Raw genomic sequence first — 144,179 nt, 5'->3', positions numbered from 1 at the left:
GTAGCATTAGAGTTTATTATTCTCTCTGTAGGCAACACAGTTTTTGTGTTAAGAGTTGCATTTTGGACCAAGGATAAGCAACATTCAGAATATAAGAGAAGTGTCTACCTTTCATTCAAAATTCATTTCAAAATTATTAAAAATGTACATTTATTAACTATTAATTTGTAATTATTTTCTTTTTCAAAAAATGGGTCTTTTTTTCAAAAAAAACAAAACAACCACACCAACCACCACCACCACCACCACCACCAACACCAACAACAACAACAACAACAACAACAACAACAACAACAACAACAACCACACACACACATACACACACACACACACACACACACACACACACACACACACACACACACACACACACACACACACACACACACAAACAGTTATATTGTTTTCTAGTAACTTTATTATTAAGCAGTGCCATTAAACTATTTTACAATTTAAACTTCAAAAATAAAAAAAAAGCTTTCTGAGAAATGAAGTGTTCCTCAAACATGGGACATCCACAAAAAAATAAATACTACATAAATAATATATGCATATAAATGTGTGTGTGTATATTTTTATGGCTAATACATACTGAAAATGATTATGAATTAAAAGTTATGTCATTTTAAAATATATTGTATTATCATTATAATTTTACAATTATTACTAATAATGCAAAATTATTAAAAAGACTACCCTTACAGCAATTACATGAATTTCATTTTATTTAATTTCTCTTAAATTCAGTTCTGCATCGTGTTTGGCTACCTTAATTCAAATTCAGTTACAATTTAGGATCTGAAATAGAGCAAACAGCAAACTTCCTGGTTTTAAAATGACCCACATGTGATATGCAGTGCTTTATATGCAGATAGTGGGCACTGCAGAATGGTATCAGGGTGAGAAACAGGCCACAGACTGATGGAGAATCAAAATGGGTGGCTAGCTACAAAGCACTATTGTTTTTCCTCCTTCTCACCCCCTTATTCCCCATGTCCTCCTCTCATCTCTGTCTACACTGTGTGTATCTTAATCTGCTACATGCTCTGCTCCATAAGGTCAGGGAAAACATAGCTGCCAGTGAACAAAGAGGCTTTGAAGATGGCAAAGTGCATTCTACACAGACTCTAAAACACCTCATATGAACCAGCAATAAATAAATAAAATAACATTTAAATGGGTATTTCTTCATTAAAGCTTACTTTTAAAAATGTCTCTGAGCTCACTTTGGCATCATGTTGAAAATAGGCTTTATAACTTGGGTTGGTTCAGTGCACTGAAGAATGTCTCTATAGCCTAATGGAGGCAGGAATAGCGTTACTCCCACAATGATTGCTGTATTTAGCCAGACTGGACCTTGGGGCTACTCCCACAACATCCCTGTCTATAAATGCCTCTAAGTGGGGTTTGAGGAGCAGGGTGGGGTGAGGACCTCCTTGACTGCCTCTTTATGCAGAAGATGACCCAGCAGGTTTGATTTCACCATGAACGCATTCTAGGTCTACCTGTTGATTCCTCTGTACTCAACCGACCTGTAATGTGATCAGCCCACCAACATGACACTGCCATACTGACCCAGACAAAATACAGACACTGTCGACTGGAAAATGAGGGTCAGCATTTTATTTTGGAAGGCAAGACAAAAAAGATGCTTTTAACTGCTTTGCAATGTATTGAACTACCATTACCACAAAATAAAACACATGCACTACCATTCAAAAATTTGGATACATACTGTATGGGAGAATTTATATTACGTAGTTATGGTAGTTTTGTGCTTGTATATACATTTCTTTATAAAAGTATCAATAAACTGCCATTTGACAGATTTTATATTATGTGAGATTTTATGTTAATTTTGTCCTTACTGTTTAACTTATACATTTCTTTACAAGTTAATTTCAATTAAACTGAAAATGGATGAATCGGGCTGGATAAACAGACAATGAGTTTCCAGCATACATGGGAAACTTTGATAGTTAAAAAGCATCTCTGGAAGCACCCAACGACTTAGAAGATGCTAAAATATAAGATGGGTTTGATTTATTAATTATTATTATTATTTTTAATCAAATTAGACTCCAGAATGGTTCATTATCGAAATGTTCCTTTTAAAGTTCCCACAAGTTTCAAGTTGAATATGTTTGTGGAAATTGAAGCGGCAAGCCCCATGTGTGTGCCATGAAAGTAGGCCACATCGGGTGGGTAATTGAAGTGTGAGACAATCATTTCTCTTTTCCATTCATGTGTAGGCCAGAAGGAGGACACATGATTAACCGCACAAACAAAAGCTTTCTCTCTCCATTCTGTACACCAAAATATTGTGGGCGCTTTTCTTTGAGCTGAACATTACATTTAAATACTCATTATTCATCATTGTAACTGACAGAAGAAACATTTTACAGTGACTGATTTTCTTTTGTATACAGTGGACTGATGACGATAATATCTGATGATGGATCTATTTAAATACTCCTTTGCAAAAAACAGTCACAATCCTGCAAATACACAGATGAATGTCAACTGTACAGCTATGTGCCAAAAAGAACTGTACTCTCATATGATTACTAAAAACGCACACAGAGACTCGCACCACAGAGAGACTAACACAGAGTCACATTAGGACATATTGTCATCGTAACCATGGTTCCTCTCTTATGCAAACACATTCTCACATTTTGCTAGAAATAGCTAAATACAGACAATCCTCACGCACTAGACAACCCAAATCAGGGTTTCTAAAACATATTTGCTGAAAGGACCCCTTTCATAACTCCAAACTGTCTGAGGACCCAGTAAGTCAGTGTCATTTCAATTTCCCAATTTCCAAATTCTGAATGAAGTACTAAACTAGTCAAAATCCTAAAGAGAGATCCACCAATCAGAGCAGTCTCTGTTACTATAGAAACTGCAAATGATGTCATCAAATCTCCCACACTCTCAACATTCCAGTCCCTTTTCCATACCATATATAAATAAAGATTTTGCAGTATATAGTTTTTTTATACTTGCAGAGGACGTAGGTGGGATCTGTGGAAAATGCAGTTGTTGCAATCTCTAGAGTCTAATTGGGGGTGGAGTGGCAGATGCTCTTGCTAACGGTCTTTGCTCAGACATGCATGCTTAACAAAAACGCAAAAATGCAAGAACTTACATATGTGTGCCTACAATGATTAATTACCAAGATTAAAACTCAATCTATTCATGCATTATAATATTTCAAGGCTGATTGAACCGAAAACAGGCCAAAATGACATTTAACTGCACAAATACTGTGCAAATGTAGGTTTTCTATGACTAAACAGGGTGATTTAATTAATTAAATGTGTGAGCATTGCACAGCCCAGCTGCATTATAGATGTCATGTGGGTTCACAGGCTCTACTGTATTAGATTTGACAGGCCGTCTCTGCAAGCTGAGCCCTGGGGTTGGCAGAGGAGCAGCAGCCCCAGTGACCCCCAGTGCCCTGAGCGTAACACTCCTTCTGAGTAGCATTGGGTTTCTACATCCAATCATAGCTAAGCAACAGTCAGTCGAGTGAGTCCATTTGCCCCACAGGAACAACAAATAACAAATTAGACCACTTTAATATCTCAATTGTTTCTCCTAGACATCAGTGAGATTAAACTGAGAGCAAACAGAGTCTTCTGCTTCAGATTTTTTCTCCTGAAAAGAGTTCAGTAAACTTATATACAGTATGTCTCCTCTAGAGTTCCAGAAAAGATATCAACAATGTCTCCCACTGTGTGCCATCAAAACCAAGAGATTTCAATGTGAATTATATTTCTCATCAAATTGTTCCAGAGATCAACTCTCTGTACATAAACAATTCTCATTTGTGTCTATTTTGGTGAAAGATCTAATGAATTTTTTTTTTATTAATTTAAGTGTGCATTAAAAAACAACCTATGAGCAATGAAATTTCTGTGCAAATGGTCTTATCCATGTCAATGTAAAATTCAATGACCATTAAATTAAACTCATTATCTTTAGCTGTTGACTGATTAAATCTATTTTTAGTTCAATGGCAGGCAAAAAACAACAACACCAACAAAATAATAAAAAAAAAAACATCTAACATGCATATGTTTTATAAACACATTACTGTTCATAATTTATATAAGTAAGATTTAAAAAAATGTATTCAGCAAAAATGCATTAAATTGATCAGAATTGACAGTTAAGACATTTTATAATGTTATAAAAGATTCCTAATTTTTTTTTTATTTATCAAAAAAATCTTTAAAAAATGCATCACAGATTCCACAAAAATATTAAGTAGCACAACTGTTTTCAACAAAAGTGTAAGAAATGTTTATTAAGGCACAAAATCACCACATTAGAATGATTTTTGAAGGATCATATGACACTGAAGACTAGAATAATGGCTGTTGAAAATTCAGCTTTTTCATCACAGGAATAAATTATATTTTAACATGTATTAAAATAGAAACCAGTTATTTTAAACTGCAATAATATTTCACAATATTACGGTTTCTACTGTATTTTTGATGAAATAAATGCAGACTTGGTGACTCCTTTCAGAAACATGAAAAAAATCTTACCAATCCCTAACTTCTTAATAGTAGTGAATATATATAAAAAAGTATATAATAGTATACATAATAGTACAACAAGCATTTAAAGCATCTAACAAACAGGTAGACATGAAACCAATTGATATAAAACCTGCAATAAAATAATATAAAAAACAACAAGAATTGAACCAAAACATCTAAAGTCTGTAATATTATAAAAATATTTACAAGAATTGAACTAAAACTACTTGAGTAAAACACCTCAAGTTGTTATGTTGCCTGACCACCACACCATTGTGTTCATGACTCAGTTGACAGTGTCCCTAAGAAATGCTGTTTTTCTCTTAAGAGTGAGATGGCACTAATGAGTAATTTTCTTGGCATAATTAAGTCACTTCTTTAATTATTCATCATGCCTAAATTATGCCCAATGTTTTATGAGAAAAGAGCAAAGCCCTGAGAAAAGCGGCCTGAGGTTATCAAGAAATTCCAATAAAATGTAAAAGTTTGGAAAAGATAAATGACAAGACAGGTTAATGAACAAGTGCCCTGGTTTCACCCCACCACTAAGAAAAACACTATTCAAGCACCTCTCCAAACACATCAGAAGGTGTCCAACTCAAAACCTCCCCTGGAGATGCTTCAAACTCAAGCAATGTTCCATAACCTCTCTGTGAGATTCCTCTCAGGAAAATCACAAAACATTTGAATGATTTTCAGTTAAACTTCCCACTAAGAGACTGGGTGGCGCCTCCCTCACATTTGAACAAGATTGACCCGCTTTAATCTAGCACTGAACAGAGGAATGTGCAGAGTGGTCCCTGTTATGGCTTCATCAGAATCATAAATGCTGAAATCCTGGGAGGTTTTTACATGAGGAGACATGCCCATCTCCAGGCAGCCAGGCATGTGCTGTGGAATCTGTAATAAAGAGCCAGCCGGCTGAATGCATAAAGCAGAGGAACATCAAACACTCTATTCAGTTTGCTGTCGCTATCCTGGAGTTCCTGCTTTTGTGCAGTTCTGCTGTATTTCTTCCTGGAGTGTACACTTGTCTACAATATGTCTTTGGGAACATGGCACTTTAGGGACAGGAAGATTCCCTGCACGCTTGAAAGTGTCCATGTTGAGGTCTTTTATTGAAATGATCATCAGCTTTTGAGTTTGCCTTTGTTTATTTAGGCTCTGTTCCAAAAACCCACTAAGCTTCTTTTGCTGTCTACTACCTACACAGGCAGCTATCATTTAAGTGGCATCTTATAAGTGACCAATTTGAAAGGCTTGCACAAACAGAGACATAAATGATTTCAACTGAGCTTAATGATAGCATGTTGCTAAGTTAAGAATTTGATATTCTAATAATCATATGAATATACAGCAAATATTGGATAAAATATAATACTATTATTTTTTCATAAAATATTATATATATAGATAGACTGATAAATGATGATAGATAGGTAGATAGATAGATAGATTCATTTAACTATTTCTAATCCATATCGTTAGCATTTCCCATTTTAAATTTGCTTTGAATACATTATGGGATTGCTTTTTTCGCTTTTTTGAACAGATCCGTAGGCATCATGGTAGACAGACTTTTTGAAATAGCCTTTGCATCTGTGCTCATGATATTGCATACGTAGGCAGCACACTAGGTTTTGGAACAGAGCCTTTAGGCCTGTTCACACTATGAACAATAAATATAAGGATAACTATATTAGCATCCACACCAATGGATGACAGTGTTCTGTTTATTATAAGCACATTCTGTAGTTGTGTCATCTGCCTCAAGCTCTTTAAAGCAGGATAGATTCCAATCCAATCAGCTGTTAAATTTTTTTTAAGTGAAAATTGTGGTGTGGTGTGTGTGATTTTATAAAACTGTATCTTTATCGTTATTGTTATAGTCATCATCCTTGGTGTGACTGGGTCTTTACCTTGTTAAAGGTTACACATGCAATCACACATGCACATTCAGACAAACACAAAAACTTACGTGATAATGAAGGTGGTGGTGAGTAACAGTGTGGTCAGCAGTCCTCTAAGGCAGTCCGTGTTCTTCCGCTGTCTCTGGTGCATCTCTCCTCCGCAGTTATCACAGCAGCGGCAGAAACAAAAGAGAAGTCCCACCAGCGGCAGCAGCACGGTGAACAGCAGGCCCAGTGCCGTGCACACCACAAACCCAATCTCATAATAAATAACCTGCACAGTGCACACAACACAATGTTATACAGATTAGAAAATCTGATATGATCAATAAATGCAAACAAATTGAGTTATTATTTAAGATAGTTTCCTTGAAGCAGTTTAAGCCCGGTCCGCAATGAAGTTCAAGTAAATAAATCTCAGTTAAGGCTTAATTTGTATCCAGGAAACCAAGTTATACAGGTTTAATGTTTAGGTTAAGTTCTGTGGATAAAAGGAAGGAAGGAAAGTGATTATTTAAAACTACAATTACACTAAATGAGCACTGCATGTACAGACATTAAAGGAATAATTCTCCCAAAAATGAAAATTAGCTGAAAATTTACTCATCCTCAGGCCTTCCAGGATGTAGATGAGTTTGTTTCAAACAATATAATGGATAAAGAACTGATATTTAAGCCAGAAGCAATGGATGAAGTTAAAAAAGTTTTATTATAAAATTGCAGCTTTTCACTTCACAAGATGCTAATTGATGGACCGAAGTCTTGTGGATTATTGTAATGTTTTTATCAGCTGTTTGGACTCTCATTCTGACGGCACCCATTCACTGCAGAGGATGCACTGGTGAACAAGTAATGTTATGCTAAATTTTTCCAAATCTGTTCTGATGAAAAACAAGCGCATCTACAATACATCTGGGATGCCTGTGGGTGAGAACATTTTCAGCAAATTTTCATTTTTGGGATAAATATTCCTTTAAATTATTACTAACCGTTTTTTAAAAGGAACGGTAAGGTATATTTAAATGAGCTACAAAATATTTTCACAGTTCATATTTTTTTCTAAAAATGCAACTTTACATGGAAGCTTTTGCACTTTTTTTCAAGTAAAGCAAATATTCTTGTCTCCAAATCCTTCCATTAAAGGGCTTTTGAAGCGTGGGAAATTAAACCATGCTGTGCAAAATTTCCATGCCGTATGTAACATGATGGAATAATGTTAAACACTTTTTTCCATATGTTGCCACTGAATCCATTTGCACACGTCCTGTGGCATTATGGACATTTCTGAATGAGCTGGGCTGTCCCCCGGCTAGCCTGTGGATAAGCTTAATCCACTGAATAAACCAGAGGCTTTGTCTGTCAGCAAATACCCTCACTTCTCCTCAAGGGTAGAGCCTTTCCATCTTTAAAATTCTCTAAAAGTGGTTTTAAAAGCTAATTTCCCCTCATGCCTATGCGAGTAAGAACTGAAAGTCTTTTTGGAAATGTCAAAAGCTTAGCAGCTAAGACTATCATGGGGGACTTCACACATAGGCTACAGCAGAACACTTAGGTCATGAGATTATTGACCATTCTACTATGAACGGTCATTCCCTCTCACTGACCATCTGATGTGCTTCTCTCATATCAGCATATTTAAGCTTTAGATGGGTTCATCTAGGGACAACATCATTCCTGTTAGCATAGTCACACTCCTCTTACTAGGTCATGGCTGAGCTAAAAATTGCAGACAGCTTAAAATGAAAAAATCTGTGTATCTGTGATCATCTTACCAATTACAGAGATGAAAGGGAAATTAAATACCTGTGATTTTAATATAGGATGGACAAGAAAAAAAGTTAAATGAACATACTCCCAGTAATAAAAGTAATAAACTATAAAAGTGTAACGTTCATTTAGAGCTGTGAGATCACTTCTGAAACTCTAGAGGACAATGTAAGATTACTGGGGTCATTTTCTCAGGAGAAATATCTGAGAAGCAGCAAACCTAAACCTCTCCATTTAATCGCATTGCTGTCTAGGAGAAACTATCTATCTATCTATAACCAAACTCACACCCGGAAATTTTCAGGACTCACAACAGCATTCTCAGAAAACCCACGCAATAGTTGTCCGTCATTTCATATAGAGCAAGAGAGCTGCTCTGCGATGCACAGTCTACCGTCTGTGTGGTTTCGGTAACTTACAGAGACGCAGATATGAGCTGTGTGTCATCTGAAGGTTTAGATCCAGTCAACTTCATCACAGGTGGAGAAAAACAGTGACTGAATCTAAAACCTTTAGATGACACAGCTCATACTGTATCTGTGTCTCTGCAAGTTACCAAAACCCACATGAAACCTTCAACACACATTAGACACGCATTTGAGCAGCAGAGCGACTCTTTCACACTGAATGACGAGACAGACAACTAGTTGTCCAAACCGGTTGAGTTCACACAGCGCGTGTTTTCCGAGAATACTGTAACTCATGTAAATAACTGTACTATGTGTGAATGTAACCATATTAAGGACTTAAATACAGGACTGACAACCGTATTCTAATGCTGTATGAATGTGGCAAAAAAGTGTGATAATTTCGGTATGTTAAAAAAATCTATTAATTTTCAATATACTGCAATTTTTAAATCAGTCTAATGTTCCTAAAGGTTCCACATGGATGAAACAACTATGATCAAGATTAGACTGAAACAGACATGTGAACAGAATGAGAGCAGGGCTGGGCTTTGTAAGGGTTAGGTGTAACTAAAGAATGAGGCTTGGGTCTGGTTGGGCCCTTGACACTGCTAGCAGGACACACATGTTACCTGTAGTGTCAGAACAATGTTTTCTGGCTGGGAGGCGCCAGATGATGATAGGCATGCAGATCAGCAAAAACAAAAAAACAAAAAAACAAAACAAAAACAAAACAGAACAGATGGTAAGCAAAATCAAATAAACAGTCAAACAAATAGCAAATAAAATCATTTAAGAACTAGAAAGAACACTCCCATCTGTAATGGGAACCAGACCCATTTTGACAGTCCCAGAGATTGAGTGAATCATGGATTTGGCCGACAGTTACATCCATATCCATCTCTCCATATTCTAAAATGTTAGAAGAGCAGAGCATACTAAAACTGAAAAGAATGAGTGAATATGATTATAGACCGATATTTGACCATTTTGAAATTATCATTATTCAGCCTTGTGGATTTTAATTAAATTCTCATTTAAATTAAGCTTAAATTACTAAATTAAATGATGATCCTTTAATATAAAAAATATACAAAATTAAATGTATTGCATATATAGTTTGTTGTTGGGAAGATTTTTTCAATGTTTTTGTGAGAAGTCTCTTACTGTATATTCACCAATGCTGTCTTTTTTAAAATAAAAAATAGAGTAAAACATTAATATTGTGAAATATTAAAATAACTGTTTTCTATTTTAATATAGTTGAAGATGTAATTTACTGTGATGGCAAAGCTGAATTTTCATTCTGATATGCTGATTTGGTGCTCAAGAAACATTATCACATTTGAGGACAGTAGTGCTGCTGGATGAACACACATTTTTTTGGAACAATGTAAAAGTTTTAAATGCCTCTTTAGATCATATAATGTGCCCTTGCTCAATAAAAGTATTAATTTCTTTCAACAATAATATAATATAATATAGTGCTGTTTGCTGAGAAATATATACAGATAATGGTAAACTGAGGTGGCTTTGCATTTCTGAACTCACATTTCCTCTCACCATCACAAGAAAATTTTGCCCCATATGTTTGTTTGTTCCCAGGAGAAAGATGCTGAAACTTCAAAGCAAGAGCTGTTGTTTAATTAAACTCTGTTATTAAAAAGCAACAAATAGTTTCTTCCTCTGTTTGCTACAGACTACAATGCCAAAAGCAATTAACAGCTCTTCCAGAATAAGCGCATAATAGGGCAAGGAATCTCCTTGGCTTTCAAATGCAATTAAAATATTGTTTCATAATAGATGCACTGAGACAATGTCCCTTCAACTTAACTGCGGTGGCTGAGCACGTAATCGCATGGAGGTTCAGGTAGCCACAGTTACATGCACTTACCTTCTGGTACTCGGATTGTATGGCTCCGAATTTATCCTTTGCCACTCTAATGACAAGATCTGCAATGACAGGAGAAAACAAAGTCAGCATGTGCCGCCACATCAGAACAGGTTACGTAATGTTATTCAACATCCAGCTGAAAAAAACAACAACGAGCTGACTGTGGATGAGTGTAACCCTTCAGTACGGGTTCATCAGAGTGTTTAGCCCCCAGCTGCTTCCATTATCACAATTAATACAATCGTCAGGGAAAATATTAGCTATCTTCATACAAACAGTCAGACATCACAAAGTTTCCTTGGGGAGTGTCTGAGCAACAGTATGTGAGGTTTTGTATGGCTGTGCTGATAAAAGTTGTATTATAATGCATTAAACATAAGACTTGGATTACGAGCCATGACAAATCATACGCACATTATTAGAATGGCAATAGAAAAAGGAAGAAGTGCTCTGTTACATAAAAATTTCTGTATCCAACAATAAAATCTGTGCATTGTATTCAAAAACAGAGACAAAATTCATACAGAGATGTGCAAGGGTGAGCTGAAAGATCACTTATGAATATGAAATAATTTTGCTCACTATGGCAACTGAAAAAAAAAAAACTATTTATGATGGTTAGACTTTATTTTGAAGATTTCCGTCTTTCACCATCTGAGTAGAAAGGAAAAGCCTATTTCCTAGAAGACAGCTGTCTGTGGACATTTCCAAGATGGTCACCAAGTGAACTGACTTGCCTTAAAGGGATAGTTCACAAAAAAAAATGAAAATTCTGTCATCATCTATTCACTCTCAAGTTGTTCCAAACCTGTATGAGTTTCTTTCTTCTGGTGAACACAAAAGAATATATTTTAAAGAATTTTGGTAACAAAACAGTTGCCGGTAGCCATTTATTTTCCATATGGAAGTCAACATCATCAGTATCTTCAACTCAAAAACCCTTGCAGTTCCCTAGCCTGCCTTAAAGGGACTTGGGTTTAACTCGAATTTAAGCTGCTCCAGAGTATCTCTTCATAGAAATCTTCTCTCTGTAGATCCTGAAGCTTCAGGTTTTCCATTCCCACAGCACCACAGTCTAATAGCCACCAGCATACAATATATAAATCACCTAGATACAACATCACAAACAACAGGTGCAGTGATGGCAAACATCCCAACACACTAAAGGAACAGCCTCCTGTCCTACAGCTCATCACCAAAACAGAGGAAATATATCTTTCACATCCCATCATAAATAAAATAGCAGAATATCAAAGCAATGCGAATGTGATTTCATATTTTAATGATAGTGTAACTAAATCAACCCTATAAAAATTGACTAAATACATCTTTTTTAATCTGTCATGAAAATGCAATAATATACGGAGCCTCTTCTTATTTTACAGACATTCCTCTCAAACAACCTGTCATATAGAGATCGCTTCTCTTACCATCCATCCAATCAATTCCCTATGAATTACATTAAGTCCCATTCTATAATTTTTACTCATTAAATGCCGTTTCAATCAGAAATGTTACATTTGTAGTAGTAGGCCACATTTCTGTTAAAAGTCTCAAAATCCAGTATGAGATTGAGTTGAAAACATCATAAGGAAACGAGTGAGAGACAGAGGTACATCCTCTACCTGCGGCATTGTAGGGGTTTTCGGTCCTCTATGAAGAGTTGCAAAGAGTCAATAATGTGCTTAACAAAATGTCTCTGTTTCTTCAGAGGAAGTATTCAGTATGGCTATTACTCCAACGCTCAGGCCTCTAAACAAAACTAATATATATATATATATATTTTATAATTATCACTGTAAAAATAAGTCTCTTATTTTGCAATAACATGGGTCTAATTGACTTCATGCATTTTCTACAGAGATGTCCTGTGCGTCCTGAAGGCCTACTCATCTTCAAAGCCAGGAAGAAGCAGCAATGTTTAGCGGATCATAGCATGTGGCCATGAAAAAACATCACTGGTCACTGCATTATATTAGCTATATTTTGCTGGTCCCTATAAGTTCCTGGTTAATTAGCATGTCCTAAATTCAAGGAAATCCGCTTTCATTTAAATCCCTCGGTACTTGATTGCCTAACTTTTGCATCATATCCAACAATGAGGAATTAATTATACAGGAAGGAATGACTTTCTCAAAGAAAATTTCATCTGCCTAATAAGTTACTCCCAGTCATCATGTCCAACATTTTTTTTTACCTTAAAATACCCCATGAAATCACTTGATCTTTCCTGATTTGAGTCAAGTCAAGTCACCTTTATTTATATAGTGCTTTATACAATACAAATTGTGTCAAAGCAGCTTTACCGTGTTAAACAGGAAAAATGTGTGATGATAATGCAAGAGGACATTAAAACAGAAAACAGTTTATCAAAGTCAGTTCATTGTTGATTCAGTGATGTCATCGTCCAGCTTAGTTCATTTCTCTTCTAATAGTGTCGGTGGAGTCAAGTCAATAAATTTGACATATTTCATATTTCTGAAGTGAAGTAAAGTGACATGTGGCCAAGTATGATGTCCCATACTCGAAATTTGTGCTCTGCATTTAACCCATCTAAGTGCACACACACACCGTGAACACACACCCGGAGCAGTGGGCAGCCATTTCTTGCTGCAGCACCCAGTGAGCAGTTGGGGGTTCAGTTACTTGCTCAAGGCTCTCACCTCAGTCGCTGTATTGAAGGTGGAAGAGAGCGCTGGTCATGCCTCCACCTAAAATCCCTGCAGTACAGAGACTCACTTAAATTGGTCTACAACCAAAATGTACTTCATTATTGCCACATTCATGCAGCAGCAAAATATGGTTGTCAGTCCTGTATTTGAGTACTTAATAAAGTTACGTTCACACACATTGTACGGTTATTTATTGGAGTGACAACTGCATTCTATAACCAAACTCACACCTGTAAATTTGGACATTTTGAGACTCACACCTCTAAGTAAATGTGGTTGTCAGTCCAAAAAATGTAGCCAATTTTATGCTGGTCAAGCATATAATCAAAATTACCAAGCAAAAACCATTTTAACACAGACAGATAGTGAGAGAGTTTAGTGGTCTGTGGGCAGATTGGATTGTGGATAAGGAATCAGTGGGGCATACTCCACCAGCTGTCTCTTCCAGAAAACTCAAATTCTCAGCAAAAAAGAAAGGACAAAAAGGATGAGCAGTGCAGAGAGGAGAAAATGAAGATCAGCGTGGAGAGCTGAAAAAGGAGGAGTGGAGAGGAGAAAGATGGGTTGATAAAAAAGAGAGGCAAGGGATTGAAGCGTGTCTGTTCTGATCGATTGGGGCTGCGGTTTTCCTTTAATAGACTCACACGTAAATGCGCAAGCACATACACATTCAGAAATATACAGAAGCATATGCTTTATACAGCCACTGTCTGAAAACACCCTGCAATCTCTTGCATTTCCCAATGCTACCCAACAGGCCAGCTGACTTCTTAGGGTGTGTTCACACTGACAGCGATCTGGAGTGACAAAACAACTGGAAGTAATTCATTTTCAGTGAGAGATGGTGATTTGAGGTGACATGACCGGCAGACACCTTCTCATTTCTCTGTCTGGCCTGGTTTGATTAGCTGTGCTTCCATTCATCTAACAGGAAGTAAACAAACTCCAGGGATCAGTGGAAAACAAAAGAGGGGCCAAAGGTGCTGAGTGACTCAAAATACCAGTGCAGAGACACACCTCAGTGGACATGGCTACTCGCTTCATTTCTTGGGGGTTACTTGTGGTATTTAATACGTTTTTTTTTTTTTTTTGGGAGAGAGAAATTAATACTTTTATGTAATGTAGCAAAAAGATACTGTAGAGGGTTGCTATAAATGTGGCTTTGTTAGTGATCTACTTTTGATTGACATGTGGTAAATGATGAACATCTGATTATGTCTTTGCATGTCAGTGTTGGTTTGTTCATCCACTGGCATGCAATGATCGCCACAGGCCTTGTGTAAATTCCTACGCATCATCTTCATGTTTACTAAGCTATAAGCAGGATGTTTGCTTCACGTCAATAGCCCCATTCCTCTTCCTCTCTGTTACGCTGGTTTACCAAGCAGTGGTTTATAGCAGTGGGTCTCATTTTTTGTCACGCTCCCCATTGAAACCATTGCCAATACTTTTTGTCAGTAGGCCTGCATTCTGTAAAAAACACTTCAATTTACTTAAAAAAAAATTATAATTTGAATTAAATAATTATTTTAATGATTTAATTAATAAAAATGGCATTTCAAATATATGAAAAATATATCATAGAATATAATAATACATTCTAAAAAATATATATATTTTTTATTTTCATTAAATGGATTGGAAAAGCAGATGTATAAGGAATAAAAGAATTGTTATTGGTAAATATCTACTTAAAAAAAACAAAAGTATAATAAAAACACAACTGAGTTTTTTTTTTTTTTTTTTTTTTTTACATAAGGGCAGCATAGTAAGTGCACTAAACATCAGTATAAAGTGGAGAAGAAACGATGCACATGCTTCATTGGATTTTGTGTGCATCTTCAACACAGTGGATTTGCATATAAGGAAGTGCAGCCCACACTTTGATAACCACTTCATTATGGATCAATCTGTGTCCTGAATAAAATAGGGCACCTTGTGGCACATCACATAAATGTGTATTAATTCTAGTCTTGTAATTGCAAGAATCAAGTTCTTTCATCAGGACAAAGTTTTCTTTGATGCTGCCATTTTGTCTCCATCTTCCACAGCACTTGTTCCTTCCTCCTCTCATCCTCCCAGCAGGATACACTCTCACACCCACGACTATGCTTTTCAGATGGTTCTTGGCTGGTGCAGAAGAGAAAAAGAGATTTCTTTAGAAGTATGCCTTTTTTTTTTGTAAAAAAACCCCCCAACCGTATCTTCATAAATATTTCATCATTTGATCTCCCCAAGGTGGCTATGGAGATAAGCAGCCTTGAATATGAATTTGTAAGCCTCACCTCACATTATCATGGCATGCCATATGACTATCTAAACTCTTTTTTTTTATATCTCATCAGTTAGACCCAAGACTAATGTCTGTCAAGAGAAAGAAAGTGATTACAAATGCCCTTTCAGGGCATAAGTCTTCTGAAATGTGCTATGAAATAGCTGAAATGATGGAATGAATGATATGTTAGCAGGCTACGGCAATAAAGTTCAATCTGATGCCAGGAACACACTGAAAATGTTATATGCTAGCTCTGCTAATGTTCAAATTATTATCTAGCTGAAAGCAGTGGCTAAATAATAAACCCTCTTACTGGCAGACTGTCAGTTTGTCACTGTGCATTTGAAAAGCAATCATTAAACATTTTCAATTTAATTGTGAAGTCACTGTAAAGTTACCCATGCAAGTTAAGGAGTCCATAACATCCTGGGCAGCTTTTTTCCATCTAGGCAACAGGCATTCATGAACATCTTAAATGGATAGTTCACCCAAATATGGAAATTACCCCATGATTTACTCACTCTCAAGCCATCCTAGGTGTATACAAATTTCTTCTTTCAAACAGATACAGGGAGCAGTTGGGGGTTCGGTGCCTTGCTCAAGGGCACCTCAGTCGTGGTATTGAAGGTGGAAAGAGCGCTGTACATTCACTCCCCCCACCTACAATTCCTGCAGGTACCGAGATTTGAACACACAACCTTTTGGGTTATGAGACAAACTACATAACAAAAATAAAACGACTCCCCCAATGTAAGCTCAGGTGAGAAGTGATGTTTGCGGAAGCGCAGAAGAGAGAGCAAAACACTGCTCACTGGATTTCGTCAGAGGATTTCGATACAAGCCAAGAGGAGACTAGTTTTCCTTTGGTGTAAACAAAATTTGGTTCTCGCCAGACTAGCATATTCTCACCAGAGCTTACACTTACACCCAAGTCCTACGTCATCCACTGGAACGCCACTCTCTTGTGAATGGGAGTACGACAGTTAGCAGATCTCAAAATCTCCACCATCATTCACTGCCATTATAAAGCTTGGAAGAGCCAGGACATTTTTAATGCCAGGTGTAAATGGGCCTAAACAGTCATCTTCTAATCTCAATGGCTGTGTCTGTAAACTTCATTTGGTTTGATGTCATTGGTTCTCATACATTATATGACTGATCATGGCGTGGCAAGTTTGAAATAGATGACTTCAGAAGATGATTTAGATGAAGTATAACATACAAACCACATGGACTCCTTTTATGATACTATAAAGTAAATAACGTAGTAGTTAAGACATGATATAGCAAATGATACCAACATTTCATTATTTGTATGTAAAATTTTCACTGCAAATAAAATAAAAATAAAAGGCTGCGGCAATACAAACTTCTGCTTCTATTCATCACAGTTTACACTACCATTAAAAAATACAAACTACTGCTTCTATTCATCACAGTTTACACTACCATTAAAAAATACAAACTACTGCTTCTATTCATCACAGTTTACACTACCGTTAAAAAATTAAAAGTCAGAAAGTATACATTTATTTGATAAAACAAAATGTTGAACTATTATTACAAATTAAAGTAACTGTTTTCTATTTTTATATGTTAAAATGTTGTTTGTTCCTGTATACAATTTGTAAAAAAAAAATAAAAAATCAGGATTTTGGAACATTAATATTTTGTAACATTATAGGCTACAAGTCATTACTTTCACTTATGATAAATTTAATGTGTCCTTGCTCAAAAAAAAACAATTAATTTCTTTAAAAATATCATACTGACCAAACCTCTGACAACTGTTTTTTAATACTTCTGAATATTTTCTTTATATTCAGAGTAATTTCTGATTATTTTACACATTTTGTAATTACATACACAACATTATTCCCATGGAAGACAAAATGGAGAAGTAAAAGAATAATTTTAGAATGGATTGATTAGTCAACGCTAAGAATGTCCCAAATGTCTGCTAAGTCACTAAAGATTCCTGAGAGGCATTACTATTATTACAAGGTTTACAGCCCTAGCAGACATCCAAGAGAACTGCATGAATAAGAGGATTATACTGCAAAAAATGCATTTCAGAGAGATACATTTCCAAGGGCATTCTACATTTTGCTCTTGTATCGTGTTTACTGCTCCAAAAGCCTCAGGGAGATGCACAGAGACCTAGTGCTGCCAGACGTCTCTTCCGAACAAAGCTATCGGTGCTCAGCAACCAGACTGAGGCATAGAAGCTGGCTAAACATGCTGTAAGAACTATATTAAAACATGACGGAGGAGAGACTCAGCTCAAAATGTCAAAATGTATTAAAAAATTTCACTAAAAGTGTCTGCCCTTTCTGAATGAGACTTCATAAATGTATCAAACTGAAGAAAAATTCTACTTATTGGAGTAGAATTCTACTTATTTAAATAAATGTTACTGATATATACAATACATAAGTGACTGTATAACACACACTATCATTCAAAAGTTTGGGGTCTTTTTTTTTTTTAAAGAATTTATGATGTCTATTAAACTGATAAATTGATCAAAAGTGATAGTAAAGACATTTGTTAAAAAAAAACAACAACAAGCTGTTTGTTTGAACTTTCTATTCATCAAAGAAACCTGAAAAATATGTATCACAGTTTCCACAAAAAAATATTAGTTTTCAACAGTGCTAATAATAATAATAGTTTCTTGAGCAGCAAATCAGCATATCAGTGATTTCTGAAGGATCATGTAACACATGGAGTAATGGCAGCTGAAAATTCAGCTTTGCGTCATAGGAATAAATGATATTTTAAAAGATATTAAAATACAAAACATTTATTTAACATTTCACAATATTACTGTTTTTATTTCGAATAAAAGTCCTCTTTCAAAAACCTTAAAATCTTACGAACCCCAAACATTTGAATGGTAGCATATGCAAGCAATTTTTACAAATTCACTTATTCTATAAAGCCAAATTATAAGCAGTACCAAAAACCAAATTCACTCTTTTAAAATTCATCTGTTGAAATTTTATCCACACAATGTGTACAGAACCAAACTGAACAACTACTTTTTACGCAGTGATATAATTATCACAATTACGGTCACAACTCAACTGACATTCTCTTTTGGACGCTGACAGCTCATTTGAGATGCCTGTCTTTCTTCTCTTTGAGGTACTTGCAGTGAAAGCAAATTGCCGAGATGGAGGCACATGTCTGGTCTGATTTGAAAATTTTGATATGGTCTGTCTCACTCTGTCACAGTTGCTTCCACCTGAGCCCTTCGGTGAAGAGGTAACCTATATATTACAGTGGAGAGAGTGTACAGAAGCTTACACAAAACGGTAAAAAAACAACAACAACAGTGGTTTATTAAAAATGGTCTAATTTGGATAATTCACAAGTTGCTAATATTAGTATGGTCAAAAACAGCTAACACCAGTGGAAGTACACAATTTGAATTCTATCATTTTTGCACTCATTTTCAGATATAGTTTTTTAGGCAATCACTCTGGAGTCACAGAAATCTTATATCATGACTCCACTGATTGGCCGATGGCACCATAAGAACAAGCTCAATCCAAAACCTTTCACTAGTGACAATCCTGAGCTGTGACACGTAAACATCTGTCATTAGTGACTCCATTATGTGAAAATCTTCAGGTGCAACTCAGTGCCATTAGACTGAGGTTTTTCACACTTTCACACAGAGAAGAGGATCAGATTTGATCAGAATATTCACAAGGCTTCAGAATCACTCGAGACATCTGCTTTTTATTTAACATGAGTGAACGAGCGTGTCACTTGTCACCACCCTAACGCTACGAAGCCAGTGTTCATGACTTTTCTTATTTACTTCCCAGTGCCTGAATAAAGTCCCAGAGGGTTACAATCTGCACCTGAACATTAACAATAACTATCTGTTCAAGCACACCTAAAGCAAAAATTATCCTCTGTAACCAAGGAACCAGTTACCAAGGAGAGGGGAACCCAGAGAAAGACAGTAAGAATAAAAAGGATGAGGAAGAAGTGGAGGAGGAAAAAAACTTACACAGAAAGAATGTAGGGTAGTACAAAAAGTACAGTTCTCACTTTCAGGCCCAGTATTAATAAAAATGGCATTACATGCATGGGTGAGTTCAAGCTGCATTTGGAAACCACACCAGTCTCTTCACAGCATCTGTTGGCTTAGACGAAACTGAAGGGGGATCTTTAGATTAATATATGAACAGCAATTTGAGTTGCCCTGTATTCTGATACTCACTAAGAAAGGTAATTTTGTGTGTGTGTGTGTGTGTGTGTGTGTGTGTGTGTGTGTGTGTGTGAAATAAGCATTTACATGCATGATATAGAATATCCTCACATTATCTTTTACATTTACATTTAGTCATTTAGCAGATGCTTTTATCCAAAGCGACTTACAAATGAGGACAATGGAAGCAATCAAAAACAACAAAAAAGCAATGATATATAAGTGCTATAACAAGTCTCAGTTAGCTAAACGCAGTATACGTAGCAAGGGCTTTTAAATAATAAAATAAAAAGAAAACAGATAGAATAGAAAAAGAATAGAGTGTAAGAGGTCTTTTTTTAAAATTGAATAATAAATGAAAAGAAAACAGATAGAATACAAAAAGATTAGAAAGGTAGTTCGATTTTTTATTTTTTTTTTAAATAGAATTAGAATAGTGAGTGCAAAAGTTAGAGGGTCAAATAAAGATGGAAGAGATGTGTTTTAAGCCGATTCTTGAAGATGGCTAAGGACTCAGCTGCTCGGATTGAGTTGGGCAGGTCATTCCACCAGGAGGGAACATTTAATTTAAAAGTCCGTAAAAGTGACTTTGTGCTTCTTTGGGATGGCACAATCAAGCAACGTTCACTTGCAGAACGCAAGCTTCTAGAGGGCACATAAGTCTTAAGTAGTGAATTTAGGTAAAGGGGTGCAGAGCCAGTGGTGGTTTTGTATGCAAACATCAATGCCTTGAATTTTATGCGAGCAGCTATTGGTAGCCAGTGCAAATTGATAAACAGAGGTGTGACGTGTATTCTTTTTGGCTCATTAAAAATTAATCTTGCTGCCGCGTTCTGGATTAATTGTAAAGGTTTGATAGAACTTGCTGGAAGACCTGCCAAGAGAGCGTTGCAGTAGTCCAGCCTGGACAGAGCTTGAACAAGGAGTTGTGCAGCATGTTCGGAAAGAAAGGGCCTGATCTTCTTAATGTTGAATAAAGCAAATCTGCAGGACCGGGCAGTTTTAGCAATGTGGTCTGAGAAAGTCAGCAGATCATCAATCATAACTCCAAGGTTTCTGGCTGTTTTTGAAGGAGTTATGGTTGATGTGCCTAACTTGATGGTGAAACTGTGATGAAACGATGAGTTTGCTGGAACCACAAGCAGTTCTGTCTTGGCAAGTTTGAGTTGAAGCTGATGGTCCTTCATCCTGCAAGAAATGTCTGTTAGACAAGCTGAGATGCGAGCAGCTACCGATGGATCATCAGGATGGAATGAGAGGTAGAGTTGAGTGTCATCAGCATAGCAATGGTATGAAAAGCCATGTTTCTGAATGACAGAACCTAATGATGCCATGTAGACAGAGAAGAGAAGTGGTCCAAGAACTGAGCCCTGAGGCACCCCATATCTTTTATCTTTACTATCATAACTTTTGTCAGTTGCAGTGTACTGTAAAGGTAACATGTTCTCTGTGAACAAAATAAAGCCTTTACCAAACATTCAAAACACACAAACAAACAAACAAACGCCCCCATTAAATATCATATAATTAGGTCTTAATCCCTCAGTGAAATTGCTTGACAAGTGTAGTTTTCTTAACTTTGTTAACGTATTCCCGTAGCAATATAATTCTGGTCTATACAGACAGAAAATGGAGGAACTGGTGTATGCTGGGACCAAACTCTCCCACTCTTTTGCTGCAAGACCCCAGATATCAACTAAAAAACGTCAGGCCCCCCAACCACCAAAGCCTGTGGGCCCTGCCCCTGTGAGAGCTCTCCGACCGCTGCCACAATGCCAGGGCCCAAACCCTCCATCTGCTGTAGGTGAACCAAAAACAACTGATAGCAGCTCTCAGTGATGTGTGTTGGGTTCCCGCTATAATAGCAGCAACATCCATAAATGTTTACATAACAAACGGGAACCCAGTGTGCCTGTAGCTTTCTCTATTTCTGTTTTATCACGTGATAGAAAGTCTATGGCCTTCTCAAGCGGGAGGGCAAACTCATCTAATCTGCGGCCTGTTTAGCATCAAACTAATATTGCTGTAGAGGCAAAAATGCAATGCCATCAGGATAGCATTTTTAAACATTCGCTCACTAAAACATTAATTATTTCTAATCAATGACTTTATAACCACAAACAATCTGGACATTATGTTTCTAAACGAAACATGGCTAGAAGACAGCTGCAGTGCAATGGTCCTCAATGAAACAGCCCTCCTAACTTTACTTTCATGAGTGTCTGCAGGACTGTTAGGAGAGGTGGAGGTGTAGCTGCTCTATTTAAAGATGTCTATCAATGCAAGCAAGTGTCATTTGGTCAGTACTTGTCTTTTGAATATCTAGGGATTGTGCTGAAAGGTGCTCCACACATTCTGTTTATCATTATTTACAGGCCTTCAAAATACTCTCCAGCCTTTGTTGAATAGTTCACAGAAATCTTATCAATGATTTTCTCAGAGATTGACTGTTTTGCTATTGCAGGGGATTTTAATATTCACATAAATAATGCAGAAAACAAAACTACAAAAGAAATGATAATGGTTTTAAAAACTTTTGACCTGATTCTGTGTGTGCATGGACCCACACACAAAGGTGGACACACTCTAGATTTAATCATCAGTAGGGGTCTAAACATTTCATCCATTGTTATTAACCCTCTGGAGTCGATTCACGTGTATACGCGTGTTGAGGCATCTTCTCCTGATGACCCCGAAAAGAACTTAAATTACACTTTCAGTTTTGATCGTACAGATAACAGCAATACATCAATCGAATCTGTAAAGGGTCTGCTTTTATTTGTATACACATAATAACAACAAAACTTTGTGCATTTACAAAATAAAGAAAACAAAAAAAGGTGCGCTGTCTGCAGCCTTGGTCTGCGGTGATCTTCATTTAGAAACGCGTCAATAAAATGAACTGTAACTCAGCAAATACTCAACACAGAGACATGAGAGATATATCTATAGAAAGCTTGACATGTCTACTTTTAAACTAAGCAAGTGCTACCAAAAACAAATATTCTGTGATAAAGTAATCCATATGAAAACAACGTGATGTCCGCGCTATTGACATTATAATGTTCCACTTGGAGCTCGTGGCATGTAAATGCCCATACCACAGAAAACAAAGCAGCGAGACTGTTCTTCAAGTTTTTTTTTTTATTTTATATATATACACACACATACATACTTGTATATATATACATAATTGTATTAGTTTAAAATAACTGCTTTCTATTTGAATATATTTTAAAATTAAATTTATTCCTGTGATCAAAGCTTAATTTTCAGCATCATTACTCCAGTCTTATTCCAAGTCTAACAATATACACTATACCATTCAAAAGCTTGGAGTCAGTATATATAGAAATTAAAACTTTTATTTAGCAGACTTGTGATGATAAATAAAAACAATTAATACGATAAATGTTACAAACAATTGTGAGATTTTGCTATATTGGTGTATTCTGCAGTAATGCAAATATATCTGCGTAACATAGTACTACAAAAAAGCCAGTGCTGGCTGACACATAGCTGAAGCACGTGCACTGAAAGCCCCTCTCTCAGACAGCATGTGATTGCGAAAAAGACATATCTTTTGTGCTTGAATTCTCAAATAGGCACACAATTATTTCGAAATGCCTGTCGTGTGGAGCATTGACGCAAACACAGTTGGCTGTATATTAAATAAACGTAAAAAGTTGGGTGAAAACCGGATGTTTATCAGTATATTGGAACTGTGCAGTTGGTCTTAAAGGGACAGCAGCCTTATTTACCTGCTGCTGTAGGTCATTATTAATGTTAATCACTCACTGCACTTGACTTAAGCTGTTATATTTATTTGTTCTATTGTGTTTGTAATTTGCTTCTTTTTCTTATTTTTAATAACAAAAAAAATCAAAATAGCTATATTGAGATTAGATACATATCGTTATCGTGAAATAAAATTTCTCATTCCGTGAAATAAGATTTTGGTCATATCACCTACCCCTATGAGGAAGCATCTCTAAAATTACAATAAGAGAACAGTGAATATCAAATTTCTCTTATTATTCTCTATTATTTCCTTATCATTTCACAGTCTCTTTTGTATCTATCCTCTTTTTAGATCACCTTTGCTCATTTGATCTTTTCTTCATTGTTATTGTACACCAGTATCACACTCATGTAAATCTATATTATCCCATCAGCCATCTCGCTCTGCCCATAAAGGACTGCTCTGGTTTTTCCAGAAGTCCCAGTGACGTACCTCTGTGTACAGCCACCCTCTCCTCTTTTCCCAGTCGGGATGCCCTCTCACCCTTTCAACAGCATGGCAACTCCCCGACCTCATGCCCGTGACATTCTAGTGTTACCTGGAAATGTCCCAGTATGCTTACTTTCTGTTAACCAGTTATCCAAGGCAACTTGCAGACATCACCTCATAAGGAGTAGGTTATTTGTTGCTTCAGTTTTGGTTAAAGGGGTCGTATAATGAGGGATCAAATTGTCCTTGATCTTGTAAGAAAAAAAAACTAAACGTACTATGAAAACAAATTGTAACATCAGAATGCGAAAACTTCCCAAACAAAACCTTTATTAAAACAAAAGCAAAGTTCAAAAAGTTCTTCCTGGCATCAGAAACCCAAAACACGAGCCTGCATTTACACATCAACAACGCCTACTGGGTGATCAGATATTTATCCCAGTGATGTAATAAAGATGAAGCATATTAGGTAATCCTAAACTGAATTAGTAAAAAAAAACAAAAAACAAATAAAATATGTAACAAAAAGGTTAAAGAACAGAAAAGAAATATAAAATGTGAAATCCTGCTGTATGCGGCACCTGCTGTGCTTCTGAGAGTCCCAACATTGTCATTTGTAACAAGCTCCCTGATTGTTACAATCTGTCCTTAACAGTTTGAACTGCACATTTTAGCACAGAATTGTTGTGAATCTGACACTTTGCAAAGGGACTGTAGTTGAAGAATGGAGACAAACTATATCAAACCAAAACCCACAGCTTGTGGAAAAAGCGCAGAAAGGAATGAAAGAAAATGTTAATTCACTCACTGACAGTTAAGTGGCTTGTATGAAAAAGCAGAAATAGAGTGGTATTGCACTTTAACATTTTGAGATTTTAATCTGGACTAAAAAATGCCAACCCAGAAAAGATATAAATTAGTTAATAACGCATTCATTCTTTATTATTATTATTTATATTTGGCTTCATTATCACTTTACAGGGCCTTCGCTCTGCTCAATTTGTCAAATATTCTACAATCCTAATAGTAAATTTCAAACCACTTTCTATTTACTCCATCATGAGTACTTTAACGGTCAAGGACAATCAGAAAAGAGTGATTGAGCAATCGCCAATAAAGAAAAAAATTCAAAGATTCCACCATCACTAAAGAAGAGCTCGATGGCGCCATTGCTAACGGTATCAAGCTAGCACTCAAAGAGCAGCAAAGTACTTTGTATTCGGTTGTGGCCTTGACAGTAAAAGAAGCGATAGACTCTGTACTGACCCCGGTATTGCATGACCTACATATAGACATACTAGTGACCAACAATTCTGTAAAAGAGCTAAAAGCCGAAGTTGAAAAGCTAGCCATCACAGTGAAACAGACACGTGACCGGGTTGATTACGTTCAAGCAGCTGCACATGAGGATAGGGGTATAGTCATGAACCTGAGAAAACAGCTAGAACAACTTACTAATAAAGTGACGAACATGGAGGATAGGAGCAAGAGAAATAAGGTGCGACTGGTGGGGTTGCCAGAGGGGGTGGAAGGCTCCGATCCAGCCGGCTTTCTCAGAGATAATCTTTCCAAGTAGATTCCTGCACTAAAAGGACACGATATTGAGATTAAGCGGGCTCATCGCATGTATGAAGGAGGAAAAAGTATTAGGTTCCGTATCATTTACAAAATATTATTACTTACCTACAAGGCCCTTAATGGTTTAGCTCCTGCGTACCTAACTAGCCTTCTACCATGCTTCAGTCCATCACGCTCCCCAAGGTCGTAAAACTCTGGACTGGTAGTACCTAGGATAGCAAAGTCCACTAAAGGAGGTAGAGCTTTTTTGCATTTGACTCCCAAACTCTGGAATAACCTTCCCGATAACATTTGGGGTTTAGACACTCTCTGTTTAAATCTAGATTAAAGACACATCTCTTTGGCCAAGCATTCAAATAATGCATCTCATAATCTTGTACTACAGTTATATCTGAGCAAATGCACATTATTATTTCTTAGCTTGGGTTGAACAAATAATTTTTGCTTGGTTGGAACAGCAGCTACGCTAATTATGTCTCTATTTGTTTCTCGGTTTCTGCAACTAGGAATTACACAAGCTTCAGTCTGGATCCAGCCCTTACAAAGACTTGAGATGACCAAACACCGGAGAAGAGATGATGCAAATCCCTCAGAGGACCTCAGATGAATTTTACCGTACGTTTCTGCTATATGTACATCAATTTGACATAGTCACCACTGACAAACTACTACTAAATATATTGCAGAAACTTAATTTTCTGTAAAGCTGCTTTGCAATGACTTTTATTATGAAAAGCGCTATAAAAATAAACTTGAATTTAATTGAATTTGAAGCTAAACACAGACATTTCAACGGACAAACTATGGATGAAACATGCTATGATTACACTACTTTTAAAGTAGGGGTGCTCCGATTGATCGGCTACCAATCATTATAGGCCGATAATGGCTTGGGGAAGTTTGATTGGCCGTCTCTATAAAGGCCGATCTCAAGCTGATGATGCGCCTGCTGTGAGAGGTTTGGTATGACATGCAGCAGCACCGTCTCTCATCCGGGGCGGGTAAAATAAGTATAACGGTGAGGTACAATTCATATTTGTTCAGTAAATAACTTAAAGTAATTTAAAAACTTTCTGTGAGATGTAATTTCACAAATAGCTTGAGTGAAACGCAGCACACTCTCTCTTTCCCTCTCTAATTGCGCAAATGGTTTCAAATCACCACATGGCGTCTGCACAATAAGCGAGCTGCACAGATCATACAGGAATTGTCACTTGCACAATCGAGGCAGTGTTGCATCATCACTAAAGTTTATAATTTTCATTTCTTTTTAAATGGACCCTTTTCACATTTCTGGGTTTCTCAGCAGCGGAAGTCGTTGTAGTTGGGTTAACTTGAAGAGTAGTGAATGGGAGAGTACCACAAATATATTTTTTGCATTCCTATTGTTCAAATGGCAAAAGAAAAACTCCACGATAGTGTTTGTGACTGATAATGGCAGTCAGAAGAGAGTATAATTGGATGCAAAGATAATATAATAAAAATAATAGTGTTATAAATGTACATACATTTAAAAAAATATATAGAAATATGAAAAACTTTCGAGGATTTACGATGCTGATGACCATTAAACACGTCATCACAGTCTTGTGAAAAGGGTCCATTGTTGCCCGTCTTTCATCATTCAGCTCATGCACACTCAAAGAGTGCACACATAACGCCAGTTTCACACATACTCTTGACTATACTTCTTAAAAACAAACACACAATGCTCAAAAACATTTTTAGTAACACCTAAAAAGATAAAAAAAATTCTCAAAAATCATTAACAACAACAAATCTTGGATTTTAAATTAAAATGCATAAATGTTGATGATAAACGACGAAAAATATTCGTTAATAAACATTTTTTCTGTGACTTAAGATGAGACATCGACGAGACGAAATTTATGTCACGTTTTCATTAACAAGACAAGACGGGACTATAATGTTATTTGAGGACTACCGGACATTCAAAATACATCCTATAGGCTACTGTCTTGTCCTTTTAATAAATGTGCGTCCCTGTCATTAGATTGCAATCGGATAAGGGGCATTTCAATATCTAGAATTCCCCCATTTTCAAAAATGAAATTCAGGCTCTAAATGAATGTCTATAAAAATCCTGACTGGAGCATCACTAAAATAATTCTACATGATAAAAAGGAGGCTTCAAAACCCAAACTTAACGTCAGAATCAGCACAATCAGTGATTATTGTAAAATGCCTTCTTTACTATTGCCAAATTGTGGGACATGTTTGATAATAAAATATTGAAAGCGCAATAATCCATGCAAGAGACTCTGTTCCCCAGGCTGAAATGTGTGCGCACGCTCCAATAACCACCGCAACTAGACAAGCAAATTACACTTCGGGTGAACGTCCAAGCGATCAAATACACACAAAATGTCAAAATGGCAGAGTGTGTTCACTAAAACACAGTTTATGTCTTAAGTGGACGTGATCAGTTGGGAGAAAATCCGATGTGTGTCAATATACAACAAAATGCAAAGAGAAAATCACTCAGCTCTCAACATTAGCTTTAATAAGCATTAATCTATCAATTCATACAGTGAAAACTATGCAGTTTTCAGTTACATTTGATTACTTTAGTAGATTTCTGCTGTAGGCTATATTACTTACCTGAACAGTAATGTTAGGAGACCTTCATGAAAAAATTTAAGCACTATTCAGTTGTATCTTTGTTTTATTGTATTTGTCAGTTTGTTTTAATTTGTTTTTTTTTTCATGTTCCTTCTGTATCTTATGTATATAAAATGCTAAAAATGCCTGTATACTGGTGCATTTACAAATTGATGTTTTATATTCATTTAATTAAATATTTATTTTACATGTCAGAATATAAAGCAATGTTAATTTAGCTCTTAATTTGTTTCATATAGTTAAAGTACCGGATCGATAAGCAGTATCGATAAGAGTAGTAATACCGTTAAAACTTTATCGATACCCATCTCTAGTGATCGGTATTGGGAGCTACTGCTTCCTGTGATCAACAATCGGTGATTGGCTCAAAAAATCCTGATGGGAGCACCCTTATTTTAAAGCATAAATTTGATTTAAACAATAGGTCTATATAATATTCACACAGGGGACATATTACATTAGCCCTACAGTTAAAGCATAAAATACTATTTAAACCTACAACATTTTACATAACATTTACCTATTTCATCTCACAATTCTGACTTTTTGTCTTGCAAATTCTTACCAGAATTCTTTTATTCCATGGGTTGCCTGCTACGTTAAAACTGGCATTTTCTGCCCCCAGATAGGCTCTGCCCACAAAAAAACTTCACTGTTTGCAAACACCAAAATTGGTGTATTTAGTACCATTATAATACTGGCACACAAGTTTAAGAAATAATTGTGATATACCTAGTAATGACCAACCCTATCCCATCTCCAATTTTGACCCCTTTAAGAAAATCATTTGGATGTGCAAAAGCATTTTTGAATGGTCAGATTATTTGTAAAGACTTCTGCCTCTAGCCTCAATAGCCTCATTTCCTTGGTTCAAATTGGTTGTATAATCAAGGGCCGTATAGCTCAGGATCACTGCCAGTCTTTCACTGTGCTCTCTCTCTCAGTTTAGGCCTTTGTTTCCCTCTCTAGAGAGAAATCCAACCCACACGACATGCTGGAGAGAGAAAGTAACTCTTCTAAAAATAAGTATTTCATTCAGAGGCTACAGCAATCCCACTTTCCTCTCAACAACGCTGAAGAACAGAACACCTGAAGGGTTTGGCATCTGACATCACATAATGCCATGCTAAGATGAGGCAGCGGAGGAAAATGCTCACTGGGGTTTAAATGTAAACGTGACCATCACATTAGCAGCAGGAAAGGTTTAGTTATGACAGTGTAAATCTGCAGCTTTCCAGAGAGGCTTACCATCAACACATACACAAACACCACTAATAGGCTAAACAAATACGGCGGCCCAACAACATATTTGGACACACTTAATATATGAATTTAATTGCACTGATGATAACACAATATCAAACCAAGTGGCATCTGTAAACAAACACTAGAGCTTTTCTCATAATTATGAATTCATAATTACTTTTATAATTATTATTTTTAGTCTCAAGATAATTTTTAAAAACTGTATGAAGTCAGTTCTCTTAAAGTAATAATGCAAGGTTTACCCATTACAATAGTCTATATATAGCTTAGCATGGTTGTTAGATGTGTAAGACAGCTAAGGTTGATCTGTTGAGTAGACAACATTATGACCTGGTCATCATTATATAATCAGTCTTGAAGATTCCCACACTACAGGTGACATGTTTATAACAACTAATCCAGGACCAGAGAGTTTAAGCCTTTGGCATGTCCAGAAAGAATCTGCATACTTTAAAATATATTTTTGGGGGTGAAAACTGCAGGAGTAAACATGGTCAAATGTGTCAAACATCAGTTGGTAGTTGGAAGCATTTGTAAAATATTTTGCCTAATCTGCTATTAAAAATATTTAATATTAAAATCATTTAGTTGTGGTTTTTAAACTACTCTTTACAGTCATAACATAATCACTTCAAGTCTTGAATACCTCAAGGGTGTGACCGAAATGTTACACCCCTTAACATACTGTGATGCCGTCTCCCGGCATGACCAGACAAAACCAATAAAACAAATTACAAACGAGGCATTTGTTGCATTCAGTGGGGACATAATTACTGACTATAATGACTTATATTGTTTTTACGCTTGCGTTGCGTATCGTGCCGCGTAAACATAAAACCATGTCTGCATTTGTGATCACAGAAACGACAAACATCAAGCACTACTCTACACTGTTCAAAACTCACATTTGAATCATCAGTGGCAAATTCTTTAAATATAAAAAAACAGACTTACAGGCTGTGTGTCAGAAGCGCCAGACTGTCCTAGCAAAGTTGGAACTGCCCCACTTTATAGAAACAACCTTTGTGCACAGACCCATTGTATGCTACTCTGCAGGTTCAGGAAACAGTCCTCCATAAAATGTGCAGCACACATCTGAATATTTGGGTTGAACTGTTCTGGAACTGTGTTGTAAATACAACAACTGATTTCTAGTTGTGTCCTCTTTTGGAAGGCCAAACAAAGTAGTTTAGCTTTCACAACAAACAGCGTCACACACGGTGGGCTTGAGTGAGCGGCGGCCAGCGGGCTTCATAATGCAACCACATGCAAATACCACGAACTAGACTCCGATTGTCCATACTAAAACCTGATTAACCATGCTTTATCTACGGTGAAAGTCGATGTGCAATCCACAGCGCGAAGTTGATGTATTTCCTCAGCCACCAGCACAGATCAGTTCTAGGCATGATGAAGCGGAAATCGTACTCTTTTGGAAGGCCAAACGAAGTAGTTTGCTTTTACAATGAAACACACAGTGCCTTCACGACATGGCGGCGGCGGCAACAACAATACTACAGAGAGAATAAAAGTTATGCCTTCTTCACAAAAATTAACATCTTAGCTTCACAAAGCAAATCCACCCACACAACAACGAATACATTACTGGTCTCCTTGATACGAGTCGGTTTAGGAGGGCATGGACAAGTCTTAATTTTTATAAAGAATATCTCTATGGATTTGAGACTTTAGTCTTTGAAACTTTACAGATCTTCTTTATGCACCAAGAGCTTGTAACACTCCAAAGAGAAAGGAAAAAATTTAATCGCATCATATGACCCCTTTAACAAAATAAATGTCTTGAAAAACAGTTGTCTAAATACATTAAGCTATATTGTTTGTGCATTTATACTAAATCACAAAAATGCTGGAATTAAATTCCATTACTCATTAATACATTTAATAAATGTTTACATTAATAATATAATAAACATTATACATACATTTCTGCCACAATACCATTTTGCAGTTAGTGTTACTATAGTAAATCCATGGTAAATGATGGTGATTTGTAGATTAAAAAGCTTTCTGACTGTATCAGTGCGCACCATGTTTCTCCTGTTTGATAACGGTTTCATCTGACTTTAAAGAGCAGGTCATGGTACAGTATTTTAAAGTGTCCTAATATTGTGTTGGAGTCCCCTACAACAGGTTTAAATGCATCTAAGATCAGAAAACATTCATTTCATTTTATCAGAATATACATTTAATATTAGAATCATTTTTCAATGATTTTAAAACGATTCTGTAAACAGGTCTGTAAACCCCTCCCTTCCATAAGCCTACTCTGCTCTGATTGGTCAGCTGGCCAAGTCTGTTGTGATTGGTCTTTCAGTATACAATGTGTGTCGGAAACAAAACACTCATTAACAATTTTTTTTCTCCGGAGGGTTACTTGTAAACAAAGATTGCAGTCGCTCATCCGGAAACTCCAGCGCAAGCACCACTTGATCAGGACGTTTCTCAGTGGTAAGTTTAAATGTTGTATTTGGTACTTTATGTGATGTCTTTACATCATCATCTTTCAGCAAAAAAAAAAAAAAAAAAAAATCTTGAAAACAAAACAAAAAAAAAAACTTTAACCACGCAGGACACAGCGTCTTCTCGACATTATGTAAACACACTAACTAGCGGAAGTGTTTGTGGGCAGGTCAGCGTGTTTCTTATTTTGCGGGCATGATTATGCAAATGTGTTACGTTCTGATGTATATAGGTAACAAGCAGAAGATTAGAAAGTATGATGACTTGTTAAGGGGGTTCAGAGTCGACTCTTACGTTGATGTTAGCTCATTTTATACTGCTGACAGCTGGGCACTGGGCCTACTGGAGCTCATGGCCCTCATGTTGGGTTGAAGATGCCTCATGAAATCCAGTGATGTGTGGCCAGTTATGGTGTCCAATACTTGGAATTTGTGCTCTGCATTTAACCCATCCAAGTGCGCACACACACAGCAATGAACACACACACACACATTGTGAACACACACCCGGAGCAGTGGGCAGCCAATGATGCAGCACCCGGGGAGCAGTTGGGGGTTCGGTGCCTTGCTCAAGGGTCTCACCTCAGTGGTGGTATTGAAGGTGGAGAGAGTGCTGGTTATTCACTCCCCCCACCTACAATTCCTGCCGGACCTGAGACTCGAACCCACGACCTTCGGGTTACAAGTTCAACTCTGTCCATTAGGCAACGACTTCCCCGATAGGGGACATCTGCCAAAACCCGGGTTATATATGTGCCAGACCCAGGAGCACCACAGTCATGCTGGAGTCATGAGAAAATATGAGCGCTACAGAATGACAAATCATAAGCTCCCAACATCTCCAGCTTCCTCCTCAAACATCAGTAATACTGACTGCATTCAAATATGTGGAAGATATTTCACAGCTGCTTATAAAATAACAATCATAGTCTGGAATACCGCTACTAGTGTACACTGCATTACAAATTCTTATTTTGACAGTCCCTCTATTCTATTCTATTCTATTCTATTCTATTCTATTCTATTCTATTCTATTCTATTCTATTCTATTCTATTCTATTCTGTTCTGTTCTATTCTATTCTAGTTAAATTTTACATTTAGTTGGTTTATGTCCAAGTCATAAGTTGTTCATCAGAATAGAATAAATTATGCTCATTTTTGATTTTTTAATGCTACCTCTAAAAATAACAGCAACAGCATTTAAATAAGATTCCTTTGAGGAGTTTCAGACATGAATATGTAAGGCAGGGCTTGTTGAGTTGAGTCAAGGAGGAAAAAGAATGGAGGTCAAGCAGAGTGAAATAAATAGGGTAAGGAGAAAGGGAAAGGGAGCAACAGAGAGAGAAAAAAGTGCAATTTCTCATTTCCACTCAGCCTCAGTGTGGCGTAGCTACCTCTAGAGATGTAGAGGAGCAAAGGGGAGCACAACAAGCTGGCGGCCCACAGATATGCCACACAGGATGCCATCTGCAATCAACATTGGTGCTCCATCCTTCAGCAGCCCTGCTGGCACAGATCTGAAACCATTCTATGTGGCAGACATGGACATCAGACTTAAGATGTTATAATTTGCATGTATAAAATTGTACTTCCACTATATTAAATTATACAACACCAAAATCTCTGTACAAGAAACTTTCACCTACTTCCTGGCTAAATGTACTGCATAATTATCTTGGTTGTCCTGTGCTTAAACAAGGATCTGTTAAGATCTACTAAAGCACTGCATTTCCCTCAGAAAGCACTGGATATGCACACCTCATATAACACTACAGCATTCAGACATATGTAGGCCAATGGGAGAAACTCAAACACACTCACTAGGATACAGTTATGTTACCCTGGCAACTGCTTCCACTGCATATGTCGTCCTCAAATGGACTGAGTTCATCACTTGGATCGCTAGTTTTGGGTTCTGTCATATAACCTGCTATGAACTGTGGGGGTTTCCCAATTTAACAATAGCATAACTGATTATTGAAACACTACTGTACTTCAAAAGTTTGGGGTCTGCAAGATTTTTAATATTATTAAAATAAGTCTCTTCACTCACCAAGGCTATATTTATTTAATTTAAAATACTGAAAAACTGTTATATTGTTAAACATTATTACAATTTAAAATAACTGTTTTCTACTTAAATATATTTAAAAAATGTAATTTATTCCTGTGATACAAAGCTGAATTTTCAGCAGCCATTACTTCGGTCTTCAGTGTCACCTGATCCTTCAGAAATCATTGCTGATTTGGTGCTCATGAAACATTTCTTATTATCAATAAAAGTTGTACTGCTTAATATTTTTGTGGAAACTGTGATAAATTTTTTTTTTCAGGATTCCTTTATAAAATAAAAAGTTAAAAAAAAAAGTTCATAACTGATTTAAATTTAAATAGATTGTAACATTATAAATGACTTTACTGTTACTTTTGATCAAATTAATGCATCCTTTCTGAATGAAAGCATTAATTAATTTTTTTCCAAATAAAAAATAAATGTTACTGACTCAAAACTTTGAATGGTAGTGTATGTTATAAAAATAATTTCACGATGCCGGAGCAACATTGTGATGTCGATCAACCATCGGCAATGGACGATGGCATCGTCTATCAGCCCAACCCTACTGAGAACAAAGAGCTCCTAAGTGCTCTCTTATTTATTTCCTGGCAATATACAGTAACTCTGTGAAACTAGAGACCTTCAAACTGAGCAATTAATAGGCTATTACTGAACCATCGTCCCCCAGCATGCTTTGATCTTACAAGTAGTTTCATGGGTCTAAAGACACTGTTTCGTTTGAAGGAGACAGGGGGTTACCATCACACACCAGTGTCCCTACTTTCACTCGTCAAAGTCCATTCAGATTTAAGGATCAAAGGATTTGAGCATGTCTGACAGCTTCTTAAAGGGTTAGTTCACCCAAAAATGAAAATTAGCCCATATATTACTCACCCTCAAGTCATCCTAGGTGTATATGACTTTCTTCTTTCAGACGAATCCAGTCGGAGTTATATTAAAAATTGTCTTTGATCTTTCAAGCTGTTTAATGGAACTCAGTGGGTGTTGCAGTGCATCAGTCCAAAAAAAAGTGAAATCAAGTGCCCTTTTTGTAAGAAAAGTGTCTCACACAGCTCCGGGGGGTGAACAAAGGCCTCCTGTAGCGAATCGATGCGTTTTTGTAAGAAAAATATTTTCCATATTTAACCCTTTCACACGAGTTTAAAGTATTCTAGCTGAGCCCCAAGCATGAGTTTTTTTTAGGTGACCATTATTTTAGAATTAATCGGCTTATTGTTTCCATGGCGACTCGTCTTGCTTGTCTTGTGACAACGCAGCCACAATAGCTCTCTATGACACATGGATCGCTTTTTATTTTGTTTTTCCCGTTTATTTAAAATATTCACAAACTCGAATTCACATGCTCACTATATTATGAAATATCTGATATTCCGATTCTGAAATAATATTTGTGCAAGTAAATCTCTTTGGTAGTTTAAACACTTTTATATTGACCGTATTAGTTGATCTATACCAGGTGATGGGCGCCGCCATATTAGTTCATGCTAAATCTGAGCTGTGGGATTTACAATACGCAAATTCAGACTCTCCTCCTGAAACATGTTAAAGTAGGCCTTCGGTAAACTGGGAGAAGAGCAGAGTTAACTTTGTAGTTACTGACACAATCTGTATATGATATCAATAAAAACATGTCGTCAGATTATTTATGTAAGGATCATTATTGCCATTTCCATAGACATCAGCGTGTAACTATAAATGTATGGTTTTGCTCGTACTTAAGTGTATTTAAATGTCTGAAACCTAAAATAAACATTATATGGTTGAAAACACTGAATATTTGTGATAATATGACAAGTGCTCAGCGCGTCTGATCTGGCTCCGCGCTAGCCAAAGCGTGAAAGTGGATTTAAATTCAGCAGTTGATGATGTGATGCACTGAACGTTGGCATCACACAGGTGTGATCGTATGCTTCAGGGACCAGCCCTCAAGGAGTTTGTAAGTTGAAATGGTCGAAAAAAACACATAAAACGTAATAATCAATTTAATCAAGCTTGCACTCACTGTTGTGCACGGAAGCAGCTCTGGGCAGATGACATATGAGGTCGGCGTTGTGCATGCGCTGCTCAGAAGTGATGGATGTGAAAGCGCAGGGGAGAGATCAAAACAAAACAATGGTCACTAATCGATAGTTTTCATGTGACGTCACTAGACATGGGCCAGTATAAGATTCTGACGGTATGATAACCTTAGATAAAAAAAAATAATTAATAATAATCACGGTATTGATATTACAGCTCTAAAATATGTTATTTTTAAATGTCTGGGTAAAATATATATATATGTATTTATATATATATATATATATATATATATATATATATATATATATATATATACACACACACACACAATTTTTTTTTTCCTCACTGAACACAATACATTTTATCTTTAAGAAACGCAGAACATTTTGGAACTGTAAACATGTCCGGCTAAATAATTAAGATAAATAATTGAATTCTTCTTAAATTAATTAAGTGCAGTCACTCAAGTGATTCTAAACCTGCAGCTCAACAATAATCAGAACATAAAAAAAAAAATTCTGTAAAAAAAATCAAAAAAGAAAAAGAAACAATCCTTCTAAATGGAAAAAAATAAAAATGCACTCATTTAAGTGAGCCTAAACCTGCATCTCAATAATTAAAAACATACATCAAAACATAATTTCTAAAAATAAAAAAATAAAAAAAATAAAATAAATAAATGCAGTCATCAAACCTGCAGCTCAATAGGTTTTTGGAGACATGCTCACTTTTCTACACATTCCTTTCAGTCCAAGTTATGGTGCATGAATGTTCACCTTTCCTGGATTAAATTTGGAGTGGTGAGGTATAAGGATGTGCGCACATACACAAGGAAAGAGAGAGCGTGAGTGTGTCACAAACACACACACAGTCCTCTCCGTACAACACTCAAACAGTAGCAAAGACACCTGAGAGCCAGCAGTTTAGTTTTTTTTTTTTTTAAAACAATCAGTGTACATTAAGTAGTAATGTAGTAAAACGCAGATATTAAATGGTGAAATTCAGTAAACACCTTATTGAGGATTGTATATTTTGTACATTCAAGCATATGCACCCAAAATATAAACACAATGTGCAAAGTTTCACGTTAAATGCTTTCCCATATAAAACCAGTATAAGGAAAATACTGAACTATTAAGCGGATTGCGATCATATTCCGAGTTCCGACCTTGTCTGCTTGCCTTTGTAAACTAACTTAAAGTTTTTAATATAACTCCAGCTGGATTCGCCTGAAAGAAGAAACTACACCTAAGATGACTTGAGAATGAATAATTCTGGGCTAATTTTTTTGGGGTGAACTAACCCTTTAAATCAGTTCACGAAAACTCCTTGACAAATCCATGCTATGAAATGACTTTCATGCCGGCACAAACATATGTAGTCCCAGAGAACAAATCAAGCAGAATCGGAGTTATGGCGAGACTGTTGCAGCTGTATGGCTGTCTCTTTCTTGCAAATCAAATGCAGTGGGCTGAATTATCATACTAGAGGCCCTGTCAGAGAGCTTTTATCATTCTAATTAATTTGCCAAAAGGCTACAGCTGTGGCTATTTTTATTTGAGAATGAAGGGGGGAAAAATGACAGGGAAGAAAAGAAAAGAAAATGCCGCCAGTGCCACATGCGTTCAAAAGACAGATGCACGGTTGATTTAAACCCTACTTCTAGAGGGGGATCATCACTAGATGAGAAACGAGAGCGCTGCAGGAAAACGAAGGATTTATAACCACTGGAAACAGAAGAGCACACCCAAAACAGAATGTATGTGATGACAAATACAACAGCAAAATCTATATGTGCTTGGTTGCTACTACATTTGATAACAGAAAGCGGTTCCCAACCTTGATCCTAGAGGACCACCTAATACACATTTTTGGATGTCTACCTAATCAAACACCTTATGCAACTCATCAGGTCGTTAATGAAGTTATCCACGATCTGAAATTGCTGTGTACGGTTGGGATTCCTCCAGGAACCGGGTTATATTCACCTGTGGCAGGCTGCATATGGCATTCTAGATTAGGTTTTAACTCATTAGGACAATGACTCACATGGTACAGTACATCTCAATCTCAAGATTTAACAAATAATGACGAACACAGCGGAGGTGGAGAATACAGCAGACCAACCGTACTCTAGCCCAAACACCTTCTAACACACCATGGAGACATCACAGGTGGCACCTCTCACACCTGAAGCATCTACCTGCTCATGATATGGTAGATGCAGCTGAAGAAATGGCAAGCATTGGGGTATATAAACTCATCTGATTCAAATTAATAATCAAGAGTAGAGAAACATGAGATTTGAGGTTTCTTGTGGTGCTCAGAAGTTCAAGAACATCACAAGACTGAGCTCACCTTCAGGAAACGGGTTGGGCTGAACCACATAGAGGAAAGCGTGCATCATGTTAAATAAAATCCCAATGGCCCCAGGCTCGTAATAGGCGACAGTATCGTAAACTCCGGAGGGGACGAGGCCGAAATCCAAAGTTGTCCGCGCTGGAGCAGCAGGAGTACCGGACTGCCTGTCCTGGAGTTCCCCGGACGTCAAGCCCCAGCACAGAAAAATCAGTCCCGTTTTCCACAGCATGATTAATTCTAGTTGCTGAAGCAATTCCAGGTGATAGAAGTGGAAGAAATTCTGGGTATACTATCAGGGACAATCAAATCCTGCTGCCCGGAGAGAGTCTCATGATAACTATGGTCCCCCCGCGGCGAGCGGCTCCTGCAGGTTCATGGTGCGCCTCTCGGTCGGCCGGTCAGTCAGATGCCCAGCTACAAATCACAGCTGATGAGCGTGAGCCAGTGAAGTTAAGGTGACTACGGGCTCTCCGCGCGCGCATCCCCTCCCCGTTATAACGGTCTTCTCTCCGGAGCTCGGTGCTCCGCCTGTCGGGTGAAGACAGCAGATGGGACGCGATGATTTATAAGCGATTTCCAATCATCCACTTCACCTCTTTTAGACACTGATTTTAAAGATTGGTGAAAATGTGACTGATTTTACACAGCTTTTGTCCGTAATGATTAATTTTTAGTTCAAAGATGTAATATTTGTCAAGATAAAACTAAGTTACGGTAGTAGGCTAATTAAACACTCTACTCAACACCAAATGTTCCCAGGATATTATTACCGTCAACGTCAAACTAAAGTTTTATATCACTACGGTTACAGTAATTTTTTTTGGGAGGGAATATTTATACATTTTATTAGGCTACATATTAAAATACTTCTTTAGTTTGAAGGGACGCTGCCATTAAAAATCTTGGGAATATTGTTTTGTCATTGTCACCTATTTTACGGTTTTTCCCCCTTCTTTTTCAAAGTAGCCTATTAGTCTCGCTTTAAATACAGAATTTATACCAAAGTGTAATATGGTCCAAAATGGTCTTCAATGCCAAAAAACAGTTGCCTTATATTTTTATGCACTATTTCTTAGCAAAAGTTCCCTTGGGAACCACAATGGCAACTTGGTTTAACTCAAATTTAAGTAGACTTCGGAAGTTTACTACTTTGTTTGATCTCCTTCATATTTATTTTGGTTTACAGCATTAACACTAATTAAGATACAAGTATCTTAGTGGAAACTGGTCGTCACCTCTTAAATCATAGGGACATGAGAGGATTGAAGAAAATATTGTTCAAGCCCTACTCTGATTATTTATGGGAATATTGGTGAAATCAGTCAGAGAGCTACAAACTGCTGCAGGGGAGCTATAATAAGCAACACAGGATTTACATTTCAAACTTTAGGATTTTATCTGGATTTGTTCAGCATTTCATGTGTTAGCCACATAAGTTCACCCACTGAGTGGGCTCACATCTCTTAGAACATGACTCATTTTTCTCTGATTAAGCCATCAAATGCATTAAAACAAACAAGAACACAAAGTACTTTTATTTATTTCAATCATATGCACATCTTAAAAATAGCCTTATAACATGGAGAGACTTTACGTTACACTACTAAACCATTAATGTCAGTCTAATTTAATTTGACATTATTGCCATTATATTAGTTACCATCCATTGTATGTTACTTATTACTTTGCAAGTCCAAAAAGCTAATGTAATAAGTCTATTTGACTACAGCACAAGTTTAAAACCAAGCATGTTATTCCTTAAACAACTGCTTAATTCATAAAGAATGTGAGGGAGGTTCAGAATGTTGTGTGTACATGATATCAGAGCAGGAATTCACTCGAATACATTCTCATTCTAGCTGTGGATTAAAGGATTCTGTGAAGAATGCAATGGCTGCAGAATGTTCTGTGTGTCAGACATTGCTGAACAAAGACAAAATCCAACAGTGTCAAAACCCTGACAGTCTGTTTGGACAAGAAATGATTCTTTTCCGACAAGGCAAGCAGTACAATGACAGATAACCATGATCACTTTAGAGGGCAACCACAGTGGTTAGTCCTGCAAAATACTCTCAGCAACATAAATACATCAAGATAAAACAGCATTAAATATCTACTGTTGCAATTTTTATTTAAGAAAAATATTTCGAGAGGATTTCTTTATTCTAAATGGCCATATACAGTTGCCTTAGAAACAACCTACTGCTCTACCTCCTCCGTGTTTACTGCATGTCTTAGCGTCAAGTAGTACTTGGTATCTGGAGGTCTGGATGGAGAAGGACAGGGAGGTTTGTGGTGGGTGTAGGTGAGATAAACAGTACCTCATACACATGGAAATGGAGATGAGGCGGCTAAGGGCGGATTTACTAGCTGTCTGCCATTGTCTGTGAATTCTGTAGGAGAAAAGGGTCACAAAGTGGCAGATATTACTGTCTCAGGATGTGTCAGATACGTGGGTGCAGTTTACCAGTGGAAAATGCATTCTGACTGTTAAAACTAAAAGGTTAATAAAAACAGTACCCAAAACACAAAATGAATAACATAAAAACAAACAAAAACATACACCTTTCTGTATAAATTCATATAAAACATGGCACAAATTACAAAACAACTTTTATTTGCTATACCCAAAACAGGGATGGTATTACATAAAAACAAATGGTTTAGTCTTCACATTTTACTTTTTAACATTATGGTATATTTTAAAAACAAAAATGTGAACACACCTTGAGGACAACAACCTGTGCAACCCTGTTGAGAATCTCTCCAAAAATAGTCCTTAGATTTTTACAGTGATAAAACAAATTACAGTAAACTGAAATGCAAACTGCATATTTCAAAACATGGCAGGGACACTTCTATTAAGGTATTCTCAAAAAACATTTCAGTCAAAAGAGAATGACGGAATATCCATTTTTCAAGTCCCTTGGCATTCGGTTCCTTTGCACCTCATAACTGTGTACTGGAGGTAAATTCTAGATTTAGACTTAGATTGACATTCAACTTTCTTCACTGCAAAATCAACTTCCAAGCAACATTATAAAACAGTATCAACATGATATTGAACTATTAATTACTGGATAATAATTTAATTACATTTAAAACGACAAAATATTAATTATATCAAACAATAGTCTCTCAGTATAGGATTGGTCTCAGATGATTTGAATTTCAAAATACACTAACAAATGTGCATTCAAAAAACACTCATTTTGTTACATTTCATATGAAACAGTTATTTACTCTTTCATAGCTGGTGTAAACATGTCAATATCATACTTAAAACAAAAATATTCTGTACAGTTAAGACAATGTGGTAAATCAGTGCAAAGTTAAGTCTGCTGGATTGGCACCATGTATATTATACAGAGCTGAATTATCAAGCAGCCTGGCATTACGTCAGCCAAACCTTCCCTTTCTGGTCATGAGTCACGAGTTTTAAAGAAACTTTTAAGAAGAAAATTAAAAACACTGTATCTGTACAAACACAGACTTCAACTGAAACAAATAATACCTTTACTAGTTCTAAAATCAAATATTTGCCAGACTGATCAAATCTAATGGCAGCATTATTGGCAAACCCGTTTAGCATATTATCTAAACAGAAAGTGTGTGAATATATACAACTTTATCTGTTTATTATATGAATCAGTTATAAATTGCTCAATTGTTTTTTTTTGTAAGTGTTTGAAAAACTAATAATACAATATATGTTTTTTAGTTTTCACTCAAAGACAAATTTCTAATGGGAAAGCTCTAGTTTGTAAGAAGTTCCATGTCTCTTTAATTGTTCAAGATGTTCTGTCTCTGTTAAAATCGAGACAAACATATCCTATGCAACACTAGATTCTATGCCATGTTGATATGCCCGGCTGCCGAGGGCGAAGAGATTCTTTGTTTTGATTTAAAATGCTTTACGCACAAGATCTGCTTCCTTTGAAAGATATTCCACAGGAATAGAAGCAGTGAGGATGGCAAATCGAGTAATTTTCCATTTAGAGATAAATAGTAGCAACCTCTGAAGAACTCACTCGAAAGTCAATTATGTCAGACTCAGACTCTGAGTCTTCTCCACTTTCGTTCCTGAGCAGTTACTATGGTGATGGGGTTAAAGTTCACCCGATTCGGTTGCCGCATATTGTGAAGCGGTCAATCTCCAACAGATCTTTTTTGATGGTTCTGTGTTTAAGTTCAGTAGACTGTGGTGTCTCGCTACTGCTCTCCTCTGGTTTAGGAGGAGAATCTGGGGGTGGATCACTGGTCACCTCAGTTACAGGAGGTGGAGCCGGGGGAAAAGGCTTCGCTCTTGGGCTCGGCTGCTTGGTGATGGAGGTGGAGGGTTGCTGCACTTTAGGCTCAGCTAAAAAGAGGTAAAGAAACAAAAGAAAAAAAAAAGATTCAAAAATTCTCCTCAGCACACACACAGAGAAAAAAAACACCAGTTTGAGAAACTGACAGAATGTCTGAACTACTGAATAGCCAAAACTGGTGTTACCTGAGAGTGGGGGAGATTTGGTGGGGTTGGCTTTCTTGGGAGTTCCAAACATGAGGTTTGCGCAGTCGGTCTTTTAAACAGCTTACCCTCCATGTTAGCTTCCTTCACATAGCGACAGGACTTGCCCAAAATAACTATATTATTCAACACCTTCATTGTTATCAATCTGCAGAATCAGACCAAACAATCAAAACATTTTTATTTAAACCTACAGCTACTACGGCATAATCTTGTGTTGGGCAAGCTACTCACAAAATGTTTCCAAAATGTTACCAACTACTCTACTATCACACTATTACTCTCTGTACTATCATACTATTACACTACATTAAGCATTTCTTTCTTAAAATACACTACCATTAAAAAGTTTTGGTTTGGCAAGTTTTTGAAAAGTCATATGTTCACCAAGGCTGTACTTATCTGGTCAAAAAATACAGTACTATTGTGAATATATATTGTGAAATGTTATTGGAAGTTAAAATATCTGTTTTATATTTTTAAATGTAGTTTTTTTTGGTGATGGCAAAGCTGAATTTTCATCAGCCATTACTTCAGTCTTCATTGTCTCATGACCCTTCAGAAATCATTCTAATATGGCGATCATAATCATGAATTTTTAACAGTTTTTTGAACAGTTGCTTAAAATCTTTGTGGAAATGTGATACTTTTTTTTCTTTGGGATTTAACATTTATTTGAAATGGAAATTCTTCTGAAATATTATACAAGTCTTTACTGTCACTTTTGATCAATTCAATGCATCCTTGCTGTATAAAAGTAATAATTTTCTCAGAACAAAAAATTATAAAAAAAATTACTGACCCCAAACTTGTGAACGGTATTGTATTTTTTTTTAAAATCAGCCTTTCCCTACAACTTAATCATATCGCATCACTTCATGATTTCAAAACTGCAAAAGTGTATCCACCTCTATTGTGAAATGTAGTTTACACACTAAATCATGCAGTCAAATGTACACATTACTGTATGTGATACAATACACTTTGAGCTAACTCATTTACCCAAGATAAAAGAGGAGCAGACAGACAGATGAGAGAGCCCCCTGGATCTTCACTGAGCTCATCACCACTCGAATCAACTGAAGGAAACAATACCATATCCTCAGTATCACATATGCAATCCGTTACAGACTTGAATAATACCTGTAACATATCATTTGTTGTTTAATGTGTCATTTTGGAATTACTATGTTGAAAAAACACAAAAAAAACAAACAAATATTGTTTCAGAGAGTACCTTACAAATAAATTGTTATAGTTATGTGCAATAATAACCAGAGTAGTTAAACAAGTGAAAATATCTTCTCACCAGAACAGCTAGAGGTAAAGGAATGAAGCCCATCCTTCTTGCCACTGAATCACTGTAGTCTGTGTAGGCCTGTCCATGAATCAACCACATCTCCTCTTATTTTTTTTTTATTTTTTTTGTCATTTTATGCTGGTAACAGATACTAAGGATAGATTTTATAAAACAAGTGTTTAAAAATGATTACATAGTACATTAATAACTCAGACAATAAACTTTTACTTGCATTCTGTTGTCGACTGCTGACTAGTTCAAAGGCCAAGCTGGCTTTATATTCACTGTAGACCTGAAGAACATGATGGAAAGGGAAAGTTCATATGTGGCGACTATATTTAGGGCTATGTTTGTTGACACCCTCAATGTGTACTTTTGAGATTGATTATCTTTGAAAATCAAATACAAATCTGTGGCGCTCACATCGGCTGTGATGTCATTGAACTTAGTAATGAAGGCGTGCTTGATGATGTCGACTGCAACCTCCGACAGGATTACTATGAAGACATCAGGGAGCAGCACCCAGAGGTGATCTACAAGCAATATCAACACTGTTAACAGATTAACCAAGCATTGTGGAAAATTTGCTGACAATGTACTTATCCTCAGGCCATCTAAGATGTAGACGATTTTGTTTCTTTAGCATTGCATCACTCGCTCACCAATGGATCCTCTGTAGTGAATGGGTGCCATCAGAATGAGAGTCCAAACAGCTCATAATAACATAATAAGTCCAGGGAAGCGTGTGGATTATTGGTTTTATCAGCTGTTTGGACTCTAATTCTGTTCTAATAATGAAACAAACTCATCTACATATTAGATGGCCTGAAGATGAGTCAATTTTCAGCACAATTTTTTTTTTGGGTCAACTATTTCTTCAGGTAAGTACCACGGTCATTATGAATCTGATTGGATCTGCCTCATAAAGATGCTAGATTGCAATAAACCAACTACTAGACTAAAAAGGAAATAGATTTCACTTGAAAAATGTCTATTTTTAACTAAGAGTTTTAATCTGAGTCTTAATCCAGACCTGAGTTCCAAGAAAACTGCTCCATGTTCCTCAGGCACACGATGAGGAGCAAATACAGAATTGGTGAACCGCTCCTTGATATCTGTATGGTAGAAATATAAACTAAAAAGTCTGCACATCTTATATTCACAAAGCGCCTCTCTCTCCAATCCCTGCAAAATGTGAGGGGAAACGACGGTCAGCAAATAAAGCTCTCAGATTGTAAGATTTCAAAGCACGGTAATCTGTACGATGCACACACTGTTTCCAGCTGGTTGTGTATGAATAGTAACTTGAGGAATTATTTCCTCACAAAGGTTTGCATGGACGACCACAAGACTCAGTAGCCGTTTGAAAGTGGGGAGAGAGTAAACAGCAGAGGGGACAACAGGTGCTGATTACAGTATATCAGTGTGTCTTTCATAAAGAGGATGGGTGCTGTAGGAAACAGGCACTCAAATGGCACCACAGTCTGTCAGGGTGTATCTCACAGAGCGTTATCAGCAAGCTCTCGAGAGCTTTGATTAGCATTTCAAAAAGATACTATAACGTTTCTGAGTCAGCCCACACACAACGTTCAAGACTGCAACTTCGCCTGCCTTGAAATCAAAGAGTCGCACACCCTATTAGTTACTTTTGAATCACCAGAACTGAGGTAGAACAGGGTTTTAATCCACATTTTAAAGCTTGTTGTACTAACAAAAAGGGAATTAACCACCATTATTTTGAGGGGATTTTTTGCTTGGTTAGTAATATAGTATACTTTTGCAGCACCTTAAATAACACAAACATGGTAAGTCACTAGTAAGATGACATAAACTAACATTTAACAGTTTTGGATTTTGACTCACCACTGTTGGACATCTGAAAGAGGTTGTTCTTCTCAAACTTCTTGAACACACTTCCCTTGATTTCCACAAACTGAAACGTGAACAAACACATGCCTATAAAAACCCTCTTTACACAATTTTAAATATATTGACACAGTAATTGCTGATCTGGATGATTCTGATTTTGGCGATTCTGCTGTTTGCACAGAAATGTTTGTGTATGTGAAAATACTCACGTTGTTCGACACATCATAATGGTGAGCAGAGATTTGTTATGGGGAGTTGAAGGCCACATTTAGTGTAGAGGCCTGGACCATGATGAGGATGGCATGCAGAACTTAGACAAATATATATTGAGGAAAACTAAATCATTTATCATTGATATATTATTTTATTGTGCTACAAGTTGTATATTACTGAATCAGATCCAAAAGAATTGTTATTTATAACAAAATCTTTAGAAGAAAAAAAACAAACAAACAAACAAGAAATCGGACATGAAATTGTGATTGGATGAGACATTTGACCAGGACTGGTGAAAAAACCCAATTGAACTACTACACCACAGCTCCAACATCAATACTGAAATAAAGGAGTAATGATACAAACACTAAATTATGACATCATATATTCTGAGCACTACAGATGTCTTGTATACTAACAAGGATACAGACATAGAAGACGGCCATGAAGAAATGGGGAATGACTCCAAATATGGGCTCTCTTCCGTGACTTTGGCTCAGTGGCTGTCCAGTAGAGAGCGTCCAGAATGTCTTGTCCAAATGATGAAAAGAGACGGTCTGCCACCTGAGTGATGAAATGACAGATATTTAGTTCACAACAAAAAATTTAAATCTCAGTGTTGTTCTAAACCAGTATGCTGCTTTATGCTATATGGAAACACTGCATAAACATTCTTCTACAGATTTGAAACAAACAAAGAGTGGGTAAAAAAAAAAATTTTCATTTTAATTTTTAGGTGAATTCCTTTATCAGAACTGAAATGGATTTGAGGTCTGTTCGATACCTCTAACATGTTGTAGATGATGTAGAGTTTGATGACAGACTGGCCACGGATCAGGTGGTACATCATGGCGTAGTCGACATAGTGCATCATGGAGTAACAGAGCACCATTATTAAACCTTTCAGCAGGTCACACACCTGAGCCGGCTGCAGGAACCGAGAGCCACTGATAAACACCAAACACACAGCAGAAGTGTATTAAACAAGCCAGAGAGTCAAAACAAGTTGCAGAAAAAGCTTAATGAGCACATTAATTATAAATAGCACTTATGAATTTACAAAATGAGGCCAAATGCAATGATTAGACACATCAGCTTCAAAACACCATCGCACTGAAAAAAAAAGCTCTGGCTTTCTTTCAAACCACAGAAACTCACAGATGGGCATGTCTTCAACTACAGCCGAGGGACTAACTAACAGACTTGGCATTCTCTTTTTGTATGAATGTCAAAATTAAAATGGTTTATCATTATTTGCTACTTTTTCAAATTTTTGTATAGAGTTGTTTCATACTTTCTTTGTCCAAGACCCAGATTTTAAAATAAGAAAATCCATTATTCATTTATTTATTTATTTTTACATTTTAAAAAATATGATGACCCAAACATAAAGTGAAATATTCAAAGTTTAGGGTGCTATATATATATTATATATATATATATATAGATATATATATATATATATATATATATATATTATATATAATTTTGTCTGTTGTTGGAAAAACACACCAGAGAAAACACCAAGGAACAACTTAAAACCCATGCAGATGTTTTGATGTATGGTCTTCATGTATAGACACAACAAGGGAAAAAATAACACAGGTTCAGCACTGACATCTATCACACACGTGCCTAATTCCCAGTTAGGACACTTTCAGCAGAAAACAAATGAACAGAAGGTATCAGATTTATTTGTGGAGCTGAGCTGCGATTCAGAGGTGTGCACCAGATCCTGCGTCTTGGGTGTGGGTGGGAGAATAAAACAGGAAAAAATTAGCTGGATGTTTCATTTTCACTTAAGGCATCACACTCCCACTCACAAGGAGGAATCTACACAAACATCCTCAGGAAACAGCAAGACTGAGAACTGGCAACAAAATGCTGAAAGAAGCTGAGCTTTTTTTGTCATAGAAAGATTATGATTGTAAGACTCCCCATACACAAAAAAGCACTGTGGGGATATTCATGGTACAAAAATAAATTAACAGTAACTATAATTTTATGCAGGTAATGCCACAAGAAAACATTACACTACTGTGCAAAAGTCTGGGGGATTTTTTTTAAATCTTAAAGTATCTTATGCTCACCAAGGCTGCATTTATTAAATCAAAATACAGTTTAAATGGTAATACGGTGAAATATTATTACATTACTATATTATAAATATTTGTTGTGCAAATTGGGACTTTTTCAGAACTCTTCAAAGGTACAGCATTATTATTAGAAATAGAAATCTTTCACAATATTGTATAAATGTATTTACTGCCACTTTTGAGCAATTAAAGGATGCTTGTTAAAAGTATTAATTTCTTTTTTTATCTTACTGAAAACTTACAGTTTTTTTGACAAAGCAACTGACAACGCAGAGTTCGTTTACTTAGAATAATTGTGAAGCTTAATAACTACATAAGTACAAAACAACATAAATACAAAAACTGACATTGTTAAATATTTACATTACAAATATGAAATTCATACTCAAAGTTGACAGCTGGGATATGAAACCTGTGTCTCTGTAAACAAGAACTAAACACATACTGATATGTGCCTTTCATCTGCGAAAGCGTCTGCTTGAGCTAAAGTGCCAGGCTTATGCGTAAGAAAGCTTTTGTCCTTTATATCCTTGACTCATGTGAAAGGCCATGGGATGCAGAATTTTTAATGCTGAATGGTTGTAATTCTGCAAACTGTCCTTAAAGGCTACTGTGATTTTACTTGAAAGGTCTCATTCATTGTGAGGGGTCCTAAAGGCAAAAGTAAATTTGATCAAGATTTTAACAAAACATGAGTGTGACTTGTAAGCTCTTCAGTTACATTTAAATAGGAATATTTTGCACATAATCTCCTGAAGCTGGAAATGTGACCATGAGGTATTAATAAAATCTTTAAGTGTAGCTATGGATTCTGAGGATTCAGATAAACCTCTTTGCAGTTTGATTAAAGCGAAGGGGAAAAGCCGCAATGAGTTAGGAGAATCCTCACCAACTGCACCAGAGTAGAGCATTTGCTGGACTTGTCTAGTCTGAATGTTGTTAGGCAGCTGGTCAGGGTGGAATCTTGAAAGGCTGTTGGTGCCAACAAACTTAAGCAGCTTAAACTCTGTGCTAACTTTAACTACTCTGCATCTTAGGCGATAATTTAAACTGTTATTTGTTTTTTCCAGCAGGATGGCGTGTAATGTAGCACTGTGCAATGTCATATTGGTGCCAGACACAGACTCAAGACAGATTCTACACGTCATGAAACACAACTACCAAGTGCCAGACTTGGACACTTAACAGCTTCAAAATGCAACCCTCTTCACTTGCCAGCAGGATGAGAGTTAAAAAGACTGCACTGTCATATTTCCAAGCTAAACTGGCTGGATAGAGAGTTAATCACTGGTGTACAGGGTGTCTGTGACACTACACCCGAGATCCACCAGGTTGGCACCAAATCGCTTTCACCTTCATCACATGCCTCGTTAGAGTATGAAAACGCTAGTGGATCAACAAACAGAAGGAATTGGAGGGACGGTGATTGGGAAACACTGAAGTCAGTCACTCCGACCTGCTGGGCCGCTGTTCGTGTGGGCTAAGTGCACAAAAGCACAGAGGCATCTGAGATGGAGGTCGGGGTAGAGGAGGCACGAAATTAGGGTGGGGAACATTATACTGTTACTCGTACAGCACTGTAAAGGGGGGAGAGGTGGCATAATGAATTACACACTTGTTCATTAATGGGAGTCCTAGCGAGAGCCAAGTTAAAGCAGCAGGCTGAAGAATATTAAGGGGGGGTGTCACGTGTCTAAAAACCATTCAACCGAGGCATTTTTTGATCTGCTGATACAGTGCAAATATCCAGCACACGCCCCACTCCGTTCTTGGGTGGTTTTGAAAAAGGCTAGTTGCTGCTAACAGCCAAAGCGTATACTGCACTCTTTTACACTCTGTCCGTGTTATAGAATTGAGTATTTGTCGAGCCGGCATGACAACAGCGATGATTCTTGGGTAAGTCAACCAAACGCAGAACCTGCAACTGACAAACTATGCTGTGTTGTGTTCTGGTTAAAGTAGCTATGTTGGTAAAGACGAATGTGCCATTTTAGTTTAAAACGTGTATAGTGTTAGGATGACATTGTGAGTTAGTATGTAAAAGTGTGGAGGGACCTATGGTGCAAGTCACAAACCCCAGTAACACAGTGGGCAATGGTGGTTGGGCGTAAAAGAAGACAAAGCACGTCAACGAAATCAGAAGTGTCAGGATGCACAGACGGGAGTGGAGCAAAAAAGCCAGGTCTACTGATTTCACACTGCAGGAGGCTTAAGGTCTGGGTTATTTGATGTGTATGGAATCATGAAAGGTGAAGGGTAACACTACTGTTGGACTATCATGTCGTATCAACATTTTTAAACTAAATGGGCTCTCTACTTTGTAATAAAAAGACTAACAATGACAAAACATTTGTCTCAGTCAGCCACAAAAGATAAATGAAAAAAAATGAATAAATAAGGAAATAGCAATAAAATTGACACGCCGCAGAGCACCATATAAATAAGGCCTCCAGTGTGCATATCGGTTATTTGAATCGTGCAGAACTTTAGCTGGTAAGAGTGACTGGTAGCAAACCAGCCAGAAGAAGACAAAACTTAATTGAGAGGGTTAGGTTGGAGCTGGAAATTACACTATGGCTCAAAAGTTGGGGTCCGTAAGATTTTCTTGTTCGGAAATAAATTTGGGGAACGGCTGCGTATCTTCAACACAGCATGAATAAAGTGATCAAAAGTAACAGGAGAAACCACATGATTTGACAAAAGATTTCCTATTTCAAACAAGGCTTTTCTTTATTCAGTCAGCAATAGAATTCTGAGGACTAAAATGCATATCAAATATGGATCGCGCACAAACTGTTTGTCAACATTTATAATGTATGTGAAATGTGTTAAGAACACAAAAGCAGAATATTAGAATGATGGTCTAAAGAAATCATGTGGATTGCTGAATACTGGAAGTATTGAGGCTGAAAATTTAGCAATTGGCGTCACAGCCAGCAATTACCTGTACATTTTGGAATGTATGATAAAATAGAAACTACCTATTTTATAGGGTAATAATATTTTACTGTTTTTATCTGTATTTTTTATGGAAAGACATGCAACCTTTGTGAAGCATCACAGCTCTTTTGCAAATAAGATAGGAAAAAAAAAAATCCCAAAAACCTTTGAACAGTACAGTGTCTCATATTAAAAAAAAAAAAAAAAAAAAAATAAAAAAAAACATATTATGCATGTTACCCAAGGCCGGCAGGCAGGGTATCGTCAACAAACCTCAGAAAGGCCATAAAAGTTCTCAGGGGCAGGCAGGCAGTGAACACATACAGAAAGGCACTCCAGACACAGGAAGAACCGAAGCTTCATCAAGCTGGTTAGAAAGACCAGAAGAACAGCGGACATTAGCAACCTGCACACAGAATAACTGCAAGAGTGCATAAGCAGAAATTCATTTGTTTTGTTCGTGTTCAGTCAGGTATACAGAAAAACAGTGAAATCATGGATAAGAAAAAAAGCCCCTCAGCCCCTGAATCCTGATGGCTTTCACACTTGAGCACACAGAGGGCGTGTAATGTGGTTGAAGGAGGTTGTGAATATATCTTCAGCAGTCAGGAACGCTTAAATAGGTATTCTTAGCTTGTATGAGGCACGCCGCTGTTCAGAGAAGAGACTGTTAAGAACAAATTAAAATATTAAACAGGGTCCGCAAGCACCTGGCTCTTTAAAAGACGATGTGTGAATCCTGGGGGACAATTTTTACCAGCAGCTAGAAAGACAAAGATCGAGCTTGTTAGGAAGATGACACCGACCGACTAGAACCCTCTCAAACAAAGGACAAAGAAAATAGAAGGCACGTGGAACTATAAATGAAGACACAGGGCTTAAAATAAGGAGCTTTTGCTGCAGGGCTGTAGTTCAGATAGAAGAACGTGCAAAGACCTCTGTCATCAACCGGGGGGGGGTCAATAAAAAAATTTATTAGTAAATATTTGTAGTTAGGTCATTTTTTTCCCAATAAAATTCATGGTGTATTCATTCCTGTCCAAAAAAAAACCTAAAATAAATAATTACACTAATAGCATATGAACTATACAGCCATGTAACGCTGTGATCATTAAAATTTTATAAACATACTTGTTTATAGGGGTAAGTATACTGTTTTTTTTAGGGGTAATTTGCTTTAGGATCGGGAGCGCATCTACAGACCGTAGTATATGTCTCACATAAGGTAGCAGTATATACATACGAGGCTGGTTTTGTGACAACAAACCTCAGCTGAATTATAGAAGTTTGCGATAAGCATTAAAACATATGCACATGACGAAACAAGGTGTAAAACTACTAACGAAACCAAGTCACTGGGTCAGTTAGTCAGGGTAATTGACAGTTCGCAATAGTCTGGTAAGGAAGCACCATCAGCGATCTCTTATCACTGTGAGATCTGCAAGATGATGAAAACATGGCACACTGCGCGGGGATGGCTCAGAGTTAGTGCACACGCGACTGAGCTGTAAGTTATCATTCTGAATCAACGTGGTGAATCTCTCTCAGGTATCAGCTCAACTTTTTGACCGTGCGATCGGATGGTGCCTTTCCAGAAAAAGCATGCAAAGAATCATAGGAAGGAAAACAGCAAATCTGTGGTTATTGGCGTATAATGGGTCTTCAGTCTATCTGTACTGACCATGGAATCAGATAAGTACTAGATCTAGCCCTCTCACCTGTGCATTGCAAGCATAATGAACAAACTGTTTCCAAGGTCATGCACAGAAATTGAAAAAAGCTCCTTCCTCCATTCTATGGTTTAGGGGCGGAGCACCTTCCAGGGTCACAGAGCCGTCTGTTGTGTGCACATACCTCAGCTATCAACGTTGCACAGAAAGCATATCACACAAACCTGAGAGTGATCCTGAGGTGTCTCTGTAGCGAATCTAAAAATGTCTATGAGGCATATTTCAATTCGACATACTGCCCATTATATATGAACCATTACCATCATCTCATTAATACTATATGCTTAAGAAAATAAAAACTATAATCTACTTTGAACCCGTCTTATAGTATTATTTTATCAATAGACTGTCAATATCTCCATCTAGTGGCATTTCAACCAATTCATTTCTGTGGAGAAGATAGTGAGGCACAGGACATATTTTGCAATTCCGGCTCTGTTAATCTAACAATACTCTTGATAAGGCATACTTAAAAAGCATTGAAATTTTAACATCCCATAAAATATAATATTCTTACATATCTGTTATACTATATGGATAAGATAAGTGGTAAAATACACGATGATAGTGCATCCTATATAACTACATATCTTGACTTGTATAGCAAAGAGGTAACGCAATCATGTAGTCTTATGACTAGGGCTACACAAACAAGTAGTTTGTGGATGGTGGCAAACAGATACATTTATAAATAAGTTGGATATGACTAAATTAAGAACTATATCCCAGGAACTGTGACCGCGATAGAACCAAAAAGATAAAACAAGATAATTGAGTTTCAAAGATACTTGGTATGAATTCATTTAAATTTATAAATTAATCAAAACTCTACTATTGTACATATTACTATGTAAACTCAAGGTTAATATATTCAGATTTATTGTCTTTACAAAACAACTAGGGTGTCGCCGCTCCATACTCAGCATCGTTTCTGGTCTCTTGACATAGGATGAGACTGGGTCCTTGATTTGTTTCTCACCATTAGTGGGTATGGGCGGGATCAGGAAGACAAGACCGGCCAAATCTGATAGGTGTGTCCTTATACTATTTGCCGTGTTACCTGTGAATGCGCCCCAAGAAAGGCACAAACAACTTATTAAGTTGACCGATAAAGTTTTTCGTGCACATATGCTCACTCGAAGTTGTAAATAACGTATTACTATATAATATTCTTTCTTTTCAAAACCAACTAGGGAATGCGTCGTATCCAATACTCAGCATCGTTTTTGGCCTTATACTGCATTTTTTTTCTCCGGATTCGGGGTCATAGGTCAGACAAGACCGATCCAAATTCGATATGTGCGTATACTATTCCGTGTATGTTTAAGCCCCAAAAGAAAGGCACAAACACAGTATAAGTTACCATAAAAGTTTTCGGTGCACTATATTCCAAGTATTCTGAAGCAGTTCCTAGTTATTGTGAGGACAGATATTCAGGTGACTATTTAAATCGTCATATTCGGGTGAGTAATCTCTGCTCTCTGAAATGGCTGTAAGTATCCTCCATCAAAACTTGTGTCACGTTCAGTTAAACAGTCAAAACAATGGAAACTCTCTGCAAGCTGATGCACTATTGTTCCTATTATTACAACTTGATCTGTAGATAAAGATTGATGGTTTTTTTTGCATAAAAGGACTTTATCTTGCTGGAGTATAGTGCTGTTTCTAAACCTATTGTTACATTCTACTACTATGAATTGCTTCTCAACGCCTTTTACAACTATAGAAATTTATGACTGTAAAAAGAATAGGCTCAAACTATTGCACAGATATATGACATCTGATAGATCAATCGCTTCACTTTTTGTGCTTTGAACTTTTCTATGCAGCTTCAGCTGTGACTCCATGTTGCTTTAAACGATTAATTTTAAAAGAATAGTCCTACACTTACTCAACTTCTCTTTGTGTCCCCACTAAATAATGATTTTTTCACAAATGTTTAGATTTTATAAAACTGTTGTGCAATTCTTGATTTTCCTTAATATTCTGGTTAAGAAGCCACATCATCTCACAGAGCGAGGAATTTTTGTCAAACACTCGACTGACGTTTTTAAGAAGGAGTTGGGAGTGGACAAAACGTTATTAAAAATGTGGTTATTTGCACGTGCTCTCAGAGGAGCGCATTATAAACAGAGGCGTAGTTCACTGAGAAAACACGCCAAAAAGAAGCTGTTATAATCTGCGAATGATTGTTGGGTTGATTACATTAATCCTACAATTATATCGTCTGTGATTATAGAACCACGATTTGCCTAGCTTGTCGCAGAGAACTATGGCACTGTATGGTAAATGCTGCTCCACCTGAAAGCAGGTGATGGTGATTTACTGGTAATCCGCAGAACCGGCTACTGACAAAATGTGCATGACAATTGCGATTAATTGCATCTGATTAATGGGTGGCCTAAAGTGGACTTTTTTTTTCTTTGGCACAAAAACTATTCTCGTAGCTTTGTTTAGTACAGATGAACCACTGACGTCACGAGTTATTTTACAGATCTCCAGCTATGTTTTCTGGACTTGGGAACATTTCAGTTCTGCGTTGCTGTCTATGCAGGGGTGGGCAGCTCTCAGATTCCATCAAAAATATCTTAATTTGTGATTTCGAAGATGGCGCGGGTCTTACGGGTTTGAAACAACATGAAGTGCATCAAATCAGAATCAGAAAGCTTTATTGCCAAGTATGCTTCGCGCTAAAGAAATTTGTTTTAGTGACATAAGCTTCCAGTACACGAAGACAGCAACACACAGTCAAAAAAATAAAAAAATAAAACCCTTTGCAGATAAATAAGTAATAAACGGTATTACTTTATAAATGATAATAGGTGGATTGAGAGTAAAGATGCAGGGGATATGCGGGATGGAAGGGGCAGCAAAATAAATATAAGGTGTACTTTATTTTTTGTGTATAAGTAAGGAACCTTTAACTGTTCATGAGGTAGATTGCCAATAAGCTAGGAACAGAGGAGCTGGGTCAATTTGGCTGGAGGACTGTTGGGATGATGTGTTTGAAAAAGCCGAACTGAAGTCCCCAAACATGATCCTCACATACGTCCCTGGTTTGTCCAGATGTTGCGGATGACGTGCAATCCCCATGTTGATTGCAGCATCCACGGACCTGTGTTTGCTCGGTAAGCAACCTGCAGGGTGCAGTAAGGGTCCATGATGTCCTTCAGATAAGCCGAACCAGTTTTTTAACGACTTATGATGACAGATGTAGAGCCACAGGTCTGTAAGTCGTTAAGTCCTGTAATCTGGGTTTCTTTGGAATGGGTATGATGGTGGAGCGTTTGAGCAGAGGACTTCACACAACGCCCAGAATCTGTTGAAGACTGTGAAAAGATGGGGGCCAGCCTGGTCGCACGTTTTTCAAACGTCTGGTGAACGCCATCTGGGCCTGGTGCTTTCTTCTTTTGTTTTCTTCCCTGAAGACCTGGCCACATCTCTTCACAGCTTTGAAGAGCAGGAGGTGTGGAGAGGGGGAATTGCAGGAGGTGTTACGTTGTGTAAGAGATGGTCAGAATGGGTGTTGGGTTTTTCAAATCTAAAATAACACTCAATTCAGGTCCGTTAACAAGTCATTGATGATGCCTCATTTTTTTTGGCCACCAAGGGGAGATTGGTGTCTTTTGTAATTATGATGGCGCTCAGTCCCCTCCAACTGAAGTTGCGTCGTTGGAAGTAAACTGGTCTTCCAACTTTTTAGCGGGTAGGTCTTTTTAGCGCTCTAAATCTCTTTGTTCGTGTGTTCCTGGCCTGATTGTACAAGACTCTGTCCCCTTTTCGGTAGGCAGCCTCTTTTGGCCCGGACGAGATGTCTGAGTTTTGCTGTAAACCATGGCTTAATCATTGTTGAATGTTAAATAAGTCCTTGTATGAAATGCATATATCTCACAAAACTAATATATGTGTTCGTCCTCTGTGAGTTCGTCCAATCGTGTTAGTAAGCTTCAAAAACACTACCATCAGTTAGGTCCAAACAGGCTTGTAAATCCTGCTCTGTTTCTTGGTTCCATCTCTTTACCGTCGTTAACTACAGGTTTAGCAGATTTAAGTTTTGCCTGTAGGGTCGTATAAGATGAAACCAGACGTGATCAGCACGTCCCAAAGCTGCTCGTGGAACAGAGTGATATGCATCCTTGATGTGGTGTAACATGTCCAATATATACTGGCCTTGGTGGGACTATGTCATGCCTGTCTGTATTTTTGGCAGTTCACGGGCGAGATTGGCTTTATTAAAGTCCCCAAGAATGATTTAAAACAGAGTCCGGGTGTGGTTGTTCTGTCTCTGTGACTGTTCAGCGAGTTTCTGTAAAGCCAGACTTACGTGCGCTTGCAGCGGTATATAACACTCACCAGAATGAACGAGTGAAACCCCTCCCGCGGCGAATAGACGGCTTTGCATTTAATGAAGAGTGTTTCGGATCTGAGCCGCACATATCTTCTTAACAAAGTTACATCTGTACACCACCGTCATTGATGTAAAAGCAATGTCCCGCCGCCGCGGCGATTTCCCCCCCGTTGATTCTGCTCGCGCTCCGCCTGACAGCTGAAAGCCTCGCAGATGGAGCGCAGCTTCCGGTTATGGCGTCATTGAGACATGTTTCCGTGAAACACAGAGCCAGTCAGAGTGTGAGAAATCCTTATTTGTCCAAGAGAGCAGAAGGATTTCGTCCCGTTTTGTTGGGTAGAGAGCGGAGATTTTGGCCAGCTGGATGCTAGGCAACGGCAGTTCGGAAATCCGCGGTTTCCTGAGTCTAACGAGCGCACCAGCTCGCTTCCCCCGTTTGCGCGTCCTGAAGCGCTTGTAATCAGCGCCGCTGCTTAACCGCCGACACAACGTTTCAGTAAACGTTCTGAATAATTGAAATCCCGGTAAAAGATCTTGATGGTGGTTTCTGCCGAAAATGTTCAGCAGTTCTTCCCTGGTGAAACTGGATCATGTTTGTAAACAAAAAACAGGAAAACGAACAAAAACAGTACAAATACTGGAAGCCAAGCACTGAAGCAGGCCGTCCTGCGTCGCCATCGAGTAGCTATTAAACAACCTTTCTCATAACTCTAATATCAGAATTTCGCGTTTTTGGGTGTAACTATCCCTTTTAATCTGTTAGGCCAGTCTCGGCCTAATGGTTAGAGAGTCTGAGTTAAACCCCAAAGCGTCGTGGGTTCCAAGTCCATTGGTACCGTTAGGACTTGTCGTGGGGGAGTGAATTATGCCTCGCTCTCTTTTCCACCCTCAATACCACGAAATAAAAACAACAGTAATGCCTAATATTTATGGTTGTCTTAATTTCCTTGCTTTCAAACACTAACACTAAAGAGCTTTTACTATGGCAGAAAAATTGCTCTTAAACGCTTAAGCTTCTTTTTTTGTCGACAACATATTTTATTAAATGTTCTCATTACAAATTTGGGAAATATCCCATGCATTAAAATATGTTGTATTTTAAATGCATTTTGAAAAACGCAGCAATTTTTTCTCTTCCCCATTTTTTTACTGGTTCATTCACATGGTTGGTAAATACAGAAGCTCCTGGTTTAAAATAGGGAAAAATAACATCCATGATAAGTGTGAAATGCTTGACCATATTTGAAGGTAAAGTTTATAATTTCATGTGTTTCTTTAGGTTACAGTCAACCAGAAAAGAAGAGGCAATTGTGTAGGAATGCTCTGAATTGATCGGCCCAATAATCATGGACATTTTTATGACTCGATCGGTAGTCACTAAACTAGGCCAATCTCATAAACCGACTGCGTGGCGAATGAGGATGTCAACGTGAACCGGGGCTGTCATCTGTCTGACTAGGATTTACGTGAGTTGACCAAAAGGACATAATGATTTGTTGCCGCAGTCTAGTCATCGACATACACCTAACAAAATTAGGTCAAAATGCACATCCTGAATATTCACGTAAACAGTCGATTTATAACTAAACATTGTTGGTATATAGGTTTTAAGTGAATTTAAACAGTTTAACTGATTGTGTAACAGTTAGATCCATGAGGCATAAGGTCTTAAAAGAGACGCGCAACCGAAATAAACCTGCTGCTGTCCTGTCATTAATGTTTAGTTACACATTGAAGACTAACACGTGTTATTTTAAAGTTAAATAGATTATTCAGTTTTTTGTGGTATTTTCTGTACCTGAATATTACTGTTATACCTACCTGAGAAACAGTTAATTTTATTTGTATCTTGTTATTGTATTTGTTTTGTGCCATTGCTTGTCAGTTATCTATTCTTAAAAAAAAAAAAAAGAAAAAGAACTTATTTTAGAAAAAAAAAAAAAAAAAAAATTTTTATTACTGACTGTTCCTTGTCTTTTTTTAGTAAAATAAATTAAATTCAGAGTTTTTGAAATCAAGTTCTATTTAAGTATCTTCCTCCCATATAATTATGATCAACAACAGTATAAATCGTAAAAAGCACAACAGTACACTGGGTGAGCCGAAACACGGTGGGTTTGGATTGATTGTAATTTAAAAATGTGTCTCAAAAAAATACCCTAACTCTCCCCTTGGGCCTGTACTTAAAAATTATAAGAGCCACCTCAATGAAATTCAAGCCCTAATTTAGTACTCTCCGTTAAAAACAATAGTTACTGACACATATTACCGAAATTACTAAACAAACATCTAACAAAGGCAACCATCTATAGGATTACTTTATCGTGTCCTACTCCGTATCTCGCTGCAAAAAATCCTGATCAAGCATTCCTAGCATTGAAGGACTCACCCCTCTCCAGCTCTCTGGGGATCCTCATGCAGGTGTACCCCTCATCCCCTCCGCTCAGTGTACTTGGCCCTCGTTGTGCTCCAGGAAGTAGCCCCTGGTGAGCTCTGCACACATAATAACCTCAGCATAGAGACGCGCTCCCGCCTCAGAGTCAATCTGAGTCTGTGGGGTAAAACACTGTAGGATGGGTGCATCGTTAAGGTTTTAAATGGTATTACTACTATTACTGCTTATCGTCTCCGGTACTTTACAGTATTTTTACCGGTAACTGGTGTGTTTAGTGCGCTCCACTTATATATATATATAATACTATATAGGGCAATCCTATGGGTAATATATATTTATAGATAGATATATATAAGTGGATATCTATATATATTCTACAATCAATTAAGAGCTGAATTAACCATGGCCTTTATATTGTGAAATGTAAAATAAATATTTAAATTAAATGAATATAAAACGCATCAATTAGTAAATGTCCCAGTGTGCAGGCATTTTTAGTTTTTTTTTACATTCCATAGATAACATACAGTAAAGAGCATAGAGAAATAATTAATGACGTAATAGTGTGGTGTTAGAACACCACCATCTGCAGAAGAAGATCAACGCATGCTTCAACATCACTGTCTTCCTTCTGATGCACCCACTATATTTTTAAATTAACGTTTCTAGACCATATCAGTAAGAGGCTGAGCGTGTCCTTTGTTCTCCTGTTCATTTTTCACCACTGATATAGTTTGTAAACAAGTGCACAGTTCAATGAAGGTTTTCAGAAAGATTGAAACTAGAGACGATACTGTGTGACTATATTGGATCTGACAGTAATGTCGCACCACACAAGTGTGAGTATCTGTTTTTTAATTGCGTGGCTCACTACTGCTTTGTCTGTTGTTACTGATCGATTGATATTTCTGAGTATTTAATGCGTTTTTAAACCTAAATCACTATTTTGAACGTAATAGCGATGTTTATATATTAGATTTGTCAAACTTGTGTAGCAGTTCAAATAATTATGTGTAAAAATTAATAGTATAGCATATGTTCCAGCAAACTGAAAAAGTTATTTTGAGTTACAGTACTTTTATAAATCAAAATGAGTTCTGTATATTGAATGAATGGAGACTTCGCTGAAGAGAACACTTATTTACTATAATGGTGGCTTAAAACATAACAAAATGTAACCGAAACACTTACATAGAACTAAAATCAATCTGTTATTCTAAATAACTAAATAAAAATAAAAAAAATCCCCTAAAATTTGTCATTTGAATACAGACAAAAAGAAAAACGGCTGTCACCATACTTTGCACTGACTGAATCAGTTAACCCCTTAACTGTCACCCACATTTTTGAACATAGACTTGAAAATGTGCACTTTCCAAATCTATTTTTTTTTTATAATTCATGATACCCAAACATTTTATAACATGATATTGATGTACCATTTTCGTGGAAATGCAACTGTCCTGATTTTTAAAATGGTTTGAAAGGGATGAATTTTTCATATTTTAAGTTTTCAGTTTGATATATAATTTCTGATTATTTCTGAAGTGTGACAGAGAAAAAGGCAATGAAGAAGAATTTTTTTTTGACAAGGTCACAACTCCTGTTTTATGATGTAAGATTTTTGAGGTTGCACTCATTGAATCTTGCATAAATTAATCTGATTACTTTTCCTACAAAATTCACATGACTTGTAACAAAAAACACATTGGTAAAATATCTATTTAGGAGTCTTAGACCTTTCCAATGATATATAGTTTGTCATGATTTAGATACTGATTTAGTGAAGTAAATGATGGCATCCCCGTATACGGGACGGGGGGACGTTTAACAGGGTTACTTGGTCACATGAGCACAACTACTGGGACTGATGTCGATAATGTCAAAATGAAGAGATATTGGCTCAAATAGTTAGCCTTGGCATTCACTATTATCTTTTCAACGCACTCGCTTGATTTCTTGCCACTTGGTCAGTTTTTTTTAAATAATTATAGATCTTTCTGTTATGGGATATATTGTGATGTTTATATGCTTCTGCTTCTTTAATTTTGCCAGAAATTACCTTGATGCTGAAGTGATCACAATACATTTTGATCACTATAAATGTCTCTTCAATTTAATAGCATTGAACTTTTTTTATTTTGCTCTTGTAGGGATCTGATTTTTGAACGTATAGCTTGTATATTCAAGTCTTCACAATGCCAGAGCGGTCCCTAGATATAAGCTACACGGGTAAAGAGTGGGAGAGTGACTCAACTCTCACAACGTGAATTACATCAGTGAAGGGAGATGACACGAAGGTACTGAATATCTTGCAAACTCTGAATCAGAGCAAGTTGAATAAATTAATCAAAATTTAAATTAGGACTGTAAGTCCTGTCCTGCATCAGGACATCTTTTAAAGGTCCAGACTGGTAGTGGTATATCCTTGAAAGCTGCTGGACCTTTTTTTGATTTCTGACTGTGAAAAGTTCTGTATTATTGTTCTACAATATGTACTTCACAAAAGATTTTCTGTAGTTCTGTCTGTTAAAGTGTGAGACGAAGTGTAAGCGCATTATTGATGTTGTTACTTTTTTATTTTCGGATTATCGTACAGTATCTAACACTGAATGACACAGTTTTGGCTGTCCATCGTGTTTGTGAAATACTGTACCGGTGAGTAATTACAAATGTTTTTTTTCCAATCACTTATATTGGACAGTTTCACGCTCTTATTCAGACTGTTGACACTGAAAATGGTGCATCGCGTTTTTTTCAGTTTTATTTTTTGGTTGCTTAGAGTACTTGCCTTGATTGATTCCTTTCCCTAGGAAACATCTATTTTTATATTATTGTTCGTCTTAATGGGTTAAAATGATCCCTTATATCAACCATGATTGACATGGCGAATAACACACACACTATTTTGACAGTTAAAAGTTTTGTTGGGTAACACTTTTTTTTTTTTTTTTTTTTTTTATTTATTTTTTTGTCAACACTGTTGACATATATAAGCAACAAAGTTGTGCGAGCTATTTTTTTTTCTTAAACTGCGCACTTCTTAAAAACATAGTCCACGTCTTGATTGGGGCACCAGCTGGAGGTTAATAGTTTTTAAGCATGGCACATTTCTGTATGAATGGGTTTCTAACACCATGTTGGACCAGAACCATTACAATGTCTGTTTAAGAGAAACATCTGATGCCCACGTCAGGCTTCCAATGAGGCACTTTAGACTAGATCTAAAGACTATGAGTTTTTTATTTCTGATGCATGTGTTTTTAAAATGAATACGAACAACATATTGCGTGCGCCCTGTAAAACGTTACTCAACAAATGAACAGAACTTAAATTAAAGCTTGTTATCAACGATTGCTTAGCCCAAAACGGTCTATCAATAATACATTACCAAAACAACATTTGAAATTTAGGATGTGGGCCACAATAAAGAGATTTACTTTCGTAAAATCAGGTAAGTTAAACTTGAAGTCACGTTGGAAGCAAATGGCAAAGGTCAGTTGTCAGATGCTCGAGCTCACCTGTTAATGCTCGCGCTCTGCTCGTCCTATAACGGCGGGTTTATCATAAAATCCGAGAGTTTCCGTCAGTTTTCGCCGCCGCCCCAGACACGTCCTGTCTTCCTCGATATGGATGTCAGCAGCCCAGGAAGATTTTTATTACCCTTTGTGTTCTTCATTTTCGGGCATCTTTTTCGTCCTGACCACCCCACCACACATCAAATCCGCCATCTTCGCTGTGGCCGTCATCACATCACGCACGTGATATTGATAAACACTACACGAGTGGTTTTCAATCCTGTGGGCCGCGGCCCCCTAGTGGGGATCGCGCTGGTATTGAAGGTGGGTCCGCCATTAACTATTAATATAAATAATAATATTGTTAATATATGTAAAAATGTCTGTTTTTAGTCATAACATAATAACATCATTTCATATATATAATTAAATAAGCCCGGGTTAATTTTCTGTTCATTGCCAGTTTCTTCTAGGGCTGTTGCGATAGAAATTGGCATAAAATCATGATTTTGAGCGTGCGCGATTTCTAAATCGCTTTGTGATAGCACGATTTTTTTTTTTTTTCCGCGGCCCTGACCTCCCGCAGTATGCCCATCCCCGATCTAATCAGAATGCAACGCAAGCCTAGCGCGAGAACAGATGTGACGCGCCATTTTTTTTTTCGAACCCCAATGTTAACGCGATCAGAGCGTTCACTGCACCGGACGGTAAAAGGCTAGAAATAAAAAAACGTGCGAAAATAATTAATATCTAGCACATGAGCACAGAGAGATTTGTGACTGCACAGGACGCAGTTTGGAGGACGAGAGAAGACACGTTTTAGTCGCGCACCACTCCTCTTCACTCCGGTCGAGAGCAGCGTGTATCTGAGCACGCGGCGTCTGGCGTTTTGATCTGTGGCATCAAGAGCGTCAAAAGGAAATGTGCGTGGATTCTGACAAAGAACTAGCGTGGACAGATTCGCGCCGCCAGCACTGCATTAATTTAAACGTGCTTTCGCGTTTACAATAACGCGCGTCTTCGCTGCGCTGCTGCTTCTGCACCGCATACACATACTGTATAACCTCACTGCTGACGGAGTAGGCCTACGTGTGAACCTGTAATAATGTATAACAAATCCTATTTTCAACAACCTGAGGCACCACTACAATTAGATGAGCTCTATGAACAAGTATGTGCAAAAAAGAAAAAAAGTCCCTGGACACAGGGATTTATTTATTTATATTTTATTTGCCATAAGTCTAGAAATGTTGTTACACCTTTACTATTATTATTTTGACTTATGTCTGTTCTAGAGACGTTACAAACTTTTTTGATAAAGCTCTAATTGGTTTTCTTTTGGAAATATGTTCAAATTCATCCCTGAATGCATTTATGAACCCCTGTAAAAGCATATCTGTGTGTGTCAAAATTGTGATTAAAAAAAATCGAAATCACAAAATTGATCAAAGAAATCGCGATAGGTTTTTTTTTTTTTTGTCCATATCGCACAGCCCTAGTTTCATTAAATAATACAGTTAAACAATCTAGTAGCTTTATGAGTACTAAGTTATTAACCCAACTAATAGCGGGGGCAGTTCTTTTTTTTTGCAGTGGGCCGGCGCAAACATGGTTTGGTTGTGTGGGCCGCCCGAGGTTGAAAAAGGTTGGTGCAACCACTGCACTACACTATCTTTCATGTACCGTGATTAATACTTGTTTTGATGTTTTTATTTATTTTCTTTTTTTTTCTTTATAATCTTCTTTTTCTTTAAACTTGTTCTGTTTCGTGCTTTTTTTCTATCTATTCTCATCCATTTGTTTACTTCAGATGAACGTTGTTGATGTATTGATGATACATTTTTGTGTCGATGTAAATGCATAGTTGATTTTTTCATTAATGGCATCTTTGAATTTTGCAATAAAAAAAACACTACACTATCGCGATATAACAGCACAGAGTAATAATGGTCATAACTTTTGGTACCATAATATAAGCTTTCCTTTTTACAAAATTAATGTAATATTTTTAATTGAAAATATTTGAAAAAGGCATACTCTTATTATAATTATATATATAATATATATATACTATATATATATATATATATATATATATATATATGATATATATATATAGTAATATAGGCTGCAATCTTAAATCTACAAAACACAGGCAAGAACACTCATCTTGCATTTTTGGAATCGAATGCCGCAACTAACAAGGGTGGGCGCCATTGAAACACTTTACGTTATTAAGGACAGGACCAAGATAACAGTGGCCGGGGTAATTTAACCTAGGAGATCTGTTGTAAAGACCTTCTGCTGATTGAGGAATGGCCATTGTTGATAGAATCGGTGAGCAGATCGGTTGCACCTCTCTGTCTTCCTTAAATCAGGTCAGAGCAATATAGAAAACATGATGGAAATGTTGGGGGAAAGAGTAATAAAGCTTGAGCAAGAGGGGGCAGAAATATTGCGGCAGGAAACAGGTTTTGTTAGCACAATTTATTGGCAACAAAATGGCAAAAGCATACATACAAGACTTTGGATATGACACAAAAAAACAGCTCTGCTAAACTATTTTACAAACTGTGCAGAGTTTCAATAATACAAGGTTTAATACCAGGTGGTGGCTGATATGGTGTCCTTGAAATTTTGTTGGTTTCGGAAATATCTTAATTCTTTTGTGATAATATTCAGGAATATGTTTTGCAATGACAAAATACAGGATCAAAGAAACTGATTAATTAAAAAAAATATTTGGCTGTTTATCATCACATCATCATCATCATCATCATCATCACTGTAACTCTTCAAAGTAAACTGCAACTCTTTAAAAGGGACTTTAAAATGTACAGTAATATGAAAAATGAAAACAAACTGTGTATCTAGCTGCAGAAATTACCTAAACCTGCTGTATAAAACGAACACATAATTTGATAGAAGGGCATTCCATTTTTTTGAATGATTGACTTAAATAAAAGGCTATTTTCCTGTTTAAAGTATAAGCTAGACATAATGGATGTTATTTAAACTCATACAAATCTAACGAACAGTAAATTTGTGGCTGAATTTACAGTAAGGTAATGTAACTTGTCCTCATTATGTGTTACTTCCTGAGTATGAAATCCATTATTCAGATAAAAAAAAAAAAAAAGCAAGACAAGACAGTAAACATCAAAAACAGCTGCCGTTTACAATCAGGTCTGATGACTTGAGTGACATCAGATGAAGTCAGAATGCATTATTTATTGTCACAACCCCTGTACTGTGCTTCCCAAATGATAACCAAAGTCCAACATGACCTCAAAGTCTGGAAATAAACATGTAACCAATTATAAAAAGTCATGCAGAAACATATCAGTTTCCCATTATGAAAATAAGTCAGAGAAATAAGCGAAAGATGGACAAATATGCTTCTCACACATGTTGCCTGCCTGTCAATAAAGAACTCCTAATCTCGATTGTACAGTACAAGCAGAACACAGAATAATCATAACTGAATAAAAAAACACATCAACTCTGAAATCAATAGGAAATTTTGTTGATTTAGTACAATCTGCAAATGGCAACTGGTGATGTTTTTTTCTTTCAATGCAAGCTGTCTGTGTTGATGCAGTCCTTTTGTGTTGCAGGAATGCAAGGCATTTGACTTTTAATTGAAAGCAGAAGGGAAAAAGACAATAGCCAACGAATTTCCAGTAAAAATGCAAATGTTCAGGACTGGTCCTCAGTGGATGCCTCTGCAGTTCCAGTCTCCATTGAGAAGGCAGCCAACATGACCGTCTCTTCAGCAGTTGGGTTGTGATGTCAGAGTGTGGTTTGCCGACTGGAGTCTCTATAGAGATGTGTGATAACCTGCAAGACTGGTAAATTTTTTACATGGATAATTGGGCTAAAGTTGTCCAATTCAGGTCTCTGTTAATTCAGATTGCCTTATTCAGCCCTTGATAAAGTGCTCCAAGAGTCACATTTCTTGGGCTGCTTTGTAGCCTAGCTAGATGATTTCGAAAAAATCCAGTGAGCCAATATTGCTGCCAAGTTTAGTCCTGTGAAGTTCTTAAATGTTTACCCCAATTAAGAAGTGGAACCATCCGTTTCTTGTTTTCTGAGAAATGGATGACATCATGACACCATCACATGGGATTTACATCATCGAGGGTAAAAAGTGAGGTCAGAGAGAAAGTGCGCCACCCTGGTGGTTTAACGGACATTGCGCATGTTTTGTCTCCTACTGAGAGGGCTGTGAGGCCGTACTCTCTGGCTTGCGGTCTTGTCCTGTGGGTGTCTTTGCTGTTCCCAGTGACCGCGTTTTGCCAAGCGCCCGTCGAGCTCGTGAAGTCATCGTCTATCGTCCAGGGGGCCATTGTTGGCGTCATATTGTGTGTTTTCTAGTCGTGTGTCAGACGCGTCGTCCTCATCGCCAAACTCCCCTCCCATTGAGGAGTGGGTTCACCTACCACCATCACATCCTGCAGTATACGATATCAGCTATACATCAAAAACCTAAGAAAAGAACAACAATATAAGGCAGGTTTCATATATATGAAGAAAACTTTGGGTACAGATAAAGAGAAACACAGTAAGTCCTGTAAGAAAAACTAGGTTGAAGGAATATTTGTAGACCGACCAGGACCTAGAAATACCATTAGTCAACACTACCTGTGGTGGATGGTGAAGGACCGGTTTGGTGTTTGAAAAATCGCTAACCTTGACCTTAGCAAGTACCAGTAAAAATGTTTCAATTATGGTTGGGAAATTCATTTGTATTCATATTAAAATATTTGTAAATATATTTAAATACAATATTTCCGACACATTAAAGCGATTTGGTATTTGAATGTGTTGAAAACAGTGTATATATTTATTTATAAAAGTATTAAAAATATACATAATTAAAATATATATCTCTAATAAAAAGTATATAATATAAAAAAAGTATCTAAAAGTACATGAAATTAATTACAATTGTTAGATTAAGTAAGAACTTAAAAAAATATTTTAATGTTTTAGGTACAATGAACTTTTTTAATATATTTTTTATGTGTTAAAATAATTTATATAAACATTTCTAAAACTGTTGTAATATATTAGCAATATATTAAATAATATACAAACTGATGTTATTAATTGTGATTAAACTGTGATGATTTTAGAATGTTTAAATTGTATTTTAATATGGGGGGGGGGGGTTAAAATAATGTATCTAAATCCATTTATTTTAATAAAATATATCTTTAAATAAAATACAAAAGAATAGATGTGGCTAGTCATTCTGTACCAAGATGTGATAGATCGGATGAATTGCACATAAATTGTGTGAATTAATTAGTTACAACATTTTAATCTATTCATAGCCTCACAATATCAGATATGGAGCTTTGTTCTAGTGCAGTCTTCTGCTCTTTTCTTTCTCTCTCTCTAGGTTGAATCCTCATGCACAACTGATCAGTTAACTGGAGCACAATTCTTCACTGATCTGTGTGTCGACACACTACGCCATGGGAGCTCTTTATCTTTAATCTGGTCTCCCTCTCTGTCTACTCTTCTCTAGCTTCCATTCTATGTAACGATTGGCATTTGTCCCATGCAGAATTGTCCTGTATTTAAGGGAACAGAATATTAGATCCATATTTTGATAAGTATGGTGCAGAACTACATCACATTCATACATTGGGAGCCCACAAATCCATATGCATGAGCAAACACAGATGAACACATGGATGGAAACTCAAACACTTAATTTCTTTTTAAGGCGATGAAAGTGTTCAAACAGATAATTTTTGCTGCCCATGCTTTAGCGTCAGAGTGAATTTGCATTTAGCTCGGTTATAGTAAGACTGCATTAATATCGTTTTAACTGAGACCCATTAATGTGGCAAGTGTAAATGAAATGTGCATATCCAAATCACACAGCAGTCCAGTCGATCAAGATGCAAGAAGGCTGACAAAAGTACTCTCTAGCAAGAAAAAAGTACATATGGAAAAATTTTTGTACTGTTCACTCAAGAATGTTTTGGTCAATGCAGAGACAATTTTGTCCAGTATCAGCTTCTTGAGCACTTTTTTTACCACTGGATTTGTAGCTTTTAAAATGTCTAAAAATATAGGACAATATTTTCCTTGTTTTTTTTTTTTTCATATCTCAGTTTACTAGTTCTGGTTGAAAGTCCTCGTACCCTTTATGCTCCTGGTTCTGCTCTCATGCTTATTACCTGCCTCTTGATTTCAGCTCTTTTACTGTTCCATTTCTGTTTATTTGTGGAGCGCTGAGGTTGTGTCATCTTATAAGAGCTTTGGGCTGAGACCCCCAGAGTCACTACTGTCAGTCCTTCCCACCCCTCTGCTTCTTAATTACTCTCATTCATTAAGGTGGGCTTTTTGACTAAATAACAATATCCTCAACACACTGATTTTGTCAATTTGCATAGCTAATTAAGCAAGTCCATTAGCTAAAATGTTACTGATTAGAAAAAAAACGAATGCCGCTTGCCACACTGAGCCTTGAATTTGCCATCTTTTTTTTGAAAGGCAACTGTCGCCCCTGCAGTCTGGGTGTTACAAACCGGGGGCCTGGATCACAAACATTAACACACACCCATACAGACACACTCACGCAACCTACAGGTTTTCCAGCTGCTGGTTTGACTGAGAGCTCTAATTGCTATCAAATGGAAAGGCTTGTCCAGTGCTCTTTGTCTAATTAGATGTAAGCCCGTGGCTAACAACCCACACTGAGCCGCCCACAGCAAAAACAAACTGACTACCTGCCCGCCCTCAAATGACTGATCCCGACTAGTCTGCATCCACCTCGATCTGTAGCTTGAGGAGCACAGAAAGTCCGCATTTGAGCTGGACATTTATTTAAAAACAAGAGAACATTTCTATGCATGTTGCAAATCCAGACATGTTTATCACATGAAAATCTACTGAAATCATCATCATCCCAAAAAGATTCCCCACAAGGGGGTACTGTTGGTAATACTGTTGACTACAAGAAACCACTCCCCCCACCGCCCACCCCACACCCAACAAACCCTGGTGGTCACATGATGAGCTCATTGTGATTTGGGCTCACGTAGGAGGCCGATCAGCAGCATGCGATGACTGCACAGACAAATCCAAGTAGCCACACTTACATATGTATCCAGCAGGTTCCTCTCACGAAGCAGGCAACATTGCTTACAATGAAGGCTTACTGCTTTCGAATGGGGAGTAAAATGCACACACACACACACGACACACTAATTTGCCCCACCACACACCCCACACACACACACACACACATCCACACACAACACACACACCCACACCAGCGGGTATCTATATGATAGCTGAGCGCTGGCACAAAGCCATTTGCTCCCCAAACCACTACTTGTCTCGTTCTCTCTGTTTGTGTGAATGTGTCTTGTGCCGCTCCTTGTGCTGGTTGTTAAAATATAAGCATTACAAATTTGTGCAATTAGTGTTACATACATACACAGAGAGGACGAAACATTTCAAAAGCGAGAGAGAAAAGAAAAAAAATTGGTGAAGTTAAAATATTTAATTTTAGTATCTAATGTGACATATATGTTCAATTTTTAATCTGGCCAATTTCTTCACATGAATAGAGGCATAATGAATGAGTAATTTCATTTTGAAATGAACTGCTTTCAACTAGAATAACTGTTCAATATAATTTTCAATAAATAAAATATAAATATTGGATTAGAAATTTTTGCTATTAACAAAACGCAATTTACTGGAACTAAAATAGTGTTAGCTTTCAGTACGAAAATGGTCATAAAAATACATTAAAGCTAAACAGAACAGATATATATTATGCTGTGCCGCAAGAGCAATGTACAACAGTTGTGAACAAGACTGAGCGGGAACACGGCTGTTTCTCCTCACGAATCGTCCTCTATACGGCAATTCATGTATCCCAATTGTTCTCTGACTCCAGGGAAAATCCACGCCACTTACAAAATCCCATCATCCATCTGCAAACAAATTTTACCGCCTCACTATAAACCAAGCCCCAAAAAACCGCTTTAATAGCAACTCTGTGCTCTTTGTTGAAGGACCCTGTAAGTGTGCGAACTTTGTGAGAACCCACCACCGCCAGAGTAACTTCCGTGAATAAGACGCCTGTGGGATAAAGAGGCCCTACTAGGGATAAATGCACGCTGAATTGCGGGGTTAACACGGTAAGTGGGTAAATAGGAATTGCAAATGAGGGCGTAAGGGATTCTCCTCTCCTGTGAAAGGTTGTGATAGTGTATTTACTTTGGCATTGTGGGGATTAAATAGTGCTCTTAGAAATGGTATCAATGGCCTCAAAAAACTGACATAACATTAATAATAACATGTCATAGCAGCAACGGCATGTGTCATTATGTTGTGAGAGACACAGAATCAATACAGATCCAGCTACCGTTTTAAGGGATAGTCGATCCAGAAAAAATGAAAAGCCTGTCATTTAAATCACAACTTTGTTATTACAAACCTGTAGAACTTAACTTTCCTTCTGTGGGACAGCCAAACGAGAATTTAGTTTTAGTACATTTTTTCATGCCAGTTACACTAAACTACGATTGGTGCTTTTTCAGAGTTACCAAAAGGATGTACAAGAGAACTCCCAATATAAAAACATAAAAGTGCTGCTAACCATATTAATCATGCTCGATATGTTTAAGTCTTGGGTGGAAATCCAGATCAGTAGTTTTATGAGACGAACCTACTTGAAATTTTAAGTCGTTATTCCACTGTAATGCCCTTCAGTGGACCAATGCAAACACATCAATTCAATCCGGTTTTTGGTAAGATTAATCGGAGCGTGATTCACTGCAAGATTAGATTTAACGAATGATTTTGAATGAATCAGATAGTCTGTCTGTCAATCTGTCGATGCTTTTATTATAGTGTGTTATGGATGACGTGTATGTTTGGTTTTGTGGGGTTTTGGTGTCATTTTTGGAGATTTATAGCCATTTGTTTTCATTATTTGCTTTGATGCAAATAAAGTATTTTCTTAAAAGAATATATTTTGTGTTGTAATGTCAGATAGAGAGTCATAATGGGTTTGACACACTAAAGTTTGAGCAAAAAGTTACAAAACTTTTTTATAATACTATACCCTTTGCGCACCAGGTCCACAGGGATACGAATGTCAAACTGTCTATGCACGTTTTGAATTTCAAAACTATAGCCCCTCTGAATATGTGTGTGTAAGAAGACACTGATCCATATCCTTAACAACAGGCAATCTTGAGCACATTTTGTTTTTAATGTATTTGTATGGTTAGTGTGAATGTAAAGAAGAAGATTTGGAGTGCTTCCAGGTAACCCTGGCTGGTCAAATTGAAGTTGTTGGCATGGCGCTTTCGTTTTCTGTTCCGGCCCGCTCTGTTTCCAATGCTACGGTTAGTGACGCACTGTTGGAGTAGTTTCTTCCTCTTTCTTCTCTTTGTCGTGGTCTGTCGAATGGGCTCGTGCTCTCCACCAAACAAACACACAAGGAGGAAAACACACAGACTACAGATAAAAAGTATTAATAAAACAAAAATCAGAACACATCGCACATTCACAAACACTGCCGCAATGCATGCACACCAGAGGAATAAAAAAGGCTTTTCCAACATATACAAACCCTCTTGGCGATTACACATGGGAATGAAAAGAGACAATGCTTCATGCGTTTTTCTATTTGTTTTTTTTTTGAAAGAGAATCAATCGCGCGGCATTCAAACATCTCCCAAATCATTCCCTAGTAAGAGAGAACCGTCTGCTTTATTTTGCATAAATGCTCAACATTGCACACTGCAGTCTTCTGCAGCCAGCCATGCATGCAGACTTCTATCATTAATGCCTACGATGCGGTTTCCTCTTTCATCAATAGTCACTAACCATATCATTACCCTGTGTTTCTAATTTCTTTTGTTATGAGGGACCAATCCTTAAAAAAAAAAACTTTAAATGAATAAGCTAAACCATTTTTGAATTAGGGGGTCAGCAAATATAACATTTTTTAATCGACAAATGCCTATTTACGATTGACTTCCTTGAATATCCACCTTTAATACCTCTCTTTTGAGGCTGAGCATTTCTGATTCAAAGACAGCAAAGGGGTATTTCATGGGTTTCAATTTAGATACAGAATCTACAGTACTTTCCTAATTGAGAATTGATGTAGAAGATGCAACAAGTCCTTTTTGTTGTGATTGAAGGGGACAATTTTTTTCCGTTTTGAAGTTTCTGTGGATGTCCCGCTGAAATCAGATCACAAACCAAGATTTATTTTCCCATATAAGACTTACGACAAATTCAGTTGTTTATGCAATATCGAAGACCAAGAACATAATGCCAATGTAAACTCCAAACTGCAGTGTTTCAAATTCTCCATTGCAAAATCCGTGGGTCTCATATTCGCTAGTCATACAAACCATTTTCCTGCTCAATCCCTGTGTGTGACATATCTTCATGGCAGAAATCATCTCTATCATGAATTAGTTTCATTTTTTGCTTTATACAACTAACTACTCCAAAAACAAACATGACTAGGAAAGTTACTGAACGGTGAATTCATTATTAAAGGTGTTTACATTGTTTTTGAAACTTCTTTTTGGGAATAAATCATCAGTATGGAATGAACGAAACCCCGTATGCCTAAATGTTTCAACTCACACTGAAAAATAATAGGTTAGTTTAATGTTGTAAAGACTATCATTTCCATTATAATTTTTGTATTATCATGGATCTAATTTCAGTAAACCATCAAAACATATAATCAAACTATACACATTGCAAATCATTACTGGAAATATTAAGGCACTATTGCCTGTAACAACATGAAATACATTTTAGAGGTTCTTACTACCCGACGAACCCCAGGAAATGCTTCCGACATTGTTTTGTACAATATTTCACCTGAATTCATACCAATCATAACAAGACTGTACAAGGACATACTGTTTTGAATTTTCGTTCTGTGCGGAAGGAAGAAACTTTATGTTTTGTATGTTTATCAGTGTCTAACTAAAATGCCCCTCGTTTCCACACATACACCACGAAAACTAGAGGCACAAACACTTTATCATCATATAAAATGCACCTTCTTTCCTTCCTGTTCCTGACGACAAACGCTCTCCCATTTCAAAAGAAGGGTAGGAAAAGAGGGAATCGAAGCGATTAACGGAAACACCAATTACAGAAGATTCCACTTTGATATGGACTGTGCGCAAGGGCAGTGTCTGACGAGTGGAGGTGTGGTCATACAGGAGTTTAAACCACAGGGAGCAATGGAGTATGTGTTTCAGTCCTCATAAATGTCATGTTGTTAGCTACTGCTTAAAATCATATTTGCATATGTAACACCCATCATGTGATATAAGACAGTTTAAATCATTAATGTTGACTGATCTGACCCCCTGAGGAACATACGATACATCAAAAGCTGGAGATATCCACTACCAAATTTTAGTAAAGGATATGTGAACAAAAAGCGTAATGTAGGGCAGCTATGTTCTAAAAATTCACAAACTGACCCGTAAACCGTCCTGTTTCAATTAGATACACATAGGCCCAAAACTATATGGACACTTACATTTGTCACACCCCATCCTGCTGTACTGCAGCTGTAGTTTTCAACAGATATTGGGCACTATCGTTGAAACATGTTTTATCTAAAATAACTTGAATGTAATGTTATGTATGAATCCAGCAGGTAAAGTACAGAATCTATTGTAATGCTAGAAGTGTAATTGCACCTTAAAATTTTCATATATAAGGAAACATTTATACAGAAATCTTTTATAAATGTGGTTACCAAGCTGACGGCTGCTCTTTTTTTGACGTGTATTATCTCTCAAAAGAGTAAAAAAAAACAAAAATTATTCACAGATATTTTTTTTTTCCTGAATTTATTATAAATTAATTTATTATTTACGAAATAAATTAAATAAATAGTTTTTTTCTATGCTTAATAATAGGAGTGATATTTTATATAATTATATCTATATATAGATATATATATATGTGTGTGTTGTGTGTGTGTGTGTGTGTGTGGTGTGTGTGTATCAGGGGTGTTTTTAATTTACATTAATGAATTTACATTTGATTTAAAACAAAAACTGAGCACTTTGCCTCATTTCAGAACACCACTGCACACCACTGATATATATATATTATATATATATATATATATATACACACACACACACACCACACACACACACACACCATTTCTATACGTTGTGTCCGACTTGAAGCGGCGCCAAGTGCGCAGATCGATTGGGGTATGACATTAAAGTACCGGCGAGAGGTGATTTGAAAGCATGCAGAACCAGCTGCTGTCTATAGCTCTCACAGTACTTTGATGTCACACACTGATGATCTGCGCAGCGCCGCTTCAAAACACGGAACACACCGATACAGCTATTTGATGACGAACATGATGCAGAGGAAAACTGTGACCACACATGATGAGAGCTTTATAGAATGCAGTTAGAAGTTCCTAAAACTCAAGATACTGGGGCAAAAATGCCGCTGTATGAGTTTCTATCTCATATTTAAACTGTATATAGTTGAGCAATATCACACAAGAGCTGTTTTGTCCAGAATAGCACAAGTGCAAATGTGATATTGATTTTGATTCGGATGAACCAATGATGAATCGGATGAACCAATGGCCCATTCATAAAGAGAGCCATTTACTTCCTTCTTGAATGAATCAGCATTTTGAAAGAATCAAATGAAATAAGGAATGAATGAATGACTCAATTACTTATTCCATTAAGACTTAAATTAGATTTAATTACTGTCACCTATGGGCAGTTTCTTATTTAGAGGATCATTTTATAAAAAACATAATTTCATATTTACAAATTAATAAAAAAAAAAAAAAAAAGCCATATAAAAAAGAATAGTTCGCACAAACTTTTTTTAATTTTCTTTTTTGAAAGCTACTTTTTGTAATATCTATCTCATTATTTCATTGCTAGTTTTATGTAACGCAGTAATGGCTTTTTAATTTGTCTCTTGTGGGTAATTTCTTGATGTGCGATTAATTAGATGAATTATGCCACATTGTGTGAATTAATTAGATAAAAAATTAACAGCCCATATATATATATATAATATGAGATATATTATATAGATGTGTTTTGTGTTTGTGTGTGTGTGTGTGTGTGTGTGTGTTGTGTGTGTGTGTGTGTGTTTGTTTTGTTTTTTAGTTTGACTTAAGTGACCAAATACATTTTATGGGGTCACTGTAAAATTTGCAAGATGTCTGTTCTAGTCCACCTAATAGTGTACAACCCAGAATTCCCACTTGTTTTCCCTGACAGTCCCCACCAAAGAGCTGACATTAGAGCATATTTCCTTCCCCAAAGACCATGACGTTAAACACACACTCCATAGCGACCTGAAGAGCACAAATTGCTGCCGTTAGGAGCATCTCGTTAATACAGAGGACGGTTCGATTTGCCTTACCTGGAGGGGCCACCAGTGTCTTTGCCACTTCTGTAACAGACAGGTCTTTAGACATTCTCTCGGGCTGAGGTTGGTAGGTCTTGTGTCGGGAACATTAGCTCTTTGCATCGGCTCCGAATGACACACAACTAAAAGAAACACACACAAGAAGAAAACATCATTTAACTGTCAGTTTAAAAAACCATTTTAAACATTGAACAATAAAATGCTTACCAATCACAGCGGGTGTGCCTGAAATTCACACGGATGCACATACACACAAACATTTTCCCATTGACAGAATCAGGATCCCAACACTGCTGTATCCTCTCACTTCCACAGGTCCAGGGAAACAATCTCTGGAGTCTGGCTCCCACAAAGCAGGGCTAATTTCTAGTCCTGAATGCGAGGAAACCTACAAGCTTCCTTGTTCCATCTCTCCGAACAGTGGTCCTTATTGCGTCCGGACAACAGGAAACACCCTCGATAAATGCATTTACCTGATAAACCGCAATGAGAGTAATGCAGGTTTTTCAAGAATGAGCTGATTTTTTTTTTAGGCATTTTTATAGCACACCAAAGTAAGGATCGTGAGACATTACCCTGATGAGAGGAAAAATTATCTTGTTTACAGGAATTACAGTGTGCTGCTAAAATCCCTGAGGTTGAGCCCTCAATGGTAAGTTCAGTCAGTCTAAAAAATTTTATCTTTTTCAAAATATGGTTTACATTTTTTTTTTAAGAAATAAAAAAATAGATGCCAAACAACCTGACTGTATATACTTCTATTACAACAGGGCTGATCATGTTGGCAGTGAAATATATTAATTAATTGCCACATTGTGCTGCTGAAAATACATAATGTCAGCTGAAATATATAATGTACAAACACTCATCTGTCCAGTCCACTAGTGTAAAAACAGGTGCAGATTTTGGCTATCTGGCACCAGACTTGCTGTTACAGAACGAGCTCCGTCTAATGCCAAATTTAATTCACAATTGAGCTTAGGCTGCGCTGCGCTGCATTTTAACGTCTGCATTTATAAGCAAAGGCTGTGCATTTAATGCGTGGAACTACATGGAGAATACACACTCAGTGGAGAAAACGTACGTTTGTTTCGAAAACCATGAAAAGCCTTTTTTTCCTCGATTTTTTTTCCAGCAGCTCGCTAATAAACAAAGTTTTGTGTTTTTAGCTGACCGCTCGAGCTCAGTGCAGAGAGAGACCCACAATGCACGCACCTCAGTACCGGGAACACTCATTATGTTAATGCTAATTTTTCTCTATCCAATTCATTTTTCTCTCCCTCTTCTTTTATCTCGAATTTGCAAAACGGAAGCTGTCACTCATACTGAATGGACGAGAATAACAAAGCCACCATGAAGCTGGCTAATAATTCTGAGCATTTTAACACACCCACACACACACACACACACAACACACACACACACACACACACACACACAACACACACACACACACACACACACACACACACACACACACACACACGACACAGACACAGACAAACATTTAACACATACACACACACACACACACACACACACACACACACTTTTAGTCACTTTTTTTTAGAGCCTCATATAATGTATCAAAATGTACAAATACATACAAAGTGTTTAACATACATTTTTTCAATAGATATGCACAGTCTAATAATTAAACAGTAACATACAAAAAGTAAGTTGCTATGTTTTTGTTTGGAACATGGTATCAGGATAATAATCATGGTTTTTAGATTATATACCCTATTATAGAGCCGTGGATCTCACTTTTTTGACTTTAAACTGCGCCCCCCTTTGTCTAACACAATATCCACAGTTTCCTCCCAATTATTATATCTAAAAATGTGTTTCAGCTTTTTTGAAGCCGGAAGAAAAAAATGAAACACATGATTTCAGTTTTGATTTTTTGTTTTCAGCACTTAAAATATCAATAATAAAATTTTATTAATATAAAAAAAGTCATCCTGCAGCACCCTGATTAGAGAACGCTGTGACAGTACATAGGATACAAAATACCATGGTTATTTGTCATCTGATACCCATCAACCCACCATGGTATCATCTCCACATTACTTTTTTTGTTTAGGGAAATTGAACAATGAACTATTTTTGTTCTACCTACCCTGAGGTAGTTAAGGGTGAAGTTTGGTCTTGAGTCCCCCATGCTGGTGATGTTTTATCGATAGCCTGTCGATTCACAGGACTTGAGGGTCCTTTGCCTGCATGTTGACAAAAACAGAAACCGTATTACACTTTTATTAAAAACCCCACCAAAAACCTAATGCCGGTGTACTGACCACAAGCAACACACTAGATGCTTTGTTCTTCATGCTTGTATTATAAGACCCCTGTGGATGTGACCACATATTCATCAGTTGTCAAATCTTTTTTTTCTTTTTTTTATGTTTTTTCTTTTGAATTATCTTGTTGGGGATCTCATGTCTCTGGTGGGTGTTTGCACTAGGATGATATCCTTTTTTTGTGTGCTGGAGAGCATCCAGTTGATTCAATTTAATCTGAAAAATCACTGTGAATTAACATCTGAAATACAAACAGTAATCTGAGATTCAGATTTGGGACATTGAATCAGAAGTGGCTGCAGCTAGCGAATTAATATTTTATTGACCTAAATGTAAATTTGGACTTTTATAGTGCAGTTTCACTAAGAATTACAACTAAAGCGGTTTGTGGTACTCTACTGGAAATCATTACCCAGAACGTCATTAAGGTCACTGTGCTAGAGCATACGGAGTGTAATCGACCAATCATAGCGCTCGCTGTCATTTGATTGGGTCAAGGCAGCCTAAAATAGCAAGGGTATAGAGCACTGTGAAAACGCGTTTGCTCACTTTGCGCATATCTCATTAGTCCCTTTGCTCAGGATTCTGTTTTGACTGCTGTGCAACTTTACCCGTGCTATACGAGACGTCTGAACATCTCAAACATGCTGCACGTTAACTGTTACAACTATCCCGGTCAAAAATCCTTATTCAAAGGCCCTTTCCTCCCCCTAGGTCTTTCAACTCCTCTTGCCCTATTCCTTCGCACCAAAACACAGGGCCCCACTGGGCCCAATTATCTAAGTGAGCAATGTGAATTTCGACAGTTGCTATGAACAAAACTGTCTAAAAACGACCTCTAGTTTCTGATGAATTAACCGGATGAGAATCATGATTTAAAACCCGAATGTTGGTTAAATGCTCAATATAGTTGGGCTTAAAAAGCAATGAGTCCATTCAAGTAGTTGAGATTAATGAGGAGAAAAATGATACAAACGCCCGAGGTTGTTAGTGTGCCTTTTATTTCCTTCATCATAGTATATGAGCAGTATTCATGTAGCTCACGTATAAATTACTTAATATCTTGACCCTTTTTATTGTACATTTTTTATTTTTCATCAAAGACAGCTTTTATGTCTTGCAATAAACTGGTTGTAAAATAATTCCTCTGCAATTTATGCTAATAAGTGTGAAATATATAGATGTATATATATAGTAGTAGCAATTAAGAATAATGAATGTTTATAATGATATACTGAATATAATTCTGATACTACTGGCTAAACTGGATCGCCACACCTATTCTGGACATAACTTTAGTTGAAAAAGTAGAAATGGATTCTCAACTTTTGCTTTGACACGTGGTACTACAACTATATAGTGCCTGGTGTCGCACGCGTTCTAGTGCACACATGCTCTGAGCGCAAAATCTTAACATTATTTTTTATTTTTATTTAAAAATTGATGGATGGCACCAATATACAATGTCTCCATATAAGTTGGACATTATTACAAAAACAAACAATGTACACTTACTACCTAAAAAATTTAGATCAATAGACTTTTTTTTTCAACAAAATACTATGCGCACAACTGTTTTCAAACCATTGATAATAATAAAAAGGTCAACGGGGCAAAAATCACAAATTAGAATCATTTCTAAAGGATCATGTGACACTGAACTGGAGTAATGGTTGATGAAAATTCAGCTTTTGCTTCATCTCAGAAAAACATTTTGAAATATTATAAAAACTATTATTTTAATAACTGTTATATATTTCATATTATTACTGTTTTTACAGTACTTTTGATCAAATACACGGGCCTCGCTGAGCATAACAGATTTCTTTCAAAAACATTCAAATGTCTTACCATTCTCCAAAATTCTTAAGGCTTTTTTTTAACTTTTTAAACATAAGCCTCATTATGTGAGAAATTATAACCAGTAAAACTAAATATTATAAAATGAATAGCCTTGTAAAGGAGCTGATATACTGTACACACACAACCTGCCAAACCAAACCATGTGATATCAGAACCCAAGGCTGGAGTAATGATATCAAACTCACATGCATGGCGAGAATGCTCCGTGGGATAAGTTCCCGATACTGTCTGATGTTGAAGTGCCATGTCTGATTCTCATTCAGATCATCGAAGGCGAACTCCAGAATCAACCGGCCCCTCTGTACACACCTGAGAATGCAAACATTTAGAAACCTATAATGTATTTAAAGACTACAGACATTAAGACTACGTCTATTTCTCATCAAGAATAAATAAATTTTAGTCAAAAAACGCAAACGCAGAGACTGACAGAATGCATCACCTTTTACACAGGTGATATTTTTCACAAATATTATGTCCAGAGTAGTTGCGCTTTTCAAACCAGATGAATGATTTTTGAAGCCAATTCCTACATAACAGTGTGGTTTATGTTGTATAACGTGACCGAAAGGCCAAAAAAAAAAAAAAAAGAAAATCTGCGACAATCTTACACAACCAAAACACAAAAATGCGTGAATACCTGCAGAGGCATTACCATTAGCAATTACAGAACAAAAAAACAGGAAAGAAAAACAGTTTTGCAGAATTTTTAGTGGCTGCGTCTACTCATATCCACCACATGTTTCTTTGCGGGGGCGAACCCAGAGGATGAGGAGAGGAGGTGGAATGAAGGGAGAAGAAGGGGACTTGGGGGGAGGGGGGTGGGAGCATCATCTGATTAGTTGCATGGCAAACGGCAAGATTGTAATCCCCCAAGCCACTCTAATCATGCCCTCAGCACAGATGGTCTCTGTGAGTATCAACAAGAAAGAGTCTGGCGGAGAGCACAGCGCCATCACATACCACAGCTCTTCACATTCTCGTCGCCTCCCCCCTCCCCACCCCCTTTCCCCCCCCGTAGGCTTCCCCCCATCCCTCATCTTCTGTTTTTGTTTTCCTCATTCTTTCCTCTATCTCTCTTCTTTGTCTGGCTTTCCATCCTTCGTTCAGTACTATCTCTCACATTGAACAAGCTGGGGTAAAAGCAAAGTGAAAATGAAAGCACCGTCTTCCCTTCCTCTGTATTACTTGACACTGTACTGCATGTTCATAGTTGATCTACTAATCTGTTGTTGTTTTTTCTGCCATGACCATGTTCATTTCCACCCCATCTGAAATCATCATTTACTTTTGTGAAGAAATTACATTTTGCAGTCTCCTTAGTCTTGATATAGTTAATTTCATAGCTAGCATTTATGTATCAAAATACACACAATAACATGTTATTTTTCACAGATGTACAGTAAACCTTGATTGCAAAATAACATGCCTTTGGAAAAAAAATCTTAACAAGTTGGTTTTTAAAAATTGCACTAACTTTTAGACAAATTTTATTGAATTGAAAAATTGTTATTGATAACTTTTCACATAATAAATGCATTATGTCTGAAAAAGCGTGTATTTTATTTAACATTTTATTTGGGTTCTCATACGGTGGTAATTTTATAATTTTATTATTTCATAGATTAGAATGTTGGTCTGGGTGTGGGATGGGGTAAAACGTCTCTAGGTTACGTATGTAACCCTAGTTCCTCGAGGGAACGAGACGCTGCGTCGAGTATGTCCTGGGAGGAAGTTGCTGTTAGGGTGCAAACGATAAATGCTAGCATTTCGATAGGACAATTGATTGCCATTCAATGGCGACCGCTCACATCCGCGGCAGGGTTGCCACTCATGACCGCCCCCCACCAGTGCGGGAAGCATCCGTCGCTAGTGTTACACCGGCGACCATTAGCTCCCATACTGGGCCCTGATTCAGACCAGTTTCTTCCATGTCTAAGGCACGGAGTCAGCGCCGCGTGACCTTGATAGTTCGAAGTGGATTGCCCACGGGGAAATCCCTTGGTCTTGAGCCACCACTGTAGGGTCTCATGTACGCAGGCCAAAAGGTAGCACGTTGGACTCGCTGCCAATCAACCCAACATTTCTGAAATTGTTGAGTGAGTGACTGGCCTTCTTGACTCTCTCGACTGAGATAGGATCGACTCGATACGAGCAGGGACAATCGTGCCTGCTCGTGGTCGAATCCCATACTACTCCTAGATAGGTTGGTGTTCTCTGAACTGGAGTAAAGTACACCTCTTCTTGGCGTTCAGTCCTCAAACCCAGCTCCCCATATGTGCGAGAACGACATCTCGATGCCGAGCCGCACCTGCTCTACTGAGCTAAAATCACCAATCGTCGTGTAGTTGAGAATGCGGATGCCCTGGCATGGGGCCCCCCCCCAAAGTGTGGACCAGAGCCGCATCTACACTACACATTTCGTGAACGGCGTGGTGGAGTGCGAGGCCAAAGTGAAGTACTCGAATTGGTAGCTTCGCCCCCGAAGCAAACCCAGAAAACTGCCTGTGTTGTGGAAGGAAGTGTATGTGGAAGTATGCATCGTGAGATCATTGTGACAACCGTCCTCGGACCTGATCTGCGGCTAACATCTTGATCGTGAGCATCTATGAACTTCAAGTCTCATAACTGATCGTTTAGACACAGGTCTTGATCGGACGCAACCCCCCATCCTTCTTGTGGAACTATGAAATACCCGGCTGTAAATCCGGATTCCCTGTCTTTAGGATGGACCACCTGATGGCCTCCGCTCTAATAGGGCTTTCACTTCGGTTCCATAACCAGACCCTGCTCGTGAGGGCCGACTACGTCGGATAACCCCGTGAACATCGGCGGTGCAGTGAGCCGAACTGAATACGTAACCTTTCTCTAACGTGTGCAGGACCCAGTTGGATAACATGTGGCAGTATTTTCCACGCTGCAATAACTCTAGGGAATCAGTCTCTCGAGACGACCCTCTGGGTAGAGCCCCCGCGGGTGGCGAGCGTCTCATCCCCGCTACGCGCACCGTGCGGAAGAAACTTAGAATAGATGCTCGCTGGGGGACCGCTCCGCCCTGGAACACTTGCAGGGTTTGGCAGACCGTCGGCCCCCAGAGGGCCGCTGAAGGCGACGGGCAACCGTGTATGCGGTGTCACCCGCTCTGAACCACAGCAGAAGTTGCCCTCTGACGCCCTTGCTCTCGTGCGTCAGGGTGCTTTCTTGGCCGTGTCCTTCTTAGCCTCAATGAACGCCCTCAAATCTTGTTTGGGCCTCGAAGAACCTCGGACGAGAGCGCGCTGCCTTGGACCGCCCAGTCGCTCGGGCGGTCCTCCTTGGTGGGCGGAGGGAGAGATCCAGCGATCCTTCTGAGCTCAGTGCTGTCATCGACTTTGATCCCTCTCCCTCATCAGCTCCTTCAGCCGGTCCCTGTAACGCCTGTAACCCGCCATGGGTGCGACACGCACCATCCTGACCTGCTGCCGCATACCCTTTGTCGCCCCCAAAGCGAAGTTGTTCTGAGCGGTTGGATGGCATGCCGGGGCCTTCAGAGACGATGCCGTACCGGGTACAGATATCTCGCTAGCGGCCTGGTTTTCCACCCTGGGCATACGCTCTGTGAGCCTCGCTCTGTCAATCACCCACTACCTTGCCGTATAATCTGAAGAGGTGTAATACAGGAGGGCTGAGAATGGCCTCTCCCACGATCTAGCGATCTCTATCTTCTGCATGTAATCGGGAAAAAAGGAGGCCCCGCAAGGAGTTGGCTGACTCGCACACGAGAAAGCGTTCGTCGAGCTTGCTTTGATCTTTCTGCGGTTCGGTTGTTTTTCCTCGTCTGGCCATTCAGACTCACTGGCCACCGCACGATCCCCACCTCCAGAGCTCCTCAACCTACGAGTGGGTGGCGAATCCCTGTCGACAGACTCCACATTCGACCTCCTCGAGGAGAAGGCGACAGTGTCTATTCCCTCTCCCTGGGTGTAGGAACCGCAAAGAGCGTCTTCCGACTCCAGAGATTTGGGCGCCGTATCTGGCAAGAAGTGACGGAGTAGGGACTCCTTCGCCCTGTTCCATTCCTCTGTCGAATCCACTGCTGCGAACCCCACGATTGCAGCTGGCCGTTCTGCCCCTCGGCAGAAGCGGGGCCAGCACCGCGGGGACGCTGGCGAAGGCGTCCCTCCTCACCAAGAGAGCCCTCTCCGGGAAAACCAAAAAACCCTCAAACCACAAAAAAACAAAAAAAAAAAAGTGGCATCCGCACCGACATCCTCTCACACGTTGCGACAGTCGGCCCCCTCGAGAGCCGCATCGGCATGCTTCGAACCCAGGCAGACCCTCACGATGACTGTGTTTTTGTATCCCCGCTCGTAAGTAGCGCGGGCAGGGAGGGACACACAGTCTGAAAACGCGATCCGGATTCTGCCTTTTGGAATGTTTAGGGATTCCATCGCCTTAGGCACTTTGACATTGCTTGAGCTCTACTGGACAGTACAACAGTAAATAAGACTCACAAACAAAATGACATGCACGACACAGAGCGCTTGCTGAAGACGCGAAACTGAATGCCAGCTGCGCGGCATGTGCTTTTATAAGCTTCCTGGTCGCTTACGTCACCCCCGCCCGTGAACGTCACGCTCCTTCCATTGACTGATTTCACACGGATATTCAGAGTCGCTCACTGCTAGAAACTCGTTCCCGCAAAGCGCTCGACGGAGCTCGAGTTCCTGAATAGGAACTAAATCTACAGATAAAAGTCATTTGAAAAGGTGCCAAAATAATTAAATAATGCATGGTAAAATAAAATAATAAAATAAAATTAAAATAAAACATAAAATGCATACAATGACAGAAAAAATACATTAACAGTTCACAAGATAATTTTTACCTTCATATAAAAAATTAAAAAGGTGAAATGTGTTTTGATTAAACCAATCAATCAACACAAACAACACCTGGGACATAAAATGCCTGAGATGAAAAGAAACTAAATGTATGAATGACATTTTCTCCAATTGTGTACCACATAGCAGATGACTGCAAAATATTCTGCTATTAGGTTTTTGACAATTTCTCTGAATACCAGCACTTGATTAATAAAGACAGCTGTGATTTTTGTAATCATTGCTCCAAAGACGAGTGGGTCCTCTATTCCTCTGTATATGATAAGTACACAGGCTTCTTGTATGGATTAGAGTGGATTAGTCCATATCAGTGTGTGAAAATATCCAAAGTGCTGATGGACAAGGTGGAAACAACAAAATCTGTTTGATAAGTGGTTTAACCCTCTGATGCATGAATGTCCACTACAGCTAGCTGACAGATCTTTAAAGCTATTTGTAACCACTGACGGGTGCTGACGTTACAAATCCAAACCACCCAGGGCCGATTGGGGGGGGGCCTTTGAACCTTTCTTATACTTCTTACATATGACTGTCCTCTTTATATGTCATTGTACTTTTTTAACATTATTACCTACTTATGACAAGCAAGAATTTCAATCTGCAAAGGGGTGAAGCATCAAGTAGTTATATCTTATATTCCAGAAGATCTAGACAGCCTCTCCTGAGCATAAACCCTCACACTAATAGAAATACAAAACTTATAATGTCAACTGGAAGTGACCTTTATAGATCAATTGCAAACTGCATAATATATAAAGAGTAAACAGTTACACATAGAAAAATTACCATGGTGCTTGTAATTTGTCTCCACCTTTCAATGCAGTGAAATGTTTTGTGTTATGCCTTGCTTTGGTGTGCCTTGTTTAGTGCATTCTGACTGTAATGCTGAAATAAGTTATAAATAAATAAATTCATTAGTATCAATTTTTTTACTATGACAAAGAAACTAATCAAAAACTAAAGTATATGACAAAACACGGACTGAGTACTGAGTAAATTAGATTTCATAAAGAGCTTTCTCAGCAGAGTCCAAAGCTGAGCTCGCCTGAAATATGTCACAAAGGATTCCTAACAACCTCCTCAGTAAAACACATAGATAATGGCTTGTGATTAAAGTAGCACATTATCATGCCTGCCATGTTTGTTTGTTCTATTAGACAGTTTATGAGGTTTATCACAGGGAATGTAAGAACCGAATGAAACAGGATAACTGTTCATTTCTCCTGTTCTTTGAGTTTATGGTAATGATCAAAAAAGCACAAGGAGACAAAGGACTAAGTGTATCAGCACCTCATCATCTATTAATTCATTTCAAAACATTGTGCCTGCTTAGAACCATGGTGTCACACACACACACACACACACCACAACACAACACCACACACACACACCACACACACACACACACACACACCACAACACACTCTCCCTCTTTACCTTTGTGAACATGGCTTGCCCATGTTGTTGTGACCATGGTGCACTGATCGCAGTCTACAGTGATGCAGGAGTTGTGGAAGGACTCTTTGGAGTGGTTTCAGGATGTTAATAGAGGTCTGACACTCCCCTTCAATACTGTACTGAAGTAACGGGGGATGAGTGTCCGGTACCATTGCTGAGGAGGAAAACAAGATGTCATTTTTTCATTTGCATTGCATTTTGTTGAATGTTATTCCTAAAATGACTCAAAATGTCCTCCACATCTCTTAAATTCTCACTGTTTTTGTTCTGCTACATATTAACAAATAAGACTGGTGTCCTACATCCCAAGCAATTTCTTGCAACTTCTGATATACAGTCATGTATGAACAAAACTGTTCCTGCATTCCCTCAAACTGGTGTCATCAGAGCACTGACATAGTAAGACTGGTAATTTCTGATAACAATTGTTATATATTAGCCTTACTGATATGAATATGATAATTTGTTTTTGCAAACTGTGTTTACAGTAACCTGCCTGAGGTCTTTACAAAAGTTGAGTTGGAATACTTATTCTTTCCTGCAGCTGGAGATAATTAATGCAACTTTTTTCTGTTGTTTGTTTAACAATGAACGAAGACAGAGCCCCTGCCTGGATGTGTGCACTCAGGTTTATCAGCACTGTTTTGATTTTATTTTTTTTTTGTTTTCTATGCTCTTGTATTCTTGCGTTCACTACACAAACTATGGAATCCATTAAGTACAAATGCAACAAAATAATTTTCCTAATCAGTATTTTTGTCAAGGGGTCTAATAAAATGCAAATTAAAAAAAAACTAATAATAATTGGATGTGACGAGATCTCGTGGTACGAGATCAGTTTTGAATGTTTTTGTTATAAAATGAGCGGCAAATTAGCATATTAGAAAGATTTCGGATCATGTTACAGCTGAAGACCGGAGTATTGCCTGCTGACAATTCAGCTTTGAATCACAGGAATAAATTACATGTTAAAATATATGGTATGATATTACATAATATTACTGTTTTTTTACCATATTTTTATATTAAATAATTTCAGATTTGATGAGACTTCAAAAACATAAATTTTTTTTTGAAAAAAAACTAACTTTTGAATGGTAATAATAAATTAATTTCATTTTTTCCCCACTTTCATTACTCTTTTTTTTCCTTTTCGATATAAATTTAGTGAGATCTATGTTAATGCTTTATGCATGTTTAAAAAACTTACATTAAGATATATTCAAAATATAAATATTATGCTATTTTATAGGGGGTGTGACGAAACACTTATCCCACGATACGAGATGAGACACGAAACAGGGGTTTTCAACGCACAATTCAAACAATCTCGTAGTAACGAGATCTCGCAAGATCCCGATGTGATCCCCGCGAGGAAACTTGACAATGTCCTCGCAAAACAATTTGCAGTTTATATTAGAGCTGCACAGTTAATCGTTTAAAGATCGCGATCTCAATTCAAACACACACAATCTTATTCCTGAAAGACAACAATTCAGCCATGACTATTACATCTGTTTTACATCGCGAGTGTCAGTAGAGAAGCACGTTTTGTCACTGCCCATGTTAAATGAATCATTCAGGCTGCTGCTGATCCAGAAAGTGTATCTATATCTATATATAGATATATGTATATATATATGTTATATATATATATATGTATATGTATATATATAGATATATATAAGATATATATATATATATATAGATATATGTATATATATATATGGTATATATATATATATATATATATATATATATATATATATATCTGTATATAATAGATATATTATATTATATAGATAGAATAGAATTTTAGTTTCATAAAGTACAAGTTGATTTCAAAATGCTCCTACATTTTTAGCATTTTGGTGTTTTTTCAGTTGAATAAGCACTATTTTTTCCCTATATATTTCAGCATTGAGGATTTCTTTAAAAAAAGTCTAAAAATCTTCTCATAACCCAGTTTCGGGTCTCATCTCGTCTCGTGGTATAAGTCTCTCGTCACATCCCTATAAAATAGCATAATATTTATATTTTTAAATCTTAAAATGTCTTAATGTAAGTTTTTTTAAAAAAGCATAAAGCATTACCATAGATCTCACTAAATTTAGATCGAAAAGGAAAAAAAGAGAGCAATGAAAGTGGGGGTAAAAATTTAATTAATTTATTATTACCATTCAAAAGTAAGTTTTTTCAATTATTATTTTTTATGTTTTTGAAGTCTCATCAAATCTGAAATTATTTTAATAAAAAATATGGAAAAAAAAAATTTAAAAAACAGTAATATTATGAAAAATCCTTACATACTGTTATATTTTAACATGTAATTTATTCCTGTGATTCAAAAGCTGAACTGTCAGCAGCCATTACTCCAGTCTTCAGTGTGACATGATCAGAAATCTTTTTAATATGCTTTTTTTTCTGCTCATTTGTATTATTATCAATTTTGAAAACATATGCTGCTTAATATTTTTTGTGGAAACTATAAATATGATGTAAAAGTCTTATTTCTGATCATTATAATGCAATCATTTCTGATTTAAAAGTATTACTTTCTTCTTTCTCTGAAAATAAAAACTTGCTGACCCCCAGATTTTTGAATGGAAAGTGTGTTTGGTATAGATAGATATATATATAGAAATGAAAATGTTTTATACAGAACATATATCTGGGTAACCGATTGAAAAGCTTTACAAAACATTTTAATGTGCATTTAGCTGGACATTCTTTGGCCAAGAAAGTAGCAGACACACCCACTGAGACAACTTGTACTTTTGCGAGTGGCTTTGCAGTGTAAAACTTATGCATTTTAATATTGAAACTGAACGGACGAGCAGCCTTATTCAGCTTAAGTGTCTGATTTCAGGCAGAAATAATCCATCATACAAACAAACCCCCCATAGAAATAAATTTTGTTGTGCCACCAGCCCTGAGTGGGACCAGAATGGGGGGTGGTGGAGGAAAAGAGAGAGAGAAACTTCATTTACCCAGCTTCCCTTAAGACAGCCGCCACTGCCGCGCACCAGTTTAAAAACTGCACGGACAGAGGGAAAAAATGAAACAGCTGCAAACACGGGCCAGTTTTCTTAAATTGGCTAAAGTCTGGCATGACTAAATCAACACATAAATACTTGGCAGGAGGGAGAGAGTGAGAAAAAAAATGGGAGAAGAGGATTTTGAGAGCGGAGGGAGAGAGAGCCCTAGCTGGAGTGTATAAATGAAGGTCTCCCTAGTGGTTTAAGACACAGAAGTGAGCTTGACAACGGGAGCTGACTGTTAACCGAGTGAGTGCAAGAGAGAGTGTCACGGTGCATGTGGGAGAGATGAGGCGAAGGACTTAAGTTTCAGGAATAATTGTCTTAATAAAATGAAACAAATAATGACAAAAAACCACCCGATTGAGGGGGAAAAACAGGCAGGCTAGGGAACTGCACTACAGGCAGACATAACACACGACATAAAACAACTGATGAACAACAATGGATCAGCCCAGGACTGCAAACACCAGGAGAATAAATAAGGAAACAAACAAGGGTAACGAGGGAGACCCAGGTGGAGCAACTTAACAATAAGGTAGCAAGATGGGCAGGGTCAGATAACAGACAGGAGAGGGCACATGGCACCAAACAACACAAGCCATGTGCTCACAGAAAAACAGTGTCATCTGGTGGCCATCCTGGGGACACCAGCAGAAGACTGTGACAGAACACCTCCCTTAAGGAGCGGATTCAAGATGCTCCAACAACAAAAAAATTCCAAGAGGTGGAACGGAGGTGGATCGGGGAGGGATGGAGGGCCAGGCCCATGTAGTGGAAGAAGGCCTGGACACAGAGGAAGCCAGGGTGGGGCCGGCAGGGCATGAGGCCAGGGCGGAGCCATAAGCCCACCAGGGCAGAGCCGGAGGGACAGACCAGTTGAGGCTCCGCAAACAGGAACCCTGGCGGACCACCAGGGTAGGACCTGAGGAACTGAACAATAAGGCTCCGGGTAAAAACAGCAACCCGGCGGGTGACCTGGATAGAGCCAGGAGATTGGCAGGCAGCAAGGGCATATCAGATGACCACCTCAGTGGAGTTAACAAGGCAGATGACCGCCCGGTAGCTCAGGCAGGACTGCAATATGAAGAGCACAGAGAGGTTATTAACAGTTTTGCAACAGTCTCCTTGGCTGGGACAAGACAGACTGAGAGTTTCAGGAGCAATGGGCACCACTGCCCAGAGAGGAGCTGAAGTGGATGCTGCCACCTCAGGAGATTCTGTAACAGAAGTCGCAACCCTTTGGGGGGAACTGGAGCAGGCTCAAGAGTTGACTCTGAGGGCTCCCGGACTGGAGCGGATTCATGAGTGGACTCTGAAGGCTCCCGGAGTAGAGCTGGCTCTTGAGTGGACTCTGAATCGCCAGTCCATGCCCACAGAACAGCCATGAGGTGAAAAGCAAAGACAGCCTTCTTGATTATAGCAGCAGCAGTGAAATTGAGCAGCTCTGTGGTGACCTCTGAGACCACCGGTGTCAGGTCCTCCAGGACCCCGGACTTTAGACCACTGGAGATATGCCAGCTGCTTTGTACTGACATCAGTTGTGGGTCCCCCAAACTGGACACCAACTTCAAACGCCTTGGCCCACATTTCTGAACTCCATGCTGCACGTTTATAATACCAAGAACACTGAAGTGGTATCCATGATGGCTGAAGACTCTGGTGTGGAGGCCATGATGGCTGAAGTCTCTGGACTGGCGGCCATCCTGTGAAGAGACTCTGGACTTGCAGCAATCTTGTAGTGGGGCTCTGGGATGGTGGCCATGTTGTGAAAAGGCACTCCATGAGAAGGCACCTCTCTTTGCATTGCTGACTGCCTTCCAATGCGGATGAGGTTTGCCACTCCCAAACCCTTCAAAAGATAAATGTTTGCAAACCCTACATCCTCCAGTGACTCGGGTGAATTCGTGGGCTAGTGGTTAGAGAGTTGTGGGTTTGAGTCTCGGGCCGGCAGGTTAGAGAGTTGTGGGTTTGAGTCTCGGGCCGGCAATACCACGACTGAGGTGCCCTTGAGCAAGGCACCAAACCCCCAACTGCTCCCCGGGCGCCGCAGAAATAAATGGCTGCCCACTGCTCCAGGTGTGTGTTCACGGTTTGTCTGTGTGTGTGCACTTTGGATGGGTTAAATGCAGAGTACAAATTCTGAGTATGGGTCACCGTACTTGGCTGTATGTCACGTCACTTTCCCTTTTTTTTACTTTCACTTTTAAATAAGTCCTTTAGAGCTTAGAGTTATTGTAGCCCAGCCCCTCTGCAGCATTAATCGTGTAATCTCCATGGCATACTCCCTTAGATCAGTCCCGACGTTGACATAGGGAGCTCAAGGCATTGAGCTGGAGCATGCGCTGGTAGAGGGGCTAAAGAGAGTGGAGACAGGTGGATGGTGCAAGCCCTTCTGGTGAGACCTCATTATGGCTGTATCCCTTTCTGTCACAACAGTGCATGTGGAGAGATGAGGCAAGGACTCAAGTTGCAGGGATGAATGGTCTTTCTTTTTAATAATAAAAATAAACAAAAAATGAACAAAAACCACCCCGAGGGGGGAAAAAACAGGCAGGCTAGGAACTGTACTACAAGCAGACATAACACACATGACGTAAAAACAACCTGACATAAAACAACGGATCAGCCCAGGACTGCAGATACCAGGAGAATAATAGGGAAACAAATGAAAGTTACGAGGGAGACATATGTGGAGCAACTTAAACAATAACGAGGTAACAAGATGGGCAGGGTCAGAAAATAGACAGGAGAGAGCACATGGCACCAAACAAAGTGTCATCTGTTGACCATCCTGGGCACTCCAGCTGAAGACTGTTACAAAGAGAATAGTAGAGCAGTTTGAAACGAATGGTGAAAATAAATATGAAATACCATGAATGAAAGAATGGCACATAATGCAGGCAAATAAAGTTCTACAGGGAAGGACGAATGTGAGAGAGATACAAAATGAAAGGCTGACAGGCAAGGTGACAGCAAGGGGTGTCATGCTGAAGGAAGATGTTGTTACTGAGGGCACACCCTGACTGCCCGCTAAAGTTCTAGAGCACTGTGGCATAGCGGCCCCATGCCTAACCATGGGGCATAAAATCACAGACACACTCGCACACCAACCAAAAATAAGAGATGAGTTTTGTGTGGTACCAGGGCAGCTTGAACAACGCACAGAAGCTCTATAATACCTAGAGAAAGCTATCTGTTAGCATTCACATCCCTCTAAATAGTCACCAATCACCTGGCACTCCAGAAATATGGGTGCTCAGTTCTGGGCACAGAACTGGGTTTTTGAGCCAATCACCTAAGCCGTAAATTCCATGTAACTAATTAAAGGGGTCATATGATGTTGCTAGAAAAAGAACACTATTTTGTGTATTTTGGAGTAATGAAATGTGTTTATGCGGTTTAAGGTTTAAAAAACACATTATTTTCCACATACTGTACATTATTGTTTCTCCTCTATGCCCCACCTTTCTGTAACCCGTCGATTTTTACAAAGCTCATCGGTCTGAAAAGCGAAGTCTGCTCTGATTGGACAGCTATCCATGTGTGTGTTGAACTGGCCAAATGCCTCAAGCATGTGACGGAAATGTTACACCCCTTGCAATACTTTGATGCATGTCCCGGTCAGAACACCAGTGCGACAAGACAAAAACAATAAAACCCATCACAAACGAGCCATTTGTTGCATCCAGTGGGGATGTAATTATGCATTATTATGACTTATACTGTCTTTTTATGCGTTGCGTTGCATCACGCTGCATAAACATAAAACCATGTCTGCATATGTGATCAAAGAAATGACAAACAACAAGCGCTACTCTACACTGCTTAAAAAACTCGTGTTTGAATCATCAGTGGCAAATCCTTTACATAAGTACAATGTACTTACAGACTCAAATATTGGGTTGAACTGTTCTGGAACAATGTTGTAAATGCGACTTAACCACTGATTTATAATTGTTGTCTCTTTGGAAGGCCAAACAAAGTAGTTTCTCTGTCACAAACAAAACAGTGGTCTCCACAACATGGCGCCGGCGGCAACAGCGAGAATAAAAGTTATGCCTTCTTTCTTTGCGTGACCATTTTGGCGGCGTTATATGCAAATCCGATGTGGGGGCGTGTTTTAAACAAGGCGTTTTAGGAGGGCGTAGTTGAGTCTTAAATTTTATAAAGAATATCTCTTTGGGTTTTTGAGACATTAGTCTTTGCAACTTTAGGGATCTTATCTATTCACAAACAGCTTGTAAAACCCCAAAACCTACCCCATACTCTCTCAGAAAAACATATACCCCTTAATAGGAATAAAAATGACATCATGGCAATTCTGATTTTAAGTCCAACAAACAAACAGTCACTGGCAAAACCCCTATTTAATAAATTAAATTTTACTAATATCATGAGCGAATTATAGAATTTGTTAAAATATAATGTATAGAAAATTTATAGAACTGTATTTATATGTATACATTTTTAATTTCTGTGTTTCTGTTAATTTTCATGGATAAGATTTTTCGATTAAAAACAGCTGATATTTTCTATTCATCAAAGAATCCTGAAAAAAACCATATCATGGTTTCTACAAAATATTTAGCAGCACAATTTTTAGCATTCATAATAATAAGAAATACATTTGAATACTAAAATTATACAGTGGCAAAATGTTAACCAATTTATTTGGTCAGAATTAGTTGTGTTTGCACATTGGTGTAGTTATTTCCTCTATCAGCAAGGACTAACTGGATTATTCCAACCAAACACAACATTGACCACTTGGTCCATTAGCAGCTTATGGCCAGACTATAAATACACAGTACATGTCGCCAAGATATGTTTTGGTTATTATATTTAAAAAATGTAATATATAAACGTTGTATTACATTTATAGAACTACAACTATACCAATGCAGGGGGATTGACCTCCACTGAGACAAAAACAGAGAACATAGATGTTCTGGAGTTCTGGAGTTGGACTAAGTAGGACTAAGACTCAGCACCTACAAACGAATCTCGATATAACTCTGAAATATAGGCCCTATGCATTTAACCTGTAACCTCTTTTGCCAGTAACAAACCAATAAAACAGAACATACTTTCCTCATGGTAATTTTTATGGTAAGCTTCAATTTATCCACTTATTCTGACACCATTGCACATTTATTTCTTTTATTATGTCATGCTGTATTCATATCATCTTATGCCAGACGAGACCCCCCAGAAATTGCAAACAAAGTCCTGCTGGGATGTAGATTTCTCTTTGCCTCCTGTAGAGGGAGCACTTCAAAACAACTTCTCTTTACCAATAAAAGTTAGCCTCAGCAGGATTCTGACAATAACTCACATGCTTTTTGTGAATCTTTTTTGTCTGAGCATGTGCGGCTCTTTGTGCGGTGTTGTGAGAGGACTCCAGACTGATTGGCCCATCTACAGAAGCGAGCACTCCAGAGGCTGGATTAAGCAGTCCACTTGTTTTCAGCTAACACGTTCGTGCAACATATGCCTCTCAAGTAATGTGTACCCAAACCGCATTTACAAATAATTAACGTTGTGTTAATTAGGCACATTAATTCACACTGAACATAGGCTCCAGGACAGATGCCAACACTCGCAGCCAAAAAAGACAAGAGAGGACTTCAGCTTTTCAAGTAGCACAGCAGACGGGGAGGAAAGTGTGAGTAGGACAGAGAGAAAGAGAGGCAGTCAAAGACACAGAGGGGTGAACCAGAAAGGTTATGCAGCAAGACAAAACATGAGTACAATAAAGACAAAACAAAAGTTGATTGTGCAATGCAAAACAAAGGTCAATCTACGAAACTTCCAAGCTCATACAAGACACAAAAGCACCATAAATGTCATAAAAAGTGGTCCCATATGACTAGTGCACTATATTTCATGTCCTCAGAAAGTGATAGCTGAGTGTGATGTACACACCAAAATTTAAGTTGCCTTCATTGAAAAAATTGGACGAAATGCTCCTTTGCTGCTTTTAAATCAGATTATTTTCAATCAGCACCTACTGAGTATCAGATCTTGATAATGAATCATGTTAAAAAAAAAACGCTCAAAATGCCTCAAAATGCCTTATGAATCACTGACTTGGTGCAGCTGTTAACAGCTCACCTGGACGGGAGGGGAGATTCGATTGAATTTTTTAGTCTTATCTGTATCTGGTATTTTAGGGTCCTGTTCTCTGTTATCAGGAAACATACGCAAGTCAACGTGCAGGCGTTGAGAGGGATAAAGACCCGTGATTCAAAATTTTACCTTTAGTTGATTAATTTTGATTTCAAATTCCAATATCTGCATTTTAGACCTGTACTGCAAATAATCATAAGTAACTGTACATTTAAATTACCTAAAAATGAACATTAGTCCCTTTTACATTTCAGTGATAAAGTTAAGTTTTGTTACCAAGTAATAAGCGCAATGGAACCACAGAGCTTAAATTATGTTATTAAACTTAATTTTGAACTTGTCACTGTGAAAGACAATCCCAAGGAACTGTTACAAATTCAGTGGGGTTGGGGGGCAGGATGAACATTATAGAAAATTTCAATTCATTAAACTACTGAAAAGGATCCATACAAAAGAGTTTTCAATAATTATTATATCTATTCAATAATAATTATTTACTCCAAACTAGGGATGCACCAACACGATACCGATATTGCGCTTCTGTACTCATACTTGTACTAATAAAATAATGCTCCGATACCAAAAGCGATACACACAGCGTGTAAACAGAGCTGATCCAGACCAAAGAAACACTGACAACAGAACATAGAGAGCATAAGGAGTTATTAGAGATTAGGGATATCTATGAAGTATATGCATGTAATTAAACATAATGTTAAAACATTCATTGTGCACGCCTGCTAGAGCTGATGTGCGCGAGCTGATAAACCAAAATATGCTGAGTGGATTGAGCGTGTGGTGCACAGATTTTCAAGCTTGTCGGCGAATTTCCCTTTCTTACAGACATCACTGAAATGTTTGGGGGGTAGTTCGGATTGGACATTCAAAAGCAAGTGAGTAAAACAATAGTTACTAAGTTACTAAAGAGCGATAAGAGAGAGAGAGAGAGGAGAGAGAGAGAGCGAGAGAGAGAGAGCTCTTTTTATTTAATATTTGTATATTATAATATGTATGTATATTAAACTGTAATATAATTATATTATTATATTAACTGGTTAAGGGCTATATTTTTATATTTATTGTTGTATTTCCCCTTGCAATTGTATCGCTTTACCTAATTAACATTCTGTATAATTATTTATTAATTTGGTGCACACTTGTGTTGCAATCATCTTGATTGCTGTTCACTCAAAGCACACGATACTTTTGATTCCAACTAATCTTAAATATAAACAGACAAAAAATATAAGGGGCATTTACAACTAAACACCACTTATTTTAAATGTCAAACATTAGCTGACTTTCAGGCAGGACTTAGGGGGCCATGGGGGCCCCTGGGGCTTGAGGTTATGTTTGGGGCCATAAATTATGTTTGTTTAATATAACATTTTAATCTAGACAAGATAAATGATTGCAAAAATTAGAATAAGCTACTTTTTTTAAATATGAAACTACAGCCCCAGTAGGTGGCAGCAAGTAACTGTTTTTAATGAGTGAGTTAAAATATTTAAATCCACTGATTCATTTAAAAATACTAATTCATTTACCTTTGCAAACGACTGGCTTATAGCTATTTGATCTCTAGTTCTTTTTGATGGAGCAAATCTATTTTGTGTCCTGCGGCAAAGTTACTCAGTAACTTGTTTTTTTATTGTACATTTACGAGCATGCAGATTTCGTAAAACCAGGACTTCTTGTTTGTGTGGGAAACAGGCTAACTACTAAATATATAGGCATAATGTTATCAAAATCAGAAACTCATTAAATTGCTATTTTTATATTTTTTTAATAATTTTGATGAAATTTCCTGCACCATTGTGTGTGATGGCAGTGAGACGAGAGAGAGAGAGCACTCAAAACACCTATCAGATCGCATAATTTTAGTGGAACCTAATATAATGTAGTATCATCCTCTGTAAAGTAAAGGAAACAGTAGAGGCCGAAAGACAAGTTTGAAGCCGTTTTGCAGTTACATGTATGACAAGGAGTGGTAGTTGTGTGCATGACAACATCACAAATTCCTCACAATGGGCTGCATGGAAGGGTTGTAAGAAAGGCCACATCAGTACGACTGGCTTGGCCAGAACGACACACCATCGAAGGAAAGGCGCGATGACGGATAAAATTGAATTAAACGGCCTAACACAAACAATGGCATTAAATCCAGATACAGTCCCCATACAACTCACCGCATTCCTACAGTACAGCCATGGAGGTGGTATTATCTGTTGGGGAGTTTTTCTGAATAAGGGACCTGTAGCATTGTCAGGATAGAAGGCAAGGAACCCAAGGCATGGGGCAAACAATACCGTCAAATTCGCTGAGGAAATATAAGGCTGCTGCCCTTGCCAGAAAAGTTTCAATGGGTAGAAGGTTTACCTTCCAACAGGTCACTGCCCCCAATCAGCAGGCAGCAGAACTGCGCACGAACAGTGGTGGGAAGGAGAAAAAAGGTGAATGTCCTTGCATGGCCTAGTCCATCTCCAGCCTTGAACACCCATAACAACTCTGTTGAGAATCACCATCAAATGAACTGAAACTTGCGCAACTTTCTACAAAGAATACGTGGGGCAACTATTGCCAAGTCTAGATTGTGTAAAGTCTAGCAAGGGACATATGCCCCAAAAGACCTAAAGGCCTGTAATTAAATGCACAAAGGCGGGCCACACAATACTTAACAACAAGGGGGTGATCCTTTTTCCAACCCTCAGAATTAATTCAGTTTTTTTTTATTTATTTTTGTTTTCTGATAGTGGTTGGTGTTACATCTTTCACTTGGATGAGGTATACGTTGCACTGAGTAAATTATAGCTGGATAAAACAACACACGGTTGTCATCTTTCTGTCAAGTCTGCAACGCAACAAATGGGATTTATTTTATAAGGGGGGTTATTCTTTTGATAACCCACTGTCTATGATGCCCCAGAGGTGCTGCCCATATAACGCATTTTACTTTCATTTAGGATGCTGCTTTGGAGGTCCACTGCCTCAAAAAAGGGAAACAGGCAGGCCACTCACTGTGGCTGGCCTCTCCCCAGGTGAGATCCCTTCCACACCCGATGACTACTTTTAGACCTGAGGACAATGCGGACGGGGAGACTGACAACAACAGCATCCTTAATTGTACGTCGCATTATGGGAAGGGAAATATTGCCCCCCACTAGTTGTAGGGACTAATTCGCGGATTACTACCCAGTGGTCCACCAAAATGCATCATCCCTCCTGCCTGGGGGGGGGGGGGGGGGGGGGGGGGGGGGTGGGTGGGGGGGGGTGTGCGAGCTAAAACTGTTTTTTTCACCATTAAAAATGACTCGTTAGTAAAATTATTTATTAAAGCGTGCTGTTAGAGAGGATGTGTTCGTACCAAACAAACGTTTGGTGTGAGCGCGTACAAATGAAAGGAAGAAGAAAAGAAAGGGTGTCCAGCATGGCACCATGGAACTGACGGCTGCACAGCAAGCAAAAAAAGAAGAACAGCTATCCCCCCCCCTTGCCCCTTCCATTGCCGTAATTATCGCTCTGGGGGACAAGCGCTCTATTCCAAAACACAACCCACACTTACATTCGTCTCTCTCTTCTTTCCATCTTTCACACCACACAAATTTCTAAGCCGACAATGCCAGAAGCAGCTCCCATGACTCCCCATGTTTTATTCCTCTTTTTTTCCTGGAGGGGCAACACTGAGGACATAATGTGTGAATTATGAATGAATAATGATTAGGGTAATCGTGAATTCAAATAGATGAGGGTGCAATACACAGTCTGCCCCTCAGCAGAGGAAGACTTTCTCGAGGTGAAAAACTGCACACTAATATATACCAGAGAGATGATTTGTCAAGGCTATGCTTTCTGTATATCGAGCCTGAATGTTTCTAGTTTCCGTTCAAGCGATGTTAACCTCTGTTTGAAAATAATTCTGTTGTTTTGCATTATGCAATTCAAAAGGTTCTGTCAAAAATGACGCAAGTAAATAAATCTATATTAAATTAAAACACCCCCAACATAATAGCAGTCGTAATCTAAACAGAGTATAGTTACACCACGCAAGAACCTAATTAAGAACCCAGACCTAAATGAACAAATTCCAACATGCAAACGCTTTCATTTGCTTAAAATAATTTTTAATATATATCAAACTAGACAGTTCAAATGTTAAGGGTCAGTATAGATTTTATTAATGGAAAAAAAACATAATACTTTTTTTTCAGTAGCAGGATGCATTAAATTGATCAAAACTGTGACACGTTAAAAGCTGAGGTAGACAGTTTCTGTGGCTACTAGTGTCACCTAGCAGAACTACAAAAATAAAGCACAGTAGTTTTTAGACAACCTTTGCAAATGCCACGCGCTTTCACACCTCTACCCAACTCAACACATCACACACACACCCGCTCTTACAAGTCTATAACCGTCAAGGCATGTCTCAACAGGTAAACGTGAGAACTACTTTAAATAAAATGTCCTACATATTAAGGATTACTTTTGAACTTGAAATTTAAATTACCTCAGTGTTGAGAAAAAAAGTTTTCCTAAAATATTCCAGCAACACAAGTGTTTTTAATATACAAAAAATAAGTCTTGCACACCAATTTCAGCACATTAGACTAATTTCTGAAGGTTCATTAAAGGATAACTAAAGGTCACATACTGGCTGTTGAAATAAATTACATTCTAAAATATTACGTTTAGATCTAGTATTTTCACTATCAAATATATGCATCCTAGTGGCACACAACAAGTGATTTAATTTCAAAAAACAAGAAATCTTAATGTTTATAACTTTTAAAAAAAAAAAGAATGTATTCAATAGCTTATATAAAACAAACTTGAAATTTCACTTGTATTTGTATCAGCAACTGAAATTTTGTTACGACAACCATAAAATTTTTATTTCCACATAAACCTTACAGAAAATTCAATAACCAGAATGCAAATAAGTTATTAGCAATAATGAAATTAAGACGTGGAGTCAAGTTAGTGAGGTATGAACATTGTGGCTACCTAAAGTAAAGCAATTGGGTGTATATATGCTAATACAAAATCTGGGTACCATCACCATAATAATAGAACTAAGAAATAAGTCTGCAAACTGTTAAAAATGCATGCATAAATGTACACATACACATATACACAACCAGGGTACTAGTATGGAATACAGTGCCCAGAATATGAAATATTCATCTTTCATAAAACTTTATATTCAATCCCTCTTTCCTCTTCCTCCTTTCTCCTTATCCCTCAAACTTTCGTCATTGATCTCAGAGAATAAAATATTGTGAGTGAAAACAAAAAAGAGAAAGATAACATGAAATGATGACATCTACATGGTCGATAGGGCAAACACAGCATGTGGTTTGATGCACAAAAATGTCTGTCACTGGAGTTATCTGGGACAAAACCCAAACCACTTTGGGATTGGTCTTGCCATGCTGGTGTGAATCTGAAAACTTTACTTTGAGTCATATTGACAACTTTTATGATACGTTTTTGTGATTTATTAATTGTTTTTGTCTTTTTCGGAGCTTGGCAGACTCAATATGACAAGAGCTGTTATAAACAATTCTTTTTGTGTTCCATTGAAAAACTCAGAGCGTTTGGATTTGAAATGACATGAGAGTGACCCAGTTTAAATGTTGTATGGGTGTAAACTGCTCCTGAGAAAACTCTAGGTCACAGCTCAAAATGATTGTTTTGTTATTTTGATAGGTCCCAGTGTCTGAAATGAATGATCTGTGCTGATGGTGACCGTGATTAGAAAAACAGATCCAGCAGATAAAAAGAAGAAATTGCGCTGTGATTATGATACGCCACAGAGAATATTCTGACTCATCACATCTCGGTCTCATTGATGCGGAGGATGGGATGAGAGCGGGGAGAGGGGAGGTTGTCTGATAGATTCCGAGTTCTCCCCTCTCCAGCAGTACTCCCCGAAGACATCCGCAACCAAAACGAGACACAGGCGAACAGCTCCACTCACCCACAACCGCCCTCAAAACACGCTTGGACTCACACAACACTGCCTCTGTGTGTGTGTGTCCCTGAATGTGTGCATCTTGCGCTTTCCCATGAAACGTCTTGATCCACACCGCCAAACCTTTCCACATTCATACAGGGTCAGGCGAGGCTGGCTTGGCCACACTCTCCCTCCCAGCTCCACTTGTATGCTCATGGGGCACATACGGGGGGTTCCTCAAGTGCTCCCAGACCGGATGCCACCAGAACCGAATCAAACAGTAATTGATTTCCATTATCTTCCAGATTTGATTTATATTAAAATGTCTATCCCACCATCGACATTGACAGCAGTGACTCGATAAAGACTGAGAGAGCTGGAAGTTTATCAAACTTTCAGTATGGCATATGCACTGCTGCCTGCAAAGTTATTGAGAAGTGAAAAAAACACATTTACAGCCCAATTAAAGCGCCTCGGCAATTTGAAATCATAGTCCGAAAAACGATCCTGATTACTTTTTTTACATGCAAAAACAGATCTGAAAGGACACAAAAAGTAACCCAAAAGTAACACACACGAAATATAGTGATAGCTATGTAATCAATAAGCTCTTATAACAGTAATACAGCACGGGGAGCTTACAAAAAATGCATATAAACATCAGTTGACAGTCCTGTATATCCCAATAATATTCTACTAAGTAAAGATAATATTATAATGCTGTAGTTTTATGCTCAAAGGATCTTGTAAGTTTTATGTGGGGTGCAAAACATATTAATTCAATGGTTAAAAAGCACACTAAAGCATGCCTGAGAGATGTTGACAAACATTCCTCAAAAGCCTGATTTTGATACTCACATTTGAACACATGATTTTCCTAAAAATGATGTATGGAAGATCAAACCTGTTGCTTCAGTCCAGTAGTGTCAAATTTAAAATATAACTAACATATCAAAAGTTATTCTTAAATTATACATTATAAAAATCATTAAAGATTTTTTACTGCAAAAGGAATTATTACCATGACCTGAAGTGCAACATTTTAAGAATACAATATACTATTAATAAATATCGTCGTTTTTTTCATTATTTATTTTAACTCAAATATGCAAACAACTACAAAATAAATAAAGAAAGAAAGAGAGAAAAGAAAAATAATTGAAATAAGTAAATAATAATAATAAAAATAATAATAATAATACAAATAAATAAACAAAATAAAAAATAGATATATATTCATTCATTAAAATTCTTACCATTTTTACATGACGCAAACACCAATGTCATTCTAAATCTGTATGAAAGTATCCTCTATTCTGTGGACAACACAAAACAACATTTTGAAAAATGTTCCCCATATAAATCAATGTGGTCAAAAAAAGAAGACGCTGTAGCCCACTGACTTTTAATAGTATGGCCAAAAACCAGTTTTAAAAGAAATTAGGGAAAATAAAAAAAATATAATAAATAACACATACATAAATAAATAATATAATATATATCTATAAATATCTATAGATATAATAGCATATATATTATATATCTATATATATATAATATAATATATATAAAAGTATATATATATATATCTATATTATAATATTAACAATAAATTCTGGATCATTAAAAACATCAATACATACAATATACTAGACATCCATATAGTGGTTTTCTAGAGAACACAATCATTCCAGAGAATTAAAAGTTCTCTATGGCAATAAAATGTTCTCCAACACCATCATGGCTGGAAACCACCACCCACATCGGTTCTTACTGGAGCCAATTAACTTTTGAAGATTTAGGCCCAATATGATATAAAAACAATCTCGTTACAAAGTATTACCTGTGTCAGAAAACATCTCCTTAAAGTTTCTGTCACACAACCGAAGCGGCACAAACCTCCCGCACATCTCACTCTCGTGAAGCCAAAAAGGAAGTATGACTAAAACTGCAATCATCTCCTGGCCGCTTGAGGCTGGCTGCAAAAGGGAGTCAGTCCCATAGATTCCCCATGTTAAAATGCCCCAACTATTAACAGCCAGACAAAAAACAACAGTTTACAGTCCTGGTGCAAAACATTGATTTTGGACACTATATAGACTAATTCACTTCTGCCCTTTCATGACAACTGTGGAGGGGGGGAATTTTTTATCCTAACTCATCCGTTTAAATTATATTAAGCCTTAACTTTCTGCATAATTAAGGGCTATGGCCACTTGGACACTAGTGCGCGGTGGATTGCCGCTGCTGACACATGCCGTCGTGCTAGGTGGGCGTGGCTTCAGCAACCAGACTCCCGCCTTTTTGCCCATTTCGATTATCACAACGGCAGAGTCGCGATGGTGCCGCGCAGCCAAGATGGCGACGGCCCGCTCTCCACACTTTGAGCTTCAAAACCGCTATTGAAGAGTCTATGGGTGACAGTCACGGACACTACCGGACGTCCATATTTTTTAACAGTCTATGGTCCACAAAAAAACCCACAAAGAACTCTTGAAGCCTGTATCATTGTCGCTGTCAGGATTCAGTGCAGCATTTAAGCCTCGCTTAGCCCTCTGCTGGGCTCAAGAAACGATTACGCTTGTAGATATGGCCTTTGTCTCCGCCGCTGATAAAGAGGACGTGGGGAAGTCTTGTTCCAAGAGGTAATTCCTCCTGTGTTTGTGCCACGATCATATCCAAAACACCTCCCTCCCATTCCTCTTGAGTGAATTATGGAGTGGGAGGGGAGGGGAGGTTTCCTGCCGGGTTTGTTTAAATAACCTCCTGCTTTACTGCTGCGTGCACCTGACGCCAGGCCTACAGGAAGAATGCCATCACACATCAGGTAGAAAAGGAGACAGAATGGCTAAATGAAGATCGGAATGGCAGAAGAAGCACAAGATAATTGATTATATAGCAACTTAATATACACCTCTGTTCAAAAGTTTGGGATCAGCAAGATTTTTATATTTTGTATCTTTTTGAAAAATTAACAAAGACTTTTTATTCAGCAAGATCCATGATCAAAAGTGACAGTAAAGGCATTTCTAATGTTTACAAAAGGTTTAATTTTTAAATAAATGATATTTTCAACAATGTGATATCATGATCAAGAATGATATCATGTGATACTGAAGACTGGATTAATGGCTGCTGAAAATTCACAGGAATAAAACATTTTAAAATATATTTAAAATAGGAAACAGTTATTTTAAATAGCGTAATATTTTTTCCCCTACAATATTACTGTTTATATTGTATTTTAATTAAATGCAGCATTGGTTGACTTCTTTTGAAAATATTTTTTAAAAAGTCCTCACACCCAGACCATAAACTTTTGAAAGTACAGTACATTGTGTGTAATAGTATATATATATATATATATATATATATATAATATATACATCTATCTAATATATATATAATTATAAATATATATATGTTGTGTGTGTGTGGGTGTGTGTGTGTGTGTGTGTGTGTGTGTGTGTCACAATTTACCTTTTGCTTTTACTGTATTTTTTTTTAATCAAACAAAGTATAATAGAAATCTTACCAACACCAAAACTAGTTTGAATGATATTAACTACCAACTTTGAATGAAATAATGAACATTAAAAACATCTTGAAATGTTTCAGTCAATGGGGACAAAAGGACTTTGAAACATCAGCAGAAAAACACAAAAAGAGGGGAGGTCAGGAGTGAATGAAAAGGAAAAGAGACGCTGGAGGTTGACCTGAGTCCATATTCGGCACTAAACAGCGATGTGGAGGGGGAAACAAGAGCTACATAAACATTAATATCCTGAGACACACACACTAAGATATTCTCCGTCCATTAGTTTTACATTAGTCCATTATAAAAGAAGAGCCAAGCCAAATGCATGCATATTCAATATAGCTATGGTCTCTGCGAGACTGTATACGTCCTACAAACTACGTGCCAAAGCTTCCTTTCCATACAGTCTCTGAGCATATAAGAGGACAACGCCTCTCGTTCATTATGTATGGGGCCATGTTGACTTTCTGGAAGGTTCTGGGCTCAAAAGTACACAAGGCTCCTCATAACTCCTAATTTTTTCATGAATCTGTATTTACCAAATCTACCATGCAGCGTGACTGCATGTCAGCCCCAATTCCTGGGTGAAACACACACACACACACACACACACACACGCACATGTACAACAATAACAACAGCCTGTTCTTTTTAGAGAGCTTAAAAGGACATGGTAAAACACTCAACCTGTTACCTGAGACACATATCGACCACATTTTTCAGGGAAATACCCTTTCTGTGCATATCTTGCATGGCTTCACATCAGGGACACACTGAAACATGCTCTCGCATGCACACGCAGTCTGATGCTGATCCGGAGGTGAATTAAGACAGACAGTGCAGTCGATATTGTTGTGTTATTTTGAATAAGGAGCTGGAGAGAGAGAGAGAGAGAGAGACAGCAGGAAGAGCAGAGAAAGACTCATCCTATTACACAGCTGTTCTCTTTTTCTGCTACCCACACATACACACATGCTCGGAAACAGAGGCCATTAGACACACACACATTTTCAGCCAGGGCACAGTCTACATTTAACATCTCCTCAGTAATCTTAACGGTATCACATCCAGATCTGGCAGATACAGCATAGAGAGCGCTCATACAAACACACACAGAGACCATCTTGAGGTTGTTTGAAAACTTGGGCTGTCAGTCTTTGAGACCTGTGTCTTTCGACAGCAATCTGCCCGGACTGCAGCAGAGCCCTGCTCAACCCCCCACACACTGTCAATCACAGCTTGCCCTGTCTCTCTTGCAGTGGGCCTAGAATCCCTCACAAGTATCTTATACAATAGATCTCCACCAAAGAAATGTGTGAGAGGCTTATGTTTAATCTCGGACTGACAAACTGATTAAAATGTTTTAGTTACACTTAACTGGATTGTAAATTTAAGCAAAAGCGCAATATCTTAATATGCATCACTGGAATCAAACGACAAGGACAAAAACAATGATTATGTGCGATGAGATTCCCTGAAAGTGAAGAACGGATTCAAAGGACATTACTGTGGCAGTGAAAAACATTATAAGTGCTTTTTTTCAAATCAATGTTGTTTGTTTTCTCCATATCATTGAGATAAGCCTATCACTGGCATACAGTCCATATCACGCCATTTTGAAATCAAGTTCGTCTTATAAAGAGAGAGAATTACAGGCTGTTTATGCAGGATGTGTCTATGTACACTTGCAGACTGACGTCTTTTATGGTTGCAACCCCATGTCTCGCTTGGTGTTTGGGCAAGCATCCGTGTGGAATGTCAAGGTTAACAAACTAAAAATTACCAAAAAAGAATGCCATGCGTTTGAATAAAGGCACCAAGATAATGAGTGAATGGAGAGAGAATTGCATTCAGGGTAGTTGTTTCATGAAGAGGATGGAGTTCACCCTAGACTTTCAAAACCGAGAGAGCTTCCTAGTTGGTCAGCATGGAAAATGCGAGTCTGATGTGGCAAATCTAATAATGGGGGAATCTTTCCCTCAATCACAAATATTCTTGATTGCGTGAGAGACTCCTAATGACTGGATTTTGCAATGCAATTCACAGATCTGTTCCAAATACGGGAACCTGCTGTTGAGAAGTGTATCAGTAAAAAATGGAAACGTAAATATAAATCTAAATAGAACAACAACAAGTGTGAACACAGAAAGGTGCCCTGGTCTTTTTACTAATCATATCTACATTAACCAGCAATCCTGGGAACATAAGCAAAATTGCATGCTATTCAGAAAAGAAGGGGGGGAGGGGGGTCACAGACAACATACCCTAATAATTGTTTGGGGTTTACAGGGACATCAAACCCCAAACAAATGAAAAGATTATGTAATAAAAGAGAGAAACATTAGGATTTTAAATGGGCAATAGTCCACACATCAAATAAGGAGACTGTACACTTATTTTGTAGTAGACAGAGAGTCATGATCAGAGGAGAGCAGATAGAAGCCTTTATTTCTCCTCTCGGAGAGGAGGATTTTTTAATTGTGTTCATTGACTAGTAGAGAGTAGCATTAAGGTAATGAGAGATTTATTATCTCTAACATCCGTTAAAAGAACCATGAGGACAGGCGTCTAAAAACCAGAGCCTACCATTGTGGGTAGCAGGTGAGGCACGCAGGGGTTATATCCAATATAGAAAACATAACTGGTGTTAAGAGAGTAAGGTACCACATGTATACGAAAGAGACAGATGGAAGGGGTTGAGTTTCAACACGACAAATATTGGGGCTTGAGCATTAGTGTGAGAAAACCCAAATACTGGGTAGAAAAAATTAATGTGGGAAACTTGTTAAAGACCCAACTGTTGGGTTTAGATATTTGAAGATCCAAAGTGGGGTGAAACAGCAGGACCAGCTTTTTTTAGAGAGTACCACAGAGCGATTTACATTGTATGTGATGGATAATATTATGCACCATGTAACTAGTGTGTTTCCGGAGCAGAGCTAGTGGTTTTGATACTGTTTTTGCTGCCACAGTGGCTTAGATCCGTTCAGGGATCGTCACATTTAGTTATTTATTCGGAATAAAGAGAGTATTGATCTTCATTGTAGGAGAGACTAAAACGTATTGAAGGTTTGTTGAAATGAATATGATAGGAGATCATAGTGATCTTTTGCTATCTGTGTCATGTCAGTTTAAGAGAGAGGGTGAGAAAGGGGTTCCATGGTTGGGTGTGTGCGAGTGAGCCATTATTCGATCGAGCGCAGAGTGTTTGCGAAGAACGAGGAGCTTGACCATGCGTGAACTCTCAGGGAAGTGCCGCCAATGATGGTACCCGAGGCGAGAGAGTCTATTTGGATTAGAGTTTTGTTCTTCATTGATGGACTTATCATTAGAACCAGAGGATCTCAAGCTTGTTTGTGCCTGGATTCTTCTCGCAGTAGGCAGGCTACGAGAGGCTCTGTTTCTGAAGAGTGTTGAGAGATACAAGGCATGAGGAGACATGATCGTTTTTGAGGATTTTAAGAGTTTGAGCAGTGTGTGGAGAGACAGTATTATCAGCATGTTTGAGGGAGTTAGAGAATTGTGTTAGGAGAGGAGCTGTTAAATTGTTGAGGTACGTGAATCTGAGGATCTGAGTTTAGGGTTGTCAGGGTTCCTAAATTCACTGTTGTCGAGATCCTGGAGACGGAGGGTATTGTGGTGAGTCCTTTTGAGTTTTAGGGAGGAGTTATGCAGGGGAACTTGACGAGAGGTCTTTTGGAGAGAGAAAAAAAAACAGAGGTTTAACTGTCTTCAACCAAATCGAGAATTCTTACCAAACAGGGACAATTCGTTTTAGGCGAGAGTTTGTTATAGGAGGGGAGCAACGCGTGTTCGACCATCTAGATTCCATCCGTAGGTTCGACGAGTAGGTGAGAGGATTATCTTGTCAGGATGAGCTCTTTTCGAGGAGGGAGAGTCTGGAGCGAGAGAGCCCAGGGGCACTTGCCATAAAGAGCTTTGAAACTCTTCTCGCCTCAAACCCAAAGAAAAAAAAGAGTTGTTTCAGTTCAGATATTAATGATTCCCCAGCTAATAATTGCCACGGGGCGAGGAGGAGAGAGAGGATTGTGAGGAAAAATACTGAACTACGAGCAGCTTCACCGTTATTAAAGGAGCTACAGAAAGGGATATGTTTTATAGTGCAGTCCTGTGTTCAGAGTTTGGTTGCTGCAGATCAATGACGAGAGAAAGAGCGGGGAAGATGCGGGGAGATCGAGAGGTATTCGGAAGGAGTCCCGATATTCAGAGGGTTAGGGGAGGAAGGATGACAAACTACATTGTAAGTGCCTATTCCGAAGTGAACGAGTTGCTGTCTGTAGCCTATATTACTGAGAGGGAGCTGCCTTTCAAAGGGGGGGGGGGGGGGGGGGGCCCCCCAAAAATCCTACCTGAAATGGAAAACGCAGGAGAGTGACTGATTTGAGAACGGTTGACATCGGTAGAGGAGCTTCGGCTCACAGATGCTTGTGTGAGAGTACAAGGGGGGAGGGACTTGACCCACTAGAGCGCTAGCAGGAGGAGTTGATGGTAACATAGGGATGGTGATAAGGAGGGACCTCCTATAACATAAAAAATAGCATTGTGTGTCAAAAATTGTATTAAGCTTTCCAGGGAGATGTATTATGATAAAAGTATATCTATATTATATATATATTATATATTTTTTTTGTTTTTCTATTAAAATAGAAGTAGTCTTTAACAAAATAGAGTGGGCTAGAGACACAATACAATGGAGAAACTAATCTTTTAATCACTTCAGGGACAAAAAAAATAGAAGACTACACTAAGAGGAGAGGAGAGCAGGAATTGAGCTTCATGTCCCGGAGAGTGGAGAAGAGAAAAGAGAGAAAAAAGGAGAAAGAGAAAAGAGATGGACGGAAATTGAGGCCCATTTGAAATAATGTCATTTCGATAATCCCAAAAATACTCTAATCTTATCCATCCACCCTGTACTACTGCGCGTTGAAGTAGATGACCATATATTATATGAATATATGGTGTGTGAATATACGGGTGCAAAAAGTAAGTTGTCTCTTTAACAACTTCAACTGCTTCTTGTTTTTCTGATTGTAAGGGATCTTTTAAATCTGTTTGAGAGATAGTCTGGCGACTTCCTCATTACTGAAGAGAGTTTTTAAGTTTTACTCATGTTAAGACCTTTTAACTTCCCCTTATTCAGCCTATACACATTTCAGTTTTACCAACCATTAGGAGTTCTTCTTTATTACAAGCAGTTGTTAACATTGCACTGTGACCAGGCATCGTACGGGAACTATGAACCGTAAGATAAATAATGAGTAACAAAAGCTATTCTCAAAATAATTCATATTTAAAAAACATAGTAAATATATAACACAGCAATCCTTTCCTTAGACCTAAAGTCAGTATTGTACATTTTATCCATTATTTAAGGTGTGTTTGCAGGGAGACTGGCATATGATGACCGTACCACATCTGAGTCCACTGTACTAGGCTAATTACCAAATCAATAAATAATGTATCCTATTGATGTTAAGATTATTGTGTATTCGTACTTGTTAGATTCTCAAAAAGCTAAATAAGGTATCTGGGGACTAACAAAAATAAATTATACAGGGTTAGTGAGTAAAATACAAATCATCTGACCACCGAATCAGGTAGTCCAGAGAGTGCATTGAAAATGCAACACTGGAGGGTGTGAGAATATGACCTGCTAGTGGAATATAAAGAATTCCTAAAACAGGGAAATACATTAAATCAGGACCTGCGTGAGCAAAAAAAGTGGATTCGACTATCTTTGATCTGAGTTATGGAAATGTAAAAGCCGAGGAATGAGGTCCTCAATGGAACCCTGAAACAGTTGATTAAACTGGTACACATGTCATACAACGACAAGCAAGAATTACAACACGGCAGTAATGATGTGGAGCTTGTTATCCGATGGCAGAAATCCATTAATGAGCCTTGGTGGAGTGAGGATTGAGAAATGTATAAAAGGCCCGAGCAAAGGTGTTTGTGTGTGAGTGGACATTAGATGGAGCGACGGGTGTATGTTTTGGCTAACCCCTTTTCAGAGGAGGCATAGTACTGAAGACTAAAGATGAGCGGTCACGACGACGATCGGGGAGCTGAATCCCTCCTCCAGATCGACGTAGGGGGGGATTGGGTCCATATGTGCCTCCGGAAGCACAATTTGCACGGCTTTGGTGTTTTAACTGGATATATGATGTGAGAATACAAAAGAATTACATGTGGCAATGTAGACTTAACATACAAAAACCCTTTTGAAATCGTGTCATTATGACTGGGGGGAAAGAGCGGATACGACCACATTAAATGCCACAAAATTAAACCTTATAGTGTATGAATTTTACATTCTTGATTCAATTTAAAAACCTATTCAAATTTGACGCCAATGAAGAAAAATAAATTGCCATGTTTTGAAAAGATGCTGTTTAAGCTGCGCTATTCTAATGCTGCCACAGCTCTATGGCAATATTCAGTTGCATACTAAACGTTCATATTTATGATTCTGTCAGCACTACAAAGAAACCCAGGGAGAGGAAGGGGGCTCGTCGTGAATGTTTGACTACACATTCTTTTTCCACAGGCAGCGTGCTTCTGCCCCACAGCATAACTAACAAAATGAGACGCGAGAAAACTCACATAAAAACAAACAACACCGCTAAACTAAATCAGAGGGTCAAATGCGACGAAACACGGTGTTGCAGAGAAAAAAAAACCCCACTCCCGCCCACGCACCACCCCCCCCACACGCTACGAGCAGCACACGCCACCGACACATAGCCCCCCCCCTCACACCCCCACAAAAACAAGCGGCAACCCACGAGCTACTCAAAACATTAAACCAAAGCGTGTCCCACTGCAAACAATTACTCTTTGTCTCATGCTTTTGACGGTTTTCGGACAAAAGTCTGGGTAGAGCTCTAGATCAAATAATTCCACAAATATGAACTTTCAAGGTCCGTTACCCAATTACAACACTTTCTTAGTCTAGTGCTCTAACAGTGAGATGCAAGGCCATTAACCACAGTGTCTGTTTTTTGTGAGGTTTAGGGAACTTGTTTCCTGGGAAGACCAAATAAAGAATAATAGATGTCTGGGAACTGGGTTGAGTTAAGTGGGATTCAAAGCTCTCTTACAGATGGTTATGGATCATTACCTTCTACTGTAAATTTTCAGACTCCATAGACACAATATCACAGTCAACTACCCTCAAGCGGTTTTTATCTGGCATCCGCACAAGCAAAATTTGCAGACAAGGACAACAAATGGCCACAAGATAAAAGCATAAATCTTACTGTATCTTTTTGGTCCATCCTCCAGGCAGAACCGGGCCATGGTCAATGTAGGTTCCTCCTCAAAGAACTCTGTAGCAAATGCATCCCACCACAGAACTATCACTCTCCTAGGGAAAAAAGAGAGTCACAGTTAATTAATAGGAGGTAATTATATTGTGTGATATGCTTGTGTCATTCTTACAAGTCAAGTAATACGAGTAAAATTACAAAAAAAAAATAATTTTTGTTGTATAGAGCTCCACTCATTTTTGTGATTAATAAAACATTCAAATGTTTGGTAAATGTTTGAAATTAATACTTTTATTCAGTAAAGATGCATTAAATTGATTAAAAGTGACAGTAAAGACATTTACAATGTTACAAAACAATAAAACTGTTAAATGCTGTTTGAAAATGATAAGATTCCTGAAGAAAATCACAGTTTCTACAAAAAATATTAAGGCATGTGATTTCTTGGGGTTGTTTTCAAAAGGTCAAGTTAATATTAATGTAATCATCCCCTGACATTGTACCTATATGTGCTTTAATGAATTACCATTTATAATTAATAAACACACAAAAAATCCTAACCCTAAACCCAGAGAACATCAGTTTATAACCTACTTTCACTAATGTCTTGTTCTTTTCTCCTAAAAGCTAATTTTGAGACCATTCTATGATCTAGCATATAAAGTACATGAGCTCAGTGCTTATAAATGCAAGTTTTCCTTAATTAAATATTAAAGTTTTATGCAGAGAGCAACCGGTGCACTGTTATTAAAAGTCGACAATAACAACAAAATTCATTATAAATAATGTACATCCAGGGCACCTAGATCCTCCAAATCCACTACTAATGGGAAAAATTCGCTAATCGACTTGAATTAAATTAAGGCTACTCCCAATCAGATGGCATGCTAGCTGAGAACATACTCAGGCGTATGTACAAGACCTTAGACTCTGCTGCATCCTGTGATGGACGAGAGCTCACGCCACTGATTTCTAACAGACGTCGTATAGGCCAGTGTTACCATCTAGCCGATGTTGCCTGGTGACAGGCCCTCTCAAGCCCTCTCAGATGTTTTACAAATTAGGGCTGTCAACTTCAGGCAGCATCACATTGTATAGTGGCCGACCCTGGAGACCTTTAGTCCCGCATCCCATATTCGAGACAGGAAGTGCTGTTTTCCCAGTGTGGAGGAAGTGGTCTCGTGCTGCTCCGTGTTATGGGAGTGAGTCAGTGCCCTATTACAGCCTGCCATTTTAGGTCACTGTAAGTGAGATGATCTGTTTTTGACAACGGTGATCGTTTTTTCCATTCAATAAGGCAGGAGGCTGATGTTGTCCAACACAGCTGGTTATTAGACACAGACACTATTAACCCATGACACATATTTCTGGCTAACACTCTTTCTCTTGCTTTTCTGCTTGTGTGTTGTGAATGAGTGAATGTGTGTTTGTGTATATGATTAAACCTTGTAGTCACACTCAGCAGGATGCATGATTTCATCATATAATCCGCTTTCTTTGTTTTTATCTTTTTTCCCCATCTTGGTCTCTTGTGTGTTGGCAAAATACTGAGGTTTTTTTTTTAAACAAACTTTCGTAATCTTAGTACTCACTAGGGCTCGGTATGGACACAGATTTCAAGATTCAATTTACATTCCAATTCACCAAGCTCTTGATGGATCAACCCATTCAATATTAATTTGTATTATCTTAAGTAATATTGTGTATATATTTAGATCAAGTTTATATAACTGTATATTAAGAAAAACTGCTGTAGACTACTACAATGCCCTACAAAGGCAAAAGACCTTAACTTGCTAGAGTGTGAAAGTGAGAAAAACGATTTATATTATAGGTAGGACACTGGGAATTTAACAATAAGATGTTTTAGTAATAAAAATGATCTACATTAAAAATTGTGAGCTCAAACTTGATTTTAACCCCTATTTTGAAGTTGATGTTCTCTGCCTTTGCATTGACTGCAAAACGTGAGAAGTCACACCAAGGCAAAAGGCAGTAACTTCCACATTATCAATACTTGGTTGCTGATCACCATTTAAAAAATTGCTAGAGGTGACACCTGTATAAAACCTAGTGATCATGTGCTGTCTCATATAGGCTATTGCATATAGTAATGTGACTGTATTAATGTTGTTTTCTTTTGCTTTGTATTTTTGACCTAAAGCACGCGGTACTAAAAGTGAAACATGAGTGGAATACCAATGTAATTTGCTCTAGTCGCTCAGTAACATAAAAAATGCTAAGACAGCATGGCTTTTATATTGATTTGTATGAAAATAGCCTAACCTAAAATGAGCGACGTGTGGAGTGATGTGAACGCCACCTAGTGGGAATAATGCTCAGATGCTTGTGGATTAACACATCTCAGTGACATTCACCACCATGGATTGAGTTTATGGGTTACAAGAAAAGGTAGGCTAATGAATTTAATTGCGAACTGTTAGTAGCTACTGATTTTTTAAATGATTGATCATGCTAGCTACGGCTTGCGAGTCCCCACACCGCGTTCCGACTAGAAGGGACAGCCTGGTGAATAATCCTGCATTACAAAAAAGAAAAAAAAGGTTGTTCGCGATTACGGTATTGCTGTCAAGTGTCCTTTACAGTGCTTTGTTATATGGAGCTGTTTGGTAGATGTGCGATCTATCTAATATTCGTTTGTCGTTTGACTTTAATGATAGGACAGCAAAACAAAGGCGACAACCCTAACTCCAACTGGCACCGTAACTTCATATTGAGCACGCTAAACAACGTCAGAAACGCCGGTACTCAATCTGAGCGTTCCAAACAAAGTGTGAAAGAGCGGTAACTGGTGTTATATGGTGTTCTGGTCATGGTGGTCTCCGGGCCTTATCGAACTTTAACGGTTGAGACGACCCCATATTTTCCTCGGAAAAACCAACGCGAAATTGACTCAAGAGGATAAAGGATGTCTGAATGTCCCAAAATATCAATAACTAATTTGCGACAAAAAATCGAAGTTACGGTCTTTTGGCAGTTTGCACACGGCAGTATACATTTCTCGATTACTATGATATAACAGGTTGCCGGCACTTACAAACGCCAGTAAAAGTTCAATTGACTGTTTATTGGTAAGATACAAATAATCATAGCACATCAACAGTAAAAACTGACTTGTAATACACACATATTAAGATGCACATAAGTTGGTTTTATATTAACTTTTTAAGAAGTGATATCAAGTTTCTACTTGGATTGGTGGTTGCAATACAAATCTACAAATAACCTACCTTGTTTATGAAAAAAATTATTCAAACAAAATAATGAAACATCACTTACAGGTAAGTAAGAATATCATGAATATGTTATCTACTGCATAAATGAATCAAAATGCACCTCTCTAGAGTTATTTTTTTTCTATGGACACTGAATGGCTAGCCTGAGTTAAATGTAATATTACGTGTCATTGTTTACGAGCTGTTTTATTGACCCTTTTTTTTTTGTTTTTTCACAGCTGAAAGATTGACCGAATAGGTGATTTACAATGAGAGATGATACATTTTCAACAAGTTGTACTGTATCTTTTAACATACATTTGACATTCATTTATGCTTATTTTGTGCTAATAACTAGTAGAAAAGAGGAAGAGATGATTGGTTGAAATGAGCTCCGTGCTGCTTATTTAACTGAGGCACGCTACAGCAATCTCTAATGCCATATTAAAGAGTGCCAAATGATATTCATTGATTAATTTCCTGTGATAGGTGATGACAGACTTTGAAAGCTGAGACTATGTTTCATATATATATATATTAATATATATATATATATAGCTGAGATATATATAGATAATATATATATATATATATATTATATTATATATATACACACACACACACACACAGTGTGTATATAAACACAACGCTTATTGCAATTATTGGATAGGAGGTGCTCTAGACATAATGTTAGTGAAGTTTAGTTCACACTTCTGAACAGCACAGAAAATCGGGGGGGGGGGGGGGGGATCTTTCAAATTTAAGTATTCATATTGGTTTTATCAAAATGAAGACTGATTAAAATCTAGTAATTATTTGTCAACCCAGCCCAACTAATGGACTGACTCTTTTCCTCTTTTCAGGTCTGAAAAACAGACGTTGTTGTTCTGTATCTGACTGAATTTGGTAATTAACTCTCCTCCTTTTCAGGTCATATCGCATCACAATATACAAGCCTCAATGTAGTGAAACGTGATTGAAATCCCACAACTCTCTGAGCTCCTTTACAGGTCAATATCTTCTTTGCAGCTCATTGATGGCCACTCTTGAGCTGAGCTTATCAAACATTGTTTGTATCAGCAGGTGTTGTTGACTGCTCTCTGCTTGAGTGTGTCTCATTGATCTTCTCCCACTCTAACATCTTCCTGATAATGGCTCAATGGCCCGCAGATGGACATCCATCCTTACTGTACAGTCCACCATCAATGACCTCCGCAGCACCTATGATCTCTGACCTCAGTTTAGGTCCTCTGATTAATAACTGTGATTTTGAATCTAAAATTGAATAACATTCTTTTGTTTTATTATGGTCTATTCTAAAAAGACATGTCTAAAAATGCACTATACTGGCTAATATACTACTGTTCAAAGTTTAGGGTCAGTAAGATTACTGTCACAATACGAAATTTCAATACCAGTTTTTACAAGTATAGTTTTTACAATGATTTATTATCTTGTTAGCCCCTTTTTTAGCCTTGTCTTGCAAATCACAATCAACAGTGACATTCCTGTGAAATCACTTCAGAACGTAATGAATACAATGACCCACATGTTCAAAAATGGTGAAAGGGCCCTCTCCTTATGTTCAGAAAACAAGATATTGAGCATATACAGGTAGGTTGAGATAACACAGACAAAATATTGGGTAGCATGTAATGGAATTACTTTACACTGTCATTGTTTTAATTACTTTGATATAAGCCTAATTACGGAAGGAAGGGCAATAAATGGCCGCCTAACAGCATTATCAGTATCTGCAGCAGGACTCAGAGTTATAGGATTTCATTTATCTGGAAGGCAAATCTCACTATCACAATCAATAGGAAATCTGATCACCCATTTTTTTGCACTAATTAACCCTATTTAATGCCTCAGCGGACCTAGCAAACAGTATCAGTAACCTGTGTACAGGTATGTGTCAAAGTTGGAAAGGACTGCATTTTTTTTATAGTTAAATAGGATAATTTCTTATACTGTATCATACTTACCTAGCGATGTGATTTGCATTTATAGTGATATATCTGTGCACCCCTGTTGCTCTATTCTTGTATTCATTTTTATTTTTATTTTTTGCTCTTGACTGACTGATGGAATAAACCAAAGCTGCTGCATTTCAGAGACATAGATCATGTTTGATGTCTAAAGATGACATATAACACTGCAGCCCAGGGAGAGTCGGATATAGATCAGTAATCTGTAGCTGACATGTAAAATGAGAGGTTCCTGCCTTCAGTGCCCTGATTGTAGCTGTCCTAGCATGCTATAGCTGATTAGTGAGCTTTGATGTACAGCGCACCGATCAGTTCTTCAGGACTCAGGTGAACTAACAAGGGCGTCTGCATGGGTTGCCTGAAGATAAAGCTGTTATTGATTAGAACATTTAAAGGGATTCATCAATGTGCCAATGGTGGCTCTCGACCCAGACATCGCCTCTGCAGAGCCAAGCAGCTCGGATTTATGGTAGATCCAAGAGCTTAGAGAGACAAACAATGTCCCATATCCTTGGTAAATAACAATAGTGGCTGCTTTTTACAACACATACTGTACACAAACCAACGATATTTAGAGATACTATTTTCTCTCTCTCTCATCTCTCTCTCTCTCTCTCTCTCACACCACACCCACACATGGTGGTACAGTATATGTTGGTAACCTACCCCTCACAGAAAAAAAAACTGGGATTTTTTTTGATTTCATAAAACACCATTTAGTATGGTTTTTTAAGCCTTTTGGTTTATGGGGACACAGCAAGTTTATGCTGTAGTACCCATGTCATACACACATTTGTGTCCTCATAAAGCACAATATACCAGAACACACACACAAACACTAATATGGAGGTTTTATATTTTTTTCGACCAGTTCCACTAGTTTTATATTTTTGTTTTAAATTTTGATTTTGAAAATGTTCTCAATTACAATTCAGTTATAATGGTGCACAAATTTATTTCATTTGTAAAAAAAAAAAAAAAAAAAAAAAAACACACAATGTAAGTCGGTTTTGGACAAAAATGTTGCTAAATTTGTTTAAAATTTACAAGATTTATGCCACTGAATCTTGCAAAGTTTTGTTGAGGTTGCACCATTAGGGCTTTTGCCTAAGTTAGTACATGCTGGTGTATTATTGTGGCGTCTGTGTCAGATTTGACAGATTACCTGCCACTAGTGATGTACAGAAAGTTAACTGTGGACTATGTGGACACAGTTAACTAAAATAAACAATATAAAGATAAATATTAATAATATTACTGAATCAACACAGTTTTGTCCTACTCTACCCTTAAAAAATAATCATCCATAATTAACCGAAAAATACATAAACTACAGTAATTTTCCTGTAATCCTGTGTAGTATTTTTAGCATTGTAGATCACATTTATAGTTTTGTTTTTTTTTTTTTTTAATTTTATTAGTAATATTTTGATGTTATTATAAAATTATTTGTATTTCATTTCATGAATAACCATTTTATCATGATATCTTTCCTCATTAATAAGTTTTTGTTTAAAATGTCATCATTTTACATGCTAGTTTGGAGCCCAACAAACTCCAACTTCTAGCAGTTATTGGATTGTTTTTTCCTGTTTCTTTGTCATGTTTCCTAACCACTTAATTCCAACAGTAAGTTTTAGAATGGTCGGAATACTGATTTTATTTAGAGGCAGTGTGATCCAGCCTTAATAATACTATGAAAAGTATTAACATCTCTGTTTTGAATGATACTGCACTGAAGGCAACCTAATCATTACTGCCACATGGGAATTGGTGTAAATTGTCCTTATATATCCACATCTGTGAATTGACATTTAAAAAAGTCCTCAGCCAGCAGACTCCATTTAGACTCACCTTTCAGGAACTCATGAAATGTACACAAGGTCTTTGATGAGCTGAACAGAGCCTGTGTGTGGGCAATCACGCGCCAGGGCTTTGTACAACTGCTGTTGAACTTCTTCTACCTAAATATCAGTGTGACAGCCGCTGACAGATCTCAGGGAATACTAATTTCAACGGGTAAACAAGCCAAAACCACGGTAAAAATGGCAGTAAGCATGTAAACAATTTCATGCATCGATTCATGATACCTCATTTTAGTAAACAACGACAGTATAAACAACATCTACAGTATAATATTTTCAAGAACGAAAGCTATTCTCGCCTGCCTGCCGTGTTGTTGCTGTTTTTTTTAAGAACAACTGAATGTCGACAATATTTGGGACTGTTATAAGGTTAGGTGCACATGATTTAAATTATGCTACTTAAATAAGGCAAGGGGAAGTAAACTAATGCCCTTCAGAAAGTCCTCACTGTATGACACACAGCGCTGGACAACTGAAGCCAACATTGCACAGTATACCATCCAAAATTTTGGGGTCGGCCCTCAGTATTTTTTTAAAGAAATTAATACTTTTATCCAGCAAAGATGCCATTAAAATTGATCAAAAAGTGACAATTTTTTTATACAAGATTTCTATTTCAAATAAATGCTGTTCTTTTTAACTTTTCTATTCATCAGAGAGTCACGGTTTCACAGCTGTTCACAGCTGTTTTCAACAACAACAACAACAAAAAGTTTTTCTTTGAGCAACAAATCAGCATATATAAGAATAATTTCTGAAGGATCATGTGACAACTGATGAAAATTTCAGCTTTGCCATCACAAGAATAAATTATATTTTAAAATATATGTAAACAGTAACCGCAGTTATTTTCAATTATAATAATATTTCACAATATTACTGTTTTTATTGAATTTTTGAATCAAATAAATGCTGCCACCAGGTGAGTTGGTGAGACTTCAACCTTTCGACCTCAAACCTTTGAATGATAGTGTTATACAATTCTAAATGCCATATTTGTGGTTAGTAAAACATAACATTCAAGCTTTTTGAGCTAGTTTAGAAAAAAACATTTATGTAGGGTCACAACCCATCCAAATTTTGATTGTAAGTGCACTGAGAAACCACCCATGCAGAAAACAGCTGAGAACTTTATATTTTATCAATGATAACCATCCCCGAGGATCTCAAAACATCATCGCTCAGGGCTGGACAAAAGGAAATAAAAAATATAATCTGTACAGAAAAAAGTCTGAAAACAGGAAGTTGGTAAAAATGGGCGATCCCTCTTTATCTGTTATCAGCGCAACTACAGTGTAGCCTGGAAGGAACTTTGGGAAAGCCGCAGGAAAAGGGGGGACTAGTTGTCCTAGTATCCTGCCAGTTTGAACGGCACCTTATTGTTCCAGAGAATCCATTTTTTTTACTTTTGTTTTGTTTTCAATGTAATATGTCACATATCAGCCGGGACCCCATAAACTGTTTTTGCATAATGCAGCCAATTGATAAGAGGTTTGTATGTTACCTTCATCCCATAGAGAGCGCAAAATAAAGTTTAAAGACTTTTAAGTCCACTGCTGCCATTAAAAATGAAAAAAATAAATAAATGATACATTATTGATAGTGAAATCATTAGATATTTCTCAGTCCTATACAGCTTAACAAAACTCTTCCTCAATTTGGGCACATCAATTTATGCTAGACTTTTCATGTGTGCTCTAAAACACAATCTGTTGTCCATCACCTGCTTCCTACAAAAATCAATTAGGCAGCATGTAATAATAAATGATGATGGACATGGTTAGACTGATTTGCCATTTGGTGCCATTTTAAGCCCTTACGGGACTGTGGAGGAGCTGCGATAATTGTTTTTACCTTGAGGAATTTGAGACTGAGTTTCTCCACAGTGAAATGCCATTATCGATCCCCGCCCTCAGATCAAAACAAAATGCAGCTGTGAACTTGCACTGCTTCTTTGCATAAATCATTCCATTCCAAAACCATTAGACAGATTAATAAAGTTAGCCTTTCATTTGTTGCCTTCTTAGTGACCTCTCCTTTTATCTTTATCTTCACTCTTTCCAACCCTGTGAATATTAAGAAGCGATATGCTAATGAGCTTATACCAGCTGAGTTTGATGAACTCCTCCTCTGAATGTTAACCAGCATGCTTATTTGCATATGCTTATGCAGCAGGTTATCCAGCAAACATGTTAAATGGCAGCAAATATGTTTGATGCTCTTTCACCATGCAGGCCTCAAGGAAAACATGGCCAAATGCACATTTGAAAGAGTACAAAACTCAATATAGCTTCTATTAAAGGTGCACTCAGTCTTTTTTTTTTTTTTGGTTGGGACCTTTTTTTTTTTTGGTTTTTTTTTTCAGCTTGGACCTAACATAATGGATGCAGAATCATGCAAAAGCATGCTATTGTATAATTGTTGTTTTCACAGTCAGTCATGGTTAATTTATTCTGCAAGTTCAATGTCCAAAAACAGCAGGGTAATGATAAAGATAAAGTAACTAGTACCAAAGTCCATTTCAAGGAAAGCCAATTCACTCTGCTGCCATATTTGCAATGCCATCTGGGCAGCAAACATTTTGGGCATGCAAGTGTCCTAAACTACTTAAAAATGCTTGCAAAAATCACAATTATTTCAAATTAGCAACAAAATCTGACGTGAACTTCTAAAGCTTCTAATGGCAGCTGCAGGGACGCAATGAATTAACCAATTGGCGATTGGCTCTTATAGGTGTGACTTATTCCATTATATTTTGCTTTGCGCTTTCACCTATTCATAGTAAATATGAGTAAATCATCTTGGTATACAGTATATACAGTCTTTCATACACTCTCAGAAAAAAGGTACAATAACTGTCACTGAGGCAGTACCTATGTATCTAAAGGGAGCATATCAGTGCCTTTTGAAAGGGTCCTGCCCCAGTGACAGCTTCTGTACCTTTTCAGCTGGTCATGTGATCTTACAGCTTTTATTAGACTACTGATTTGAGTTTTCATGTCATGCCAGAATACATGATTTTAAAGGGATCTCCACCCCAAAATGAAAATTTTGTCATTAAATCACTTACCCCCATGTCGTTCCAAACACATAAAAGGTTCATTCATCTTCGGACACAATTTAAGATATTTTAGATGAAAACCTGGAGGCTTGAGACTGTCCCATAGACTGCCAAGTTAATAGTATCAAGGTCCATAAAAGGTATGAAAATCGGCGTATGCTCTTCTGCATCATCCGCGCCACAAGGCATGCGCTGTTTCTACATGTATTTAGCTTTGATTTGAAAGAAAACAAGCCCATCCTTGTGGTGTGGATGATACAGAAGAGCATACACAGCATACGGTGATATGAAGAGACACAGAGGAGACCGTTGACAAAGGAATTATTTGAATGAAGTTATTATTTTTGTTTTCTCTTCGCTTTCTGACGATGCTTTTTCATACTTTCCTAGACCTTGATACTGTTATTTCATTGGCATTCTATGGGACAGTCTCAAGCCTCCAGGTTTTCATCCAAAATGATCTTAAATTGTGTTCCAAAGATGAACTGGGTAAGTGATTAATGACAAAATTTTCATTTTGGGGTGGAGTATCCCTTTAAGCATTTTTAGAAACTGCTTAAACGTACCAACTGTTTTTTGGAAAAACATCTAAAAAATTTTGCTTTACATGAAAGAAAATGCACAGAAGTTCTTGAACAAGAGAAGCTGTTAGTTTTAAGTAGGAAATTTCCATAGGCAAATCAGTATCTGTAACTAATGCTAACAATTTAACTGGTGAAATATTTCACATAATGCAAACCACACTGCCACTACCAACAAACACAACTTGAAGGGTGTAAAATGAATGCTTGCAAGCAGGTTTCCCAAACATGCCCCCTTTATTAAAATCAAATGAAGTGCCTTGAAATGCGCAGAGTTATTCAAAAGTCATAATTTACAGGACATATCCAGTGGCTCATTCCCTTTTTTAAAAATAGCTTTTTACAAAAGCAGCCTGTCAAAAAATAGTGCAATCATTTTAAAATAGTGTAATTTATAGGTGCGTGGCACCAATGTTATCTCTTCTACCAATCAGTGCTGTTTATAATGCCTAAAATCTAACAATTTCTGTTATTTGATCTCCTCCATTGCTTTAAAAAATACAGCATTCTGCATAAAATTCAGATGGGTCGGTGTATATGATTTGTGGTCCACGCCAATGGATGCATATGATCCATTCTGTGGAGCTTCGCTTGACACTGAAGCAAAACCAGACTTTATTCACCCCAATGGAAAGCATGTTTTAAAACTATACAAATCGCGGTCCCTATCCCTTACATACTGTGCTATGAGTCTTTTTGCCATATAGAACATACAAAATGTGTGAATAAGCGATTGATCTTCAGCTGACGATTCAGCAGCTTAAGGGGGCGGGATGCTTCAGATTCTTGAAAGCATTTGATTGGGCAGAAAATCTGAAGAGAACTGAAGTACAGAATGATGACATCAAAATCGATGCTCTGTATTGATGGTAGAGAGAGACTACATTTTGAATGCATACATCTTCTAAATGCAAAGTTTGTCAGTGTTTTGGAGCACACAAACTTTATAGATAACCTTAAGGCTAACATATTCATACCTAACATCCAAAAAAAAAAAAGCTTCACTTTTGACTTTAAAGATTAGATCTATCAGATAGCAACAAACAGTAATGTTTGCAACCATAAAAATCACATTATTTACACTTTCAGGGCTCTTTAAAACGCAAGACTCTAACTGCTCTGCTCTGAAGTTAGTTTGCTGCCAGCAAATAGGCTGAACATCCTGTTTTAGCCTCTGGACAATAAAATACATCAATCACCAGCTTCTGTACTGAGAACTCTAAGCAAGTCAAGAGTCGGGACTCTTGAGCCCTCTTGTCTAGCTTTACTCCTAACTCCTTCCTGCTTTTGTCCAATTTCTACTTTCACTCCAGTCATGTGATGTGTGCACCATGGAGCGTAATCCCCATGTTTTTAAGCACTGATACATCGATTAGCTAGCTTTAATGTACAGTCATTAAATGACTGATGTAGAGAAATATAGAGCCAAGTGGTTATTAAACACCTTTGTTTGACAGTGGCTAAATTGGCGCTTCGCTCCCCCCTGTTGTTTCAGTGTTTGCCTGCAGCTCTTAAAACTAAGAAAAGTCTGGATGTCTACATGATGGATGGCTGTGGGGGGGAACTCTCCCTTGTAAAATCTGTGCTAAATTACCACTGGCTTCAAATGCCACATCAGCTGGCTTGGTTAATAAATATTGCACTCACTGTTTGCAAAGATATTAGCAATAGAGTTTGCGGTATCATGCCGCCGTGGCAAGGCGCTAGACCCATACATGCTACAATTTACAAAAAGGATGCAAGATATCAGACCTTTTATAAACATTTCTACCATCTGCTAGATGGATATGTGTGCACAGAGCAGATATGTTTGGTTTGTTCATTTCAGCCTATCAATCTATACAAAATTCTCAAAAAAAAACAGGGAAAGGTTAGAGGTACCAAATGTTGCACTTTTAAAACAGCAAACAAGGTGTCAGAATGTTTGTTCCAGACTTTTCTAGAATGGTGCAACTGTTGAGTGATGCGCAGTATATGTTGGCAGAAACGATAAACGTTGCTGAACTGACTGCTGTGATACAAAGTGTGACACAAAGAGTCAGTTATTGATTCCAATAACAATGTGTTTATTCATTTTGGAAACCTTGATGAGTAATAAAAAACAAATCTGAATCTGCATTAAATTAAAATAAATTATACTTTAACAGTATTTTAAATATATATTTTTCTTACTTATATTTCTCTGTCTACTTTTTCTCTTTTTACCCTTTTTGAGTCCCAGATTGCAACAGTTTCCAGAAGCAAAACACATTCATCAACTAAACTTATTGTTACCCTCAAAATGAAATATCTTATCAAGATCAATCACACATGTAAAGATTTAATCTTAGCAAAATGCCCCTTATGCCAAAGTGAGGTTGGGAAGATTAAAATGATCATATTGGCACATGTTTAATATAGGCTGTTTGGTAAGTGGCGTTTCAGAATGGAAGTCTTCAGGGTTTGGGCCGCTGCTTATGCATTATTCATGATGTTGTTCCATTGCATCTCTGCAATACAGCCCAGGTCTCCTTTAAGTTACAACACCTCCATCAAACACATGAGCAGAGGCTCAAGTGCCAGAACTGCAACAGCATTAGGCTACAGTACACTTCATTAGCTTATTTAATGCTGATTTTTAATGGGACAATTAAGATAATTTTCAAATTATGTTTTGTATACAGGTATAACATCACAAATGTGTATGACTGATTGTGATAGCAATAAATACTGTAATTATTTATCTTTTTTTTTTTGACAGGTGAGTGGAATTCAGAGATGGTTTGAGGAGTTAGAGGTTTGCAAGAGGGAGACCCAAGGGGAATTTGTGGGCAGACTTGCATTGTAACCAGCAATCTTTGAAGAAAAAAATATTTCCCATTGTATTAGAAATTACAGACACGTCTGTGTATCACAGCACAAATATTTACAGCTATTATTTATAGCTGCTGTACTGTATTATTTTAAAAGTACAATAAATGGCGAAAAAAGATGCTGGAAGTGTTTCAAGTGCATAAAGTCTATGCTTTGTTGTCATTAAACTGATTTCACTGTTTAAAAAAGGCAAGCAATTACATTTCACCCAAGCATATGGGTTTTCTGAGTCACAGATACAAGGAAATGGTAAAATGACTCTGATCTACATAAAAGCACATGTTAGACCAACAATATTCCCCCCAACTACAGAGTTGTCTGAATAAACTTAATATAGAACAGTGCTGCTGATTTGCTAAGTGTATATGTGAGTTCCCAACATGCACTGCAGAATAAATAAATGATTGTGATGTGTTTACTGTTATAGGATTATTGTTTTATTCTTTGCTGGATTTATTTATGCTGTTTTTGTTGTCATGTTTAGTTTTTTTGTGTGGTGATGCTGATATCTTATTACGCTTGTTTGTTTTCACCGTTACTGAGATTTTGTGGGCATCTGTATAAAACTATTTCATCTGATCTCTCCCATCAGATTGAAAAATTCCCTTGATGTTAAATGCCACAAACAAAATACATGACAATGAAGATTAAAATATTTTGCGTTATTAATTGAAAATTTGAGAATGAGAAATATATAGTTATCTTGAAACAATTAATTGAATTTTTTTTTTTTATATTATTCATAATTATTAAGATCATCTGTTTGGTGCTGATGACAACAGGCAGATGTTGAAGGTCTGAATGCATCTAAAATACAGAATCAAGTAATGCTTTCAGTCCAATGCTGACATCACTTTTGCAGGAAAGTTTGTAGGACTTTTTGTGTTCTCTTACATACTGTAGTAAATCAAACGCTTCTGCTTTTCCATAAAGTGCTTTTGGCATCTTTCAACACATTTTACTATTTTCCTTTATACTTTAAATCATCAGTCAGGTTATTAGTAGCCACACTTGTAAAGTTTTAACTGTTGAATTTAATTCGAAATATTTATTTAAAACAGTTGTGTTGCTCTGGGAGAGAAGCATCATTGCTCTGGGCTCGTGAGCTGTTCATTAAACTTACTATCTCCACGTGGATTTTAAGTAGTGATCAAAGTTCCGTATACAGTACAGTGCCTAAATGAGGTAAATAAAAAGGGCTTTATATATATATATATCTTCTGTTTTCCCGTAGTTGGAAATAATTCCATATGGCAATATGATGCACTCATCATTATCACAATACACTTATGCATCCATGTAACTTACAGTGCTCACAAAGTCAGTGTACAAAACTAAAACATAGTTTCATCACTTAGTTCAAGCTCTCAATTTTGTCCAATTAGAAAAGAATGAGAATAATTTTGCAAACGCACATGGCTAATATAACTTTTCCCCAAACTACAGCTGTCACTGTCGCATGTGGAGCGATGCTAAACTCACCTCTGTCCGGGATTGGAGTCGTTTGTTCATCTCATAGATTCTGTACTCAGGCTGCACCATGTACGGTGAATGTCTCCGGTAGAACGGGTCCGAAAGGGGACGAGTAGAACGGGTCGTGCGGAGGGTTGGACATGTTGATTCCGTGTCGCGTTTACAGCAGCGCCAAAAGCTTCAGCATCCATACCAACGCGCGTGCAAGATCTCCAAACGCCGCGAGACAGCAGCAGTCAGTGTGGCTGCACGCGGCGCGGAGAGATGAGAGCTCGCGGAGGAGGCGGGAGAGGAGAGCAGGGGGAGGAGGGATGGGCTCTCATTGGATAGCCTCAGGCTGCACTGGAACATTGTTGAGGGTGAGCCAAGCAAGTCTTACCATCCCACCAAAAACGACTGGCCTTTTTTGCTAATGTTTGTGTTCGGTAACTTTCAAATTAGCGTGGTAGTGTTGCACACAACTGGGGCTAGTTGTCCACATGGGGAGTCATAAGGACTATTCGTCAGTAACTAAACTGTTGTTTTCTTTTAGCAGTGTTGGGTCAGACAAGTTATGGGTTCCCTTCCCAGGATGAGCAAGAACTGCCCAAAATACATTAAATGCAATGTTAGTTGCTTTGGATAAATGTGTCTACCAATTTGTAAATGTAAATTGGTAAATAAAAGTGAATACAATAAAACCACAATGAGATACTGTAAGGCCAAATTCAGTGTTTAATAACCTCTGAGTTTAAGATAAAGGCCAAAGAGAATTGGTGAGGGGAATTTGCATTAAGCCACTCCCCCGTACACACAGATATATAAAGCGGCAATCATTCAGATTTTTGCTTCAGAGCCAAGTGGTTTGTATCCCTAATAGTCGTCTAATCGTTAGTCGACCAGAAGAGGCTTGGTTGACCAAAATTTTATTAGTCCCAAAATCTTATAATCCTCTTAGTCGCAGGAAAAAAAAAACCTCCACAGGCAGTCACGCAGTCTGTGACTAACAGATCGTTAATGGTTAGTCTATAGTAATACATCGGGCAGGACATTCCTTCCAACGCTTGCCTATCAGTCATTGACCTCAAATATGGCTTAATCATCTGAAATATCAAAGTATTAGCAACTTTACATGTCCGCTCAATGTAACGTTAATCTAGAGAGATGTGCGTTATTGTCTCTGTGCGGAGTGTGAAGCTGAACAGTAGCTCACTGCAGGACATGATGGAGGCGCTGGTGCAGGTCATTTGCTCTTAAAATAAGTAATTTTTGTTCATACAGATAAGAGTAATACTTCTTTCGAATCTGTAAAGACTCTACATTTATTTGTGTGCTCTCACAATAAAAACAAGCTGCGATTTTGTGAAATAATGAAAGCAAACAGATGCGCTTTCTGCCGTCTTAGTCTGTGAACTAGAGTGCGAAACACTGTATATCTTTAGCTTACAGGCATAAAAAATATATTTATAGAGAATGAAATGTCCACTTTCAAATGAACCAATTCAAATGGAAAACATTATTCTCAGATTATGTAATCCGTATGAAAACATGCATACTGTACTGCGATGAGTCAGTGTCACTGATTTCATCTCTTTAACCGAGAACAAAGACCAAAACCAACTTAGTCGAGGACAGCCCTAATGTTTACAATCCACAAAGCCATACACCTCGTGAGTGCACTCTCTTCAGTTATAGGTGTGACCGGCGCATTCAGCAGTGTTCCCTGGTTTAGTGATTGGGCGCTTCAAACAATAAAAGAGAAGTTTTATTTATCAAATTGCGGATGATCTGCATCTTTTTCAAGATGCCATTCTGTACATGTCCTCTTGGTTGCAGTCATTTCCTTTCCCCCCTGATGATGGGCCACGATTGCTGTCTTCTGTGTCGGGGCATAGAGCACACTGAAGACTCATTCATGGGTGGTTCATGCCCGTACTATGAGAGCATTATCATGGCGATGCTGCAATGGCGTCTCTCCTTTCTGAGGAAAGGAAGAGACCCCTCTGTCACTATCCATTTTGTTTCCTCTGCACAGCACAGGGCCATGGTTTGTAAGTGTTCTGGGAGATTTGAGGATTACAGTGGGAGCAAATCCACCGGGCCAGTCCCCACAGACCTCCCACTCCTCGCTGCAGTCGCGCTTGTCCCATACAGCTTCCAGATGATTCCGCTGGCCATCACATAGCGGTCCCCCGAATTTCATTCGCGGCTCCCCCAGAGGAGCAGATGTCTATAGCAGCATCGGGGATAGGCTATTGTCCTCTGAGGATTGAAGATTCCACGGCGCCCATTGGGTATTGCGGCTTCCGCCGAATCTCAAAAGTCCCAAAGTTGATGGCCATGCTTGCCCGGGCAGCCGTAGCATTGGATTTGAAGGTGAACAACACCGAACCAGCCCTGATCACTCACGGCTGGATGATTTGTTTTCTTGGCATGGAGCAAGCGGTATGGAAGGACTCATCTGCGAGCCTCCCGTCCAAAACCTGTGACAGCTGATGTCAGCTCTTGCTACCAAAGCTTACAGTGCCTGGCCGGGGTAAACCGCCTCTGCCCTGCACGCCAATGGTGATTGCTGGCAAGTTCAGCATAGCCAAGTCACTCAAACAGATGCACAAGGGCTGAGTACTGGGGACCTGAGGTTGAAGCATGAGCTGGTGACTCCGGCGACTGACTTTGCCCCGCCGGGCAACTAAAGTCATGAGGCGTCCCCTCTGGCAGGCAAGTCCCTCCAAGAGCACCATCTCTGGCTCAACCTGGCCGAGATACGATACCTATTCCCTAACCCAGGCCCCCCTCAGCACGGATGCACTGGCACACAGTTGGCCCCAGGGACTACACAACAGTATCGCGCTTTCCCCCCAGTAAGCCTTCCCGCACAGAAACTGTGCAAAGGTCAAGGAGAACGAGGAACAGGTATTGCTGGTTGTACCTTACTTGGCCCACAACGCCGACCTGGTTTTCGGGAACACATGGCTCTCATGACAGCCCCTCCCTGGTGGATCCCCCTGAGGAAGGACCTTCTTTCTCAGGGGCAGGGCACCATATGGCACCTGTGTCCAGATGCTCTGGAACCTGGCCCACCACTGTTAATGCTCCTGGACAGGACAGCGGCAGACTTAAGTGATCTGACACCAGCAGGTGGTAGACACTTTGACTCAAGCCAGTGCTATAGTCCCGGCTACCAGACAAGCTATACCTTTAAGTTGAGTCTGTTCACTGACTGTGGTTTCTTCTCACCGAGAAAGACCCCCGAAGATGCCGATCAGAGTCGTGTTTTCTTTCCTGAAAAGCAAAAAAGATTGGAGTGTAATAGGCATTGCAGCGGATCATGATTGCAGTGTGGGGCACGGCTAATTCCTGTGGAAAGCAACGACCTGAATCACAGAGTTCCTGAGGGGTGTCAAGAAAGGTTAAACCCTCAAGGCTACCCTTCGTGCCCTCCTGGGATCTCTCTGTTGTTCCTGACACGGACTTCAGTGGGATCCCTTTGAGCCGCTGGAGTCAGTTGAGCTTAAGATCCTGTCTGTTAAGACAGTGCTCCTGACAACGCTTACCTCCATCAAGAGGGTCAGGGACCTGCAAGCATTTTCGGTGAGCTGCTCTTTGTCTGCTACAGAGGCCAGCAGAAGGGGAAGGCTGTCTCCAAGCAGATATTGGTCCACTGGTTAGTGGATGCCATCCCTTTGGCATAGATAAACCAATCCCAAGGTTATCCGTGCCCACATGGCGCCTCTCTAACAGACCTGTGCAGAGCTGCCAGCTCCAGTGATAGAAAAGTAATGGGGCCTGACTGAGCAAAAATGCAACCGTAATTCAAAATGTGGGGGGCAAAATATACCATAATTAGTTTTTTTGTAAACATAATTATGTATCTTAAATTCTAGGCAGTTATAAGCTTTTTAATATATTTATTTTAAAGGTGACCTATTATGTAAAAATCACCTTTTATACGGTGTGTTGAACACAGTTTTTGTGGCCCGCAGTGTGTGAAAAACAACCGGCCTACTAATGGTAAAAATCCACCCACTATTTTTTTTAATAATCCCAATAAATGGCATAAACCAGTCTCTCCAAACGAGCGGTTCCCGATTTCTCCCTACGTACATGTCATCTTAGGGAAAATCCCACCCATTTGTGACACTCTCTGCCATATTAATATATAGCCACAGCCCTGAGTGAGAAAGCAGGCAGTCTGCCATAACTGTTTTGTTTCTGTAGATGCTGGAAGATACACATGTCTACGCCAAAGAGGCATTACAAATGTAGTGTGTTGGGATGCACCAACAAACATAGGAGTCTCCATAGACCGCCTGAGGACACGGTGTGTATATATTTCATTTTCAAAGGAAATGTCCTGGAAAAAAGAAAACAGAAAAAACCAGTCCTATATGTTTGTGCTAATCATTTTATGACAGACTGCCTCAACAAATGAGGTTCAGTTCAGCGCTGGACGTTGTGCAAAGGTTGAGGGACTTGTAAAGTTTACTTGTGATAGCACACAGGAAAGGCACCATGAGACCAAGACTATGTTCGTTATAGTTTGGCGTATTCGCACAGTGCTCCCCGGTCTTGTATAATTCATATAACGAAGATATTTTACTATTTAAACAGTACATGTGTTTTTAGGCTCATCCCCTAAATCCTAACAAAAATGTGTACCTAAAATGATATACGAGACAGAGTCTACAGTAAACAATAGGAGAAATTAAACTAAATAACTCCATCTGAAAGGTTATATGGTCTGCAGATATAGAGGACAGATGGAATGCTTGGGTGCATGTTGACGAGCCATGGTTGAACTGATTGGACAAATGGACAGCATATGACTAACAACAACACTATTAATCCAACATTGTACAGCACTTTCTGTCTTATATAGGTTTCATCTGTATATGTGATGTGCCCTTCTGTTATATGAGGACACAACATCACTAGATACATTATAGGTAATTCTTAAATAACCTGTATAATTTAAAATTAAAGAATATTAGCAATTTTATATGCACAAAAGTGTGCTATATGACACGTATCAGAATAATGGCCAACACCTGAGGCTTCTCAAGTTTGGCTGCATCAGTTGATGTAAATAGATACAGTGCTGTACGAAACTTGCTTGAAAACTGAAAAGAAGGTTACAGGAGTTTTTCAAATTGGGGAAAATGATTTTGGATGACGTCTATTTCTTTTTATTTTATGCTAATTTGTTAATCTAATGTAAAGCCCATCCATATCTTTTCATATTGAAGCTTTAGAAGCCTTTTTCAAGGCCACAAATGCATCTCTGAAATCCATTTTCTTCATTAGGCTTATTAACCATAATACATTTTTATTATTATTATTATTATTCCTATATGGACGTGTTTCGCTGAAGTATTTGAGGCTTATGCATCTGAGACAAATGAAAGTTGAACTACAAACACTTCCAGGCACAGAGATAGGTAATTATGAAATGTTGGGGTGAAATTCTATTAATAAAAAACTCTTAATTAAAAAATTACATTATTTATATCTCTCAAAACCGTTCCATTCAACATTCCAGAAGGAATGGCTTGTTTGCCTAAAGCACTTTTTTGCAAAGTCTATGCACGCTTAAAAAAAAAAAAAAAAAAAAAACAAAGTATGTCTTTTCTTTGGTTGACATTTATTACTTTTAATTTGGGGTGTAAGAAGAGAGTGGCTGGGATTTGAGTAGTTGTTTTTTTTTTTAATTTTTAGAAATAACTTTGCGCAGAACCCAGCGGGGAGTTAGTGGTGGCTGAAAGAGGGAAGATATATGTGGTAAGGTGAAAGAGGAAGAGAGCACTTCTGGGGGAAATCACGAACATGGGTCCAGTCACACATATAGACAATCCTTGCGCCAGGCTCCCCACTGTTACTATGGTAAAAATAAACATACCATGGATGCGTGGCGGATGCACGCCTTCTCGGCAGGTCTTGGACCCAAACACACACACACACACATACTATAAGACAGAGCTTTTACCATGCAGAAATCTTCTTGCTAGAGAAATTATCTACCTAAGTTTATATCTATACCATCTACCATGGTCGTGAGATCCATTGATTTACCAGTTTTAACTATTGCTGAAAGATGTAAAAAAAATCCACATAATTAGCAATCAAACATCCATTCGGCCTTTTTCCCAAAAATGCTCCAAAACACATAACAGTATACAGTCCGTTTTATCTGACAAACAGCAGCATCATCAAGCCTGCAAGATCACTGTGAAATACTTTATCCCAATGTTATGAAAAAAGCATCTCCATCAACACAAACAAAACTTACTGAGAAATGATATACATGGAATAAAATGGTTGTGATCTTGTGTGATGATTACTTTACACAAATCTTCACTGCAGGACACAGGGGTAAATGCAAGAACAGAAGGTACGGAACATGGTGATTTTGACACTCCAGGACATGCATACACACACACACACACACACACACACACACACACACACACACACACACACACAGTCACTCTAATGTTTTCTGAATATGGATGAAATGTACCCCTGTGCTCGAGGAGGAACTGCTAGTTTTGCTGGAGAATCTCATTAGCATCGTAATAGCTTGCAGCCTTATGTTGCACATTGCCCAAGAGTGATTTTTTTTTTTTTTGTTGGATAAAGGGGGGGGGAGAGAGAGAGAGAGATAGAGCCGAAGACAGAGATGTAGGTAAAAAAAAGGTCTTGTTAAAACTTTGAAGCCCCCATATTTTATGTTCATTATTTAAGTTAAAACTAATTCTAATTGAAAGACACATTTCGATTTTGTTTCCCTACGTGTATTTAGATCCAAATAGTTGACTTGTTGAGACATTTGCAGAGGAAACCAGCCATTACTGCTGAGAATAAAACAATATTTAGTTTTTTTCTCATAAAAAAGAAAATAAATATGAATCACACGATAAACATAAATATCATATTTTGAGTTTCATTCAATCTGGAACTTCATAAAGCCAACAAATGTGTATCACATGAGGGACATTTATCCAGCATTAATGAACACAAACACATTTTGTGAAGGACTACTGACACATATGTAGTCTCAAAATTAGGATAATTAAAGACTGACATTGTTGTGTCATGTACATTCGAACTGTTTTCATGCACATAGACAATTTCATTGGTGCTTTCACCATAAGGGTATGAAAATCCCCCTTTGCATACTTGCAATACAGCTGACATTTTCCATGTGGTAATTTATGTGTCTCCATTTGTTTGACTTGGATATCAGACTTGTCATTTAATGGCGTATGACATATTTAAAAACCGATATTTACTTAAATGCGGTGGCCCCGTGGTGGTCACCACACGGCAGTATCTCAGTCTCACACATATTTATTTTCCTTGATGGTGACAGTCTAATGCAAAACCTTGAGGTCTGGAAACCTTTTAAATTTCCAACTGTAATAAAAAACAGAAAAAAAGTTACTAATTTCACAGTTTAACATGCTTGGCTTGCCTGACTTGTGTCACTTGAGCATGCAAAACCTAACTGTTGACTTCCTCCGAGTGATTTATGGGAAACAATTACCTTGACTTAGTTTAGATGCGAGCTGCGTAGCATAATTTATTTGTGGTATTTGTACATACTTTATATTTTGTGCCTGAGTAGCAGACATTAAAGTAAATTAAGGAAGGCTGTACTCGAAGAATCAAGGTAATTATTCTTACTAAACAACAAGAGTAAACTAAACTGATTGGTTTTTATAGCCCTATTGAGGTATATAGCCAAAATCTATAATATATACCAAATGTTGTCAGATGTCTGTTTGAAAGAAATCTGTATTTTATTCTGATATTTATTTGATACATTTGATACAGTAGAAACATTAGTATTGTGAAATAAGTTTTCTGTTAATATATTTTGAAATGTAATTTATTTCTCTGATGCTATTTCTGAATTTTTAACATCAGCCATTGCTCCAGTCTTCAGTGTCCACGATCCATTCAAATCTAATATGCTGATTTGATGCACATTGTATAATTAATATCATTTATTATTATTATAGATTTATTATCTATAATCTATTTAAATCTATATTATCTATAAATGAAACATTAAGAATATTTTTCAAAGTTTTTATATTACATATTTTGCAAAAAAAAAAAAAAGAATCTTTTTTCAGTTTTTCTGCTTCAAAATTTTACTTGCTGTTTTTCTTTTTGCTGTTTGCAAATTTAATAGCAAATTTTGAGTGAAAATGGTTTTCTAAACTGTTTTTTTTTTTTTTTTTTTTGTAATTATATTGATAATTGCTGCTCATTTTTGGTATCAAATAAACTCTGAAAATCTTCCTGCTGTTGTTTCTCTCCATCTAATACACTACATACACTGACTGAAATACGCCAGCGACTGGCATTGCATTGATTGATTGAGTATTGAAGCCTTCTATGTTTCTCTCTTCAGGACACAGTTTTTCCCTCTCGACATTTTCACTCACTCGCTCGCTCTCACCCTCTGCCCAGTCTTGAAGTCTACATAGATCTTCACCAAGCATCGAACATCTGTTTACAATTTCAGTCATGGGTTGAGGCCCTTCATGAACACTTACATATCAACTAACACAACAGTCTCATGGTGATCTTTACCCGAACATGATAAATGACTTTTTCCCAGTGTCCTGTGATTTGATTTGATCATTTCGTACTGGGAAACACCCAGTTTTATTGATGGAGAAAATGGAAGAGGGAGGGAGAAAGAATGTCAAATACAGTACACACATCTATAAAACCAGCACCACACACACACACACACACACACACACACACACACACACACACACACACACCGATTTCCTCCCCCATCTCTACTTCCTCTCCTCTCCTGAAGCTTGCTTCCCATCCCCCTGCAGGTCAGTAATAAGAGAGGAAGCCTGCCTGAACCTCACAGTCTGAATGAATTTACACACACACACACACACACACACACACACACACACACCACACACCACACACACACACACACACACACACACACACACACACACACACCACACACACACACACACACAAAACAAGCATGTAAACCATGCAACACCCACAGACATGCACATATGACAACTGTTCATCCACATGGACAAATATGTATTTAAAACTATGCGATCATATTGTTTTTGAGTATGTGCTGAGATTTCTCTCTCTCTCTCTCTCTCTCTCTCTCTGTGTGTGATATATATATATTGTCCTCTCTAGGGGCAAGCACAGTCCAGTCTCAAGGGAATAGTCTCAGGCTGAACGTTGCTGGAACGAGGGAGTGGAATTTTACCCACACTCCACCTCAGCAGGAGACCCTAACACACACACACACACACACACACACACAAGCACAAGCCTTCTCTCTCTCAGCCTGTCTGTCTTGTTCTCCATAGCTGCGTCATGATTATTCCTTCTATTCCAGACAACAGAAAATGACTAGCATGTGTTGACACACATTCCCACCTCTCTGTGGATTCAGAAGCGGTTACTGGTGACTAGCATCTCACTCACTCATCTGATGGTTTGATGTTTTCACCTGACTATCAAAAAGTGTTCGAACGAAAGTTACACTACAGATGCATACCATTCGGCTTATTTGCCAGATGTGACCACTGCGATGATTGAGCTGACAACGATACCTTTTAAGTAAAAATGAGAAAAGCAACGGATACATTAGATGCCAAACCTGTTTTCTGCTGTCTTTTTAAAAACTAAAAAACTAGTTAGCAAATTTGACCACACTCATGAGCAGAGCAAAGGAAAAAAAGCAGATCCAAGTTGCTACAACATTGCTTGGCAACCATAAACAATTCCAGGTTAATGAACAATTCTCTGTTCTGATTTCTTGATGTAAAAATGTATTGAATATTAGTGACTTTTGTTATTCCAATTTGCCAATGTTTAATAAAAAATCTTTGCATTATTCCTACATTATGAATTTTTGCTTTTTGTAAGGTGACCTAAATGTGCTTCATGTGGGTAACATCAAAATTAACTTTTTTTTTTTTTTTTTTTTTAATGCATACAAACATACATAAAATGGCTGAATAAGTCTGAATTTCTTACTGTAGGTTACACCAATGAAAGCAATTTTTTTTTTTATCTCTTCGTAAAATGTAGAAATAGATCCTTTGCATACCTTCTAAATTGTAAAAAAAGTGGTAAAGTCACTGTAAAGCACAGCCTTATTTCTGCATACTGTACATAAAATGTAACAGATGCAGTGCAGCCGGTAATTGAGGAACCACCCATTCTGCATCAAGAAATGCACATACAAACAAGCACAAACACAGACAGCATGGCTGTATGAACATCAGCGGTCAGAGCTGCAGGCATTCAGATACAGAGAGAGTGAGAGAGAAAGGCAAAACCCACCATATCGACAGAACACTCTGTCTCGCTCACACACACACACACACACACACACACACACACACACACACACACACACTGCAGATTACCTCGACAGCCCTGATGAGATTATCATTCTCACAGATTCTGAACTCATTTTGTTGGAAGATAGCAGTTTGCTTCTGCACAAAACATTCTGACTGCACACAGAATTGGACCTGATCTGGATGCACTGCTGTTATGATTGAAAAACAGCATCTGATACGAAACTGAAGTTCATGTTAGTATGTTATGGCCCCAAAAGGATCTGGACATTTGGACATGTCATTGCATTAGATAACAAAATATCAAAATAAGTGCAAACAAATGATGGCAGTCCATTTCTTTAATGTCACACTTTTACTCTAGTCCATTTTTACAATGATTTTAAACTGTTCTCAAGGTGACTGTGAATGGATGTACAGTATGAAGTCATTTTCCCATAGTTCATGACAAAAAGTGGTAACCTGCAATTGTTACCTCAAAGATTTATTTCTACATTCCTGAAGCTCAAACAGAAAAGCATTCCATGAGAAATGGCTAGGTCATGGGTTTGATTCCTATGAATGCATGAACTGATAAAATGTACAGTATATTCTGAATGCAATTCAATTGCTTTGGATAAAAGCATTTGCCAAATGCATAAACGTAAAATGTGCATCATCTAACCCATAAACTCTATGTTTGTTAGTGTAACCTAATTTATCAGGTTGATTTAGTCTGATTAAAATTACTTAACCCTTTAAAGCTGGACATATGAAGAGTTTATTGAAGATATGAAATGCTAAAAGGACTTTTATATGCATAAAACTATCCATCAGATGACAGAAGGTACAGTAGAACAAATTGTTTCAGCAAAGTTTTGATCATATTGATAATTTTTTAAATAACTTTTTAAAAAGCAAGCTTTATAAGGTTAAAATGAACTCAAAAATAAAACCAGTTAATTTAGATTTTCCCACATGAAGCACATTTTTAGGTTACCAAAAAAAAAAGTATTTTCACAGTGTACCAGAGAGAAACCACAGGTGTTCATCACACTAACTATGAAAATGTTTTTACTTATGCTGCACGACCAGAAAGTGTGACAATATTAATCCTGTTCAACTTGAAAAACATCCATATCATTCAAAACTGAGCAAACACAAAAAAGTGTATGGTGTGCTATCTTTATAATAAATGATACTTGTAGAGCATAGGAGGTGTGACCATCCACATTATATAAACAAAAAGTCATTTCAGCATCTGAGCACCAAACCAGTTTCTATCTGTGTTGTTTAAGACTGGCTCCTTTGCTGTTTTTTTTTTCTCTTTTGGATTTAAGCCTTCAAAAATTCCTTTGGGGATTTTTCTGTGCTTTTCTGTGCAGTCACAGTAACATTGACCCCTCTCTGCCTCTCTCTTTTTCTCTCTCTATCCCTCCAGCTTTTTCTCCTGCTGCATCTCCTTTTCCAGAATTCCTCTTCTCCCAATATCTCACCCAAACTCTCATTTGTTTTCCCTCTCCTGTCACATATATCTTAATGTTTTTCATCAGTGCCCAGTATGAGTGTGGTGGTCATTTCTCTCTGCTGCCATGCCACAATGACCAGCACTGATGCCGGTTTGGCACAGAGAGCACAGACCACATGACAGGGGTCATTTGAGGGCCATGTACCACACTCCAGGGGGCAAAAGCCAGCTTGTTAAACTGCCACCCGGCCAATCACAGCCACTAAGTCGCTCATTTCACCCAATTGGAGATCAAAAGACCCACTTCATCATATAACATGTATTTAATGACTTAGAGTTTTGCAACCACTTAAAAACATCACAAAAAGTTATTTTACAGTTTGTGGAATTAAATCCACTAGACAAGGAAATCACTGAAGAGTCATTTTATAAAATAGCACATGAAAGACATTTTGTGATTATTAAAAAAAATAAAGGAAACTCTTAATATGCAGTAAATCAAATGAGTTGATTATTACTATCATAAGCTCTACCTCTTTCTCTCGTTTTCTCATCCTTTTGAGTCTGGCCATGGTCCTATGGCAACACAGATGTCTGCCATAGAGGAAAGAGCACAAATAAGAAGAGAAGAAGAAAAGAGAGAGAGAGAAACAAGTATGGGAGAAGAAGACGAAAAAAAAAATCAAGGAGGCAATCACATACGACGGAAAAAAAGGGAGCGAGAGAGAGAGACGAGCAACAGGCTTTTACTTATTTTCTGTTTTTTTTTTTTTTTTTTTTTTTTTTTTGTTCTGTTTTCCAAAACTGGTAGTTTTTGATCTTTGCAATAGGTTGTACAAATATATATATATATATATATATATATATATATATATATATATATATATATATATATATATAAAAGATTTAAAGATTTAATAAAAAATAGATGTATATTTTTTTTCTATTGTATTACATTTAACCTTTTAAAAATCAATATCATAACAGTTTCAAAATCATTTAGTCAATTCATTTACATTTTAATTAGGATTAAAGTTACCTTAATTAAATTTGAACATCAGGCATAAAATTACTTTCAAAAACAAAAAAGGAAATGAATACTATTTGGTAGAGAATACTAATGACTTTTATGATTTTATATATTAAAATGAACATTTATTTTCTTATTTTAATGTCCAAGTAAATTGCTGGTGTCACCTCAGCTAATTTTCCCATAGAACTATGTTACACTTGATATCGATAAACAAGTTAATGCTTCTGAACGCTCAGCACAGGTGCAGATACACCACCACAATGCAATTCATGAACTCATTAATTCATAAATCTGAATATTTCTAAAGGTGGCAAAACCAAATGCTACATTATAGAAAACATATTGTTTCTAAACTAAAAAAGAGAGAAAAAAAGACAAAGACAGAGCAAAAAAGATTTTCCCGAGTCCTGGATTTGCAATGGCATCCTGTGTTCTTGGATGTGCCGTTGCCAAGGCAACAGTAACTTGGTGACCTCGTTATTTCAGCCTAATCCAGCGCTGCAATTTATGGTTGCTCCACCCTTTTGCCTGGCTGCCCTGATAACATAATCATTGCAAATGAGGCACAGGAAGAAGAGAGAGATAGAGGGAGAGGGGGAGAGAGAAAGAGGGTGACAGAGTTAGACCGAGATCCAAAGATGAGAAGAGAATGGGAGAGTGAGAAAAAGAGAGGGAACCAAAGCACTAACATGCAGAGAATGACTGCATGAGTGAAGGAGTGTTCGTGTGACTGATGAATAAATCAACAGTGAATCAAACCATAAAATATAACTACTGTAGTTTTGAGTAAAATAACTCTTGAAATTGCTTGGAGACCAACCATTATCTTGTTTCAAACAAGACAATTTGGCCGGCTTGCAGTAAGATGTCATAACTGTATTTAAACTGTAATCGGAGAATACTCCCTTTTTATAATGAGTAACTAACAAGGCTGCAAATTCACAGTTTACATATCTGACATGCATTCAAAATAACCAGACATTGCAATGCAGCTGAATAGAAAGTGTGTATTGTATTTAAAGCGAAGGGTTTAGCTGCAGATATTTATTTGAAGTAAAATGGAAACTAATATGAATCTTCGGCTATGCCTCTTTAATTATTCACACCAAATTTGCATATCATTATCTGCATATCTCATTACCTCTGACAGAGACACTTGCATATTCAAAAATATCATTAGGCTTATATTCTATTGCATAAATTAACATGAATAATGGAGGACCGAACCCTTTAAACTGCTGGAAAAAATTGCGCTGATTTTGTTCCTTTTTAGATAATTTTGTAAATGTAATAGCACTTTTTGACAATTTGATACAAGTCAGTGTCAGATGTTACACAGTAGTGTCAACCTGTCTGTTAAAATTTACTATCACACTAATTTCAGAACACAAGTTTTTTGCAAATGCTATACATAAAAACACTGATATCATACATTGTTTTAAATATTAAAGCAACTGTATGCAATTTTATTTAAATTTTTTTTTTTTTTTACTTTGAAACATCATTTTTAAATGTTGGTCCTGGGGACCCACCAATCTGCACATTTTGCATGTCTCCCTTATTTAACACACCTGATTCAGATCATCAGTTCATTAGGAAAGAGCTCTGAACTGGGTCCCCAGTACCAAGATGAAAACCACAAGGCTTTAATATAGACTATAGCCTTAAAGTGACTTTTTGTATAGCTATCCATTGTAATTATGACAGCGAATTCCACTCACTTAACTGTATTGGGCTTCAACATCCCAAAAAATGTAGTAGCTTTAGGGGGAAAGGCTTTGGATTATATTTGCTTTAAACCCAAAAGTTGATGCAATGTTACTGAATGTGGCATATTACTGTCTGAACTAAGAATTGTATAAATAACTGTGGAGAACAGAAATATGTCACTGGGCTTAAGCACATATCATCATTATATATCCGATTGACCAGTGAAACAGCGATCACAATATGAAACCACTGTCTGTATCTTCATTCAGATTTTATGTCAATTTTTGTCTCAAAACAAACTGAATATTCTCCAAGAAAGGCCTAATATTTATAAAATAAATAATTACAAAATATACAGAGCAAAGGCATTGAGCAGTTCTGCATTTGACAGTGCTGAGAAAGCAGAGTAGGTTAGCGTTAGTACCCAAAAAATGTTTTTGCATTTGTGAATAATTGATAGCCTAATTATTCTGCAGTTCTCAGGCACTGTTAAGTGAGACTCTACAGTTCAATATTATCTGAGGACTTCAGTCCTTTTTATAGCATGTCACGCTTGTAGAGAATCTGTCATTTAGTTTGATTGACGCTGGAGTGTGAAGGAATGTAAAGTTTCTATAGAAAAACTTTTATGCATAACTAGTGCTTATGTAGAGTATGGACAATCATTTCCCAACAAGGCACATAAGATACAACTGAAAGTAGTTTGTAAAATTATTTGTTGAAAACTGCTCAGCATGTTGACATTCATGTGGATATTGACTCTGTTTGAAGCAGTTCATGGCAACATTAACAATGTAATATGTCTTTTTTACAAAGCCAATTTATATTTAACATGAACTAAAAAAGGCTTCATCATCTTCTAGTTGAAATATCTGATATAGCTTTTGCCTGTGGTGGTTTCTGACATCATGCACTCATTCCAGATTGGTTCAAATATACAGAAAGCCTGGTACAGGTGAAATTCTGCAGAGACATTAAAAATGTGAGAGCAAAAACACAACAAAAAGTAAAAGAGAGTGAGACAGAGGGAAGATCTAAAGAGACCAGTACATCTGAGAATAAGAAAATCTAAATGAGGACATGACATAAAGACTTATTTTATAGACTTGTATACTGTATATAAGTTCACAAAAATAAAAATGCAAAAGTTTTTCTTTTGAAAAAAAAAAAAAAGTAAAATAGCAAATTGACGCTAGCAAAATGTGTATACTTGCAGTTTAGAAAGCATGTCAGCTTAAATTTACACCGCATTACAACCATTTCTGCATATAAATATTATTCTTATATTGACCTTATAAACCTACCTTATTTACATTATAATTTTTTGCATATAAATTTATAAAGTAAAGAACAG

The 144,179-nt window shown here is 37.7% G+C and overlaps 1 protein-coding gene and 2 pseudogenes across 1 annotated transcript in view; all 3 read right to left on the bottom strand.

Moving 5' to 3' along the window:
• The window catches only part of prom1a (prominin 1a), a 56,654-nt gene extending 17,850 nt beyond the window's left edge, over positions 1–38,804 (bottom strand). Inside the window, exons 1-4 of the mRNA XM_042755376.1 lie at positions 38,369–38,804; positions 10,538–10,596; positions 9,276–9,302; positions 6,538–6,743 (exon numbers count right to left, since the gene is read on the bottom strand). Coding sequence (XP_042611310.1) covers positions 6,538–6,743; positions 9,276–9,302; positions 10,538–10,596; positions 38,369–38,600 — 524 coding nt within the window. The 5' untranslated portion in view covers positions 38,601–38,804. The remainder of the gene's footprint in view (positions 1–6,537; positions 6,744–9,275; positions 9,303–10,537; positions 10,597–38,368) is intronic.
• A 2,284-nt stretch (positions 38,805–41,088) lies between these two features.
• On the bottom strand, positions 41,089–47,248 carry LOC122134622 (annotated as a pseudogene).
• Positions 47,249–67,509: 20,261 nt separating this feature from the next.
• Positions 67,510–128,444, bottom strand: LOC122144483 (annotated as a pseudogene).
• Positions 128,445–144,179: the final 15,735 nt, after the last annotated feature.

Source organism: Cyprinus carpio, unplaced genomic scaffold, assembly GCF_018340385.1.
Source record: "Cyprinus carpio isolate SPL01 unplaced genomic scaffold, ASM1834038v1 S000006694, whole genome shotgun sequence".
Taxonomy (NCBI): domain Eukaryota; kingdom Metazoa; phylum Chordata; class Actinopteri; order Cypriniformes; family Cyprinidae; genus Cyprinus; species Cyprinus carpio.
This window is presented reverse-complemented; position numbering and strand designations above follow the sequence as displayed.